The 143,127-nt window shown below is 43.9% G+C and overlaps 4 protein-coding genes across 8 annotated transcripts; 2 read left to right on the forward strand and 2 right to left on the reverse strand.

The window, feature by feature from the left end:
- Nucleotides 1-27,002: 27,002 nt before the first annotated feature.
- On the reverse strand, nt 27,003-45,872 carry HIF1AN (hypoxia inducible factor 1 subunit alpha inhibitor). Its single transcript, XM_036828344.1, has 8 exons — nt 45,647-45,872; nt 45,106-45,356; nt 42,331-42,479; nt 39,817-39,962; nt 38,911-39,017; nt 38,424-38,487; nt 38,087-38,197; nt 27,003-37,235 (listed from the first exon to the last, which is right to left on the reverse strand). Exons 1-8 carry the CDS (start codon nt 45,821-45,823, stop codon nt 37,191-37,193), a joined length of 1,050 nt encoding a protein of 349 aa, XP_036684239.1. The 5' UTR covers nt 45,824-45,872; the 3' UTR covers nt 27,003-37,190.
- Nucleotides 45,873-47,487: 1,615 nt separating this feature from the next.
- On the forward strand, nt 47,488-52,672 carry NDUFB8 (NADH:ubiquinone oxidoreductase subunit B8). The gene is made up of 5 exons (XM_036829536.1): nt 47,488-47,633; nt 47,898-48,024; nt 49,494-49,593; nt 50,030-50,185; nt 52,488-52,672. The coding sequence occupies exons 1-5, from the start codon at nt 47,549-47,551 to the stop codon at nt 52,578-52,580; spliced, it is 561 nt and encodes a 186-aa protein (XP_036685431.1). The 5' UTR covers nt 47,488-47,548; the 3' UTR covers nt 52,581-52,672.
- A 3,046-nt stretch (nt 52,673-55,718) lies between these two features.
- SEC31B (SEC31 homolog B, COPII coat complex component) lies at nt 55,719-87,252 on the forward strand. 5 transcript variants are annotated; one of them, XR_005016826.1, is made up of 28 exons: nt 55,725-55,850; nt 58,057-58,143; nt 58,499-58,622; nt 64,563-64,758; nt 64,961-65,056; nt 65,578-65,586; nt 66,016-66,159; nt 66,519-66,661; nt 67,519-67,618; nt 67,738-67,899; nt 68,444-68,578; nt 71,497-71,727; nt 73,667-73,741; nt 74,000-74,098; nt 75,984-76,083; nt 76,605-76,783; nt 77,054-77,180; nt 77,539-77,684; nt 78,756-78,929; nt 79,442-79,603; nt 83,326-83,503; nt 83,929-84,237; nt 84,466-84,524; nt 84,814-84,915; nt 85,259-85,375; nt 85,831-85,902; nt 86,131-86,620; nt 86,747-87,252. XR_005016826.1 is itself a non-coding variant. In XM_036828767.1 (27 exons), exons 2-27 carry the CDS (start codon nt 58,065-58,067, stop codon nt 86,308-86,310), a joined length of 3,498 nt encoding a protein of 1,165 aa, XP_036684662.1. In that variant the 5' UTR covers nt 55,725-55,850; nt 58,057-58,064; the 3' UTR covers nt 86,311-87,252. The 5 variants fall into 5 exon arrangements, 4 of the variants coding, with proteins under 4 accessions (XP_036684665.1, XP_036684664.1, XP_036684662.1 ...); XM_036828767.1 differs by having other exon boundaries at nt 86,131-87,252; XM_036828769.1 differs by lacking the exon at nt 85,831-85,902 and having other exon boundaries at nt 55,722-55,850; nt 86,131-87,252.
- Nucleotides 87,253-91,158: 3,906 nt separating this feature from the next.
- Nucleotides 91,159-95,567, reverse strand: WNT8B (Wnt family member 8B). Its single transcript, XM_036828771.1, has 6 exons — nt 95,549-95,567; nt 95,040-95,074; nt 94,142-94,280; nt 92,866-92,991; nt 91,955-92,097; nt 91,159-91,743 (listed from the first exon to the last, which is right to left on the reverse strand). The coding sequence occupies exons 2-6, from the start codon at nt 95,052-95,054 to the stop codon at nt 91,198-91,200; spliced, it is 969 nt and encodes a 322-aa protein (XP_036684666.1). The 5' UTR covers nt 95,055-95,074; nt 95,549-95,567; the 3' UTR covers nt 91,159-91,197.
- Between the last annotated feature and the right edge of the window lie 47,560 nt (nt 95,568-143,127).

A 143,127-nucleotide genomic window follows, 5' to 3' on the forward strand; every position in this document is an offset into this window, starting at 1 on the left:
TTCTGTGGCATTTGGCTGGAGTTGAGCAGTTGTCTAAAAGCTGTCTTGCTAGGCTGCCCCTTTCCCAGTTCTTTGACTAGAGAGCAGGCTTTCACTGGAACTTTTTTTTGATCTGTACTTATTGGTGTTTCTGGGTTGCTAGCCTCTTTAGCTCTAGGTCTGAGATACATGAGGTGAGACAAAAAGAAAACTTAGGCAACTCACCACTATGTTGTTCCTTGGGTTTCAAGTTCCCTAGCTGCCTTCTTCTCTCCACTTTTCAGAGTTTTCTGATGTTTGCTTTATGTATTATGTCCAGGAGTTTTAGTTGTAATTAATGGAAGAAATTGGGAAAAGTATGTCTACTCTACCTTTCTAGGATAGGAATCTCTTTTTGATCATTTTGATACCCATCAGTTGGCTGAGCCTTCTGACATATCAGGCACTGTGTAGTCACTGCAGTGTGGTAAAGATATATAAATTATGGCTCCTATATACCAGGACCTCACCACTTAGTGGAATAGACAGCCATGTCTTGTTTAGTTTGGCACATAGTTAGGAGCATGGTTTGGACTCAGATAGGACTGGGTCTCAATTCCAGCTTTGCCACTTGCAAGTTCTATGACCCTGGATAGGTGAGTTAACCTCTCTGAACCTCAGTCTCCTCACTTGTAAAATATGGGATAGATTAGGACCAATCTCATAGGCTGTTGGTGGCTTAAAGTAAATGAAATAGTGCATGTAAATCACTTTGCATGGTGTCAGCACATAGCAAGTACTTAGTAAATATTAGTTGGTGTTGTTTTCATTGTTACAAGGCAGGCTGGGCCAAGTGTAATTATTCTCCCTCAGTCTGTCCTCTCCAGACAGAGGAGGTCTTTTGGCTTACTTTGTGCCCACTGCCTCTCTCTCCTCCTTGATCAACTGTGGGAACCTTTTCAACCTTGTGAAGGGATTGAGATGGATGTTGCACAGGATGAGGAGGGAACATAATGTTTACTGTCTGTTTTCACTCACTCATTCCTTTATTTATTTCTTTTTTTAAAATTTTGACTCAGCCTCAGTTTCTTAAATATTTATTTATTTATTTATTTGGCTGCACCGGGTCTTAGTTGCGGCATGCGGGCTCTTAGCTGCGGCATGTGGGCTCTTAGCTGCAGCATGCGGGCTCTTAGTTGTGGCATGTGGGATCTAGTTCCCTGACCAGGGATTGAACCCGGGCCCCCTGCATTGGGACTGTGGAGTCTTAACCACTGGACCACCAGGGAAGTCCCACTCATTCCTTTACTTATTCATGAATTCCTTCAGCAAATCTTTGTTGAACAATAACCCTGTGCTTGGCACCATGCAGGGAGCTTATAATCTAGCAGGATAGGCATCTAAGTAATGATAATATGGGGCAAACTCTAAGTGCCAAGAAGGATACAGTTACAATACTCTTGAGAGTTCAGAAGAGAGAGAAATCACATTTGGATAGAAGAATCAGGGAGGGATTCATGGAGGAGGGCACATCTGAGCTAGACTTCAATAGGTAGACATGGAGGAAGAGCATGAGATGAGCAAGGAAACAGAGAACGTAAGGCATAAATTATCCTTAGGAAAAAGAAAATAGTATGGTTTGGCTAGAACATGGTGTATTTGTAGGGGGGTAGAATGAGAGGTGACTGGATAGTATGTTGGGGTTAATATTTGGAGAGCTTTGAATATCAGGTGTATCAGTCAGGGTGAGGGTTGACTGCAAGCAGCCAAAATACAGTAGTTTAAACACAGAAGGGTTTATTTTTCTCTAAGTTAAATATAACCTCAGAGTTTGGTGATCTGAGATTGATACGGCAGCTCTACTGCCACCAGGGACCCAGGCTCCTTATATCTTAAACAAGTGCTTCCATCTTTAAAGTTGCCTCATGGTCCAAGACGGCTGCTGGAGCTCCAGCATTCCAGAAATGGAGGAAAAAGTAAGGGAAGACAGGGAATCTGTCCAGCTATCTGCCCTCTTTATGGAACCTTCCAGGAAGTGGCACCCAACAATTTGCATTCACATCTTATTGGTCAGAACTTAGTCACATGACCATTTATTTGCAAGGATACCAAGAAATATAATTTTTAAAACTCTGGGCATATTGCTATCCTGGATAAGATATGATTTCTATTGCTAAAGGTAAAACGAGAATGAATACCAAGTAGGCAACTGGAAGTCTCTGCAACATCAGAGTAAGGGGGGTTAGACTTAATTCACTTAGAATAGCCAGAACAACTATGAAAAAGAACAAAGTTGGAAGGCTTACATTACCTGATTTCAAGACTTATAAAGATACAGCAATACAGAGTGGTACTAGTATAAAGACAGACAAACAGATCAATGGAGCTGAAGAGTCCAGAAATAAATCCACGCATAAATGCCTAATTGATTTTTGACAAAAGTACCAAGGCAATTCAATGGGGAAAGGAGAATCTTTTCAACAAATGATGCTGGAATAATTGGATAGCCATATGCCAAAAAAAAAAAAAAAAAAAAAAAAAAAAATTAACCTTGACCCTTACTTCACACCACATACAAAAATTAACCTGAAAAGGATCTTAGACCTAATAAAAGAGCTAAAACCGTAAACTTCTATAAGAAAATGTAGGAGAAAACCTTAGTGACTCTCGGTTTGGCAAAGATTTCTTAAATATGTCCAAAAAAGGGCAAATAATTTTAAAAAATCAATAAATCAGACTTCATCAAATTAAAAATGTTTGCTCTTCAAAAGATATTGTTGTAAGAATTAAAATGTAAGACATATACTGAGAGAAATTATTTGCAAAATACATATCTAACAAAGCTTGTGTGTTCTAAAATATATAAAGAACACTTACGGCTCAATAGTAAGAAGACAACAATTCAATTTTTTAAATAAGCAAAAGATTTGAACAGACATTTAACCCAAGAAGACAAATAGATAGAAAATAAGCACCTTAAAAGCTGCTCAACATCATTAGTTATTAAGGAAATGAACATTAAAACCACAATGAGATACCACTACGTACCTACTGGAATGATTACGATTAAAAAGACTGATCACACTAGACAATGGTAAAGATGTGGAGCAATCAGAATTCTCATACGCTGCTGATGTCTGTGTAATATGGTGCAACCAACTTGAAAAACAGTCTGGCAGTTCCTTAAAAAGTTAAACATACTCTTACCATCATGACCCAGCCATTTCACTTCCAAGAGAAATAAAAGTACAAAGTTTTTACACAAATGTTCTCAGCAGCTTTATTTGTAATTGCCCCATACTGGAAAACCAAATGTCCATAAACTAGTGAATGGAGAAACAAACTGCTATATATTCATACAATGGACTACTACTCAGTGATAAAAAGGAATGAGCTGTTGATACATGCAGCAAAATAATTATGCTGAATGAAATAAGCCAGAAACAAGAAAGAGGTACATATTTTATGATTCCTTTTACACAAAACTCTAGAAAATGCAAACTCATCTATAGTGACACAAACAGGTTAATGGTTACCTGGGGATGGGAGTGGAGGTTGAGGAGAGGAAAAAGAGGGATTATAACGAGAAAATAGGAGGTTTTGGGGGATACGGATATGTTCATTATCTTGATCACGGTGCTGGTTTCATGAGTGTATTCATATGTCAAAACTTATCCAATTGTTCACTTTAGATATGTGCAGTTTATTGCATGTCAAGTATACCTTGTATAATGCTGTAAAAAATATTTTCAGGCCCTCCCTAGGCCTACTGAATCAGAAACTGTGGGACTAAGCCCAGCAATCTGTGTTTTAACAAATACTCCAGGCGATTCAGATGCACAGCTAAGTCTGAGACCAGTGATTTAGGTGATAAACTTCCAGCAGGTGGTTGAAATAAGGCTCTGGACTGGAGTACAGATTTGAGAGTCACCTGCTTGGAGGTCATAGCTGAAGTTGTAGGATGACAGGATTTAGAAAGTAAAGAACAGAAAGCAAGAGGTGGGGACTAAAGAAAACCTACCCTCAGGAAATGGGAGGAACAGGTGACAGAAGCAAGGAAGAAGCCGCCTGAGGTTGGGGGAAGAACTAACAGATGCCAAGGAAGCGATGTTAAGATAAGGGATGATCAATAATGAGGATACCAATGTGGTATCTTATATTTGCATAAGTGCTATCCAGTTTCCAAATTGTTTTCATGTATGTTAGTGCATTAACCATGCCAGGGATGGGCAGACAGACATCAATAATATTATACCCAGTAGGCAGCACAGTTTAGATTCTACCGAGGTCTGCCCAACTCCAAATCCTGGGCTCTTCCCAGGATTTGGAATTGGACAGACCTCGGTAGAATCTAGCTCCTTCACTCACTCGTGTGACAAGTTTCTTGAATTGAGTCTCCATTGCCCTGTTTTCAAAATGGAGATAATTCTACCCACTAACAGGGTAGAATATTTGTGCTCTGTAAAATACCTGCACCAAATGACTTGCAAAGTTGTTAGTTTCTTTATGGTCTCCACCTACACCTCATGGTTCCTCATCTTACAGATAAAGAAACTGAAGCCCAGAGTGGGTTAGTGATATACCCCAGGTCATAAGACTCCACATTCTTGGCTTGAGACCCATGGGACCGCTGGACAGGTCCATAGATGGGCCTCAGTGGGTATGGAACTCTTAAAATCATATGCAGACTGGATATGAGTGTGTGATGCATGTTTTTTCCTGGAGCAAGTGTTCATTATTTACATTGGCATCTCCAAGGGATCTAGGATCTAAAAAGGTTAAGAACTTCTGCTCACAGGTCAGTTGTACTTATTTTTCCCGAAGTGCCTTGATTCACGCCTCCCCATATTCTTAGCCATCCGTCTTCCCATCACACATCTTCTTCCAGGACATAGTTTCACTATTTTTCTGCTGACTAAGCAGTCTGAAAACCAGGAAACTTGCTTCATGGTCTCATCTCATATCATTCATTCACTCCACAAGCAACTGCTTATTACCTGCAGGTCCAGTCCACACCATATATCTGGTACAGGGAAGGACCAAACATGGATGAGGATCCCAGCTTGAAGGAGCTTATGGTCAGGTAAAGGAGTAGGCAGGAACAGAGATAACTACGATAGATACAGTCTATGATGGGAAACATGAGAGAAGGGGCACAAGCAAAGGTCATCTGGAAAGACTGCATTTGGACTGCCTCAGCATGGACCTTGGTGAAATCTCTCCATCCATATGTCTGTTCATTCAGAGAAGTACAACCCTCAGCTTCATCTTTATTCTTCAAACCACTACAACTTGCCTTCCACCCACCACTTTGATGAAATGCTTTCCTCCAGGTAAACCACCAGGAACCCCTCACCCTCTTTTACAGACTCTGCCATTTTTATCTTTGATGCTCTCTCTGTGACACTGAGCTGTGTTGGCTGGTACTCTGTGGGTCTCCTTCCTCCCTTGGCTTTCCTGACAGCAGCATCTCCTTCTTTCTCCTGCTTCTCTGGGATCTCTTCTTTCTCACTCCCAAGCTCCCGTTAATGATGGTATTTGCCACAGTTCCATCCACAGCCCACAACTCTTCCCTTTCCACATACTCACCCCTATGACCTCATCCAGGCCCATGGCTCCCCTGACCAAATTCACACAGACAATCCCCACACCGTTTTTTTTCCATCCAGCCTTTCTCAGAGCTTAGCTCTGAAAAACTGACCAGCATCTCCAGCTGGATTCCTTAAGAATCTCAATTTCAACTCATCTACAGCGAACTTACCACCCTCCCCCTGAATCCATTTGTGTTCCCAGAATCAGTCACCCAACCAGAAACCTGGGAGCCACTGTGAATGCCATTTTTCTATCACATCTTTCATCTAAGCAATCACTAAGTCCTGTGAATTTTACCTTTCAGAAGCTTTTAAACTGGCTTCTCCTTTTCCATCTCTGCTGCCGCTGTCTTAGTTGTGCCCTTACCACATCTTTCTTGAATCCCTGCAGTAGCCATCTCACTGCTCTTTCTACTGTTCTCCGCCCATACCAATCCAGCCTATAATAGCTATAACAACAGTTAATCTTCGCCAAGGATTGCTACATGCCAGTTCTACCCATACTATCTCACTGCATTCTTACAACAACTCCAAGAGGCAGGCACTATCATTAACCCCATTCTACAGATGAGGGAATTGAGGCACAGAGAGGTTAGGTCACTTTTTAGTAACACAGCTAGTAAGTGGCATGCCAAGATTATTCTAAAATGCAAATTTTAATTATGCTACACACTGTCCTAAAATCCTTAAAGGCTCCCCATCCCCTTAATACAAAAACTCAAATTCTTTAGCACAGCAGTGCAGACCTTCAGATCTGAGCCCTGCCTACCTCTCCTGTGTCAAATTTGCCTCTGGGTTTTAGTACATGCTGTTCCTTCTTTTTTTAAAAAATTTATTTATTTTTTAATTTTTTTGATGTGGACCATTTCTAAAGTCTTTATTGAATTTGTTACAATATTGCTTCTGTTTTATGTTTTGTTTTTTTGGCTGCGAGGCATGTGGGATCATAGCTCCCCGACCAGGTATTAAACCCACACCTCCTGCATTGAAAGGTGAAGTCTTAACCACTGGACTTCCAGGGAAGTCCCCATGCTGTTCTTTCAACCAGAAACTCCCCTTTCCCTACATGTTCCCCTTCCTGACTTTTTTTTTTTTTTTTTGCCTTGTAACCCCTACTCATTCTTCTCAAAACTCAGGCATTGTCTCATATACAGAAGCCTTACTTCACTGTGAGTGCCCCGCCCTCCCCAGCTCAGGCAGGTGCCTTGGTGGACACTATAATGTGCTGTCCGATTCCCTTCAATGAAGGACTTACCCCAGTTGCTGGGAGTGCTAGCAGACAGTCTTCAGCTTTCAGCTCCCATGGGGGAAGGGCCTCAGTTGAAGACAGCTGCCCAGCCTAAGGTCACACCCACTTCTGGGGCTACTTGCATTCTATGACCCACCAATACAGGGGTATGAAACCTCTGGCCCCAACTTGGGGAAAAATTGAAGGGCCATTCTAGCCTCAGAGTGACTCAAAGGGCTAGGCTCTGCCCAATCCTGATTCCTTCCTCTCCTTCCACAGGTTTTGATCCCAAGAGCTTCCTGATTACACTCTGAGCATTTATCTCTATCTCAGAATCTGCTTCCTGGGGAAGCCCTCAGTACTTACGTCTCCCCAGCTAGGCTCCCTGAGGACTCAGTGATCCAGGGCTAGGGAACTACTGGAGAAAGGCAACAGTCCTCATGAGTCCCAGCCTGAGGGGTGCAGCTCTTTAAATGCAGGGCAATAAGTGACAAAACCCTCTCTCTCCATTGATCCACCTGGTCATGGCTTCTTAACCAGATAATTCATCTCCAGGTGGCCCTGGACTTCCTGACCCCAGGCAAGTCATTAATTTGGTGACTCTTACTGTCCTCCAGTACTCACCTGACCCTCAACCCCCGGAAACCCCCAAACCATAGTGTGAGGCCAGAGCATTGATTTCAGAAGGCAGAGGATGGGGATGTGTGGCAGTGAGGTTGCAATCCCCTGTCACACACTACAACCACTCTGAAAACAAGTTACTCATACTCCAACTGCTCTCAGTCAAGGTAATGTGGACCCCCAAAGTACCAGCACCCTGAGACCTCATATCCTTGAACTGCTAATTCCAAATCCTAAACTCTTGATCCTCAAATTAAAGAAACAGCTCAATGTCTCGGAAAAGGCACAGCTTTGGAATCAACTAAATCTGAGTTCAACTCCTGAATCTTCCCTGTCTTGGTTGTGAGGCCTCTCGCGAGTCACTTCAGCTACCTAAACCCTCATTTCCTTGTTAGTTAAACAGATGTGGTGACAATCCCATCTCACAAGGTTTTTTTGTTTGTTTTAATTGAGACACCGCATGTAAGACACTCAGCACACAGGGGCTGCTCAGTAGTTTACAGCTCTCTTCCTCTATACTTGAGAATTCTGAATCCCTAGAGTCAGAAGCAGAATAAAGTGAGAAGCAGAACTCTCACTGTTGTAGTACTGACTATGTGTCAGGGACTGTTCTAAGTACCCTACTCATACCAAATCAATCCCGTGAGGCAGGTACCATTATTAATCTCATCTTGCAGGTGAGGAAGTGTAGCACAGAGAAGTTAAGTAATTTGCCTGAGGTCACACAGCTAGGAAGAGGTGGAGGCAGAATTACAACCCAGGCAGTCTGGCTCCAGATCTACACCCTGGGGGTGTGGAATGAGCTCACACAGTAGGCTCTCAAGGAAGCTTGTTGAGAAGGAAGAGGAGGAGGAAGGGCAGTGGAGGGGAGGAGGAAGGAAAGGTCACTGTCTAGGCAGATAATGAGGAAGGCTGAGGGAACAGGTCAAGGGCCATAACCCAAAAAACATATCAGGGCCTGTCTGGCAAGAGTGGGACCAAGAATATGAAAGGTCTTGGGGATGGGCCATCCATGGGCCTGGAGGAGCCTGGACTTTGACCAGAGCAGGGTAGAAAGCACAAGACATGGTGGTGAAACGTCTTGATGATGTTGTCAACATTTGCAGTTGGAGGTCAGTGTGCGTGTATACAAGGGTGTATTTGGTGCCTGTGGTCTGAGCTGGAGCCTCTTGCAGGGGTCGATCAGGGAAGGTTTCCTCGAATAGGTGACACCTGAGTGTGGCTTTAAAAGATGTGGAATGTGGCTGGTGGAGAAGCAGGAAACTGCGGGCCTGTCAAGGAAGGTGGCCAGTCCTGAAGGGCTTATGGGGGGTGGGAGTGAGGGTGTTGGAAGGGGTAGGTAGGGGCCCATTGTGGAGAGCTCTGAATGCCATGCTGAATCGTCTTGGTCAATGGAGCACTTGCTCAGAGTAATGCTTCAGAAAAAATAATTAGTCAGCAGGAGATGAAGGGCAAAGATGAGGAGAATTCCTTCTCCTACCCTGGGGGCCACCCACCCCCTGCATCCCTGTGAAGTCATCTCCTCCCTCCCCTGGTCCTCTGACAGACTGGTTATCCTGGGAGAAAGGAGAAGCGGGTCGCCACAGAGTCATCAATCCCCTGTGTCTTTTGTTCTTGGAAAGTGCCTGCTCCACTTGCTGCAGCCAAAGTGGGCACTGGACCCCGAGAGTGCAGGTGGGTGTGGTGTGGAAAGAGGGCAGAGCTAGAGGACAGAGAGATGGAATGCATGGCAGATAGTGGCTCCTTTATGATTATTTCTTGATCCACTGACTAAGAGAAAGACAGAGACACCCAAAGAGAGATACACATAATGGGAAGAAGAAAAACAGAACATGCCTCCAGGAGAAGGACTTACCTTCTTTCCCATTTGTCTCCCACAGCACCAGGCAGCACCTTGTACACCACAGGAGCTCAAGAATTATTTGTTGAAATATGAGACTCAAAGGATATTCAGAAAGTGGCCAATGACTGAGATGGACACAAAAGGTGGAGAGACCTGAGGTTTGGATTGAGGAGCTTGGTGGACCTACCTTCTCTTGTTGTGTCTATATTTGCCACCGTTTCCTTGCCCCTTAACAAAAAACCAAGTCCTGAGTCTGCTCCCTTCCCTCGAGCCTGCAAAGTGAACAGATCTCAGAGGAAGACTTCAGAGGCCTAACCCCAGGTTCTTGGAATCTCTGGCAGGGAGCAGGGAGGAAGAGGGGAGTGGCGGTCAGGAAAAGAACCCTAGGCCAGGACTTAGTTGCTGCCTGGGGCTGCCAAGGGTAGGGTGGAAGTAAAAGGAGGTTCTCTGCCTTCCATGGTTCCCATGCTCCTTCACCGTCCCCAATCCAAGCCTTGCTCAGAGGCAGCCTCTGTCACACAGGTAACATGCTTTCTCATGAGAGGCAGAGAGTTAGCTGTGAGTATGGGGACACTTAAAGACAGAAGCAGGTAAGGCACAGGAAGAAAGCAGAGGGGGAGGACATGGGAAAAAGGGAAGGAGAAGAGAGGAAAAGAGGGAGAGAGGGAGAAAAAGAGAGACAGAGGGGAGAGGGAAGAGATGGGAGAGAAGGTCGTGGGAGAGGGAGGGAGAGAGGGGACGGAGAGACAGAGAGAATTTTTCCCAAAAATGAATATTACATAGTTAATAGAAGCAAGTAGGCATCTAACAGGTGATAAACATAAACACTGGGGTCAGAGTCTGATTGTCTTTACAACTGTCTGCTGCCCAGTTTGTCTGTTTATCTCTCTGTCCATCTCTATCTATCCATCCATTCATGTACCCATTTCTTTTTGCTTTTAAATTTGTCTAACTAGCCAGATATCTACATGTCCTAGGTTTGACTACCTGTCTGTCTTTGTCCATCTGTCTATTTGTTTTTCTACCTGTTTTTGACCTGTCTGTCTGCCAATTTGTCAGTTGATTTGGGTAGCATTAGGATGCTTTTGGCTGCAAGTGACAGATGATCCTACCAAAAGTGGCTTAGGTACAGAACTGGAACAAAAAATTTCACAATTTGTATGGAAACACAAAAGACCCCGAATAGTCAAAGCAACCTTGAGAAAGAAAAACGAGCTGGAGGAATCAGGCTCTGGGACTTCAGACTATACTACAAAGCTACAGTAATCAAGACAGTACTGGCACAAGAACAGAAATATAGATAAATGGAACAGGATAGAAAGCCCAGCGATAAACCCACACACATATGGTCACCTTATCTTTGATAAAGGAGGCAAGAATATACAATGGAGAAAAGACAGCATCTTCAATAAATGGTGCTGGGAAAACTGGACAGCTACATGTAAAAGAATGAAATTAGAACACTCCCTAACACCATACACAAAAATAAACTCAAAATGGATTAAAGACCTAAATGTAAGGCCAGACACTATAAAACTCTTAGAGGAAAACATAGGCAGAATACTCTATGACATAAATCACAGCAAGATCCTTTTGGACCCACCTCCTAGAGAAATGGAAATAAAAACAAAAATAAACAAATGGGACCTAATGAAACTTAAAAGCTTTTGCACAGTAAAGGAAACTATAAACAAGACGAAAAGACAACCTTCAGAATGGGAGAAAATATTTGCAGATGAAGCAACTGACAAAGGTTTAATCTCCAAAATTTACAAGCAGCTCATGCAGCTCAATATCAAAAAAGCAAACAACCCAATCCAAAAATGGGCAGAAGACCTAAGCAGACATTTCTCCAAAGAAGATATACAGATGGCCAACAAACGCATGAAAGGATGCTCAGCATCATTAATCATTAGAGAAATGCAAATCAAAACTACAATGAGGTATCACCTCACACCAGTCAGAATGGCCATCATCAAAAAATCTACAGACAGTAAATGCTGGAGAGGGTGTAGAGAAAAGGGAACCCTCTTGCACTGTTGGTGGGAATGTAAATTGATACAGCCACTATGGAGAACAGTATGGAGGTTCCTTAAAAAACTAAAAATAGAACTACCATACAACCCAGCAATCCCACTACTGGGCATATACCCTGAGAAAACCATAATTCAAAAAGAGTCATGTACCACAATGTTCATTGCAGCTCTATTTACAATAGTCAGGATATGGAAGCAACCTAAGTGTCCATCAGCAGATGAATGGATAAAGAAGATATGGCACATATATACAATGGAATATTACTCAGCCATAAAAAGAAACGAAATTGAGTTATTTGTAGTGAGGTGGATGGACCTAGAGACTGTCATACAGAGTGAAGTCAGAAAGAGAAAAACAAATACTGTATGCTAACACATACATATGGAATCTAAGAAAAAAAAAAAGGTTCTGAAGAACCTTGGGGCAGGACAGGAATAAAGACGCAGACGTAGAGAATGGACTTGAGGACACAGGGAGGGGGAAGGGTAAGCTGGGATGAACTGAGAGAGTGGCATGGACATATATACACTACCAAATGTAAAACAGATAGCTAGTGGGAGGCAGCCACATAACACAGGGAGATCAGCTCGCTTGGTGCTTTGTGTCTACCTAGAGGGGTGGGATAGGGAAGGTGGGAGGGAGACGCAAGAGGGAGGAGATATGGGGATATATGTATATGTATAGCTGATTCACTTTGTTATATAGCAGAATCTAACACACCATTGTAAAGCAATTATACGCCAATAAAGATGTTAAAAAAAAAAAGAATACTGGGACAAATCAAGGTCATGTGCCTCTTGATATAATGCACTGAGAAGAACACAGCATCATTCCTGCCAAAAAATGCATAACATGAGGAAACATCAGATAAACCCCAATTGAGAGATACTCCTAAAAAAAAAACTATTCTGTATTCTTGAAGATTATCCAGGACATGAAAGAAAAAGAAAGACTGAAGACCTGCTCCAGATGGAAGGCAACTACAGAAACATGACAATTAAATGCAATTGTGACTCTGGAGGGGATCCTGAACCGGAAGGGGAAAAAAGGTATCAAGGATATTATAGGACCAATGGGCGAGGTTTGAATGGATCTGTGGATTACGTGGTAGAATTATATCTATGTTAATTTCCTGATCTAGATGATTGCATATGACTATGCAAGACAGCATCCTTATTTTTTTTAGGAAATACACATTGAAGTATTTAAGCTGGAAAAAAAAAGTGGCTTAGGTGATAAGAAAAATATTATCTCACATAACAAGAAGTTTGGGGACAGAGAGATTCCTAAATTGGTCAATGTGGCCCAGGGGCATCATTTGGCACCCAGATTTTCACAGCTATCCTCTACCATCCCTGGCACGTCAGCTTTTGACTCAGGAGGAACCTCAGGGTTTCAAAAAGGCTGCAGCAACTCAGCACATTACATCTTCACATAGGAAAGTCCGAAATCCAGAAGGAGAGAAGAGGGCACATCTCTTCCATTGGTCCTTTTATAAGTTTGAGGTAAAAGTTCCCCAAAGTCTCCTTAAGAGACTTCCTCCCACATTTCAGTGGTCAGAATTGTACCATATATCCATTTGTAAATCAACCTCCAGCAAGGGGAATGGAATTACCATGATTTTCCTGGACCAACTAAGATTCACCTCTGGGGCAAGGGAGAGGTTCAACCTTTCCCAAAGCACCTGGTCTCCAAACACCAAACAAAAGAATGGGTTCCGCTAGCAAGAAGGGAGGACAGAATGTGGGGCATGGCTACTGGGTAGGCCTATTGTACATGCTGAGCTATACATCCATCTTCTCTGTGCAATCAGCTGTCCATCTAGCTGTCTATCGATTGGTCTGCCTGTCTGTTGGTCTGTCAGTCACTCCTGGAGACTGTCTGCCTACCTGACTACCCATGTCAGTCTGTGTGTCTATCTGTACACCTATTTATCTGTGTCTCTATTTGTCTTTTGGTCTGTCTATAAATAAATCTATTAATGAGTTTGTGTGTTTACTCAATATGTCTGTCTCTGTCCATCATCCATCTTGAATTTCTGTCTACTTCTGCCCGTCTCTTCCTCACCTGTCCCATATTTTTTAAATGGATAGCTCATTTCTTTTTTTTACCACAGAATAGTCTGAAATAACTCTTGAAACTCATCACTGTGGACAAAGCACTGACCACAGGGCCCACATCTCCTAACAAGAGAGACAGCAGCAGGGAGAGACTGCCAGAGTTCCCACCCCACCATCTCATGGTGCACCATCTCCCCTCTTCCCAGGTCCTGCCCAGAGGCTGGGTTGCTCATGGTCTCTTACCTGTGACAATCAGGCCCTTCCTAAGCTATCTGAGCTCCCAGAGTGACTTTGTTCATTCATTCGTTCTTGAACGAATATTTACTGAGTACCTACTATGTGCCAGGCCCTTTCTTAGGTGATGGAGATACAGAGAGGATACATGGTTCCTGCCCCTATGGGATTTACAGTCTATGCATAGACACGGCCACACATAGCCACACTTACACAGGCTTATACACCACAATGGATGCTCTCATGTGCGTGCACACACAGGTTCTCAAATATACATTTAAAGACCCACACAGCCACACCCGGGCCCTGCCAGCCTCTGCAAACATTTGTTGAGCCTAATATGTATGTGGCACTTAAGTTAGTCCTGTACAAAAGCTCATCTTACACACACACACACACACACACACACACACACGTACATACAGTTATACATTTTACTGCCCTGGGACCCTGATAATAGGGCACAGGGAAGTGGCACAGGATTCTTATTTCTGTCCCCACATCTAGGCTTGACTCCCTTCATGACCTTGAGTAATCACTTCTTGACCATACAGTATTCCCTTGTACAAAAGGGGCAATGCCTGGCCCAGGGATGATCAACCCCCTCTCATTCCCTTGAACTACTCTACTCATGTTCCTTTATGGGATAAAAGTTGCTTCTGACCTGTCACTGGGAACATGTCTCTTTCTTTCCTCCCCTCTCTGCCTGTCTGGTTCTCGTCATGTCTCCACAGGGTCTCCCCCAACAGTGCTCCTGCTTTTGTGTTTCCCTTCAGAGTGTGACTGTGTCTGGGTCTCTGTCTTTGTGTGGTGTTTGAGTATTAGGATAGAGTGTTTGAATTCATGTCTGAGTATGTGTTTGAGCTGCTGTGTATTCCTATGTGTGTCTGCCATGGGTCTCTGTGTGTTTTTATCCAAGAGTGTGTGTATGCATACACACACACAGGCGCGCGCGCGCGAGCACGCGCTTGACTCCCCTAATATGCTGAATGGGCCATTACGCCTCTTGTATGTGGGGCTGGGGGTGGATGGGGAGGGGGAACAGAGGGAGGCAGCAGGATTCTGTAAAAACATTAAATCCCAAATAAAGTAGAAAATATTTTTTAAAATCACCGACTTCCCGTTTTCTCCGAAATGGAGTGAAACGAGGCTGGTCCCGAGGCAGGGGCTCCGCGGGGCCAGCCACTGGAAAGGGGCAGCACTTTACTTTTTATTTTTGTAATAAGAGGAACTGAATTAGAAAAAACGGGGAAGGAAGAGCAGAGTCAGATTGTTAAAGGATTCAATGAGCTGTGGCCAATGTATTCGAAAGGTGCTTAAGGCAGCAGAGCCGCTCACCAAACACACACTCACACGCATGCACGCACGCACACACACTGTCATACACAGCCACACCAAGGCACCACATACCGCCATCACACTCACACGACCGAGACAAAGGCACATTCAACCACACTGGCATTGGGACACACACCCAGAGAAACACAGACACACAAACCCATCCCCACACATCCCCCACACGGCCAGTATACGCTCCAAGATGCACGCGTCCATCTCAGGTGCCAGGGCAACTAACTCAGATACACCCTGAGACACAAAATCATCTACCGCAAACAGATACACGCAATGATGCAGACGCCCAAAGACAAGAACACACATTCACAGTCACACACAGACACTCACACTCCCCACACTTGGATCCACACAGATATTTTCGTATATTTTACGACAACTACCAAATTAACTTCCAACACCTATATACTCACTCCCACAACAAACTCACCGCAAATAAAGTTCACACTTACTATCACGCTTGTTCTCTCACCCATGCACCCACTATGGCTGATACACAAAGACACTCAGGCCTCCGAACACACCCACACCTTCACACGCAGTCACCCAACACACCCCATGTGTAGTTATTAACGATACCAAACGTTTATAGGGAGATTTACAGTTGAACATGCATTTTGGTCTATTTAAGCCCCATAATCATCCTGTGAAACAGATACCCTTATCCTTATTTTAGAGATGAAGCAACAGAGCTCAGGGAGGTTAAATGACCCGCCCAACACCACACACCAGCAACAGGCCAAGCCAGGACGAGAGCCCCCTGTTTAAAAATATAAATTGCCAACTGCAGAGAGCTGAACAAACACAAACACACAGGGTCTTGGTCTTGCTCACACGTTCTCATGAACTCAGCCTCACGCTCATTTACGTAGGCAGGTTCAATTTCACACACACACCCGACCTTTGCCTGGCCCAACAGTAACCTGCATGTGCTGTGCCCACATTCCCACACACAGTCACCCCCTTCTACCTCCCTTTCTCGTTTTCTGTTTCCCCAGCTGCTTCCTAATCCTGCCACCCCTGGATAGCCTGAGCTAAGGTAAGTTTTCAGGGGACAGGGATGGGGCATGAGCCAGGCTCTTCCTCTCAGCTACACCTATGACCGCATTCCTCCCACCCCACCAAAAGCAACCCCACCTCGTGGCTGCCCCAGCCCCCTCCCCCAGGGCCTGGGAAAGGTGAGCTCCAGCTTCCCTCGCCCTACTCCTCCCACACACTCTAACCAAGAGGACATTAAAAAGTGCTGACAGGGCAGGGGAGAGGCCACCTGCCTGCTCGCCAGTCGGGCCACTTTCATCTCAGCTGCCTCCTGCTGCAGCCGCTGCGGCCCTGGCCTTCCCTCCCCCGGGTCCCTCTTTATTAATCTGGTCCCGTCTGGGCAGCCCAGACCCGCCTAGTTGCCCCCATCACCCCTTTCCCCTCCAGCACCAGCGGGGGGGCTCCAGCTCCCCAACATCCCAGGGCCGCGCCAGGTGGAGGCTCCATTCCCTGCATCGATCATCCCAGGGGCCACGGAGAGTGCCTCCAACAGTCCGGGGAAGCTCCTTCTCCTCCAGATTTACAGCAGGAGATGGGGGTCTCCTGTGCCCCCCACTGACACACAGACACATCACACACCGAGTCTCACCTGCACAGGACATGCATGCCACACACTGACAGTCCTACATTCACACTGCACAGCAACACACCCACACCCACAACCTCAGCCACACCCATTGTTGTTACACTGAGTTACACATAACACCCACAATGACAGTCACACAGAAGGACCCCAAGAGGAGACATACACCAAGAGCCATACGATAACACAGCCACCCGTAGTAACCATCATTTAGAGCACACGGTTAACAAAATCACACACAAGCACCCACACATGACACAACATCACACACTAGGACACGCTATCACCCAGCTCGTTGTTGCCCATAATGATAATCAAATGGTACCTGGCTCACAGTGGTACTCAATAACTTAACATTTATTGAATGAATAAATGATACAGTCGCAATACATTCACACACTACACTGCACACATATACCTTAGAGCCAAAATGCATATGCCATAAAGAGTGGAAACCAGCCCTGCTAAGAACACCCCAAGCAGCATGTGACTGATGTCAGAAAAGCAGTCAGAAGAAGGTGATGGAATGAAAGCAACCCAGCTGGGAAAGGGTTGGGGACAAGGCATTCAGTTACCTTTTGCAACTGGAGACATCTTTCTGAAACACAAATCTAATTCCAGAATAAACCTGCAGCACTCCTCAACAGCCTGCACAGCCCCGTCTTGTACACAACCCCTGCGTGCCTGCCCGGCCACAGTCCTACTTCCTGTGCTCCAGCCATACTGGCCTCCTCTCATTCCTTAACCCACTCTGCTCCCTCCTGCCGCAGGGCTTTGCATATGCCACTCCCTCTGCCTGCAAGACTTTTCGCTCCTCTGTTCTCCCAGTTTACCTTTAGCTCTTGGCTCCAGGTCACTTCCTAACTAGGTTAAATCCCTCATGCTATAGACTGAATGTTTGTGCCCCGCCCCATTCATATGCTGAAACCTAATCCCCAACGTGATGGTATTTGGAGATGGGGCCTTTGGGAGGCGATTAGTGCCCTTATGAGAGGGACTCCAGCGAGCTCCCTTGTCTCTTCTGCCATGTGAGGACCCAGTGAGAAGACGGTGATCTATAAACAAGGAAGCAGGCCCTCACCAGATACTAAATCTGCTGGTGCCTTGATCTTGGACTCCCCAGCCTCTGAAACTATGAGAAATAAATTTCTGTTGTTTATAAGCTACTCAGTCTATGTGTTTTGTTCTAACAGCCCAAAAGGACTGACATCTCACTTATAAGCCCACCTTATCAAACCGTTGATCTCTCCTTTACGGCACTTTTCACAGATGCAGTTTTTCTGTCCCCACCACTAGACTGAAGGCCCTATGAGGGCAGACAGTGTCTGCTTTTGCTTCCACCAACTCACAGGACTGCTACCTAATAGTCCTGAGGGCTTACTCTGTATACATCACATAGTAGGTGCTCAATAAACATCTAAATGAATGAATGACAAACACGAGGTACATAAAAGAACACTAGAGGGACAGCTTGGCTAGAAGTTAACAAGTCCTAGAATGCTAGAACTGGGAGGGATATGGGGAAACCCTGAGTTTTTGCCCTTGCTGTGTGACTCTGGGCAAGTCTCTTCATCTCTCTGGGCCTCATTTTCCTCACCTGTAAATGAAGGCATCAGAATGTGCTCTGTGGAGCTCTAGGGGTTCAGGAGCATCCAAGTTGCTGTGGGCAAGGATGGGAGCAAAGGAGAGCAAGCTTCAGCCACAGCACTTCTGCTTTTATCTGTGTGTGTGTGTGTGTGTGTGTGTGTGTGTGTGTGTGTGTTCAGAATTGAAGGTTCTAAAGTTTAAAATATTCTTTGAAATCCCTGAACTAGGTGAGCTCTAGTTGTCTTCTGGAATAGTACAATGCAACAGAAGCAGAATAGTTCCAAAACAGTAAGATGCAAGAGCACGTGCTACTTTTTATCTGCAAAGTTATCTAAGTGGACCCTCAAAATCGACAGAGGAAAGGAGCAATAAGACTTGAATGAGCCCAATTGGAGGAGGATTCCTCGAGGAGAGGAGTTTTCAACATCCTCTGCTGATTCCTAACTCTGGTGACAGACTCAAAGAGACCAGGGAGCTGGTGGGGGAGGGATCAGGGAACCACTTCCCAGAAGGGACTGTGATCAAAGCAACAGACTAAGAAAGGTAAGTCCTGCCTGAATAGGAGCAGGAGAAGACACTGGGTGGGTGGGGTGAGGGGGGAGAAGGGCACAGGGTGGTCCACACACTTTCTGAAAAGCCCACATGCACTGAGGATGGCAAACAGGAAAAATCTCTACAGTCAAGTCACCTTACAGGAACAGAACTTTATCCTGGGAAAGGGAAGGCTGAGGGCACAGGAGTTGAGAATCACTGAGTACGGAGGGCAGGGTAGGAAAGCCAGGTAAATCAGGATAGTTACAGGACACGGGCTATCTGTTTTTCTCTGTGTTCCTTGAGGGGGGCAGAGGAAATAATAGCCTAAACTGGGGGTTAAGAAGCGGGGTGGGGCAGAGAAAGGCCAGAGAATGGAGCCTGGAGAAATCCACTACTTTGTACCTAAGGTGGGGATGGTTCCTTGGGAACCCCTTAGCTAAGAGAAGAACTTCTTCTCCTACTCCATCCCTTCCATCAGCCTCAATGTTTCCTCTCTCTCATATATACCCTTTTCAACCTGCCTTGGGAACCTCAGTTGTCTCCCTCGTTCCTTGAACTCCCAAGTTTCTCCAACCCACAAGCCATCTTCACCCACTGCCTCCTTCCTGCAGTGGCTCCCCTGCCTGTCTGGCCTCCACCCTGCTGCTGTCCTGAAGTCACTTGTTCTGGAAGCAGCCAACCCCTAGGCCTATTCTCTGGGGTACCTGGCGCTGGTGATGCCCTCCCGGAAGCCCTCTGCCCTCTCCTAGTTCTCCAACCTCTCTGATTCTCTCCCAGCAACTCTTCTTATCTGCAGAAGGGGCCCAGGCTCAGTCTGAAGGTTTTCAGTGCTTTCCCCTCCACACTCTCTCCCATGACCAACTTATCTACAAGCAGGACTTCAAATTCAACTAGCAACCCCATAGGAATGACCCTCAAAGGGGCCCTCTTTTGTAAGTGTGTTGAGTGTACTCAGTAGATGTGGATTAATGACTCCCAAATCGGTACTTCAGTCCAACTTCCAACTGGCATCCCCAATTCCTCACCAGATTATCTCCTCCCAGATTCCCCATCACTACATCAAATTCACTGTGATCACCTTGAGTCCCAAACCAGCCCATGTCTCCCAGAATTTCCTCTCAGGTCATGTGCCTGCTAGATCAGGCCCAGCCCACTCTCCATTCATGAATCTTCACACTGGGAGTTTCCCTTCAAATGTCCCTTAGTATTGCCACTTATCTGCAATTTTAACCCCAAACCCAGTCCAACTCATGTGCCTTTCCTCCAGGGTTTGGTCCAGATTCTCCCCCCCCAACCCAATGTCTTCCCTGACTGCACGAATGGTCTTCCTAAATATGCCATGCCCTCATCCAGAACCCCACAGGTCTCCATTTCTCTGCTCAGTGTCCAGAGCCCTCAGTCTGATCTTCTGGGATGGGCTCCCAGCCTCCTCTGCAGCCCTAAGCCTGCCCTTAGTATCCTCCAGGAACACTTGCTTCCAACAGAGTATAATTCTTCCCAGCCAGACAGGTGTTCAAGCTCCTCCCGACACTTGCTCAAGCTGCTCCAATCTCTGGGATTGCTACTCTTCTGAGGAGTTAAATCCCAAGCATCCTTTCTAGCTGAGTTTCTCCTGCATATTCTCAACTGGGACATGACTGACCACTGTTACCACTCCTGGCTCCTGCCCACCAAAAACCAGTAGCTCCTGCCGGCCACATCAACAAAAATGTCCCTGGTTGAGAACCACTGGTTGTATACTGTTCTCTCACCTTCCTCTCAACTACTTGGTCGTCTCTAAATTACCAGTATGTTCCAAGACCTTCTTTCAACTTCCTCAAAGTCCTTAGCTTCTGGCTGGAGGCTATGAGGATCAATGAGAAATAATAATAATAATAATAATAATAATAATAATAATAATAATAATAATGGCAGCATCCCCTAAGTAGAACTTTCTATGTACTAGACACTGTTTTAAGTCCTTTACATATATTTATTTAATCCTCACAAAAATCTATGAGCTAGCATTACTATTATCCCCACTTTTCAGATGAGGAAAGTGAGGAAGAAATTAAGTAATTTTTTCAAGGTCACTTACCTAGTAAGTATTGATAAAAAGGCATAGCAGAAAGCATACGCTTTGGAAACAGAAAAAACATTCAAATACTAAACTCTGACACCAACTGGCTGCGTGACCTCAGCTAAGTTACTTCCCCTCTCTGAACCTTGATCTCATATGTAAAATAATAATAATAGCACCTACCTAATTCATGGACGGTCCTGTGAGGATCAAACCAGTTAATCTAGAACAGTGTTTGGCACAAAGCAATGCTCCCTTTCTGCATCTCCTTATGTTCTTCTCTCCACTCAAATCTTACCTCAGATACTTAAAAAGAGTAACAGTGATAATCCCTCACAGTTGAACTCAGGCTCTTGGCCCCCCTACACTGCATGGCCCTGCACTGTTCAATCAAGCCTTCCCAGGCCTGCTCTGGCAGCTGTTCCTCTCTTCCCCAGCAAGGCCCCTCCCTGCCTTTGTAGTGTTCTGGCCTCTAGGCTCCTGAGACTGTTGTAATCTGGTCGCACCATGGCTTGCTTGCTCCATCCTGCTCCCAGAAGCAGAGCGTCAGACCTGACCCAAGAGAAAACCAAGCCCGGATCTTCTGCCTCCCAGGCCTGCTGGGCAATATGTCAGATGTCCAGACCACTCCTTTGATTCCACCACTTCCTCTGTATCCCTCCAGCCCAGCCCCACCCTGGCCACCCTTACTTGAAGGAGCCTACTTTAGGAGGTCAAAGTCTGGGTCCAACCAGAGCTCTATGACTTCATCCCTTTCTTCTCATCTGCGGCTTTGACCTCTTCTAGGCCCTGGCTCCCTTCCCTTCCTTTCCCGTCTATAACTTGGCTCTTCCCAGTGTCTGCTCAATCTCTTCCTCTCCAGCAGCTCCTTCTCCCCTGTCCTCTGTCCACAGATTTGCTCCTCTCCCCCAGGCTAACAAAGCTTTGCTGCGGCTTCTTTTTCAAACTACAACCCATCTCCAGCCCTCTGTGTTTCTCAAAGGATAACCTACAATGGTCTACACTTGCTGCCTCATTTCTTCTCCACCAACTCACTCTTTACCCCTACCATTCTGCTGACCTCTTAATCACCAACTCTGATGACCTTCACTGGGTCCTCACCCCCGCCTCCTATACCAAACAACTCTTCAGAGTTCGAGCTTGTGACTGCCCCTCCTGTGTTCTCTCCATCTCAATGACCTCCACTCTCTGGGTTCCACTCCTGCTTACTTGGGAAGTGCTTCTCTGGACGTATGTTCACACCTGTCCCTGGAACCCTCTTCTCTCCTGTCTCCTGGGTGCTCTCACCTGCTCAAGCCTCAACCCTCACCGTCCCTACTGTGAGCCCAACCCTGAGCTTCTTTCCTCTGTCTTCCACCTCGCCCCTCCCGCCACAGCCACACCCCTCTGTCCTTCTCACTTACTCTACCCCGACAGTGGTCCCAGCCCTCTAACCAAGCTGGTCTCTCTACTGTCCTCCAAACCTCAGATGGATTCAGGCCTCTATAGCTTTGCTCCCCTGCAGACAGACGAAGACGCCTCACCCTCTCATTCCAGTGTTTTTTGTTTCCTTCATTTTCATAAAATCATAGTCAGAACAAAAGTAACTAAAAATAAATTCTACCCATTTCAAGGTGCAGCTCCAGCTGCCCTGCTCTAGGGAGCCTTCTGTAGGTGCTCACCTACCTCTGACCTCCCTAGGTGTTTACTGGCAGAACCCATAAACCCCTACGTGACTCTACTGAGTCTCCCTTTTCCCTAGGTAATGTATGAGTCTTGTCTCCCACACCAGGCTCTGGGATCCCCAAAGGCTTAGAAAGCAGGGTGTCCTCACAAGGTCCTCCCCAGAACCAAACTGAGGGAGACTGCATCAGATGGCACCTAAGTTCTCTTCCAATTCCAGTGTTCAAGGATTTGAAATTTGAGGATTCTTTCTAGAATGTTCCTCCGGGAAGATCTTCAGAGTTTCTGGAAGGTATTTTCAGTTAGCAGACATCCACATGCTCATGCTCATGAGCTGACGACAAGAGTGCCCGCTTTTGGAGAGTTGAGCCCCAAGAGAAACCAGGTAGGTCAAACGTTATTTTGTATGTGAAGGTAGGGGAGAGGAGTCCTGGAAGCTGACTCCCTCTCCTCAAGTCAGTGAGGAAATCCAGAAAAGGACTTTTTAAAATCTCAGTGCATAAGTTTGCCTTCCCCTCCTCATTCACACACACTCTCTCTCTCTGTCTCTCTCTCTCTCACACACACACACACACACACACTCTTCACCTATACCCTCTGGGACCAGGAAAGTTCCCCCAGAAGCTTAAGGAGCATCCCCCCTCCCCTCTTACACCAAAAAAGAGAATAGTCAGAAGCATGGGCTCAATGTCTCGCCACAAAACACAAAGCATGGCTGCCCCCGTGGGGCTTCACTGAGCATCGCAGTCTCCACCACTTCATCTTCATGGCCCCATCATGATATAACAAACCTTCACCTCCGGCCCCTCAAGAAAACGCCAGTGTACTCCAACCCATCCTCTCAGCTCCTTCCCTTCCCAGTACACTCTGCCCCTATTCCCTTCAACAACACATTACACTCAGCACTCCAATACACCAACATACCCCCATCACCCCACCAGTATCCCCATCCCTGGTGCCAGCACCCCGATTCCTTTATGGCCCTCAGTACATCCAACCTCCCCAAGTCTCAAAACATCCATCTTGGGCTTAAATATTGTGTCCCCATCTCCAGACCCACTCTCCTCCTCCGAACATCCTGGCTAGAGTTACCTGGAGAGCAAGCCTGTGTACTCTTGATCGCCACACTGTCCTTCTTGTGTGCTCTGAGAAACAGAACTGACGCATACTAGGTAGTCTTGTATGTCCTAGGTCAGTTTCTCAAAATGTGGTCAGAAGGCCATGGACATCAGAATCACCTGGGGAGCTGGTTAAAAAAGATTCCTGAGCTCCATCCAGAACTACTAAATGACTGGTGGTGGAGCCACAAATCTGCACTTTCTACAAGCTCCTCTGGTATTCGGGTTGGTCCATGACCCCACAGAAATGGAGCTCTCGGTGCCAGGGAACCCTCCTGCCATAGGAGCAGCCCTCTGCACCCTGGGCTCCGTGCCAGGGCAGACGAGGCCACGTGCACAGCAGCTCAGGCAGGAATGCTTGGCTGTAATAGGAGACACACCTGAATTCCATGTGTGTTTGTGCTGCGAGTCTTCTTGCCACCCAGGAGTCCCAGGCCAACCGCACCTAAGCCGAGTGGCCCCGTGGGCTCCCTGCAGTGGGGAGTGTGAGAAGTGCAGCCGAGGCCTGGCCGTCCACTGGGCTCCTGCTGTTGACTCAGGATCCCCACATGGAGTGAGAGCGCCACACTGTGACCGAAGTGGGGACTACGTGTCCTGAGGGAGGGTGCTGGGGAGGTGGTGCTTGAGGTCCAAATTTGCAGATTCCTTCCTACCACACTGCCCCATTTTTCTACCCACTCCCACACTGATCCCCCATCCTAGACCCCTTCTCAGTAACCCCTAATCGCCCAACTTCAGGAAATCCTGGGATGAAATTCACAGGCCAATGCCTCTGGGTACCCACAGGAAGTGAGGCGAAGTAGGTCCCCCTATTTTCTCCCAAGTACCAGAAGAGTGCTCCAGATACAACAACAGGTCTTTGCCTGGGGTCACTCCTGCCCTTCATCCCAGAACCTCAGCACCATAGAATTTCTGGAAAGTTTCTGGCAGTATTCCCGCCTAATGCCATGCTGGCTGCTTGTCCAAAATATTTTCTCATTTGTCACTGACCTCCTTGAAAAAATGGACCTCAGAATGGACCCAGTATTCCAGAGGTGGCCTGACAATCTCAGAAAGCAGTGGGAGTGGGTAGGTTCCTCCCTTGATCTGGCTGCTCCTTTTCGGTTAATGCAATTTGTGATTGTATTAGAGGTTTTAGCAGTCGCATCACACAGTTGACTCATATTGAGCTTGCAGTCAACTAAACCCCCAGGTCTTTTCTTCATGAACCGCTGTCAAGCTTGGCCCGCCCCCCCCACCCAGTATTTATGTCATTGATTTTGTTTTAACCTAAGTGCAGGACTCTACATTTATCCCTGTTAAATTTAATCTTGTTGGTTCCAGCCCAGTGTTCCAGCCTGTTGAAATCGTTCTGAATCCTGACTCTTTCATGCAAAGTATTAGCTGCCCCTCCCACCTCTATCACCTGCAAACTTGATGAGCCTGCTGCCTCAGTCAGTTGTCAATAAAAATGTCAGACAAGACACAGGCCCAGACTGAGCCCTAAAACATACTACTGGAGACTTTCCTCTAGTATAGGCTGACGTGGATCCATTAATTAACTCTCACTGGGTCTGGTTTTCACCAAGCTTCATGACCATTTGGTTCAGATGTTTCTACTGTGTCTACAGATACTGTGAGAGGCTGTTGGCTGCACTGCTGGAAATTTCTCCTGCCCCAGGCTGTGGCCCCAACATCATGGCCGTACCCTCTTTCTACTCTCCAAACCTCCAGAATCATTTACTTAACCCCCACTCTAGGGGATTACAGACTTCCAACAGTGCCCACTCCTACATCTCTTGAGGTGTTAAGATGTTTCTGAGCTTCAGAATCTCCCTGGGAGTCACCAACTATTGCTATTTCCTATCCTATCACCCTGTGCCTCCTCTGAGACCTTATTCTCACACTTGAATTCTCTCTCCTGCTGCCTTCTCCTCTGCCTACAACTATGCTCAGTTGCCTCCCTCACCTAAAAAGCCTTCTACTGGTTGCCTCCTTAAACTGTGATTGGCTTCTGCCTCCATGCTTCTCTTGAAAATGCAAACACTTCCAACCTCACCTCCCATGTCTCCTGAACCTTCAACAATCTTCCATCCCTCAGCTGAGTAACCACACTGCCCAGAGAGTGAGCAGTGATGGTGGAGATGCGGCTGGGATTTGGGAGTCTGAGTCAGAAGATTCAAAACCAAGCCTGACAGACCAGGTATAATCAGGTACGGGAGCTTCATAAAGCAGAGCCTGGGGGCCCTCACACACCAGAGTGAGGCTGTGGTCAAATTACGAAGGGAAGCAGGAAGTTCACAGGAACTGAGACATGAGGTCAGAGCCCAGGCAAAGTGTCTGGGCAAGAGAATCTCTGGAACCAGTGTGGTTATAGACAACAGCAGCAAACACAGAGAAGTCTGAGCCTGGGAACATCTTGCGTATTTCCTCTAGGGGCTGAAACCAGCCCTGGGGCCAGGTGGCTGGGAAAAGACAGCCTGGACAGAGGGGATGATGAGAATAGAGAGGAGGGCAGGGACTGCACTTTTCCTGAGCCCTTCCCCCAGCTATCAATCTGCTGTTAGGAACCTCAGAAAACCTCTAGTTCAGGGGTCACGTGCAAAAACGTGGGCCAGACAGGTCACAGAGGTGAGATAAACCAGGTATTAGGTACCAAAATGAAGAGTGATGACTGTGGCAAATGGGAAGGACATGCCCAAAGTGGTGGCAGCTACTCAGCTCTGGCCAACTGCTGCCCTATGGGACATGGGATCTTACTGTTGCCAGATCTTCTACTTTTCCAGAGAAGCCAAAAGCTTTTTTTATTTGATTTTTTTTGGCTGCGTTGGGTCTTCGTTGCTGCGTGAGGGCTTTCTCTAGTTGCGGCGAGCGGGGGCTACTCTTCGTTTCGGTGCGCGGGCTTCTCATTGCGGTGACTTCTCTTGTTACGGAGCACGGGCTCTAGGCGCGCGGGCTTCAGTAGTTGTGGCACGCGGGCTCAGGAGTTGTGGCTCGCGGGCTCTAGAGCACAGGCTCAATAGTTGTGGCACATGGGCTTAGTTGCTCCGCGACATGTGGGATCTTCCCGGGCCAGGGCTTGAACCCGTGTCCCCTGCACTGGCAGGCCGATTCTTAACCACTGCACCACCAGGGAAGCCCCAAGCTTCTGTTTTTAAATTAAAGTTTATCATAAATGTTGCCAACCAATTTAAAAAAGTTTTAAAAACCATGTCTGTAGCTATGATTTGACCCACGGTGGCCATCTTAACTGCTGCCAGTGCCTGGAGAGCGACTGGTACCCAGAGAGGCTGAGTGACTGGGTCTGTGGTAATACTATGTGCAGAGTTTCCCTGGGACGTGTTTGATATCCATGAGGGACACTTTTGTGTGTAGAAATAACTATCCAGAAATTACTTTGGTTTTAAGAATTATATTCAGTTTTCGAAGTTACATATTCAAAATCCTAGTTCTTGTCTAAGCTGTTAAGTTCAGCTTACAAACCTTATTATTTTGTTTATAAAACAAAGGAGTAATGTGAGGTTAATATATTTTATTTCTTAAGTACTTCATTTATCTGACTAAAACAAACTTTCCCAAGTACTTAATTATTATATCGCCAATAGATTATGTTCATAAATACAGCAAATCTCAAATCATTTTAAATGTTCCAAAACAATATAGAGACTTGGCGAGATTTCGACTTAAAATTCAAGTCTAAATAAATTATTCAACACTCTTTAGTTGGTATTACAAGGTAAACCTATCAAACTAAAAGGCAAATTCTCCTCCATATGTTAAGGATTTAAAAACAAACTGCATAGATTCCTTCGAGCAAATATAGTAGTGCTGCAGGTTCCATGTTCTTAAACATGCCTATCCTTCATTATAAGTTCTCCAGAGTTAAAAGATGCTTACCTATCAAGGAAACAATTGATGCTGCACATACATTTTGGAGGTTGCCTTCTCAGATGGTTGAGATGGTAAAACAACCAGAAACACTGATTGGGCTACTGACTGGATTCTAAGAAGGGACTCATAAATTCCTATTTGTTGTCTCTGAAATCTCTATCATGGGGTCTCCATTACCTAAGAAGGTGGTCACCCAGCTCACATCCCTGAGTTTGATGCGCTTCAATACCCAACTGCATTTTCTCAGGCATCTTGAACCCCACCTAGGCTGTCAGATACCTTGATTAGGTTGTGCATTTCCTTGACTCTGAAAACACTTAAAAAGTCTTTCCATCTTGAAGATTTCTGCTTTCTTTTTATATTCTTCCTTTCTGGGAGGACCACAACTCTGAGGTATTAAGATGACAGCTGGCTGAATGCAGGACTTCTCTCACAACTTTGATTTGTAGTCACAATTCCTAAGGTTCCCCTGGCAGGACTCTGATCTCATCCATAGCTCACTGTCCTGTCCTCCACTCCACACAACCCCTCGACTGGCTTTTCCCTCTAGCACTCGGCACCCACCTTCTTTCTTCAAACTCACCTCTCGACATCACGCGTTCTTCACTCACCCCCACACCAACTAGATGACCAAAGGACCCCTACTCCAGCTCCAACATAGTAGAGTCCTGCCACCTTCTCCCATGATTCTTCCTCACTCACACTCACACTCCTTAGGACAACCGATCTCACCCTAGACAAGAAGGGAATTCCAATATTACTTGTTCACACCAAGGCGTGGACAACTGAGTCCCTTTTAAGCTGGGTAAACTAGCTGCTTCCTAAAGGGAAAAGAAATGAAAGAAAGGGAACTAATATTTATTGGGCACTTACTAGGGAGGCACTAGGCACTGAGATGTTTCACTTGAGCTGTCTCATTCATTCCCAATAGCCACTCGAAGGGGCCTGTTAAGAAAGCAAAGTTCAGAGACTGTAAGTAATCTGACCATCTCAGCATTGGGAATGGTGAAAACAAGATTCAAACCTAATCCATGGGACTCCAAAACTTATGCCCTTTCTCAGCACACTGCTTTTCCTTCTTAAACCAAAACAAAATCCTGACCAAATATTGGCACAGTGAAAGACAGTGTTTTGGTGGGAAATGCTGCTTTACTGTTTCCTGCTGGAAATGTGGGAGGCTCTTATCTGTGAATTCCTGCAATTCTATGACCCACCCACTCTGGGAAAGCTCTCCTAAACCACCACCCAACAAGTATTATATAGCGCTCAATTTAGACAGCATTTTCACGTATGTTGTCCCATCAGCCCTGTAAGGGAGGCGGTGATAGTACTGACCACTTTTAAAGATGAGGGGACTGAAGCATGGAGACAAATGTGCCCAAAGTCACCCAGCCTGAAAAACGGACATCTAAGATTCACATAGGGGTTCATGGCCCCTGAACCTTGTGTCCTTTCCACTTAGACACACCATGTCCCCCCCAGACACCCTCCTGCCCTATTTCCTTCATTCTGGGGATCAGATGGTAACCCAGAGCCTAGGTCTCTGTTTCTGCTCCTTAAGACCCCATCCTAGCAAGACCACCTTTTTCCCCATATCTGCCTTTCAGACTTTCAGTCTCTTCCACAACCTGGTGATCTCTTCCATTTTGCTTCCCCACCCCAAGTCATCTCTTCTGTGATTCCACTTCAAGTGTCATTATCTTGAGAGTCAGAGTAGGATCAAAAAAGCCCAGCTCTCCAAGCACTAACTAGACACTGGGTCTTCATAATAAACCGTTTCCTGAGTGCCCATACTGAATTGAGTGTTTTAAAAACATCATCACAAACGCTCATAACAATATTGCAAGCCATGCGCTATTTTCCACCCCTCATAGCTGAAGTGGCGGAGGCACAGACTTAACCTAGGTTAACAGGTTATAGTTAGGAAGCAGCCAATAGGGATTCAAACCCAGGAGTCACATCCGATTCTCCATTCTTGTCAAATCATCACGTAAACCCTTGTAAGAACAATGACTATACTGACTGTAAAATGGGTGGGGTTTTGCTCACAGTCAAAAGCTCACTATTCAAAAACTTGGAGGGAAACTTCACAAGCCTGTGGCCCTGCTGCCTCTAGACTAGCGTGGTGGCCTCTGTGCCCATCTCCTTGTCTCCTGTGTCCCTGCCTGCTGTGCCTCCTTCACACCTGTTGTGCCACCAACTCACACTTCCAGTGCTTCTTATTCCCTTGGTGACAGCAGGTCTGAGGTCTTCTATTTTCACTGACAGTGTTTCAGGTATTTTTAATATTATAAAAAATAAATTTTAGATCATTCCTCAGCGATGGCAGCATAGTAGATTAGAGTCCTTGTGAGTTGAAGGTCACTGAGAAGGGGTAGGGAATGGTAGCAGGAGCAAGAAATTTATGCTATCTCTGCTCTGCTCACGACCTGACAACTAGACTTGCTCTGGGAGTAGACGCAGGACCTTTGTCAGAAAGCTACATGGAAGAGAAGTAAAGGCTTCAAAAGAGACAAGGCTGCGGCCATTAGAAGCCAATGACAATCGAGCCTCTGCTATGGAACAGTCACCCTGCTGAGCCTTTCTTTATATACCTTATTTCACGTAACCCTGACAAGGTAGATAATGTTATCCTCATACATATGAAGTTGAATTTCAGGTAGTTTGTCATTTGCCCAAGGTCACATAGGATGACAGATCTAGGATTCAAAGCCAAATATGCGAAGTCCTCATTTTCAACCACTACCCTATATTGCACCATACACTATACATTCAAGAGCTTGTATACAGAGATAAGAAGCAGAGCTTCCCTGAAGGGCAGGATTGACCTCAATGACCAAGTAAGTTTTAAGCAAACTGAATAAAACACAGCAACATTTTCTGTGGCCAGAAGGCTTCCAAGGCACAGAGCGAAAGAAACCAGAAGTGGAGAGGTGACTGCAAAGTGACTACAGAATGGCCTGAAGCCCAGAGATGGCTTGGCACCAGCTAGAGAGAGATCTTCTTCATCCATGGGGCTGGAGACCAGGGTCAGACCCAAGAGGATATGAGTGGCTAGAGGGGCGCTGCAGAGAGGCGTGGCTCATAGTGGGGAGGAGGGGAGTGGCTGGGAGTGGGGGAAGAACCTAAGAGATCAGCGGGATATCAGTGTGGAAGAGGCTGAGAATTCCAGGCAGCCAGAGTACATCTCGGGCTGATGTCTAAGTAACTGGATCCAGCATCTCTTCCAAGTAGGGTGGCAGGGTGAAATTCCAGAGGCCAGAATGAAGTCTTTTGCGGAAGCAGTCAGGAAAAGGGTTACAACTGAGCAAGTCCAATCCATCTGCACTCCAGGACAAACCTGGGCTGACAATCAAAATGATTTTCAAATGTTTCTGTAGCTAACCAAAGGGTTTTCTTCTTTTGGGGGTCCACTGTCTGGCTCTTTCCTACGAGTGATTCTTAAAACCCTTAAACATGGAGGAACAGAGTGTTTGCTTTGGGACTGGAAGAGAGAAGCCAGAGAAGAAACATGCCTTTTACTCCTTCCCAACCCCTGGTTATCTTGCAGATATCACCTTAGACTATGTGACTTCTTGCAAGAAGCCTACTGTGAACACCGGAGCTTGTCAGGTGCTTCTCCTCTGCAGACCTGTAACACTGCCTGCTTGACGCCCCCGATGAACTGAGAGCACATGGGTAGAGACTAGCACTGGGCCTGAAACAAATGCTCCAGGGGCTCCACAGATGGTAGCTATTGAGACTCCAGTCTTATATTTTTCTGAATTCTCTTCAGAATGCCCCTCTGTCCTAAAATAATCTTAACACATATGAAACTTAAATACATGGAAGGGCATGCAATAAAACGGAAACAAGCGGGCCTGATTTGACTGCTGTGGTGTTTCATGGTATGAGGTTGGCAACAGCTTCTCCAGGTGTAACGGGAACTCACCCAGCTGCCCTCACCCCTCACGCAGCGTAAGGAGACCTCACACCTGACAGCTTCTCACGCCGGCCCTGGGCCGATGAGAGCGGTAAAGTCTGGCTGACCAAGTAGAAGGCATCAGACTCTTCCCTGTTTCCCTCCCTCTAGGGTGGATTTAGATACCAAGGCTCTTCTGTCTGTCCCCATCTCAATATGAGTTTCTCCAGCATAATTTCCTTATTCTTCCTTATGCTCTTGAGAGGAAAGGAATCACTGAAATCAAGTTTCTGAATAAGTCACAAAATAAATATAACCACTACCACAGCCATTTATTAAGTGTTTGCCAGGCACTGTGGTAAAGCTTTACAAACATTGTTTTGATCAGTCCATCAGCCCTGAGGTAGATATTTTCAACACCCACCTTCCCCTATACACATATCATTATAGTTGAGGAAACTTGAGGCTCAGAAAGGTCAAGTCAATCAACAAGGTCAAGCCCAGCTGATAAGTAGCAAAGCTAGAAATCTGAACCAAATACATCTGACTCCCAAATCCATGTTTTTATACACTATACTAGATTGTTAGGTTGTTTCTCATTGGAAGTTAAAGGACACATGCTCCTTCCCAAAATATCACCTGAAGACTATATTTCAGGTGGGGAAGAAGGCAAGGCCCAATTTTTTAAAAAATGTCTTTAATCAGCTACTGTACTAAACATCTGGAGGAGTGAAGTGACAGTCTGGGTATATAAGCTGACCACTGGGCCCCTGTCTCCTGCTACCCCAGCTTCCAGGGCCTTTCTCATCGAAGACCTCCACTCCTGACACATGACTACTCAATATGCTATTTCCCTTCCAGCAAACACTGAAACAAAGAAGTCAGCCAAATTTGGTGACTCAGAGCATCACCAAAGACACCTGAGCGAAATTAGCAGACATTCCCAAAACACCCACCATCCCTGAACTGCTGGACCCTAAGGCACACAGATGCATGTATGTGGAAACACAAACTTCAGTTCTTCCCTCCAGGCTTGCCAGGCCCAGCTCCACTCCTGGGGAGTCTCCTGTTCAATCTCCCCTCACTGGTTCTCCACTGCCCATGATTCTCTAGGTTCCCTCCTCTCACCCATCTCCGGAGGCCTCACAAACCACAGACCCCTGGTCCTCAAGGTTGCCAGTGTCTGAGGCTTTGTCCCCCAGAAATGCACCAAAAGTGCTCAGCAGGGCTCCGCTGAAGATTCTAAGTCCTATGAAGATTAAACAGAACTGGCTGAAGACTAGCAGAAAGGGCTCCCAGAGTTGAGAAAAGCTAAACCAGGACGTACAGAAGTGACAAAGGAATGGCAAGAGAACAGAGCAGACACAGAACAAATGGACTAACCGTGGGTAAACGAATTATTGCAGATCAGAAAAGGAACATGAAGGGATCCTAGAGAAAGTCAATCCAAACACCTGCAGCCAGAGAGCTTCTGAGAAAGCAACTGTTTTAGAAAAAGGACCTTGGTGAAGAGGCTGCTGAAGAGCCTAGGCAGGGAGAGTATAAGTAAGAGAAACTGGGGGCACTCTGGAAAAGGAAGCTGGAACATCTCTTTAGAGCAGGCAGTTTGAGAGGATACCAGAGAAGTAGGCAGGGACTGGGGGGCAAGAACTGGAGGTTCTGGAAAAAGGGAAGATGACATGGGCAGAAAGGCCAGGGCCTCTGGAAGCCCATGAGCACTTCTTAGGAGCATCCCAGTATCCACCCTGTTTGGGTAAAACTGGTCCCTGAGGGCCACTCTCTGCAGCCCTACTAAACCCTGCAATGGACTTTGAAGGGTAGACAAACCAGAGGTAGGAAAGTTACCAAGGGGAGAGACACAGCCCTATCCATGGGAAGTTCACATTCTGACGAGACAACCAACCACCACCATCACCCCTGCCTCCAATCCTTGAGGGAGCCACTGATCTAAGGAACCCACCAACATATAAGCCACAAAACTGAGAAACAAATAACAACTGGTGCAAATCCTGTCCACGATGTTTGAAGAGACAGAGAGATGAGAGATGAGGGGACACGGAGACGTGAGAAGATCCAAGTTGGGACTCTCCACACGTTAACACTCAGCCTGTTAGTTCATCTCATCACCTGCTCACACATCTGGGCAGGGGTCTCCGTGCCTTCCACATAACTACAGCTGCAATGACGTGTGAGGGGGGAGGGACAGAATCATCCTTGCTGGGAGCCTAGGATGAAGAGTCCTCCCTGGGGAGCCCAGGGCCTGAGAGGAGCCTGGAGGCTGAGGTTTGCTATCTACTGATCTTCCTCCTCTCTCAACAGTCTCTAACCTTGTCCTCATAGGGGGCACCACACATGGCTTCATAACCTCTGGGTGTTTCATGTGGTTTCCTCTCCAACTAAGCAGAGGCTCCTGGAGGATAAAAGAGCAGGTTTTCTCCACACCCTGCAGTGCAGGAATGTAACAAATACATGTCACAGGTGGGGTATCTGGAGTGTTGATTACAAAAACATTTTCCACAAACAGCATACACATGTCAAAACCATTCTATTTGCTATTCTTTGCCCTATCACTTGCATTTGACACCCTTTGTTGGCTCATGCCTCTAGATGTCTGTTCCTGTATCCACCTCAGCCTGGGGACTGGGCCCACCTAGACTTTGCTAAGAAAATACCAGCTCAGCTTATGGTGGGAACAGTGAAAGTGTATATGGCCCAAGAGTCTCTGCGGGGGCAGAAGGAGGGTCTCCTCATGTTGGGTTGGCCCACTGATAAGGATCCTTCCCCTGTCTCCTAACAGATTCAGATTAATGATCGCTCATTCCTAATTGTCAAATTTCTTTTCCTTCATCCTGTGTCTAATCACCAGTGACAGAAACCATTACGCAAATGAGAGCAGACGACTTCCCCCAACTGTTCGCGTTGGTAAAAACCTTGTAATTTAGAGCTCTGATTTGTAGGGGAAGCTGGTCTCCCCCAGGCATCCTGGGCATCTGCTCAACTGATGCCCAGAACAGCCCCTCCTCCACCCCCCAAACTTCAACCCCCCAACAAATATTTGACTTCACAAAAGAGTAGTTTCCTCTGTACCTGCTGGTGTAAAAATAGGATCTTGCAACATGGCTGACCCTCATACAGGCCCAAACACCCATCTTCCCCTCATGTGTCTGCCCTCACACTGCCAGCTAGGAGAGAGTAAGCAACAGGGCAGAAACGTCCTACTCTGCTACGAGTAGAATTTGAGCCTGAACAGCCCTAACCTAGGTACGTGAAGGGAAGAGCCTCAGTCTCTTCATTGGGGGAAACGGAAGCAGCAGAACATGAATCAAAGTTCTTAGTGAATATCTAGATCTAGATCTTCAATTCTACAGATGCAGAAGCATGCTGGGAAAAGTTATGGGACCTATTCAAGGACACACAAGTAACCAGTGGGATCTAGAACTGTTTCCCTGTAACTTCTTCCAGAACTCTTAACTCATAATATGGCTTCCTGGCAGTTTTCCCAAGAAGTCTTTAGCTGGAGCCCAGAAGAGCTTTCACCCTGAGCTGTATCTTCTGTATCCTTTTGGGCTAAGCCTGTCTGTACTAGACACTGCCTGCTGCCGGTAGTCCAAAGGAGGTACAGTAGGAGAATCAATGTAGTTTGGTGGAAAAGAACAGCAGGGGGTTTGCAGCCAAACAGTACTAGGTTTGAATCCTGATTGCCACTAACTGCTTATTCTTGAACTGTAAAATGAGAATACCTACCTTGCACTAAAAGCACTAGGCACACATTAGGTGTCTAATAATCAGGGATCACTATTGGACATGAACCCAGAGACATTACCCAAGGATCAGGACCCAACCTGTGAAGGTCCCTCCCCCTCATGCAGACCTGGGTCGGCACAGCACCCAGAGAGGAGCAGCTGAGAGACCACGCCTCCCTGCTGCACATCACCCACACCTTTGAGGAATGAGCAAGGGATGCAGCAGAGCTGCTGAGAAGGAAAATAATGTGCTATATTTCAAAGTGTCTTTGTGGTCAATTTATCTTCTGTCTGCCTTGTTTTCTTTGCTGTGTTCCTCTTTCCCAAAAGAGATGGAGGGATGGAGATCACTGCAATCACATTTTCCAGCATTGGCTATATTTGAAAGAACTACACTTGAGAAGGTACCATGTTTGAACACCCACACTGCATCAGAGAACCCCAGAATGGGGTACTAAAAATAAACACCCCTCCCCAAAATACACACAAGTGCGCTCACGCACACACACACATATGCATCCTCTCAGTCCATCAGTGCACTGTAACTGTGAACTGAGCTCTGGGGGTGAGAGCCATAGCTCAGACACTGGAAGTAAACCTTTGGCAAAAAAAAAAAAAAAAAAAAAAGGAAATAATGAACCCAGAGACTTCCAACTCCTTTTTCCTTCCAGAGAGAAGGGGCGTGGAGATGGGAGTGGAGGTGAGCAGACGCAGGGCCACCACACTGCCCAATCCCAGGGGCCCCACTTCCATTATACAGGTGTGAATGACGGCCCTTCGAGTTGTGCAGTGCACAGCTGCCCAGCTGTAAGCTGCAGCCCTGAGAGGGGTTCCAATGAAAAGCTATGAACAGAAAAGGAAATTCCTCTCCATGCTCCACCAGTTGCCCTGACTTCTGAGGGTGTTTGTGGAACATTACAGTGGGGTCTGGCAGAGGCGCTGGCTTTAAGAGGCAAGGCTACATTTTTGCCCTTGCCATGAGGTGGATGACATGTGGTGAGTTAGCTGCCTAGGCTTGACCCCATTTTGTCTCCTGAGCCAAGAAGCTCCGCAGACACAGAGGACGTGGCCTGGGCAGGGAGGGTCATCGGACCTGGAGGCTCTAGCCAGTCAGCCTCAGGCAGGTTGCAGTGAGGCCTGACCAACATCCAATGGCTAAAAATGAGTTTAAAAGCTTTAGACCAGGTCAGGCAGCACTGCCTTGGGGCTCCCGCTGTATGTCCCACTGGACAAGGTTAAGCAGTAGAAACTTGGTAAGCAGAGAGGCAGGCCAGTGTGGACACACATGCACGCACACAGGCACAAACATCCACAAACACATCCACACAGAGGCTTGCACCCCTAGAACCTAGAGAAGCCATTGCTAGGATGACTCCCCTGGCACCCAGGACAGAGAACAAGAGCTGGTGCTGAAAGAAAGAAGCTGTATGTGTCTGTAATTTGGAAGTTATGCACAATCCTTGGTTCCTGTGTCCCAAGGCTCTTTTCTGTGTATGGCTTGAGCTTGAAGGTTCAAGTTGGAACCCTGTCTAATTTGCTCTCCTAGGAAGCTATTTAGGCTCTCAAAGGCAACCCTCCCCACTCTCCCTCTCCCCACTGGAGTCTCAGTAGCCATTCCCAACAGCCTAGAGCCTCACTCTGTGAAAACTGGGAGGGGGCAGACTGACCTCATGGTTAGGATAGCTGTGGCCCTGTAGCCCAGATGCAGTGGGCGTCCAAGAACATCTCCCCTCTCTCAGGCTGAGGCACTGAGGTTGCAGGAGACAGAGCTGAGGGCCAGAGGTGGCATCCTGACCCAGGAGGGAGCAAGGAACAAATACATACACGCGTGTGCAGGCATACACACGCACACACATCCCAAGGTTGACAGACTAACACACAGACATGATGACAACCAGAAGCTGGGGACTCCACACACTGAATGCAGGACTTTAGGGGGCAGAGAGGGAAGGTGCTGGGGCACAGAGGCAAGGGTAAGAAGTCCCTCCGAATGGGAGTGGAGTGCCAACCACCCTGCCTTGCCCCGAACACCTGCCTCCAGGGCCATGGCAAGAGTCCAGTCCATTAAGTGCAGCGTGCAATACTAGCGTTTGGAGTCTCCTGTCCTCATCAATGAAGCGGTGTGGACGGGCTAGCAGTCACCTGGCAGGAGGCCTCGACTCCTGGCAGGCTAGTTGTATCGGCCCTTGATCATTGTGTTCAACAAGGGCCCCACCTGTGAAAAGACATGAGGAGCCAGTCAGAACTGCCTGTCCCCTAGCCCCGGAGCCAGATGAGGTGTGTCTGGAGACATCGATGTCCAGCCAAGGGCAAGGACAAGGCTTCCATTCAATCTTGTAAACCCTCTAACCAACTCTCTTCCTAGCGGTCAACCCAGTATTCTGGAGCACGGCCCTCTCCTCTGGGTCCATCTTGTATTACCTTCCCTCTCACAATACCCTACATTTGTAAGCAGAACCAAACTGACAGACAGAAGGTCAGAGGAGCTAATAATCCCAGACACCCCGAGTGTTTACGTGCATGTTTTGTAAATGTGACTTAAGAATCTTAAGTGACTCTATATCCTGAAAAGATCATTTGTAATCAGGCTGGTGCGATCTCCCAAGCCCACAGGTGCTCTGAATGCTGAGGCTATCCAAAGGACAGAGGTAAGAGCATTACAGATACAAACCTCCCCCATTTACCCAATGGGCCACTGGCACACCTGCGTGGGAAGCAGGTCTCAACATTACCTAGAGCAGTCTTGGCACAGCTGGGAGCGTGTGAGTAGATGCTTTACTGCTCGCTTCCCATTCCAAAAGAATCCCCTCGGGGGTCCCCAGCTGGCACATAAGCCCCATGCGGAACATTACTACTAGCATGGAACAGATTATAATTGATCCGCCAGTCAAGCCCAGCTCTCATCAGAAAACAAGGATTTTCTGAACATACCCATAACCTCTATGAAGAAACAGGACAACAGATACTGAAACAGAAGAGCTACACAGACTGTGACACCAATCCTGACTTTCCCTGGTCACTCTGCCCACTGAGTCACAGGAGTGCCACCTTGGGGCAGCCACATACCTCTTGTGGGTTCCCCAAGGCCTCTCCAAGCATCTTCTCAATGTTTCTCATTATGGCCACTTTCTGATGGGCTTTGAGAGGATATTCAATTCTCTTAGGGGTGGGGGCCCCCTGCAAAGGAAGCAGCAGCTCAGGAAATGTCTTTAGCAGGCTTCAGTGTCACCCATTGTTCCTAGCACCATCCTCCCTTAAGAAACCCAGTTCAACCCCACCCTCTCCAGCTCCCCCAAAGACCTGGGAATCACTTCCAGAGATAGCCAACCTCCCCACCCTGCCCCTAAATAATTTATTACACCTACCTCACCCCACTCCCATCTACGAAAAAAACCATATTCACCTTATACCAGAAGTTCACAGTGATGGTAATCCCCCCATTTAGTAATGACTCTATGTGATGCCACCTGCAAGAAAATAAACAGGCTCCTGTTTGCCACCAATACTTTTCAGAGGGAGGGATCCTCTGAAACTAGGTAGAATCCTGCTAAGGGATATAATGAAGACAGTACCTTCACACTCATCCTATCAAACACACTCTGGGGCTAGAGGCAGTGGTGTTCAGCCTTCAAATACCAAAGAGTCAAGAACAGTTTCTCTAGCCTCAAGCCTCTGGGATCTCTTTGGACTTGAGGAACTGTCATCTTGTCTAGAAACAGTACTGTCATTTCCCCCATGTTCAGTATGCTCATCATCTGGGTATGCCAACCTTCCTGTATATCACATAAGTCCAATCCTGCCACAACTCAAAAGAAGAGACATGGATAAGGTTTTCCAGGGAATGGGAAAGAACGCTCCCTAAAAGCCCCCAGTCCTAGCCCCATCCTCACCAGTACATTGGGATGTAAAGAACATCACCAGGGCCAACCACTGTTTCGTAACCAACCACGTTCTGGAAATTGGGGAACCTCTCGTAGTCAGGATTGTCAAAGTCCACCTGAGAGGTTCAAGAGAAAAAAAAAAAATCAGTCAATCACCAAATTTTTATCAGTAACTTTGGTAGTCAAGAAAGATGCCTTAAAAAAGTCTTTAGAATTTATATCCAGCAGAAGACACAACACACATTAAACATACACAAACTCTCTCAGAGAACGACCTAAGAAGATGGGCATTGCTGAATGTTAAATGATAAAGAATACTAAGCCTCAGTGCTCCTGAGGTCAGAAGCCAATCATCACAGTTTAAAGGTCAGAAAACATACTCATGGCCTGCAGATCTGAGGAATTAGGACTCATTCTTCACCCAAACCTTCAGAAGCTTTTCCCCCAATACATACTCTAACCAGCAAAGATTTCTACACGAGGTAGCTAAGCGGTTTTCTCCTCAAGAAAGGAGAGGCGCTCTCTGGTTGGCCACAAAGTCAACCACACACCTCACTGAGATCCAGAAAAGACATTAAGTGACATATCTCAATTCTATTCACCCTTCTCTTTATCAAAAAGAAGTAGCATCCATGACAAAAGTAAACAATTATTAAATCCAATGGAGACATACACATTTTGTTCCAAGAACTTATAATTCAATCAAACAGAATAACCAGAGTCCACCAGCATCAGTGATGGGGTCTGCCTTAAACATCTGGGGACCACCACAGGGACCTGGAATATATAAACTACATTGTGAAATTGTCCTCTGAGTTTGTCCAAACCTGGCATACCTCCACAGAGAAGGGGAAAGACATGCCAGCCTTGGATCTCAAAGGAGTTCTACACCCTCCTCAGACCACACGAGCTCACCTGGCTCTGTCTGTCACATGGATGATGAACAGGATATGGGTAGAGGCACTCAAACTGATCCGGAGGGAACAAAATGCATCGCTTGTAGCCTTTTATCTGAGCAAAGAAGTTCTGTTGCTCATCATAGTGAGCAGGTGTCACATTTCCTGTAGGAAGACAGACATTTTCTTATTCAGAGCAGTAACTCTATTGCACAGGATGGAACATAGGCCCCAGTGCTGGAGAGAAACCCAGCTTGCCCTCTCAGCAAAGGGTTCCAAATCAAAATTTCAGGCAAAATCAGGGAGACTGTAATTACAACTCTCAGCCAATTAGGTGCTACACTTTTAATGGGTGATAAGTCTAGTAGCAAACATCACTGGCTAAGAGTTCACCATCAATTAGCAAAGTAGACTTTCTTAAATGATGACTGCAGCCCTTACTGGAAGCAACTGCACATCAAAGTGATACAAGTATGGCAAAATAATATAGTCTGTACAGGTACGCCCCGCTTTTCAAAAGTTCGCTTTACGTCACTTTGCGTTTACAAAAGACCTACATTTGTACCTGTTTTTGCTAACCAAAAGAAATCCAAAGAATTTGGATTGGAAATTGGAAATTTGGAAACCAAAGAATCCTTTTCATTTTTATGAAAAAAAAAAAAAAAAAAGCAAAAATATCATTCAGTGTTTGTTTGGCAGCGAGCCATCATAGAGGCAGCAAGCGCAAGCAGTGAGAGTGGCACTGCCAATCTCCTCCCCTGGAAACTACACTCAGCATCTCAGCATCCAGCCAGCATCTCAGTATCAAGCCACCATAGCTCTGAACTGTGTCTGTGAGCATCTGTGCTTTATCTCGATTTACTTTGTGCATCCATTAGCAAGATGTGTCCTAAAGTAATTGCTTCTTTGTTTTACATCATCTTGGCTTATAGAAGGTTTCACAGGAATGCTCTTTTAGACAGCTGAGGGGAACCTGTACTTGTACTCTTCTTGACTATGGCACGAATTCAAGGGCAGCAAAAAAACGAGAGTTAGAAACAACTGAAATGACTGGTATCAGCAATGCATGCATGATCTTCTTTGATGGAGTTAATCAGTCATTTTAAGTTGTACGAATATGTACTTGCTTTGGGTAGCTCTTTTGGAGCTCAAAGATTCTCAACCTCTGCTCCCACTTCATCACACCTGTGGGATTGCAACACTTCTTTAGATCAACACTGGAGCTGCTGATTCTCATCGAGGGAAGCATATCAGATTCCTGAAGAGAGCTGTATACTTTGAATAAGGCAAATTATTTAAAATGCCATCCTGAATTAGTTCTGCCCTAGCGTATGTATGCTCCATCTACTCTTTGTAAGTGGGGCTGCATCTGATGTTTATCCTTTGCACAATCTTTGAGAGATCAAGGGACTTCTGCAGGGAATGGAGTTTAGAAAACATTCCCCAGGTCTGCCTGGGTGGGCCAAGACAGCTGCTTTCCTAAGTGCAGAGATCCATATGCATCCTCAAAGGAGACCTGCTCTTTCATCTCTACCTGAGGGATCTGTTTCCCTGCTCTCTACACCACAGGATAGGAAGGCAACATAAAAATTCAGAGTCAAGTAAACAAGAACTGGCTCCTGGCAGGTCAACCAAGAGTTGCTTTCAAAGGGTCAGGTTAAGGGTCAATTCATAAGTTGCACTGCTGGAAAGTTTTATTAACACTGGCAGCAAAGGACCCAAATCTGAAGAAAGGACAATCAAAGGGGAAGAAGAGACTTCAGAGCCTAGTGGTGAATGACAATAGGTAATTACTCTGCTTCCTTGTTCAACCCAATTTACTCACCATTTACTAAGTACCTACTATGGGCCTGGCACTGAGCAAGTGACAGAAAATAAAAATAAGAATAAGACAATGAACCTGGCTGGTAAGTAGCTCTCTTTCTCCTGATTGGAGTTTAAAGGTTCCTCTTTTTATTTAAAAAAAAAAAAGTATTCATGTATTTGCTTATGTACGTGTAAAATCCACTAGCAGGATACACAAGCAACTAATAACATATGGTGCCTCCAGGGAGGGAAGAAAACTGAGAGGCTGGGAAATAGAAATGGAAGAGAGATTTATCACTACATACCTATTTACACCTTTTGAATTTAACCCCATTAATGTATTATCTGTTCAAACGATAAGGTTCAATTTACATTGGAAAAATGTTTCCCTCTTCTACTGGGATAAAAATCTTCTGAATATAGACAGATCCAATAGAGAACAACAGAATTTTAGAGATCCCTAATATCTGAATATATATACTCACACAGCAGCTGAGGAAGGGAACAGGGAACTTTCTTTTTAGAGTACCTCACATAACATATGTTACCTCGTTTAATCTTCATTGTTAATTATAAGATATTACTGTGTTCATTTTACAAATTAGGAGACTGAGACAAGAAAGTTACGTGACTTGTTGACAGTCATGGAGCGAATAAGTGGTGGGGAAAGGTTCAGAAATCACTTCATATGACCCCAAGCCATGCTGCTTTCTGAAAGATTTCTTACCTTCCATGCCAATAAGCAGCAGGTTAGAGGTCAGCTGCCCCCAGCCACGCTTTCCCTGTTGCTTATTAATCCAGTTCCAGTTAAAACCCAAGAAGTCCATGACAATCTTCCTGCCCACAGTGTCATTGAGTGTTTGCTGCAGATACAACCTATGTTCCCCAAGAAGAAAATCCCATTAGTGCATGTACACACTATCCCTGGCATGGCCTCTCATACCTGGAAATCCAAACCCAAGCCCATACCAACATCTCCCACAAAGAACAGCTGCAGTCATGGGACTCTCACAGAACTGAATCCTTACCTATCCTTCTCTGAGCTCTGTTCAACACCAAATTTTATATTTTAGAGAAGTGATTCTTAACTTTTTCTGGGTCACAGTATGAATCCTTTAAGAATCCAAGGAAGAAAAAAAAAGAATCCAAGCAAGGTTCCCCATAAAAATGTACACATTGAACTTTAATATAATTTCATAGATTTCCTCGAAGCCTATCCACAGACCCTAGAATGATGACTCAGCCTTGTTCCAGAAACTCTCGGGGCACGAGACATCCCCTTTGGCCCTTGATGGCCATTTTGGCAGCTCGTATTATTGTTCACCAAGAGCTAGTTCCCTCCCTGTGAGAGTTATTCTTCCTCACCTCCTTGAAGCAAGGCTTGCTTATATAACTTGCTTTGGCCAATGAGATGTCCACAAAAATGACTGGTGCTGCTTCCAAACTGTAATTTTAAGAACCAGTACACACTACCACATCACTCTCCCTCTGCCACAGCAACTGCAAAGTATCCAATGGCAACTGCTAGAGCAATCTGTGTCCCAAAGAGCAAAAGATGATGTAAGTAGAGTCTCCAGGTGACCTGAGATGGACATGTAGCATGAGTGAAAAATAAACCTTTGTTGCTTCAAGTCGCTGAGCCCTGGACTGAAGCCTAGTTTATCTTAACTGATTCAGCCACCTATCTGTAGCAGCCATCTATAGCTGAAGAAAAATACCTCACTAAGGTTTCCGCAGACCCAGGGCCCCTAACATGCCTGAGGAAGGTAAGAAGTTACTTAATAGATATGAAAAGCCAAACACACTTGATCAAGCCCCAAAAGAAACATTATTTAGGGGGCAAATGTGAAGAAAAAGAAGTAATGGTCCTGAGAGCATTACTTCAAAAGCTCAAAGGTATCCCAGTGCCTGGAATCACAATGTTTGAGGCAACATTAATTAAAAATCTTGATAAGTTGGAAACAGCTACCTGTTTGGGGACATGGAACCCTCAAGACTCGAATGCAACCTTGGAACGTTCCCCACAGATTATGATGTACATATATTCATACAAATATTTCTCAAGTAACTCTGAAAGAGTCAGGAACACTCCCCAAACAGGAATCTAAGCAATTCCTGTGAAACCTTAACAGTAAATCCTCAAAATAGCTCAAAGAGGATCCTAACACCCTTCACCCGAGAATCATAACAAGCTGTACAATTATACAATAGAGGTGGTTGGTGCTAAAGTCAGCTGATAGGGCAAATCTTGCAAATAGTTAAAAATTTTCCTTAAATCACCCATAAAGTACAGACTACACTCATGGTTCAGACTTAGGCAGAATGCTCTCGCTACAGGAAGCAAGAAACTTAAAGTGACTGAGGAACCAGAGAACTCATGTGTCTTATCTCATGCTCATTCCAGTGCATATGTTCAATCAATAGCTTTACACTCCACCAGCATCATTTATATCAATCTCTCTTCTCAACATTGGGTGTATGTGTGTGTGTGCGCATGCACTGTGGTAAATTTGAGGACATTAATGCATGAGATGATTCAACTGAACCAGTCTCTATAAGACATAAAGAACAAATCAACCATAGTTCAGATTGTGAAAACTCTTCCGGTCAAAGTTCCATCATTATGACAACAGCTAAGAGTCAGGAAGCCAAAAAAAAAATAAAAATGTTTCAAATCCTTTCACTCTGCCACATACTGCTAACAGAGTCAGGAAGAGAACTGAGGCTGGAGAGTGAAGAAAAACCCAGGATTGGGCACCAAATGTGAGACGGAGATAGTCATTCACCATCAAGTACTCAGTGACAGCAATTCCCCAGAGGCAATGTTATTTTGTGGGACTGAATGTTGTCTGGGACCTACATAAGAGGCTGCCCTCATAAAGAGAGATAAAGGTAGAGAGAAAGAGTCACTCCCGTGTGTGTATATGTCTTGTGCTTGCTATCATCAATACAACGCAACACATCCATATTCTCCCCACCCTCACCTATACAACTTTTCAGCCTGCACTGCCCCCATTCAAATATTTTAGGACAAAGATTGCAAACCCGTAATCTCAGGAAATCTACTGACAGATATTTTAAATTGGTCTCTTGCAGCATTTCAAAAAATATGAATTAGCTGCCCACATTTAAAAGTCAAAAAGATTTTAAATAAAAATACTGATTTATGGTTTCTCTTGAAAAAAATCAGACTATCTGGCAACCCTGGGACTGCACTCCAAAATGGAAACAAGAGTCAAGTAATGACTTCGCACTTTGAATAAGGCATATGCCTTCAGCTTCATCATAGCTTTCACCCAAACAACTTCACTCACTTCATTCACCTACCTGACTCTGCTAGGCAAGTGTGACTCTCACTTTATGAAGACAACAAACTTGAGAATCACAGTTCAAGTCTAGTCATTCCATCATCCCTCACGCTAGAAAACTCATCCTCAGATAAGTAAAGGAAAAGAAAATAGATGCCCTAGATCCAATGGAAAACCACGACCTGGGAATTTACCTCTCTTCACCTCCTCGCTCCTGTATATCCTGCAGTTTCTCAACAAACTCATGAAATTTCATTTCTTCCCTATTGGACCTCGGCTTAAAGTTCTGGAAATTAGCCATCTTTTTCTCATCATAGTACAAGAACTTGTGGGTGCTGGCACTGTACACAGAGAAGTCTCCGTTGCCAATATTTTCTTGCAGGTATTCAAGGTCCCATTTTAGGGCAGGATACACAAGATTTGTGTCGGTCAGCACCACAGGCTCCTAAGTGGAAAAAACAAATGAAGTCGTCCCAAGGAGCTAGTGGGTTCTTGTCCCCAAATTCCAATACTTCCCAACTTCAAAATTACTTCTCCTGTTAACCAGCACGAACCCCGCAAGTCCCATTTTTCCTCGCTTCCGTCTCCATCTCCCCTTAGGCCCTAGTCCACAACCCGGCCTAGTCCACAACCCCTCCCTTCCATCACCACTCGCCTTTGACCTCTCCTCCCAACCTAGTCCCTTCCCCCATCCCCCACCCCCCACCCCCTCTTCGACGCGGCCCCGCCCCCTACCTCATTCTCGATAAGCTCCTCCGCCCGGGGGTCGCTCTGACTCAGACGCGGGATGGGCCGGGTCGGGAAGGTATAACTGCGCAGTTGGGACTCATCCCAGGCGGGGCCGGGGGCTTCAGCCTCTTCCCGGGGTTCTCCAGAGCCCGAGGCCGCAGCCTCTGCCGCAGTCGCCGCCATCTCCGCCGCTAGGGACGGCCCCACCGGAAGCGGAAGCTCCGCCTATTCCGGGGAAAACACAACGGAAACCATAGAGCTAGGCTGCGAGAGAGCGTTCCAGACACTAAGAACGCGGGGCCGAGCCCTGGGCGAGCGCCTCCTAATGGTAACCTATAGCTCTACACCCTACGCTCCGCTCCCCAAGACCCGGGACTAGACGTTAGTCCCACTGAATAGGGGTGATCATCGGGTTAACCAATTCACAAATTATTGCTGCCTCAGTGTGCCCAGGCCTACACAACAGGCAAAGAAGGAGGCAAGTTTAGTGGGGCATTAAATTTTACACTGACGGATGGGGAGAGACGCAAACTTGACCCACCTAAGGAAGTCAGAAGGAAAAGCAACTGTCCGATAGATAGATGTTGGGTAAAGGTTGCTCCGAAAGCCTCGGCAAAAGATATATGGCAACTTGAATTCTTTCGAAATCAAAGATGGTTTTCTTTTGCTTGGCACCATTTGATTTTTCTGCCTGTGTCACCATCTCACCTACTTAAAGGCATTTTTGTCTATCTTGACCGAATTAGATCAGTGTTTGCTATTGATTGAATGCAGATGTCGTCCAACCATTCTGAACATCCATTCGATTCTCATTTACAAGAGGGCAAGTTGCTGTAAAGTAGTTCTCCCCCAAATTCATATACTGAATAGTATATATCAGTTTTTATTGCTCTTATATATATTTGGGAATGTCTATAATAATGGATTCTACTCCCAAACAGTGATCACCCTAAAACTGCCTGTAAATATGTGCATATTTGTACTGTAAATTATGCAAATCATACTTGTGTAGATAAAATGAACACATATTCATAGGCGAACAATAATGCCCCCCCCCCAATTCTTTTGTTAGGCTAGTGTTCGCTAATTGTGGTTCGGCTTGAAATGTATTTATCCAAGTCCTAGTAAATCTGAGCGAATTCTAGCAAATCTGAGGTGGGTTCAGATGATAGGATTGGTTTTACATTTGTTGGGTTGAGGTGACTGGGACATTCGGATGTAAACACGAGACTGAAACTGAAGAACCAGTTTGGGGGAATTCCCTGGTGGTCCAGTGGTTGGGACTCAGCGCTTTCACCGCCAAGGGCGCGGATTCAGTCCCTGGTCGAGGAACTGGGATCCCGCAAGCCGCGCAGCCAAAATAAAACAACAAAAAAAGAACCAGTTCGGGGCCAATTTGTGTGTTGCACCGTGCATCTAACTGAAGGAGATAACTAATTTGGAAAACAAAACAAGAACAAACAAGACCAAGGGCTGAATTTGAAGAATGATCACGTTTGGGGATGGAAGGAGGAACTGCCAGTGAAGGAGAGGAAAAAGGCAAGCAGTCAGAAAAGAGATTGACAGGCTCCTTTTACTTGTACCGGTCCTGGGGTAGGTGGGTCAGCTGTCCACCTGAGATGCTCAGGTTCTGAGTGCCCGTTATCCCTGGATGCGTCTAAGTCAGCTGAGGTAGAAAAGGGACATAACAATCTGAAATGTCAAAGCAGTGACCTGCTTGTTTTTCTCTCCTTCCCGCTTTCCCTCTCTGCCTCTATCCAACCGCTCATCTTCCCTCTGGCTTCCTAGCACCGTTTAAGCCCCGCCCTTATTGAACCTTTAAGACTTTTCTCCCTTGTCGCGTTTGGCCCGGCTCAGCCGCCGTGACAAGGTCTTTGCGCATGTGCGGGGTGAAATAAGAAGGTGAAGATGGCGGCGGCCAGGGCGGGGGTCCTGGGAGTCCGATGGCTGCAAAGGGCATCCCGAAACGTGGTGCCCATGGGTGCACGGACAGGTCCGCGAGAACGGGCGAGGCCTCAGTGTGGGAGGGGGGTGCCTGAGGTTTGGTGCGTCGGACGGAGGGTGGGTATTGTGGATACCGCGGCGGCCGAGTCCGGGCAAGGGCGGAGGTGGAGTTGGTGTATTCAGAAAAACAGGTGGAGGGTCTGCTGGTCCCTCGAAGCCTCGGGCTCCGGTCTCTGCAGCCACCGCAGCTTGAAGCCTTCAGAGTGGCAGGAGGAATGGGGTCGCTTCTGACGTGCCCTCATCTGCTCTCCAGCCTCCCACATTACCAAGGACATGCTCCCGGGACCCTATCCCAGGACCCCAGAAGAACGGGCTGCCGCCGCCAAGAAGTATAATATGCGGGTGGAAGACTACGAGCCGTACCCAGATGATGGCATGGGGTGAGATAGGGCCTGCTCGCACCTGGGTAGTGATGGGAGAAGTTCGGCTGGGTTGGGTAGCTCTACTCTGACCCTTTTCCCCGAACCTTTTAGTGACCCCTCAGAGTCGACGGTGTGGGCGCTTTTCTCCGTGGAGGGAGGTGGGAGGGGATGGGTGAGCAGCTGCAGCCGAGAGGACTTCAATTTTCTCCTTGGCTCAGGCTGTTTCCTCAAATGAGGAAGCTGAGGTTTTAATAGCTCCCTTGAGGACCCCTGAATAGCAGGAACCTTCTTTGGCTCCATCCAGAGCGCAAGGTTTCATTTAGATTGAGCATCTGCTGGGCTCAGGTGCTGTCATCCAGGCACGTGACCAGGCTAGAGCTGGATTCCTGTCATGAGAACCTTATTTGTAGATAGAGTACTCTATATTTACATGTATATCTCTCTTTTAAGAAATATTTTGCAGTTAGCGCTGTGGAAGTCGTAGCAACTTTAAAGCAGATTAAATAGCCAACTCCCTTACCCCAGTTGATGGTTTTGCCCCCGCACCCCCGTAACATCCCTGTGGTTAATTGTCTGAGTTGATTACCATCACCCTCATTTTCTGTCCTAGCATCACTCTTTCAGCCATGGTTTCAGCAGCTCCTATTCGTCTTGTTGTTTTCCAATCACTTTCTGTGACACATGTCTAGTTGTCATCATTTCCTATGTCTTTTATTGTGTTGTGGACAAGAGCAGCCTCGGTAGCAGTCTGTATAAGTTGAACCTGGTTTTGTTGGGGAAAAATCCAGCTTATCAAGAAGACCCATGAGGTGTTTGAGACTTGGAGATGTATGTCAACTCTGTGGTTGAAAAACACAGTTGCTATGAAAAGTGCTTTTCTAATATGTACCCTTTTGTTTTTATTCCAATTAACTGGGCGATCTTAGGTTCAGACTCTGAACTTCAGTTTCTTTTTCTGTCTAATGGGGGAAACAGAGTGATTGTTAAATTCCCTTCCAGCACTAACATTATAACATTGCATGACTTTTCTTCTTTCTGTTGAATGAAGATAAGAAAAGCTTACATATGTTAAAATGTTTCAGAGTTTGACATAAATTTTTAATGACAATTTGGACTTCTTCGGTTATTCTGTGCTTAGTGAGTAAAAATTGAGATTTTTTTTCACTTATCAAATAACATTTTTAAATTTGGTATTGGAAGGCATTCAGGGAAATGGATCTCTTTTATACCGTTTGCAGGAATGTAAACTGGCACAGTCTTTTTGGGGGGAAATTTGGGATATTTACCAGTGGCCCTTTAACTCAGCATTTCTCAATATGTACACCTCAGGGAAAAAATTGAGATCTTGATTTGAAGGTCAGTTCCTCTGTCCTTAGGGGAGGCAGTTATCTCTGTCACTTGGTTTCTCATCTCTGAGATGAGGAGACTGTGAATTGTCTGAGTGAGGCTGCTCAGAGCCCTGTCCAGAAGTTCTTGCTGTCTCTCAGGTATGGTGACTACCCGAAGCTCCCTGACCGCTCACAGCAGGAGAGGGATCCATGGTATGACTGGGACCACCCAGACCTGCGGTTGAACTGGGGTGAACCGGTGAGAGAATCATATCCCATTTGACCTTCCTTCCTTTTCCCTATGTCTTCTGTAGCTCAAATGGCACTTTTCTGCCCAAGTAACAGTAAAGTTTTTCTGCCCAAGGAAGCGAGGTCCAGCAATCTGAGATCTGATGTTCCCTGTGTGTTGTGTGGAACGGGATGTCTGGGAGTAATCAAAGCTCTGTATTGTAAGAGTCAAAGCTCTGTATTGTAAGAGTTGTGAACTTCTATGACTGAGCTGTCTCTGGTCAGCAGAACCTAGACATAAGCCAGCATCCAGTACTGTGGGCTACAATATCTCAGATGTGGCTCTCAGAATATTGCCCAGGGCGGTAGAATGCCTTTCAAGCCTTCTGTGAGGCTCTAATCACTCTGGACTGCATGCCTTTTGCAGGAAGAGCAGTATGTGACAGTGATCTGCCTTTTTGTCTCAGATGCACTGGGACCTAGACATGTATATCAGGAACCGTGTGGACACGTCCCCCACTCCTGTTTCTTGGAATCTCATGTGTAAGCACCTCTTCGGTTTCGTGGCCTTCATGCTGTTCATGTTTTGGGTGGGAGAGACTTACCCCACCTACCAGCCTGTGGTGAGTATCTGAGAAGTGCTCCCTCAGCCACACTTACTTAGCCTTGTTTCCTGAGGGAATGAAGTCTCTGGAGTAGGGATCCAGCCAATACCAAGCTTGACTTCCTGGTAAGGCCTATAGAGGGTCTTACCCACTGGCCTGGTACAAGTACCAGAGCATTGCTCCTGCCTGCATCTTGGATCAGTCTGAGTGAGAAGAAACTGTAGGACTAGGTGAGGAATGAGAATGGAGAAGCCAGCTAGTCTTTAGAGTTGCCATTTGGGGAATTGTACTTACCAATAATATTTCAGCAAGTGATCTTTTAAGGTAGAGTCAAGGAATCTCAAGTTGAAAGCTTATCCTTTGTTGGTGTGAAGGGCACTTCCTATAGGGTACTGGAAGCAATTAAATGTTTACTGCAAGCATGGGCAGTTAGATTTTAGAGAATGTAAAGGACATAGAAAATATACTGTCTGTAGAGAACAGACTTGTGGTTGCTAAGGGGTGTAGGGGAGGGATGGATTGGGAGTTTGGGATTAGCAGATGCAAACTAGTATAAATAGAATGGATAAACAACAAGGTCCTACTGTATAGCACAGGGAACTATATTCAATATCCTGTGATAAACCATAATTGAAAAGAATATGAAAAAGAATGTATATATATGTATAACTGAATCACTTTGCTGTACAGCAGAAATTAACAAACAATGTAAATCAACTATACGTAAATAAATTTAAAAAAAGAAAGAAAATATACTGTCTAGCTTTAAGGACGTTTAATTTGGATAAGAAGAAAATTTAGATACATGACATGAGCAACATTGGAACATATATATAGGAATTTGGCACAGTTTTTGTGTATCTATGTGTGTAGTGAATGTGTATGCTGGGGGTATCAGGTGCTGTTAAGGAGAAGGATTATGCTAGATGCTAAAATACATATATTTTAGATGGTGGGGAGAAGTTGAAGAGAACATTTGGGGCGAGAGAAAATAGAATGAAGGAAGAGGACAGTGAGTTAGCTGGAGTGGAATAGGCTTATAAATAGTTCCTAGATAACCAGCTGCATTGGTTACCTGGAGACCTACTAAAAATTCAGATTCCTGAGCCCCGCTTCCTGGAGAGCCTAATTCAGTAATTTCAGAATGGGGTTCTAGAATCAATATTTAACAAGTTCCCAGGTAATTCTGATGTCCTGGGAAATCAGGTGTCAAAACTGCTGTGTTAAAAAAAATACTGTGAAGTGAGTTTGATCAGTTAGGTTGGGCACCTTTTACTGCATGGCTAAGGGATCTGGACTTGATGGTATAGTGATGCACTAATTCAGTAAATATTTATGAAGCCCCTATCACGCACCAGGTACAGAAGATGCTAAGGGTTGGGGATACAGGGATGACTTGGTCTGCCTCGAGGCAGCAGGGAGCCATGTTGGGCTTCTGAACAGAAGAATGCCATAATGAAGCCTAGGTTTTTAGGAAGATTAATTTGGGAGTAGTCTACAGGGTAGATTGTGAGGAAAGGAACTGAAAGCAGGAGGCTGCTGTTTGCAGTTGGCTGCACAGTGCTACCTGTGCTGAGATAATCAATGTCCTAACAGTAGCGTGTGTGTCTGTGTGCACTGACACAAGCCTTCCTACTGAGCCCCAGGGGCCCCAGGCTGGAGAGTGCACATAGGGCTGGTGTGAGCGCTCACTTCACTTCAGGAGAGCAAGAAACACAGTGTGGCTCTTCCATTTTTCAGTTCTGTAAGCACATCACCCTTTTCTCCTCCCCTTGAGCTGTGTTCTCTGACAGCTGTTTGTTGGTAAAGCCAGCAGCCCCTAAAGCACGTCCGAGCCGTATCTCCTCTGTGCTTTCCCCCACTGCTGCTCCTGCACGCCTCATTTGCTAGGCCACTTTAGTGGTGGAACCATTAGAGGCTGAGTGACTTAAAAGGAGATTGAGTCTGTCTCGACCCTGAGAGAGAGTGGGATGGATGGATGCATCGTCTCATTTAGAAAGCTCTCCCTCACACTCTCCCTTTCTCCCTCTCTCTTTCTCCTTTCTCCCTCTCCCTCCCTCCCTCTCTCTCTCTCTCACTCTCACTCTCACTCACACACACACAGTGTAGGCACCACTTCTCTTACAATCTAGGCTTTCTCTCTGCCTTGGGCTGAGCGGGGAAGAGGAGTGCTGTCCCTGCTGTTTTAGCCCAGCTGGGTCTGACCAAAGCCTACCGTGTACCCATTTACTGTGTGTGATTCTTCACTCAGAGTGGGGTGTAGCCAGGTATTGGCTACATAGATATATGTTGTTCTTGCTGACCTGTGTTTTTTTCTTAGGGACCAAAGCAGTATCCTTACAATAATCTGTACCTGGAACGAGGTGGCGATCCCAACAAAGAACCTGAGCCGGTGGTTCACTATGAGATCTGAGGAGGCTTCGTGGGCTTTGTGCCCCCTAACTGACTCCCTCAATCCTAGAGATTTTACCTTAATGAAATCGCTAATAAAACTCAGTACTGTGGTATCTGTGCCTCATTTCCCCAGGAATAGCCACTGCTTAAGCACAAGAAGATGTTGATTTGCTAATTTCACTGGGAAAAGTAGTTGAGGGTTCCAGTTGTACAGCAGGTGGTAAGGGTAGCTCCTTTCCCCATCTACAGAGTTGAGGAAGAAGGAAGATACGTTCCTGACTTCTCAAGTTGGAGCAAGATTTATTTCCCATAAAAAACCTTTTTAATAATAAGTGGTTAGCTAAAAAACAATATTCTAACATGTTTCAAGTATATTATAGGATAAATAGGTGTTTTGGGACTGGCCTAGGGCTGTGATTGCCTCTAATCTTATATCTCTTATAAGAATATGTATTTGGGACTTCCTTGGTGGCGCAGTGGTTAAGAATCCGCCTGCCAATGCATGGGACACGGGTTTGAGCCCTGGTCCGAGAAGATCCCACATACCACGGAGCAACTAAGCCTGTGCGCCACAACTACTGAGACCGTGTGCCACAACTACAGAAGCCCATGCACCTAGAGCCCATGCTCTGCAACAAGAGAAGCCACCGTGATGAGAAGCCCGCACACTGCGACGAAGAGTAGCCCCCGCTCGCCGCAACTAGAGAAAGCCCGTGCGCAGCAACAAAGACCCAGCACAGCCAAAAATAATTAATTTTTTTAAAAGTATGTATTTATTAAAAACACATTGTAAATCAATTATACTTCAATTTAAAAAAAGAAAATATGTATTCCAAAGCAACTTCTGAATCCTAGACTCTTATAAATTGATAAATTGACATTACCTATGTTTATTAATTAGAGGATAGTCATTGACTTATTACTGAACCTATACATGGCTTTCACTACCTTAATGATTCCTCCAAGCTCCTCTAATAGCCTTAGAAAGAGAAAAACCATGTTTCTGAGGGTCTGTTTCTTTTTTTTTTTTTTTTTAATTTATTTATTTATTTATTTTTGGCTGTGTCGGGTCTTCGTTGCTGTGTGCGGGCTTTCTCTGGTTCTGGTGAGTGGGGGCTACTCTTTGTTGTGGTGCGTGGGCTTCTCATTGTGGTGGCTTCTGTTGCGGAGCACGGGCTCTAGGCGGGCAGGCTTCAGTAGTTGTGGCATGTGGGCGCAGTAGTTGTGGCTCGCGGGCTTAGTTGCTCTGCAGCATATGGGATCTTCCCAGACCAGGGCTGAAACCCGTGTCCCCTGCATTGGCAGGCTGATTCTTAACCACTGGGCCACCAGGGAAGCCCTGAGGGTCTATTTCAATGCATCTGTTGTAAAGAGAACCAATTTATGTTCTTTTCTTCCCTTTAGGGACATTTTCTTAAATTACAATGATATTGCCTGAAAACCTGTCTCATAAGAAAGCATACATTCAACATGATCTGTAGAAGCAAGTCCATTCATGCTAAATAAGGGGTCCTTTAGTGGTATTCAGGCAGTGAAAGACCTTTATGAGATCAGGGAGTGGGTACTTCTTCTGAAATGCCTCTCTTTGAAGGTCTCCACTGCTTTTTATATGTTTTCATTCTCTGTCCTTTAGAGCATTTGATAATCATTTAACAAACGTTTGTCTGCCTAATATATATCAGACACTGATAGGTCCTGGGGATATAAAGTTGAACAAGAAAATAATTGCCTTCAAGAAGTTACCTAGAAGAGGAGACTGGCATTTGTAAAACGAGGTGAAAAGAATTTCTAAGGTGTCTGGGTTGAGAGAAGGGTGCACTTATATAACTTTTTTTTTTTTTTTAAATCATGTCCTACTTGAAACTGTGACCTTATGCCTTTGGTTCAGATTTCTTTCAGAGCACTCCAGTGACACCTTGGCCTCATTCCCTACTTCGAGGTGTTGCCTGAGGTTCAGTTTTCAACCCTGTTTCTCATCCACTGTTGTGCTAAGAAGTTCAAGAAATACTTAGTACATAGAGTGGGCAGGCACCACCAATGCCCTAAATTCTTTTCTGTCCTGAGTTCAAAACTCCCATGTCCACGTGAAAAGGAAATCTAGAGCTGTGTCACAATGACTTGGGACCATGTCATAAGTCATAAGATTAACCAGCTCACCATCTTTGGGGGTATATCAGGCTGGAATATGGTGGTAGAATTCATGCATTAAATTAAAAATTTAAATCAAATAACTTAGGTCTAAGATCTTCAGCTGCCTACAGAACATTTTATTTGGAAATGCCATAATTCCCTCAATCAATATAAAAAATATATATGATCACCCCCCCCCCCTCCAACTTTTTATCAGTCACAAGAGCCTGTCCAGCTTTCTTTTACAATCATTGCCACTATGTTAATCCAGGCTTTCATCACCTGGTACCTGGATTGTTCTATTAGTCTCCTAATTTGATTCCCTGCCTCCAGCTCTGTTCTCTGCACGGTGATCCATATTGCTAGTCTGATATAATCTTATTGCATATCTGCCCATAATTTTCAGTAACTCCCAATTACCTGCATTGTTGAATTGGTATTCCACAATCTGAATCCAGCCCACTCCCCCAACTGTAGTCCCTTTCATTCTTGGTATGGGAAACACCAGGGCGCTATTAGCCGGTTGGGCCCCTTCCTCCTAGCTGGGAGTTCACCTATCTTCTTGAAGCCCCAACGTATGACACCTGTCTCGTCCCTGAAACCTTCCAGGAAGCCCCTGGTGCCTCGCCCCCCGCCCATCTATAGCTTTTAATTAGTTCAACCAACGGTTGGGGGCACCAGTTGTTGCTGGGCTGCAGAAAGTCACTCACCGCCATTTATGGCCTAGATTGCTTTTTACCTTTTCAACTAAGTGGATTCCACTGAGAGCTCCTGGAGCTAGGGCCGGTTCTTCTCCGCTTCAATAAGTAAATAATGAGTTATTTTCCCTTTTCAGAGGCTGCCCGCGGAGCCTGACTCAAATTGAATAGACCAGAACTTACTGGTCGCAGGATCTGACCCACTGCGCAATCACAGGACAGGTGAGGGAGGCCCGATTAAAAGCTATAATCCTATTAGGGAACGTTCTCCGTGGGTCAGCCGGGTGCTGGGCCCGGCGCCTGGCGACGCGTGTGGGAGGTGGGACCTGCGGGCCAGGACTACTTTTGGCCCTCCGCAGCCGCCGTCCACAGCGCCCCCCTGAGCTCCAAAGCCCTGAGAGAAGACCGGCTCCGGCTCCAGTTACGCCGCGCCAGACCCCTGGCCTGGGCTCTCCGCGCAGGTTGGTTTTTCCCGCCTGTACGGGGCCGCTGAGAGGGGAGGCTGTGCCGGGGGCCCCGAGCGCCGCCCCTCTCTCGGGAGGGTGCCGGGGCGCGCTCGCCCTCCGCTGGGACTCCGGCCCGCCCCGCTCCCGGGGCTCCTGCCGGTGTGCCTCTCAGGGGACCCCACGACGCCTGCCCTGCTCTCGGCCTGCACTCGGCTCGCTCTCCCTGCCGCGCCCGGGTGCCTCAGCCCGAAGACGGCCTCTCTCCAGCGCCGCCCTGGCGCCTCCCCCATCAGCCCTGGGCCCTGACCTGGCTTGGGCCCAATGTCGGCAACGGGTCTCTGCGTCTGGCCTGGGCGGGAAGGCCTGTCAGTGCTGACGCCGGCGCGCCGCGGGGGAGGCCGACCATCCTCCGGAGCGAGTGGACAGCCAAGGGTAGCTGGCATCCTCTTTCACTGCACGAGCGTGTCCAGCTCTTGATTGAGTTGGTCATAGCTCTCCCACTTTTAACGCCTCCGGCCCCCGGCATTCTGACCGCAGCGGGGACCTTTTCTGTGAACAGATGTCTTTGAACAAAGTGGATTAAAAGCCCATCTTCCCAATTTGTAGGCTGGGGTTTAAACACTTCATGGAGTTTAGTTTAGACTGGTATAATAGTTAAAAGCACTGGGCTCTGGAGGCTGTTGGGGTGCACAGCTTGGCCTAGCCAGTTTTCTTCTCTGTAAAATGCGGATAGTATCAGTACTGGCCGCCCAGAACCATTGTGAGAATTAAATGAGATATGGACGTCAAGTGCACACGGCTAATTGCAGCTCCCGCTTAAGAGACCTTTCTCCAGAAACGTAAAAATGGTGTTGACCAGCAGGTGGCACTGGTGACCGTGTAGTATGATGTACGATCTTGTCCGAATATTCCTGAAGTGTTTAGAGGTCCCCGGGAAATCTTGGCTGAGTTGGCAGCCTTAAACTTTCTTCAAGCTGGAGAGTACATTTGAGATTATTAAGTAATAAAACTTTTGTTTTGGTAGGTCAAGACTAACCTGGCTGTGGCTTGCTCAAGCAGGTCACAGTGGGTCCCAAGTTTACTCCATCAAGTTCAGTGTTAACTTTTTTTTTTAACTTTGGGTTTTATTTATTTATGGCTGTGTTGGGTCTTCGTTTCTGTGCGAGGGCTTTCTCTAGTTGCGGCAAGTGGGGGCCACTCTTCATCGCGGTGCGTGGGCCTCTCATTATCGCGGCCTCTCTTGTTGCGGAGCACAGGCTCCAGACGCGCAGGCTCAGTAGTTGTGGCCCACGGGCCTAGCCGCTCCGCGGCATGTGGGATCCTCCCAGACCAGGGCTCGAACCCGTGTTCCCTGCATTAGCAGGCAGATTCTCAACCACTGCGCCACCAGGGAAGCCCCAAAATCCAATTTTTGACTTTAAAAGTTTACTCCTGCTGCTATGCAGAGAATGAATTGGGTGACAGGGATGAGTAGCAGGGAGAAGACCAGTAATCTAGGTGATAGATGATAGTATCTTCAAATAGAGCAGTGGTGAAGATGGAGAAAAATAGACCGATTAAGATATATTTTGGAGGCAAAATTTGGAAGACTTAATGATGGATTAGAAGGGAATAAGGGAGAAGGAGGGATCTAGGGTGATTTTCAGGTTTAGGGGTTAATCAGTTGGCTGGGTGGTGGTACCATTTGCTGAAATGAAGAAAACTGAAGGAAGAACAGATGGGTGGGCGAGATGGTGGAATAGAGAATTCTATTTTAGACAGACTAACTTTTAGGTATCTTTACTATATCCAAATGGAAATATTTGATTAGCAGTTGTGTATAAGAACTTGTAGCTCAGAGGAGAGATTTGTGTTGCCGATATAAATTTGGGAGTCATCGACATATGGATGATGTTTAAAACCAAGGGATTGGATAGGGTCACTGAGAGGTTATTTGGTTTGATGGTTATCATCACCCTTGGGCCTGTGGCAACCAGTGTGTTTGAATATCTTTTAGGGTTTAAAGCATTAGATTTCAGTAACTGGGAAAATGAACTGTCATTACAGATCTGCAGACGGTCATGTATTTGTTACCCTGTGTTGCCCCCAAATGCCCCATTCTATGGTGGAGAGAGAGAAACAAGCTCTCATGTCCACAGGTGTTCCCTTGATCTGGCCCTTAAGCTTGCTGGTTTCTATTTTCAGTAGGCTGAGGGCCATGTCACTTTTCTGCCACCTACAGGACAGACCATGAAGCTGAAGGAACTTGAGCGGCCAGCCGTACAAGTGTGGAGCCCAGCTAGCCAGTACCCTGTGTATCTGGCCACAGGTATGGTGATACTGTGGATGAGGATCCACTGGAGTACATAGGTTGAAGGGAAACTTAGTATCCAGGGTTCTTTATTGTGCTTCAGAGGAAATTTTAGAGTCATGGAAATCTGGGGTTGGCTAGCAGCATATGCAAAGGGATGTTAGGAGTTTTGGGTACCTGGGGGCAACCTTGGACTCTGGATTAAGGCTAAGCACCTCATGCTTTCTTGCTTTCTTTGGAGCTACCATTTGAAAAAGGGTATATCCAGTCCTCTCCTGCTCTCCTCTTCTCTACTGCTTAACCATTTATACCCCAAATCCATGCATATATTGTTGCTCATATGCTGCCTCTTCCTGACTTTTCTTGTGCCTAGGAACATCTGCCCAGCAGCTAGATGCCTCCTTTAGTACAGATGGCACATTGGAAATCTTTGAGGTTGATTTCAGGGACCCCTCTCTGGACTTGAAACGCAAGGGAGTCCTGTCTGCCTCCAGCAGGTACTATGTCTGAACTTTTGATGGGTATGCAGGGCAGATCCTGATGTAGACCCTGATGGGGAATCCCGGGAGTAGTATGTGCTTCTCAGGGCTCATGAGGAGACAAGTGAGGGGAGAATGATCTTTAAGTAGGAGAGAAGTTAACTCTGGGTTTATTTTGCAAGAGGATTTTGAAAACACCCACACCAACCTTTGTGGTCAGCGGCAGCAGCGTCATGCAGAATCATGTGATAGAGACGCCTCACAGAAGCCTGGACCCACGAGTACCTGATCTGTCTCTGAACGCAGAGGAATTGGCTCCTTCCTCCCTTGGCTCTTGTGAAGATAACAGCCTTACACAATATTTCCTTGTCTGCCAGTGGGAGGCGAAAGAATGATCCTCTCCTCATTGCTGTCAGGCACCAATTGGGCACTCATGGATTTCATGGCTCTGGCAGGCTTACAGGGCTGGGTACTAGCACTCACCAAGCACATGTATACATGCCAGGCATTATGCTAGGGGCTCTGTATAATATCTTATTCATTCCTCAAAATGAGCCTAACCAATAAATACCATTATTCCCATTTTACGTAGGAGAGAACCAAAACTCTGAGAAGCTAGGATTTAAGTCTAGGCCTGTCTTACTCCAAAACCTACCTTCTTTCTATTATTCAACTGTTCTTTTACAGGTTGTGTAAAGATAAGGCTTACAGTCTGAATCAATGATCTCTAAATTTTTGTACAATCAGGAAAAACGTGAATATTCACTGTACTCAAGTATATATTCAGTATAGATAATATACATGTATTACTGTACTACTTTTTAATATTAAAAATATAAATCTTTTTCTTACAGCCCAGAGGATTATCTTGCCCATCCCACTTTAGAGATTGCTGGTCTAGAATGCAACTCTCCATCTTCTTGTGCATTTTTTGGTCCATCTGAGTGATTAGATTAAGATATTTAGACAGAAGTACCCTCTTCTTTCTTTTCATGGTTTAACCTAATAATGAAAGTTAGTTTTTGTTCTCCTTTTCTTGAGCTCCTATATCACTTTGTTACAGTATCCCTTATTTTGCAGTTTTTAACATTTCTTTGTATTTCCAGTACCTTTACCTTTTGAAGAGCAGGCCTTGGCGGGTTTACCAGTAATGATGAGATATTCTTAACCTCTAAGCAAGCATTTCGGAAAGGGCTGCTGAAAGGGGTGAGCTAATTTAATAATGTTTATACTCCTGAAGATAAGAAAAGGGGCAGTGAGCGCAAGAACTCTTTTCTTTGACCAGGCAAGCAGCAGCTTCAGCACAGTAGTGGCTCCTTAGGGCTAGGAGTTCCTAAGAAAGAGGCAATGTAATTGCTTAAGAAACCTTGAAACTGAATCCTGAGATCCATGTAGGCAGAGATTTTTGTCTGTTTTATTCACTGCTATATCTTTAGCATCTAGAACAGTGCCTGTCATTAGGTGGTGAAAAAATATCTGTGGAATAAATGAGTGATATTAGAAACTTCTGGATTACCAAACGGAGCAATCATGTCCACCAGTTCAGTTAGTTATAGTTAGTCTTCAGTTAGTCTTAGTGCCTTAAGAACTTTTCAAGCGTAACAATCTGTTTGTTTGGCAGCCAGCTAGGTTGAAGGGACCCTTTTTGAAATGTTGGTACTTTATTCAGGAATCATGAAGCATCACCTCACACCCTGCTCTACCCTGCAGGAATTTGGGGACTACAACCAAAACAAATAGTACAGTTAGCTTCCTTTTTCCACCTCTGTAATTGTGTCTAAAGATTGATTCTCATTCTCAAAGACCTAAGGGATTACCTTTGACACAGTTCGGTTGGGGCCTTACTGAAGAAATCATCTTAGACCCTCCAGGGTTTAAGACACCCACTTCTTTCCGTTCCAGCCTGGGTTAGGTCACTCACTCAAAAGTCAGCATCACAGACAATTGACCAAGACGATCAGGGTAGACAAAGGGCAACCCATCCTTTGCTTTATGCTTTCCTCTTTTCTGTATCATCTTCTGCTTAGTTTAATGGAAAGCACAGTTGTGTTGGGTTGCTACCTTGGCTAAAACTGTGTGACTTTGGGCACATTGAATTCCATCAGTGATCTTAGGTTTCCTCACTTATATGTAAAGAAGAGGTTGTACAAGATGACTTCTAAGAACCTACTGAACTCCAAATTTAAGTCTTATCTTCAATCTCTCCTTCCCTTTTTCTAGCTTAGTCTCCTTCCTTTTTTCCTTTTTTTTTTAACAAACGCCTCTCTGTATCTCTTTATTATTAACTAAACATACTCTTCAAAGTCTTCCCCCTTCCATTGCCTGCCCTTTTTACCAGACCCATGCCTCAACCACATTTGAATCCTGAAGATCCTCTTATCCTCAACCCGTGATGTATCAGAGAAATATTATCTATTTAGAAATACCTGACTGAAAGAGAAATGTTCTGAAACACTGGTATGGGTGTAGATAAGGGACAACCTTAAGCTATAAATAGAGTGAAGAGAGTGTGTGGATAAATGCCACTGGATGCAATCAGAATCAATATGGATTAGCATGTGCACTGAAGCAAGTGATGTTTGGTTTGTTAGATGAATCTCACTCAAGAAGAAAGCTTTCTGGGAGAATAATACATTGTTTATGTATTGACTTTTGAGTTGAGGACATAGCTGCTATGGCTGAATGAGTTCAGGGGTCAGTGGGTGATTTGCTGCACTCTACCTCTGTCTACACTGAGGTTCCAGATCTCTGAGTGGCCTCTGTAACCTATGTCTGACCCATCCTCTAGTAACATGGAGAAAGTAGGTGATCTATCTTCCAATACCTTTATCTCAGTTCTAGCTACTTGGGGAGCACTGTGACCCCTCTTTCGGTGCCTTTGTAAGGGACAACACTAAGTAGTAAAAGATCGTTTTGGTACTACTCCTAGTTTTCTTGTTTCTAAGATTTGCCTCCTCTCTAGAGACATCAAGATCACAGAGAAGAGAGAGCATGGGCTTTGTTGTTGGACAGACTTGGGTTCAAATCCCAGCTTTGCCATCTACTGTCCTATCAGACACATTATTTAACTTCTCTGACCCTGTTTTCTCTACTGTAAATTTGAGTAACATAGTTGGCACATAGTAGCCTGGTGCATACTAGGCATTCAGAAAAGTAGTTCTCCTCTCAGACAGCCATCGCTCCACCCCAGTGTCTTTATTTTCCAGCTTGGAGCACTGCCCTCATCTCTCTGACTTTTAAGGAAACTTGGATTTCCTCAGTTATTTTGGCCAGGATGTGGACAAACTCATTTTCACTTTAATCCACTAACATGAGGTTGGGATTTTTCATAAGGAACTTCACTAAGCAAATAAAATCAAAATCCAAAACAAAGAAGTACAGAAATCATGGGAGCAAGAATTTATACAGCACATATTCCTAATCCTAAGGTAGCTGAAGCTTGGCCTCAGATGAGCTTAGCTGGTGTGATGTTCTGATCTCACAGGTCTCAGTTTATTCTCTCCAGCCTTGTCTTTCTCTTTTTGCCAGGAGCATAGCCATGAGTTGATTGTTGGGGCTGGTTCTATCTTTATGCATTCAACTTCTTCCCATTGTTCTAAGCTGGTGTGCAGTCTGATGTATCTAGTACAGAGGTTCTCAACCTTGGCAGCTTATTAGAATCACCTGGGGGGCTCTTATTAGAAATGTAGATTCTGAGGGCCTGTCTCTGGAAATTCTGCTTCACAAGGTCTGGGTGGGAATCAAGGAACCTGTATTTTCTTTAGGTGCCACCCCTCATTCTGTGATGCCACATGGTCTCCATCATTGCCATCATTATCCTGAGAAGCTCTTTAGCAGAGAATTCCACCTGTATTCTCATGTTTGCAAAGTTCCCACCTTCCTATACAAACTCGTCTCCCTATACCTTCTACTTAAATCTCTTAGTTCCTATTTGCAGGCCAAAGGCCATCTTTTTTGTTTTATAACTTTTTATTTTTAAAATATTCAAACACAGAAAAGTTGCACAATAGTACAATGAACAATCATATACCTTCATTTAGACTCATCAGTTGTTAATGTTTTGTCACATTTGCTCACATGCTTGTGTGCTCTCTCTTTGTCTACATACACACCCACACCCACACCCACACACACACCCACACCCACACCCACACACACACACATACACACGGGTGTCCATTTGCAGGGCAGAGATGATTGATCAAGTCTCCTTCCTTGCCTGACTCGTCCCAGGTGTTCCCCCTCTCCCAGGTGTTGTCTATCACAGCTATTCGGGCTCCAGTTTCACCCTTACTAGTGAAGTGTTAACAATAGGAATGTACTTTCTGCATGCTTACACAAAGAAAAATCATTTTGTCACACCCCGTATTCTGCATTTCAGCCACTCTAAAGTAACTGGGCTCTCTTCTCCGACCCTTTGGTGACTCCCATGTGGTCTCAGGTACTTTTTACTTTGATTTTGTATGTCATGTGCTCGGACCATACCGAGGTCACTGCATTCCCATGTGAGTTTCCATGGCCATACCTACCTCTGCTTCCTGTGTGACCTATTAGAGGCTTCTCTGGCTATCCTATTGACTTGCCTCTGTCCATGCTGAGCTCTAGCCCCTGGATGACATGGCAGCCTCTGGAGCCAGCATGGAACACATTCTTCTGCCCTGTTAAGGTCAGCGCAACCTTAGAAAATATAGCCTTTCTGACAGTAGCTTGAGACCCACCGTTTGTTCAGCTCTGCTGTTTTTGTTCAGATGCTGACCTGGTCTGAACTAGTGCTCAGCTCTTCACTTTTGACACATTGGCTCTGCTCTAATGACTAGCCAAACAGGTTCCTGCCTGGTCGCCCCATTCAATTTCTTTGCTGATTGTTCCCAGGGTGTGGGAACATGTAATTTCAGTTAGAGATCTTATGACATCATTCAGTGTGAAATCTGGCTTCTCGGAAGGCTGTGGAAATATCCTTGTCTAGTAGGATAGCCAAGTGAAACGGAGGACAGACCACCTGTGAGGCTTTGGGGATTTCACATGCCTTCCCTAGGGGCTTTGCAGGGGACCCATACTTGTGTGCAGGGAGCCCAGGGTCCATCTCTTTCTTGTGTGAAAGATGCTCAGAAAGCCAGAAAAGTGTTTCCCAAACGGTGCATTTATTCTTTGTGCCTCTGTGTCTCTAGGGCTGGCCCACTGAATCCACATGGTAGTTCCAGTGGACTAGACACATGGGAGAGGCATGGGATGGGAAAGTCCTTAGATCTTTTCTCACTTCCAGTTTAAGAGGGAAGAGGGGACAGCAACTGTTGGCCTAAGGAACCTGCTTCTATTCAGGTGTAGAAGAGTTTGGACCTTGCTCTAAATAGAAGACAGTATTTTATGATGGTTAAGAGCTCAGGCTTTGGCATAAGATGGGCCTAACTTTGAACCTTGACTCTGTCACTTCCTAGATGTCAAATGGGAGTAAAATTACTAACTGTATATACAGAAGTTTCGCAACTTCTCTGTGCCTCGTTTCCTCAATTGAAAATGGAGTTAATACCTCATGGGGTTGTTGATCAGCTAATACATGTAAAGCACTTAAAACAGTGCCTAGTACGTAGGAAGTTATCAAAATAAGTGTTAGTTGTTATTTGAGTTGGGAGGATTAAGAAGTAATTTATTTGAAGTGTTTATCACTGGGTTTATATTAAATCCAGTAATATTAACAAAAACAAAAAAAGCACCCCTCCCCCAGCTCCATGGCAGTGGCCTCCTGGCTTCTAGTGTAACATAGATGGAACATTTTTTCAGCCAGAGGGCAGGACCAGGCAGAGGAGACCTCTGTTCTGCGTCTGGGAAATGAGGGAGACAGGCGGGCCCTGACTAAGGGTGGGGATGCCTGCGTAATGGCGGAGGCTGACAGAGATGCCCATTCCCTGCTTACTGACGTGGACCTGAGTTGGTGCTGATGCCAGTTCCTCCTCTTTGTAGGTTTCACAAGCTGATCTGGGGGAGCTTTGGCAACGGGGTTCTGGAAGGCTCCGGGGTTATTGCAGGCGGCGGGGACGATGGCATGCTTACTCTATACAATGTGACCCACATCCTGTCTTCGGGAAAGGAGCCTGTGATTACCCAGATACAGAAGCACACGGGGGCTGTCAGAGCCCTTGACTTTAATCCTTTCCAGGTACTGCATTTCAGTTAATCAGACACGGCCGACAGATCTGAAAGGAAGCGTTTGCTTGTGACCTGTGGTCTCTAACTCTGAGCCCTTCCCGGGTTGTTGTGGGGGTGGCTGTGGAAGCCCCACATGTGGGTCTCCTTCCCCCTTTTCTGCTCTCATCTCTTCCTGGGGAGGCGTGTCTCCAAAGGCCTGTTCCTTCATACAGGGCAATCTCCTGGCCTCAGGGGCCAATGATTCTGAAATCTTCATTTGGGATTTGAATAACCTGAGTGTGCCAATGACCCCAGGATCCAAGTCACAGGTGAGGAGCCTTCTGGTGCTGCTGCTTAAGAGTGTGCAGCTGATTTTCCCGGGGAGTGTTGAATTCTGGAGGCAGCCAGAGCACAGGAGATTTCCGTCTTCACCACTGGAGGGCACTAAAGCTCCACAGACTAACGTGCTGCCTACCAGCCAGATAATAGAGCTGGAGTCGGGTGGGGACGGGTTGGGGGTGGCTTGTGGTCATTAACTGACCTAGGGGTTTCTGGAAGGCAAATGAAGAAGGGTGAGGGGAGTAAAAGATATTGAGAGAAGGCGTGAGCGTACTGTTTGTCGTAGTATAGCTTAGGCAAGCTTGGGCCCTGAGCTTAGCTGACCAGGGGCAAGAGTAGGACACCCAGATCCACCCTTGTCCTTTTTGTGGGAGGATCAGTGTTGTCTTTGTATCTGGTTCCCCCATGCGGTTGGGGGACTCGTGTGTCTCTGTCTCTGAGTGTACCTATCTTGTCAGTCTGTAACTGGGCCCATCTTTTTCTTCCTCGCTTTTGTTTCTTATGCTTACAGTATCGTGAGGTAAGTTCAGTATGAATTTGATAACACCTTGTGCCCTAAAAGTATCAATGGCTTTTCTCTCTGCCTCATTCTCTCGGGGGGTCTTGGGTGTCTATATTTCCCTCCCTCCCTCACCTCTTTCCTCTCCTTCTCTCTCTTGTCAGAGACGAGAGGGCTGTTTTAAAATCTTGACTCTATCCTCTCAGGAGCACTTTGGGATAGGAGTAAAACCCAAGTGCATCTGTCCTTCTCTCAGCTTCTACACCAGTTTCCTAAAGCATCCTCTCTGGAAAACTCCCCTCCCAGCTTCCCGAGACTGGCTTGGTTTGGATAGCCCCATGTCTACTCTTGGCCTTTCTGTGGGTGGTTGGGAGCAGTGGAAGAGCAGCTGTCTCTTGGTCCAGGGGTGACAGGTTGTCCTCAACCTGCCCCCCACACATCCTGCCTCAGCAGCCCCCAGAAGACATCAAGGCAGTCTCTTGGAACCGTCAAGTTCAACACATTCTGTCTTCTGCTCACCCCAGCGGCAAGGCAGTCGTGTGGGATCTCAGGAAGAATGAACCTATCATCAAAGTCAGTGATCACAGCAGCAGGGTGAGTTGAATACAGGCAGAATATAGGCTCGGGCTCTGCTGTCTCTCTCAGGCCTCGTGTTGGAGCTGCTCTCCCCCAGGCCAGGGTTCTGCTTTCGCCTGTTACACCTGTGGATTCAGCTTCATAGCAGATTTCCATCTGAGAGTGAAAGCTGAGGGAAGCTAAACCGAGCTGATCTGGAGGCTTCTGGTGCTCCTTGCTTATGGTCATCACTGATTCCCCGATGGCTGTGGTGTTCCCAGTCACATAGGAGAGACATAAAACCTGCCCTCGGAGAGGTCCCATTTCAGCTGGACAAAAAAGGTTCATAACCAGAAGAGTCAGGTTACATTGCCCATTGGGGTCTGCTTTGTTCACAGATGCACTGCTCAGGCCTGGCCTGGCACCCAGACATAGCCACCCAGTTGGTGCTATGTTCAGAAGATGATCGTCTTCCAGTAATTCATCTGTGGGACTTGCGCTTTGCCTCCTCACCCCTGAAGGTGCTGGAGAGTCACAGCAGGTAGCATCTCAAACCCCATCCACATCCTTGTTGGAGGGAGGGGGCGTAAATGACCTGGGTAGAAGGCAATGCATGCCTCACTTTGGCTACCAGACATTCTCCCTGGCTTCAAAGCTATCCCAGTGAACACATAGTTACCCAGGTCTAGTTCCAGCTCCAATCAAGAGGAGTTCCTTTAGACCCAGAGGTTATGGAAAAGAGCCTGAGTTTCCATCTAACTTCCAGAGATGGGAGTGGGGATAGGGTCATGAGAAATATACTGGAGCCAATGTTTAGTCCCCCTGGGAGAGTCCCCAAGCTCTGATCTGAGGACAGTACTCATTTCTTTAGGTGATTAGGTTGCCTTCTTCAAGAGTTCTTAATAAGAGAACCTTGGCTCCTGTCTTTTCTGTGAACAGGCCTGCCTCTGAAGCTGTAGGTCTTGGGCCTACAGCAGAGAAAGCAGCCCCATAGTCTGTTCTTTCTAACTCAAGGGCCATGCCCCTTGCGGACTTCTGAGCGTTAGGTCCTCACTACCCTCCTGGGCTAAAGGCACCCATAGGGATGGGTGCTTGCCTGATTCATGTTGATTCATAATTCCTATCCTACAATCAGGGAAGAGAAGCAGGCCATCCTTCAGTGACCTGTAGGAGGCAGAGTGGTATAGTGCACAGTGCACAGGCTCTGGGATTTGACTTGGGTTCTGGCTGCTTGACTGCTGAAAGTTCCTTGATTTCCTCCAAAGCCTCATTTTCCTCATTTGTAAAATGAAGTCAGACTGCTCATTTTGGGGGGATGAGATTATCCAAGATACATAAGGCACCCTACTCACAGTAGGCATTCAGCAAATGTTAGTTCCTCTTTCCTTTCCTTTTTAGGGGGATCCTGTCAGTGTCATGGAGTCAGGCTGACGCTGAGCTACTGCTCAGTAGTGCCAAGGACAACCAGATCTTGTGCTGGAACCTGGGGAGCAGTGAGGTAGGCTGGCCCTTCTGTGGGCATGCTGGGATGGTAGGGGAGTCCCGGCTGCACCTATGTGTTCTGGGTTTCCTTACCTAAGTCAAGGTTTCCTTAATGGTTGTGTTCCCTCATATTAGGTGGTGTATAAGCTACCCACACTGAGCAGCTGGTGCTTTGACGTGCAGTGGTGCCCTCGGGACCCTCCAGTGTTCTCTGCTGCCTCCTTCGACGGCTGGATCAGTTTATACTCTGTGATGGGTAGGAGCTGGGAAGTCCAGCAGATGAGACAGGCTGACAAGGTTTGAAGGGCTTGGTGGAGAATGCTGGCGGGAAGGGACTCTGTTTGGCAGGAGAGGGAAGGACATAAGCCTGGAAAGAAGTGGGGACTGTTGGAGACTTGGGAGACCAGAGCCCTGGGTTTGGGAAGGCTGAACCTTTGCTCCAGTGCCCATCTTCCCGGAAGGATGTTAGTTCCTGCCCAATACAAAGGAGGCCTTTACCTTGACTCTTGCTCTTGGATGTTCCCAGCGGTATTTTGGGGAAATTGGACCTCCATGCTAGGACCCTTCACTATTTTGGAAGTATGAACCGTCTTTCCTCCCTGCCTCCTATAGATCCATTTTGTGCCACACTCCACTGTAGACATTGAATGCAGTAGGGTTTCCAAGAGCCTTATTGCATGGGAGTCCCATCCTCACTACCAGTCCCCTGGAATATGAGAGTCCTGCCTTTGTGGGCCAAATTGGGTATCTCAAGGATCCCTCCCAAAATGGAGTTTGTAGGTAGAGTTCCTGGCTAAGCCACCACTCCATACTGGTGATGCAGGTGTCCTTTTGCCCTCAGATCTCTTCTTCCTTTAGCAAAGTCCAGCGTCTCCCACCGTTGCAGGTGCCAGAGCAAGTGGCCCAAGCATCATTGATACCTCCCCTGAAAAAACCCCCCAAATGGATGAGAAAGCCAGCAGGTGTTTCATTTGCTGTAAGTGTAGTGTGTGTGTGTGAAGCCTACTGTGTGCCCAGCATGGAGCTGTGTTCTGTAAGAGGTTTATTCTCACTGCCTGTGTCTCAGATCAGGTCCCACTTTACTGCTCAAGCAGAGAGTTGCTGTAGCTTCCCTCTCTACCCCTTCACCCTGCTTGCTGTGCCAGTCCTGTCTAAAAGGAATTGATTGCTTTAGAACTCTCATTTATGGAGAACTGCCTGAGATTCCATCTGATTTTTCTCCACATCTACATACCTGGACTGGTAGTGAGTCCAGGCATGGTTAAAACACAAAAAGAACAGGATGAATACAAAGCAGGAAAGAAGAAAAAATGTAGATTTCATCCTCTCACTCCTCTGTTCGAAACTTTGACCCCCCCGCCATTGCCTTATAGACTCAAGGCCAAATGTACACAGAGCCCCATTTACCTCCAGTTTTTTGGGGGGGTGGGAGCACTGCCCTAAACATCAAGTTTATTGTGCCATTCTCACATTCCAAACCCAACTCCCCCCCCAGTGGGGGACAGCAGAGGGAAGGATTTTCACAGTACCTGCAGGCCTCCCCATCAACGTTCCCCTCTTAACCCTCAGTCCATCTATCCGTGGTCCACTGAGACACAGCTAGGACAAGGGACGAGGAGAAATGGGAATCTCTCCTTGGGACAACAGGAGGAAGAGGCTAGAGAACTTGATACCCACCACCTCCCATGCCCTAGGAGAACAGAGGTTAGCAAACCGTCCATGCCATCCAGCCCAGTGGAGTAGGGGAGAGGAAGACGATGGTGACTCCAGCACAGCCGGGCTTGCTGCTTAGGTGCCAGCGGTGTAGGGAAGAGGCTGGGGCAGCAACACAGGAAAGGCTTTTTCTGCAGATCCAAGGGAGGAGACTCTCTTTGGAGCCAGAAAGAAAAGACCTTGGGATACTTTCCTCTTCCCCCAGGTCCTTTGGGGCAGCGGGCAGCTTCTTCACACTGTCTGTTCAGGAAGCCACTTAGTGGCTGGGGGGATGGGCCTTGTGGAACAGTTACACGGGACACGGAAGTCTTTGAAGGTGTTGCGGGGTGTGGCCACAAGCTTCTAGCTGGAGGAGCCCACCTCTGGGGATGTCAGGTAGGAAGTGAACTGCTCTGGCTTCAGCTGAATTCGATGATAGTTCTTGTAGATTGCTTCCATGAGGGTCTTTCTCTTGCTGTAGGATGACCAAGGCTGGGGCTCCAGGAGCAGGATGCCCCTAGGACGTAGGTGCCAGTAGATCTGGCAAAACACGCACTTCAGCCCCTCGTCTCTCCAGTTGAGACGCACCCACCTGTTGAGGCTGAGGCAGAGCACCACATCTTATGTGAGTGTTTGGGCCTGCACCAGCTCATCTCGATCCAGCACAAAGTTGCCTGCCCTGGAAAATTCTCTGCTGAACTAAAAAAAAAAAAAAAAGGCACTAAAACAGGCGATGTTGTCCAACTTCCACTTCCCCCGAAATGGCCAAGTCCTACTCCAGTTTTTATTCCCACCTTATTCTCATGTGTTCGCTCTGCGCCAGTTACATATGTCTACTTTCTGTTCTATGAATAACTCAACTCTGCTGCCTCCACCTGTACCTTACCCTTCAGCTTCTCTCCTGAACATTGAATCCTACTGCAGCCTTTCAAGGTCACTTGCTTAAATACCACCCGCCTCCATGATGCCCGTCTTTAACCCCATGAGAGGTGAAGAACTCTGAGGTCAAGGGGCCTGAATTCTATCATAGCTCTGTCTCTTACCAGCTGGGTAACCTTGGGCAAGTCATTTAACTCAGGACTTCAGTGTTCTTATCTGTAAAACAGGGATAGTAGTACCTGCTGAGCTTGTATTTGTGAATTGACATGAAACTCAAATAAGAATATATGTAAGCACTTTGTAAAACTGTCGAGTATTATACAAATCAAAAGTTAAGATTGTTCTGTTTAGCACAATCTGTAATGTAGATTTTGTGCTGTAAGAGTGGAGAAGAATTCTGGCTGGGAACATTCATTAAGGAGGGGGTAGTAGTGAATGGTTGGGGACTAGAGCAGTAGTTGTCAAGCATGGCTGCAGTTGGAATAACCTGAAGATCTTAAAAAAATACTGATGCCCAGTACCACCCCCAGAGCTTCTGATTTTTTTGCCTGGGGTACAGCCTGGTGACTTTGGACAGCTCCCCAGGTGGTTTTAATGTGCAGCCCAGGTGAAGAACTGCTGGAGTAAAGGAACTTTCCTGGGCTCTGCTTTTGTGCCAGGTGCTTTATATAAAGTGCCTCATTTGGTGAGAAGGATGCTCAGGTGGGGTTGTGGTGGGTGAAGGCACAGAAGCAGGAATGAACTGGGCACTTTGGAGATGCGGAGTGATCACATGAATGAACAGAGAGAGAGGTGCTGGAAAAGCAGGTCTGGCCCTGATTTTGAAAGATTTTGTGCACTCTAGGCAGAGGAGCTTAAGCTCTCTCCAGGGCCTTGTGAAAGCAGTACAGGCTCCTGAATGGCAGCAGGGATAGGGTTGTAGTCTAAGGCTTGGAATGGAGGAGGAAAAGACCCGTGCTAGCACTGGGCATGGGAGACATTGAACAAGAAGAGGGAAGACTTTGTTGTTGCTCAGCTATTGTGGGTAAAAAGACTGTGATAATGCCAAGGAGGTTAGTCCAGGTGACTGGGAGAAAGGTGGTACCAGGACAAGTGAGGAAAAGATGAGTACCACGTACTGAAGTTTTAAGTTGATGGTGCTGAAAGTGCAGGAGTGGTTTTGGGATGGGGGCACATTCACTGCTGAATTCCTGATCCTATTCTACCCCCAGGACTTCTCTTATTATTGCTTTCCTATCCTAGGGTTGACCAATAGATAGCCTTCCCTGTGATCCTGACTTGGTGTTAATTTTTGCCTTAACCTTTCTTGTTTTTCCTCACCAGTTTGGGGGGAAGCTGGTTACCTTTGGCCTCCCCAGCACCCCTGCCCATCAGGTGCCACAGCCTTGCCTCCGCCTAGTCTTCATCAGTCAGGTCACCACAGAACCTGAATTCCTCATGCGGTCAGCTGAGCTGCAGGAGGGCCTGGGATCAGGAAATCTCCTGAATTACTGTCAGAACAAGATCCAGCAAGCATCACCGCAAAGCGAAAAGATGCTCTGGCAGTTCCTGAAGGTAGGAAGCCTGAAGGCTGGCTGCTCAGAAGTGTTTCTCCAAAGCTGGGCACCCCAGCCTCTGTCAACAACCACCACGTGGCCCAGATTACAGAGGCCCTAACCCCGCTAGGATTTTTCCTACATGGCACCCACCCCGGGCACAAAATCTTCACCCTTTACCCGAGGCTCAGAGACCATTTATGGCTAGGGAAACTGAGGAGTACAAGTAGCATTTGCCTTTTTTCTGCTGTTGCTGATGTCCTGCGTACTTTACCAGAGCCAAGGTGAAGGCTTTCACAGTGCCATGCCACAGGGCAGTTAAGGTGATGGGAATGGAGAAGAAAGAAAGGGAAAGGAAGGGAAGAAGATCAGCTGGAAGGCTTTGAGTTGTTTCAGGTAACCCAAGGCAAGTCATTGTGGTGGGACTCAGGGCTCAAGTCCCACTCTACTCTGGAGGCATGGCTTCAGTTGCAGCGTCAGTTTAATTTCAGGTTGCTTATGGCACCACGCTGAGTGCTTTACGTGTCAAAGGAAGTGAGCACGTGAGAGGAGAGAGCTGAAGAAAGAAATAACTGGACAGGCAATGAGAGGATTAGTCATATCTTTGGGATTATAGAGTAGAGTGCAAAAAGAAGGACAGGGCCTGTCCTGGAGGGTCTGAGAAGAACTTGGAGTCTGTGCTTCAGATATACTAGAACTTTATGAAGGTCGATACCAGGAATCTGAGAAGGAGAAAAGGATCTGAGGAAGATCATCAACCGTAGAATGAAGCTAGAAAAAGATGTGGGAAGAAAATAGTAAGAAATAATGCTATTGTTATAAGCAGGATACAGGTAGTAGCTCCAGGAATGGTGGGGTGAGAAAGAGTAGAGGGAATAATCGGGAGTTCAGCCTTTCCTCTGCTGAACAAAGGAGACATTGGTGCCCACAGGACAGAGGGGAGTCTGATTTAAAAGCTACGCAAGAGCTGTCCATGATGGTCCTGAAGCTGAGTATGGATGAACATTTCCAGGGGAAGAGGATAGAAGAAGAAGGGGGCCCTGAGAGACTATGAGAAAGATCATAGTAAGAATTCATGGTTCAGTGTGGGATAAATGAAGGGCCCAGGCCAGCTAACCCATTAGGGTAGGGCTTCAGGAAGCCTTGGCCCTTAGTATCTGGAACACTGAGTGGGTAAGCTGACTTCGTTTACTATATCCATGCAACTTCCACTTAGGAGTCTTCTCACCTAGCCGTTTAGACTCATAAGACTACTGAAGGCTAACTTGGCATCAGTCTCCTCAGAAGGACAGGGGACGGGAACCACAGCTTGTCAGCAGGGCAGCATCAGGGAGCATCAGGTGGTTCTCTTCTGTGGGAGTCCTTGTTACAGTCCATGAGGCAGCTTAGGGTTCTCCTCTTCAGCTCCCCAGGTGCAAGAAGATGAGATATACATCAGGCTGGTGTGCTAGCTGCCCTGGCTTGGAAGCCCCAGGCCCACAAGAGCCAATATCTCTTGTACAAACTCCAAAAGCATAGCTTCTAGGGTCCCTGCAAGGGATCTGTTTAGTACAAGAGTCCTTGCTATCAGGAAAGCCCATGGCATGGTGTCCACATCAGTTATGTATAGTTTACATAGTTCCAGTCCAGATGCAATTTACCAGTCACAAGCTGTGTTGCCTAGAAACATAGCTGACATTTTACTCTTCTCAGGTTACCAGGGCAATAGATCTAGGAAGTCAACTGAAGGTCCGGTTCTCATTGCAGAAGGGGGAAAGGGTTTGTTAACACATCTGCCCACACCCCAACAGGAATCAAGTCTGGGGAGAAATAGGGAGAGATGGTGTTGGCCTCAGTGGGCACTTCTGGTAGTACAAAGAACTACATTTGAGGGTACACTGGCACAGATGTCCGGCTGTTGCAGGAGAGCGTCTTTCACATTCATTTAATGGAGACTTCTATGTTCTGTTGTTCCTTAGGTGACCTTAGAGAAGGACTCCAGAATGAAATTCCTAAAACTATTAGGATACAATAAAGATGAGCTTCAGAAGAAGGTAAGCTGCTTTCACATCAGAAACATGCTTGATGCAGAAAAGAGAATCCTGCCAGTGGAAACCATCTCAGAATACCTCTTCGTGGGCTCCATTAATACATATACGAGCATTTTACCTCCTGAAGGTAGTCTCTTTCCCAGGAAAATATGTCAGGGATCTTAGCGAGTCCAGTTGGTGGGGTATGGAGGTGGGAAGAAAGCATAATGCTTATTTGACCTCGTGCTGGGAAGAGTGGTGCTCATAAGTCTCTCCCTGCAGGTGGCCACATGGTTGAAGAGTGATTTGGGGCTGGGTGAGAGCCCTCAGCCCAAGGGAGTTGACCTCAACAGTAACAGACAACAGGCCTTTTGCATCCAGGTGCGGTAGGAGCCCAGCCAGCCTAACCTAGGGTAGCATAGAAGATCTGCCTTTAGGGTATCTTCCCCTTCCTAGCCCTAAGCTTTGCTCTCAGTAAGTGCTCAGCTTCTATGGAAGTCTTCAAACTCCTCACTCATTTAAAACCAGAGTGAGACACAGAGACCTAAGCTTTTAGGCTAGGAGTAGAGTTGTGTTTTAACCATGAAGTAGAGCACTTCCCAAACCATACCTGGTTATTCTTTTAGCTTTACCCATTAAGAGCCAACTCTTCTTTTTTTTTTAATTGAAATATAGTTGATTTACAATGTTGTGTTAATTTCTGCTGTATAGCAAAGTGATTCAGATATACATACATTCTTTTTTATATTCTTTCCCATTATGGTTTATTACAGGATATTGAATATAGTTCCCTGTGCTATACAGTAGGACCTTGTTGTTTATCCATTCTATATGTACTAGTTTGCATCAGCTAATCCCAAACTCCCACTCCATCCCTCCCCCACCCCCTCCTCCTTGGCAACCACAAGTCTGTTCTCTATGTCTGTGAGTCTGTTTCTGTTTTGTATTGATAGATAAGTTCATTTGAGTCATATTTTAGATTCCACATATAAATGATATCATATGGTATTTGTTTTTCTCTTTCTGACTTACTTCACTTAGTATGATCATCTCTGGGTCCATCCATGTTGCTGCAAATGGCATTATTTCATTTTTTTGTATGGCTGAGTAGTATCCCACTGTATTTATGTACCACAGCTTCTTTATCCATTCATCTGTGGGTGGACATTTAGGTTGTTTCCATGTCTTGGCTATTGTGAGTAGTGCTGCTGTGAACATAGGGGTGCATGTATCTTTTTGAATTATAGTTTTGTCTGGATATATGCCCAGGAGTGGGATTGCTGGATCATATGGCAACTCTATTTTTAGTTTTTTGAGAAACCTCCATACTGTTTTCCACAGTGGCTGCACCAGCTTACATTCCCACCAACAGTGTAGGAGGGTTCCCTTTTCTCCACACCCTCTCCAGCATTTGTTATTTGTAGACTTTTTTTTTTTAATAAATTTATTTATTTTATTTATTTATCTGTGGCTGCGTTGGGTCTTTGTTGCGGCGTGCGGGCTTTCTCTAGTTGCAGTGAGTGGGGGCTACTCTTCGTTGCGGTGCGCGGGCTTCTCATTGCGGTGGCTTCTCTGGTTGTGGAGCATGGGCTCTAGGCGCGCAGGCTTCAGTAGTTGTGGCACGTGGGCTCAGTAGTTGTGGCTTGTAGGCTCTAGAGCGCAGGCTCAGTAGTTGTGGCACACGGGATTAGTTGCTGCTCAGCATGTGGGATCTTCCCGGACCAGGGCTTGAACCTGTGTCCCCTGCATTGGCAGGCAGATTCTTAACCATGCGCCACCAGAGAAGTCCCTGTAGACTTTTTAATGATGGCCATTCTGACCGGTGTGAGGTGGTATCTCATTGTAATTTTGATTTGCATTTCTCTAATAATTAGCAACGTTGAACATCTTTTCATGTGCGTGTTGGCCATTTGTATGTCGTCTTTGGAGAAATGTCTGTTTAGGTCTTCTGCCCATTTTTCGATTGGGTTGTTTTTTTGTTGTTGAGTTGTATGAGCTGTTTATATATTTTGGAAATTAAGCCCTTTCCAGTCGCATCGTTTGCAAATATTTTCTCCCGTTCCATGCATTGTCGTTTTGTTTTGTTTATGTTTTTTCCTTTGCTATGCAAAAGCTTGCAAGTTTAATTAGGTCCCACTTGTTTATTTTTGCTTTTATTTCTATTGAAGGGCCAACTCTTAATAGCACTCCCAGAGAGAGCTACTAAGCCAGCTCTCTGTTCCTGGGCTCATTTCCCAAGAAGCCACCTCTGTCCTTCTTTGTACAGACCTCCAAACATACCACCAAGGAAGCCTCTGCCTGCTCAACCTTCTTTGATGAGCTGGTCCCTCAGGACATGACTCCGTGGGAGATCCCCATCACAGAAGGTACCCTGACCCTGAGGGAGAGGAACCCTCTGTGTGGGAGTGGGTGGGCTTAGAGTTCTCGGGATTTGAGGACATTCCCTTCTTGTCCCCGGCCTCCTGCTTCCCCTCGTGATCACAAATGCTGGGTGGTTCTGTACCAGTTAGAGCTCTCTTTGGCTGGAGATTTTCATGGATGGGTCCTTTGTATGGAAGGCCTTCTACCAAGGTATTTTTTTCTATCCTTCTGTCTTTTTGCTTAAAGAACTGTGACCCTCTTCTTGTTGAGCAAGCACACATCACACCTATGATGCTGCCACCTGAGTCCCTGCCTTGTCTTGGGTCCTGTCCTTAGAGAGTTACCATTGGACCTGGGCACCCCAGTACACCCCACTACACTTTGTTGTGAGGGAATGAATTTTGGGAGTTTGGGGCAAGGGAGACTGAGGGATGCAGAGTATAGGAGGTGGGCTGTGGGCCCTGCTGGGGACAGGAAGCTCGGGTCTGAGGACAGGCTGATGCAGAGGGGATGCCTCTACCTACAGACACAGACGGACTCCTGAGCCAGGCTCTCCTGCTTGGAGAACTGGGCCCCGCTGTGGAGCTGTGTCTGAAGGAAGAGTGCTTTGCTGATGCCATCATCCTGGCCCAGGCTGGGGGCGCAGATCTGCTGAAGCAAACACAGGAGCACTACTTGGCCAAGAAGAAGACCAGAATTGCCCCGGTAACTGCCCACCATGCAGGAGAGGAGGGGAGGGGATTACTTGGGCCTTGTCAAGTGGATGTCCACACTTTGGGACTGGTGTTTAGACGATCTGCCTATCTCTCTCTCTCCCTACTCTTAACCACCCCTACCTTACCACTAGCCCCTAGTCAGTGGTCTAACAGGAAGGCTGCTTATGAGGGGCTTTTCTCAGCACATCTGTGTGTGTGACTCCTGCTGCCTATGCTGGATGGACGGCTGATGGCCTCCTTCCCTCTCTGCCCATTACAGCTGCTAGCCTGTGTTATACAGAAGAATTGGAAAGATATGGTGTGTGCCTGTAGCCTGAAGAACTGGAGAGAGGCTCTGGCCTTGCTACTGACATACTCAGGGCCAGAGAAATTCCCCGAGCTCTGTGGTAGGTCGCCCTCAGCTCCAGGATGGAGTGGTATGACTCTAGCATGGAGTCAGTGGACACACTGAGGGAGGAGACAGAGGGGCGGCCTGAACTCTGGCAGGTCAAGCCATGTTGTCAGGGACTAGAGTGCATCCCTCTACGTTTAGTAGAGGGCATTTATGGTCCTCTTTTACTTTTTCTTGTCACATCTCAGTGCAAGAGCTTTGCCCTTCACTGCAGAGCAGGATTAGCCTCACTGTTGTCTTAAAGCCACTGAGGCTACTTGTCCCATAACTCATGGTCCCCTACCTGTTTTCAAACAGGAGGAGGAGGAGCACAGGGAAACTGTGCCATTTAAGAAGTTTCTGTCTCTCTGCAGACATGCTGGGAACTCGCATGGAGCAGGAGGGTGGCAGGGCACTAACCTCTGAAGCCAGACTCTGTTACGTGTGCTCAGGAAGTGTGGAGCGGCTGGTGGAGTGCTGGGAAAAATGCCCCCGGGCTTCATCCCCCATGGCTCTACAGGTACCCCGTCTCTGCAGGGCCCTGGTCCCCCACCCCAGGCCTTTAGGAGGGGCTAGCAGTGGAGATTGCAGGGACATCAGAGGTGAGTCTTCTGAGTAACCAGGCTGGAATCAGGGTGTTAGGGAAGAGATTAGGGCCCCTAAAGCCTGGGACCTTTTCCATGGATAAGCTATCATCTTCCTTCTTTCTCAGTCAAGGGAGACTGAGCAGCAGCCACTTAGATATTAACCTTCGTAATTTTTTCCCACTTCAGGTTTGGGTATATAAGTTTACTCTATATTTGAGTAATTGTGAGCTTGGGCCTTCTATTAGCTTCTGTGAAAAGTCCTGTATCTAAATTGTACCAGATACTCTGTGGGTACCCAGAGAAGGTGGGGGTCACAGACTCATGCGGAGACAAAGTCACACATGAAATAAGAGTATAACAGAATCTGAAGGTGATGATGTATTAGCATAAAAGATAAAAAATCCAAAAAGAAGAGGCAGAAATGTACAAGAGTGTAAGACCCAAACGGCTTGGGAAGTGAAGCCAAGTGGCCCTTCTCTGACTGTCATGTCTCTTTTTTTTTTTTTTTTTTTAAATTTTATAGCTACTTTTATTTTTATTTATTTATTTATTTTTGGCTGTGCTGGGTCTTCGGTTCGTGCGAGGGCTTTCTCCAGTTGCGGCAAGCGGGGGCCACTCTTCATCGCGGTGCGGGGACCGCTCTTCATCGCGGTGCGCGGGCCTTTCACCACCGCGGCCCCTCCCGTTGCGGGGCACAGGCTCCAGACGCGCAGGCTCAGCAGCTGTGGCTCACGGGCCCAGCCGCTCCGCGGCATGTGGGATCTTCCCAGACCAGGGCTCGAACCCGTGTCCCCTGCATTAGCAGGCAGATTCTCAACCACTGCGCCACCAGGGAAGCCCTGTCATGTCTCTTATATATCATATATCATCACCTGCTACCTGCACCTGGCTATGGCCAGGTGCCCTCATACCCATAGCAGGGAAGTCCTTGGTTGAGCTGCCTGGGCTTGGAGAGCAGGATGTGCTTTGAAGAGGACTGACTGCCCTTATCCTTGTCCCTGTAGGACCTGATGGAGAAGGTGATGGTCCTTAACAAGAGCTTGAAGCTACTGTGGGGTCCTGATGGGGTGAGCCCAGGCCCTGCCACAACCTACAGAATCGCTCAGTATGCCAACCTCCTGGCAGCCCAGGGCAGCCTGGTCACTGCCATGAGCTACCTACCCAGTGACTGTACTCAGGTGAGTGGGAGCATGTGGAGAGAGCAAACCATTTCATTCAGTCATCTAACACTGGCTGAGCACTTCCATGTTCCAGGCACTATGCTAAATGCTGAAGCTCCCAGGATAAATAAGATCTAGTCCCTCAGGAGGTTCACAGTCTCTTGGGGGAAAATCAGATGTCAATAATTTATCCTGCCGTAACAGAAGATTATACTAAGCGCTGTGGGACTTCACAGGCATGGGGCTGGCTTTGTCTGGAGAAGTCAAAGAAGGCTTCCCAGTGGTTAAAACATTTGAGCTGGACCTTCAAAGAGAAAGAGCTTACCAGAAGATGTCAGGCATTCTAGGCAGAAAGCACAGCGAGAAGGAAGGTTTGGCAGGAATCAGAGACCTTTTGAGTCCTCTAAGGTGGCTGAAATGTAGAGGGTCGGCTGAAGTTTGAATGCTATGTGGGGCCAGGCTTGTAAGAGAGGATGTTTGCTTGTTTTAACTTTACTTAACACAGTTCTTCATGATTATAACTTTTATAGCCACCAATTCAGCAGCTGAGAGATCGGCTTTTTCATGCCCAGGGTTCTGGTGTCTTGGGCCAGCAGTCTCCCCCTTTCCCCTTTCCCCGGGTTATTGTGGGAGCTGCTCCCCACTCTCAAGAGACATCATCTCCCAGACTGGGATTCCAGTCTTCTCACCAGGTAAGATCTTGCTTGTTCATTCATTCAAAAATACCTGTTAAGTGTCTACCAAGTGCCAGGCATGATTCTAGGCACTTGGAATATATTAGTGAAAAAAATGATGAAAATTCCTGTCTTCATAAAGTATAGATTCAGTTATTTTTCTAATAACTGTTTATTGAACAACTGCTGGGCACTTAGAACAGAAAGGTACACAAACCATGATCCTTGCCCTTAATTATCTCATAGTCTAGTCTAGGAAAGATAGGTAAAAATTAACTGCAGTAAAATTCATAAATGCCATGATTGGGATATGATTAAAGAGCCATGAGATCACACAGAAGAAAGCAATTTACTGGGGGACGGGGGAAGTTCAGGGAATGTTTCAGAACGAGTATGATGTTTGATCTGAGTCTTGAAGGTTGAAAGTTATTTAGGCAAAGGAAGAGGTAAGGAAGGCTATTTCAGGCAGAGGGAATGGCATCTACAAAGGCAGTGAAAGGAAAGTAAGCAGAGCCCATTTGAGGAATGACTAACATTTTAATGGGGCTACAAAACAGGTGTTTGTGGCAGTGGAGTGAGTTAGATGAAGCTGGGGTAACAAGTGGTAGTTAGATCAGGAGAGACCTGGCATTCTGTGTTCAAGAGTTTAGACTTGAGGGACTTCCCTGGTGGCGCAGTGGTTAAGAATCCTCCTGCCAATGCAGGCGACACGGGTTCGAGCCCTGGTCCGGGAAGATCCTACGTGCCACAGAGCAACTAAGCCCATGTGCCACAACTACTGAGCCCACGTGCCACAACTGCTGAAGCCCACGCACCTAGAGCACGTGCTCTGCAACAAGAGAAGCCACTGCAGTGAGAAGCCCATGCACTGCAATGAAGAGTAGCCCCCTGCTCTCCGCAACTAGAGAAAGCCGGCGCGCAGCAACGAAGACCTGACACAGCCATAAATAAATAAATTAATTAATTAATTAATTTTAAAAAGAGTTTAGATTTGACCCTGAAGGCAGGCAGGAGCTATTGAATGGTCTTATGAGGGGAAGGACTAGCTATGTGTCTAGGAAGGGCAAGGCTAGAGGTGGTTAGGAAGCTATAGCAAGAGATGATGAGGAAATGAAAGACCTAAAATGAGAGAGTGAGGTTGGATTTGAGATATTTAGTAGGTAGAATTGACAGAAATTAACTGGTGATGGTTAAGAGGAGTGTGCTAAATGGGGGGACTGACCACAGTGCCCAGATGGATAGGATGCTGTTAATTTATGAAACCAGGAGCCTACTAGAGGGGAATAAAATCCAGGGAGATTGTAGATAAAGGTATCAGGTAGAAAAGTTCTGATGATTCATCCTGTCCCACCTTTAATTCCCACCCTAATTTTCTTCCCTCCCTCCTCCTCCTTCCCTACTTGCTGGCTCTCTCTCCCTCCCTCCCCTCCCCCTTTCCTCTCACTCTCTCTTTTCTATCTTGAAATAATTACAGATTCACAGGAAGATACAATGAAATGTATTGGGAAGTCTCATGCATCCCAAGCCCACCACATCCCATGCCAGTGTCCCACACAACCACAATACAATATCAAGGCTGAGATATTGACATTAGTATAATCCACAGATTCAGATTTCACTGGTTTTACATGTACTCATTTGTGTGTGTGTATGTGTGGTGTGTGTGACCATGTAAGAATTTTACTTTTCATCTTTTTAACAGAGTCCTTCACAGAGCAAAAAAATTTAATTTTATAAGGGCCAGTTTATGAAGTTTTCCTTCTATGGATCATGCTTTTCATGTCAAGTCTAAGAGCTCTTAGCCTAGTCCAAGGTCCCCCAAATTTACTACTGTGTTTTTTCTAGAAGTTTCATAGTTTTATGTTTTACATTTAAGTCCATGTTCCACTTTGAGTTAATTTTTGTGCAAGTGTGAAGTTTGGGTCAGGTTTCATTTGCCAATGGATGTCCAGAATCATTTATTGAAAAGGCTGTTCCTCTTCCATTGAATTGATTTTGCTCCTTTGTCAAAAATTAGACATATTCATATGGGCTTATTTCTCAGTCCCCTGTTCTGTTCCACTGATCTATGTGTCTCTCCTTCTGCCAGTACCACTCTGTCTTGATTACTACCTCTATATCAGCAAGTCTTGACATGGGGAATAGTAATTCCTCCTACTTTATTTTTCTGTTTCAAAATTGCTTTGGATATTCTAGGACCATGTTCTTTTCACATAAATTTTAGAGTAAGTTTGCCTATATCTAAAAAGAAACTTGCAGAAATGGACAGGAATTGCATTAAAACTATAGATTAATGTAGGGATAGTTGACATCTTTACTATATTGAGTCTTCCCATGCATGAACATGGTATGTCTCTCCAGTACTGTCTCCATCAGCACTTCATAATTTTCATCATACAGCTCCTGACATGTTTTGTTCATTTCAAACATAAGTATTTAATTTTCTCTTGAGCAATTTGAAATCAAATGGTATTGCATTTTTAATTTTGGTTTCCACTTGTTTATTATCAGTGTATAGAAATGTAATTGGTTTTTATGTGTTAATCTTGTATCACGTGACTTTTCAATGCTCATAAATGAGATTCCTGAACTCATTTATTTGCTTTAGGAGTGTTTTGTGGATTCCTTGGGAATTTCTATGTAGATAGTTATGTCATCTGCGAATAGAGACAGTTTTATTTCTTTTTTTCCAAATTGTATGCCTTTAATTTCTCTTGCCTTATTGTAGTACTAAAATAAGAATGGTGAGTGTGAACACCCTAACCTTGTTTCCAGTCTTAGAGGGAAAACATTCAGTCTTTCACCACTAAGTATGGTAGCTCTAGGTTTCTTGCAGATGCTCTTTATGAGGCTAAGGAAGTTTTTCCATCTATTCCTGGGGTACTGAATCATGAATCAGTGTTGAACTTTGTCAGATGTTTTTTTCTGCATCATTTTATATGATCAAATGATTTTCCTTCTTTAACCTGTTGATGTGGTGGATTACGTTGATTGATTTTTAAATATATCATGATATACATTGCATGACCTGGAGTAAATCTCATTTGGTTGTGGTATATTATTTTTATACACATTGTTGGATTTGATTTGCTAAAATTTTGCTGAGTATTTTTGTGTCTAAGTTTATGAGAAATTTTGGTCTGTAGTTTTATTTTGTAGTGTTGGTATCAGGGTAGTACTGACCTCATGAAGTGAGCTAGGAAATGTTCCTTCTTCTATATTCTGAAAGAGATTATGTAAACTTTGTGTTAATTCTCTGAATGTTTGGTGAAATTCTCCAGTGAAACTACCTAGGCCTAGAGATTTTTTTTTGGGGGGGGGAGCTTTTTAATTACAAATTTAATTCCTTTAATTACAAATTTAATTAATTTAATTTAATATTCCAAGAAATATTCAGGTTTTCTATTTAATTTTGGCTGAGTTTTGGTAGTTTGTGGTTCTTGAGGAATTGGTCCGTTTTTTCTAAGTTGTCAAGTTTATGAATGTAAAGTTATTTGTAGTATTCCTTGTTATCTCTTTAATGGCTGCAGGGTCTGTTGTAATGTTCCCTGCTTCATCCTTGATCTTGATGAATTGTGTCTTCTCTCTTTGTCTTTGTCAGTCTTTATAAAGGTTTATCAGTTTTGTTGGTTTTTTTTAAGAATTAGTATTTTGTTTCATTTTCTTTGTTGTTTTTCTGTTTTCGGTTACTTACCTTTCTTTTCCTTTCCAAGTGCTGACCCTTTTTTCTCTTCCATCAGGTTCCAGCTCCATCTCCAAGGCCAAGGATTTTTACACCTCCATCATCACTTGTGATGCCCTTGACACCTTCCTGTCCTAGTCCTTATCAGGGCTCCAGAATGCAGAATACAAGTGACTACAGGCCATCTGGGTTCCAGGAAGCCCAGTCTTTGCCTGTGGTCCCTGGGGTAAGGCCTGGTGAGTGACTGAGTGGAGACCTGTCTAGGCGGAGCACAGAGGAAAACATCTGGCATGGCCAGAATGGATTTGGGAGGCAGTATGTCTATCTAGTGAGAGGAGCTTAGAGTTTGAAGTCTGAATTCTCAGTACTGTCAGTTACTGGCTTTGTACCTGTGGGCAATATACCTAGCCACTTTGTTTCTTTTGAAAATTGAGAGTGGTTGTTATTTATTGGTCATTTCAACCCCACAGGATTGTTCTGAGGGTCAAATAAAGAATATAGTTAAAAGTACTTTGTAAATGGTAGATCTCCATACACATGTATTAGTTATTTATTATTATTATAGTTTTTTTTTATTGCTGCCTTATTCCTCCCTGATGTGCTCTGAGTCTCTCCCAAATTGAAATTTGGTGGCAAATGACCTGTTTCTATCCCATTTCAGCTTTATCTCAGCCGCAGCTATCAGGAGGGCAAAGGGTGCAAGCTCCTAACCCCGTGGGATTCCCTGGAACATGGCCTCTTCCTGGTCCACCCACGGCACCCCCAGACATTATGCAGGCTGGTTCTGCCTCCCTGCCTGAGACTCCTCGACGGCTCCCTCTGCTTCCTGTGAGAGCACCAGGCTTCAACCCTATGAGCTCCCAGCCGCCAGCCCGTCCTGTCACCTTCTCTGCAGCACACCCTCCAGGAGGGCCAGGTGCTCCATGCGCCGATGCCTTCCCGACCACTGGCATCTTGACTCCTCAACCAGGTCACTCTTCTCCCATGGCCTCCCTCTCCTCCCCTCCCCACTACCACGTTGGGAGTCTCTTTCCTCAAGCCAATGAACTGGGGTTGGAGAATGTCAACTCAGAGTGTGGCTGATCTGTGGAGGGAGGTGTGGCAGACTCCAACTAAAATAATTTTCCTGGTCTTCAGACCAAAAATTCCAGTGTTTTTGATCATGCCCCTAAAATACCTCTATATTTATACTATTCAGGACCTCAAGATTCCTTGGAAGATGCTCCAGTGCCCAGGGGAAACCTCCAGAGGAAAGAGGTCAACACATCTCCCGCAACTCAACCCCTTATACATTCACCGACGACCCACACTCTAGTTCCGTACAGAAAGCAGCCTGGTCCTTCCCATTCTGCTTTCCCCACTCACTCTTCTCCCCTCAGCTCCCTCCTCTTTTCCTTCTTATACACATTCACCATCTTCTCACTTCCAGGTTCCCCACAAACTATTCTGTGCCCTCGTTCATTCATAATTTCTGCCACTCCCTCAAAGCAGGGCCGAAGGAGTCTTTCAGCTTAGACTCACGTGCCTTTCTTTTCTCTCTCTTTAGTTGCCAGAGACATTTATGCCCCCAGCACCAATTACTGCTCCAGTTATGTGCCTCACCCCTGAGCCACGAGGGGTCCTCTCCTCACAGCCTGCTGTCCCCAGTGTGAGTCATGCTCCCCCTGGAGCCCCAGGAGAACTTAGCCTGTAGGTGACAGGAATGATGTGTTTCCCTCCTCTTGGAAACCTTCTTTTCTTGGGTATAGAAAAGCAGGGAGCACGGTAGATGGCTTCATTCCTCAAGTTGGAGGCAGACTCTGGGCTGAAGGAGATGGGGTGGGGGGCAGATACCAAGTGTCCCTACTGCAGACAAGGGAGGATGCCCCTCCTCAGCTCTGCTCTGCTCTAGTGGGAGCAGTGTGACCCCCAAGTCACTGAGGCCTAGTCCTGAGGGGAGCCGTGAGCAGGACAGCTTGCCTCTCTCTCCTGTGTCCCTGCTCCCTCCTCAGCAACTGCAGCGGCCACCTGAGAAGATGGACAGGAAGGAGCTGCCCCCTGAACATCAGTCCTTGAAGATCAGCCTTGAGGCGCTTCTGCAGCGCTGCTCCCTGTCTGCCACTGACGTAGTGAGTCTGAACCTTCCCCATGATGCTCCCCTCCTACCCTAGCTGGTCCCAGGATCCCTTAGCTGTAGACCAGTTCCTTGTGTGACTCTTCTTACTGTCCCTGGACATGCTTCCTGTATCTTATACTTATTTGATGTCCATGTGGAGTTGGGGAGGACTTGTCTGGTCTGGAGGTTATCTCCTTGGTAGCAAGACCAAACAGTACTGAGACTTAGCTCTTGGAAAGGCAGCAGGGAGGACTGCAAGGAGGGTGAGACCAGGAGTGAGGAGACCTGCCATTCATTCCTGGCTGCGTCGGCTTGAGCGAGTCACTTAGCCTCTTCAGGTCTCCTTTTTGTCCTCCGTGAAATGAAAGAGCATTAAGCCATTCTAGCTCTAAGGTACCGTGATTCTTTATGGTTCTGTGTAGTGTTAGGCATAGTAGCTGGAATCAGAATCCATTTCCCTCCCTGCAGAAGACAAAACGGAAGCTGGATGAAGCAGCCCAACGTCTAGAGTGTCTATATGAGAAGCTCTGCGAAGGGACAGTAAGTACAGTCAGTGGTGCTCCTCTGCCTCCTGCTCTTCCACCCTCACCCATGGCCAAAGGGTGCCCAGTGTCCCTTCCTATAGGACTCACCGACCCTGGGTTCCTTACAGAATATAGACATCTTGCCTGGACTGGGCTCTAGAACTTAAGTCCTCTCTTCTCCCTTCCATGCCTCCAGGGTAGGGGCGGGGTTGGGCTTACTAACTGCGGGCTAATCCTTCCACAGCTCTCGCCTCCTGTTCTGGCTGGGCTCTACGAGGTTGCCCGATGTGTGGACGCAGGAAGCTTTGAGCGGGGCCTCGCCGTGCATGCTCAGGTGGTGAGCTGCAGCAGCTTCAGCGAGGTCTCCAGCTTCATGCCTGTCCTGAAGTCCGTCCTCACCATCGCTCATAAGCTACACATCTAGACCAGGCAGCTCCTCTTGCCAGGAGGCCACTTCTACTGTTACTTAACTCCTTCCTGCAGGAAAGGGGAATTTCGGAACAGATTCCGTTTGTTTTTCCTAGCCCTCTTCCCTTGCTGCCAGGTATATGATGCTGTAGGCTTGGCTCCAAACCAGCAGAGTGCCTGCTCTCCACCCTTTATGCGTGGCTCTCTGGGATCTGCTCAGGGCTTTCTCAGCCTGTTCTTCTTCACTTTCCCTAAAACTGTACTCCACCAGGGCCTGGCGCAGTGTGTCTCCTCCCCCAGGGATATTCTAAGTGGCTTCTGAGAGGGTGAGCAGGATCGTTACTTCCAAGTCTACCTCGACTGTACCCATCTTGTGGGTCTTTTGTCTTTCTCCTTCTGTGGGTTATGAGCCTGACTTTACCTTTTCCTTGCCTCTGACTTCATATTTCCAGGTTCATACTTCTCTGAGCCGCAGAGGCTGGGGTAGAGTTGACTGCTGTTCACCCTTTGAACAAGTCATACACATGAGGGATGGGTGCTGAGCACAACGAAGAGAAGGAACTCAGACCCTTTTAAGAAGGGACCTCTCAACTGCCAGCATTGTTAAGGGTGAGCCAGGTGAAGTGGAGGGTGGAGGGGATGCCTCTTGCTGAGCGCTGTCTTAGGCTATGGGATAGGAGCAGAGGGACCACTGCCTGTGGGGAGTGGCCCCGGACTCAGCCTGCCTGATCCCTGGCCCAAGGCCTCGACCACTCATTCTGTGATTAGAAGCCAGGTTCTGGAATAGGAGCCATATTAATGAAAGAGTCTTCTAGCACTGTTCTTCAAGGCTTGGAGGCCCTCTTCCCCCAGCCCCACACATCTCAGGGCTGTCTTCTCTGGCTGCGCTTTCATGGTTGGACTCTGCATTTGAAGCACTGATGTACTTTATGTACAATAAAGCTGCTTTAGTTTGGTTTCCTCTGTCATCTCCCAATTATTATCTCCTCTAGGTCCTAGTTTGCTCTTATCTGTCTTCCCAGTCCTCTTTGTTCTTGTTCCCTATACCCTAATAAGGCAGGGGAGAGGCTTGGGGACAGATTGGAAGTCAGGAGAGTTGAAGAAAGGAGGTGGCACTGAATTAGGCTCTCCTTGCAGCGTTTATGGTCACTCTGCTATGTGTGTGTGTGTGTGTGTGTCTCTATCCGTGCCTGACATTCAGCTCCAGGGTTTTCCCCACACCACTTCAGGGCTGAGCTCAGCTACACAAAAGGGGCTGGGTGTGAAGCCAGGGGTACGATCTCTAATCCTGTTGTAGATCGCATCATGTCTGCAGGCTAGATGTGTGTGTTTGGGAGGAAGGGATTGTTAGGCAGTATTTGTTTGTAAAGCCACTTGCTCTTCAGATAATACTTGCACTAACTTCTATTGATGAAGCAGTGTGAGCCCCAGCAAAGTCCTTTCCCAAAGTGTCTTTGAAGCCAAGAGCCCATTGAAGGGAAGAAAGGCCGGGAGAGGGGATTAGTTTGTTCAGCAGCTGTGAATTTCAGTGGGAGGTTGATGAACTCCGAAGTCTTTGTTTAAATTAAAGGTGGGGAGAAAAAAGCCGCTGCTGGAGCGAGAGCCTCACTTGGGGCCCTGAACTAACACAAGGAGAAGTCTGAGCTGCGGGGAGCTGTGTACTGACTGCGAAGACTTTTCCCAAACACTTTTCGGGAAAGGTGTTATGAGAAGAGAAGGGGGCGGAGTGGGGGATTAGCATGTGAAATGAAGTTTTCATTGACTCCGGTGGGGGTAGAAGGCTATTTTAATGGCATTTTGTTCTCTTATTTTCTCTTCTTGAGCTCTTTAGAGATATTGTTTTGCTAAGGCAGGCTTTCTTCCCCCTTCTTTCCAGTCTGCGGATTGCCTCTATGGGAGCCAACATAAATATTTCTCCTCCAGGAATGCGGGTTAATTAAAGGGAAATGAATGAGTGGAAGCATCCAATCCAGACCCACAATAGGCGAGTGCCCTGGCCTGCCCTTCCCTCCCACCACCACCAGCAACGCCAGCGCTGAGCACGACCCTGTCTCTGTCTTTGCCCTAACCTGCTGCTAAGGCCAGTTGAGGCTGCGATTCTTTTCAAGAAAAGAAAACCCTGCCTGTGTGTAGGCTCACAGGCTAGGGACAGGAAGGAGACAGTGTTTTGTCCCCTCCACCCAGCGTCCTTGTCACTTCTCAGGACCTCCCTCTGCTTCTGTCGCCTGGCTGAGACAGATGGACTCCTAAAGAGCACACAAGAGGAGGGAAGGGGCCTGGGTTCCAGGACTCACCCCACGGTACCTTACTAGTTGGTGGAGCAAGCCAGACATCTTTCTCAGCATCAGTTTAAATCTGTAAAACAGAAGGTTTCACTAGCTGACCTCGAAGGTGTCTTCCCATGCAACCGGTCTGGTTGTCCACATTTATAAAGGGGAACACAGCACTGGTGATTGATTATGAGAGAGAACCTACACTCCATGAATGCAGGAGGTCAGTGTGTTGTTCACCACTGTATTTCCACTCTGGTGTTCATTGAATGAATAAATGAATGAATAGATAATGCAAGAGGGGGAAAAAAAGCAATCCAGATCTAAGGTAGCTCAGTATCGTTTTCTTTATAGATGCAAATGAATCTGGTATCAATCATATCCATTTGGGAATACAAAACAATAACGTATGAAAGAACTTTCTGGCAGCATGACATGTTTCAAGTACTGACCTGGAGTTATCAAATGTGGAGCACAATAGTTCTCCTACTTGTATGCTGAGAGACCTCCTGGAGAATGTAGCTTTCCTTTACAACATTGTACTTTTATATTTTCTAGCTGCCTTGCCAGATTTTCTTACTGTACACTATCAAGTAATTCTGCCAAGTGAGACAGCCAAGTTAGTACATGCTGCTGCTTGATTAGGGACGAAGGGCAAGTTGGGAGATTCAAGAGGCCCAGATCAAAGCTGAGGGAAGGAGCAAAAGGCCTTTTGCTGATGGAACTGGAAATGAAGCACTAGGAGACCCTGAAAGGAAGCATGTTCCCTGTAAGGAGGTAAGGGGAACCTCTCTCCTCAGTAAGTGTTAGTGGGACCAGAAGATGTGTAGGGATGAGGCCAGGGATTTGAGGTCTGACCTGGGCATTGTGTCAATTTGGAATATGAGAGCCTTTCCACTGTCACTGGTCAGCCTTTAGAGCCTCCACCCATTTTACCCACTTGGAGCCACTCCTCTGTGCTTTCTCCTCCTCTACAAGAGATGGGATGAAGTTGTCTAGCATTTGACCAGTTCTGCTCCGGAAGGGCTGCGGGGCTACCTGGTGTCTATGACCCAGGACCAGCCTAGGGGAAGGGAGATGACCGGCAAGCTCCTTGGGCTGCAGAGGGTCTGTCAGGGATTAGTTCTTCCCTTCCCAGAGCCCTATTTCACCAAGTCCCTGCTGTACTGCTGCTTTCTGAGAAGAGAACCAGAAGACTCAAGCACAACCAGCAGCAAGGTCTTAGCTACTGAGTGAATGTATTGGTGGAAGATTTATGGGGATGATTTACTAATCCTTGGCAGATTAACCTCTGTCAGGCCAGGATAACTACTTACTTAGGCCATCAGGGAAGTGAGGCTCACAGGAGGATAGTATCCTGGCAAGGTGGGAGGGAGGAGAGGACCTAGAGGTGATATCTTACACACGCTCTTCCCCATATCCCCAAGAATAAGTTCAATACCTGAAAAAAAGGCACATGTCACAGTGACTGCAATAAATTAAGGTTCAAGGTGCTGAACTTCCTATTATTAACAGTTTCATTGTAGGAAGTTTATGTATTGAAGGAAAGTATCCAATGCCTGAATCCTGCCTGTTTGAGAACCAGGTTAGTGAAAAGGAAGGGTCCCAGCTTCTCCTTCCTCATGACCTGTCTTCAGAGGTGCAAACCAGGGTCTGAATGGGAAATTAGCTTTATTTATCTCAGTCTTGGCTCAGGGGAATAAGATCCTTTGGGGAAAGAGAAGAAGTAAAGTTGGTTGCTAGGAGGCTATAGGTTAGGAGCAGGGAGGAGGTTACTTTAAAGAGTAGGAAATGACTGGCAGTCTGCCCTTACATCATTCTTAGATGTTGTGGGTATGTGTCTGGAGCACCTTGGGTGATTGTCTAGGAAGGTCATTGCCCCACTGGCAAAGTCCATTAGAGACATGGTATCACAAGGATGAGTGGCACCCTTGGTTTTCAGCAAGTCAGCATTCTAGGGTTCCCATTTCCTCCATCTTCAACCCCTACCTCTAGGAACCAACCTCCAAAGACATGCTTTTTCCTGGGTCAGTTTCCTCAGTATCCCTTCAGGGAAGGAAGGAAGGAAAGGGGGGAGAGAAAGCAGAGATTCCTGGGAGTCTATGCCAGCAGTTAGGGAATCAGAAGCACAGGAGGGCCTCTGCAGAAGGAAGGTGTGGCTGTGGCAGAGAACTGGCAGCAGAAAAATGAGGGGGAGGGGATGGGGGGAGCGGGGAAGACGGGTAAAAGAAAAAAGCCGTGTTTTCCCTGGGCCCTGCATATCTCTCGGAAGGGTTCTTCCAGTTCCTAAGCTCTCCACAGGCTAGGCGAGGCGTTAGGGCAGCTGGGACCGGGAGGAGGAACACCTATTCTCTTCCTACTCCAAGGAAGATCAATAGCTCAGAATCTCAGAACAGAGGGTTCTCAGACCTAAGTGTGGTGAGCAGATGATGCAGACAGCGCGAGGAGAGAGCAGAGGAATTGTGGAAACAGGTTGGAAAGTGGCAAGCACAGGAGAGATTGCAGCGTCTCTCTCCCTCTCGGGATCCCTGGCCTTGGTAGTGTGGGGTCCCTATTCCCTAGATTCCTCTACTACTGGGGTCTCTAAAAGAAGCCAAGGACAAATTGGGAAAGGAGAGTGCGGAAGGGGACACTTAGGGTTTTGTCCCGGGTTTGTGCGCCGCGCCCCCCCGCGGCCGGTCCGCGCGACTGCAGAAGTACTTGGTGACCCGGCGGCGGCACTGCTCGCAGCGGACCGCGCAGCACCAGTGGAACTTGCAGTTGCAGCTGGACACGGTCTCGGCGCGGCGCTCCTCCACCGCCAGCCCACAGTCCCCGCAGAGCCGACGGCAGCTACGGCGCTCCCAGCGGCCCAGGGCCCGGCCGCGCCGCAGGCACTCTCTGCCTTCGGTGCCCAGCAGTCCTAGCGTTTTGTTCTCCAGGCAGTAGTCTGGGGAGTCCTCCAGGTGCACCAGCTCCCTCGTGGAGATGGAGCGAAAGGTGTCTGCGATGGCGCCGCGGCCCGCCGCGCTGTTGCCAGCACCCTGCAGCAGGTCCACCTTGAGAGCTGCGTGGTACTTCTCTTTCAGGTGCGCGCCCACCTCTCGGAACTCAGGCAGCTGCAGCCAGCAGGTCTGCGTGGTGCAGCTGCCAGACACGCCGTGGCACTTACACGTGCGTTTCATGGTGCCCTTCACCGCCTGGGAAGAGAGCTAGGAGTGAGCGGGCCAGGGATTAAGCGCCTGGGGAGTGTCACCCTCTGGCGGGTTGCGAGGATTCTACCTAGTCTACGTGGCCAGCCGCCTCGATGCCGCATTTCCCCAATCTGATGAATGAATTGAAGAGCCGTCCGCACCTAGGGCTGGCAGTGGATGGAGCCAGCTGCCTGACCCCAGGGGCTGCAGGACTCACCTTGCGGCCAGCCTCGTTGTTGTGCAGGTTCATGGCTGCCCGAGCATCCTGTCCTGTCTCCAGGGCATCGACGAACTGCTTGGATATTGCCTCTCCGAAGCCCACGTTGTCGCTGCAGCCTCCCCACAGCCAGCCTTGGCCCCCTGGAAAAAATGCAGTGGGAAGAAAGGACGGCCCGGAGCCTCCTGGGCTGCTGGTTCTAAGTGGGTTTGGGGGATCTGAGGTGGGGAAGGGTTCAGGTGGGGCGAGTGCCCTGTCTCCAAATTAGTTTCACCCTAGATTTGTTTTTGCCACCTTTGTGCTCCTACTTCCAGCTTCAGCCAATCCCGTGCCCAGGACTCCAGGACTTAAGTAGCTGCCAAGTGAGGCAGGTGCCTGCTCACCCCGTTACTATGTTTCTGGCCTTTGGTCAGAGTGTGCAGACCTCCGCCAGCGACTGACCTCTGGAAGGGACATGATGGTGCAAAAAAGGTGAGGAAAGCACAGCATTGAGGGGGAGAGAGAAGGGCAATTGAGATAATATGGAACAGCAGTTGGCAGTTGAGCTGCAGGGCAGAGGGTTGGAAAGGATAGTGGAGGTAAACAGTGGAAAGGAGACAGGGATAGGCAGCATGGAAGGGCGTTCGTTCCCCCTATGTTTGAGACAGTAATAGGAGTGATTCTGAAGGGAGGGTTCTTCCTTTATCGTTATTGTGTTTAAATTAAGGAAACCACCCAGTCAGAGAAGGGTCCCCAGCTACATTTAGCCTGGTTTGTCACTGTAGGGTTTGGGCTCAAACTGGTTCGCCCTGATTTTCCTCAGATTTAGAAGAATACAACTCTTCTTCAGCCCACCAAGTACCCACCAAGCTTTTCATTACTTAAGTGAACTTTATTGGGCTGTCCTACCCACCCCCAAGATCACTACTCACCCAGTTGCCCATTGCGGGAGTCATCACAGCCACAGTTGTCAAAATCCCCAAGGCTGCAGTTTCTAGTCAGAGTGTACATAACCCCGGCAGAACTGATGGCATGTACAAATGCTGTCTCCCGATTAGCTGACAGGAACCAAAAATTGAGTGAGTTAGAGGGAGGAGTTACAGCCCAAAGACATACCTTTAATACCATCATTATACCCTCCTCTCCCTGCTCCATTCTATTTCCCCACCTTTATAATGTACCTTACTCACTTCCAGGGTCTGCTCCAGCCCTGGTCTCAGCCCTGCTCTTCTTCCTTCCCATCTTTTCGGGTCACACATTTTATGACTGAGTGGCTAGATTATTGTTTTTTTTTTTTTTTAATAAATTTATTTATTTATTTATTTATTTATTTTTAGCTGTGTTGGGTCTTCGTTTCTGTGTGAGGGCTTTCTCTAGTTGTGGCGAGCGGGGGCCACTCTTCATCGCGGTGCGTGGGCCTCTCACTATCGCGGCCCCTCTTGTTGCGGAGCACAGGCTCCAGACGCACAGGCTCAGTAATTGTGGCTCACGGGCCCAGTTGCTCCGTGGCATGTGGGATCTTCCCAGACCAGGGCTCGAACCTGTGTCCCCTGCATTGGCAGGCAGATTCTCAACCACTGCGCCACCAGGGAAGCCCTAGATTATTGTTGATATGGGTGAGATTTAGGTGGGAAAGAGCCCAAGAAAGAAATGGGGGAGAATCTGAAGGTCAGGTTGTAAAGAAACCATCCCCACTTCCTCCTGGAACATTGAAGTCTGAGAGGCAGGTGCTAGCTAGTCTTGAAAAGAACCACTGATTGGCAGCTCTTTCATTTCCTTCCATGGCCGCTTTTTATCTTCTCCATGGGAATCCAGGCTCCAAGTCAGTTCCCACTTGCCCTGTACCTCTCTGCTAAGCCTGCTGAAGGAAGGCGCTAAGAGGCATGAAGATTTACGACCCCTACCTACCTTATTTATATTTTGAGGAAGCCTTTAGCCAGCCGGGAGACTGAGGGTGGTATAGGATTGGGGGTGAGGCAAGGTCCATTTGTTGAGCAGTGAGGGTGTTGGGGAAGAAAGAAAAAAGCTCTATAGGTAGGAAAGAGGAGCTGGAGAAGGAACAGAGAAGATCCTGGAGAGGGAGATGACCTGAGAGCAGAGACCAGCTGAGGAACAAGGGTGTAGAGGAGGCAGGGGGCCATCCCTGGAGAGTGGGGCTCTAACCTGTGGCCAGGGGGTCCAGGGAGCTGTGGCCGAGGCTTTCCTTACCACTGCGAAGGCCACCATGGCTGGACAGCTGCAGGGCTCTCTCAGGGCAGTTCCAGCGGTCCCAGGCAAACTGGTATTTGCATTCTTCAATACCACTCTGGGCACCAGCTGCCACGCTGCTGGAGTAGATCAAGTAAGCCTGCAGGGACACAGGGGTCAAACTTCAGACTCACAGCAACTGAACTTGGGAGGCATTTGCCCTAAAGTGGCCAAGCACCTCTTTTCCTGTGCACTCCCGTCCCTCCAAAATAATGACAGAGTAAGCACTTTAAATATGCTTTTAACATCACAAATAACATCACAAATAAACTTAGGTAGAAACCTAAGGCTCAGAGAGGTGATGTAAAACAGTTGGCCCAAAGTCCCACCACTAGCAAATGTTTGAAGTAGGAATGAAAATCAGTTTCATTAGACTCTAGACCTCACTGCCTCTATTCATTATACTATTCTGTCACTCCAAAATGAGCCTCAATTACATAATTCATGATTTTTCAGCTGTTTTCATCCTACTACTAGCTTAGAAGAGAACATTTTGTAAGCTGAAAATGTCCTTAGAGATCATGTAGTACAATGCCAGCACTTTAAAGATGGAAGACAGCCTCCCACCCTGCACTGAGAAGGATGGGTGACTGTAGCCTGACACTGTGAAAGAAAACTTTTCTGGCTCTGGAAATTCTGGCCATAAATTCAGAGTCAATATTCCTGAGTTCTTGTCCTGGCTCTGACACTAGTTTGCTGTGGGGTTTCGGGTGTGTCCCTAACCCTTTCTGTGCCACAGTTTTTCTGCCTATAATATATACAGCATAATAAAAGATATAATAAAAGATATTGACATGTGTAGTCTTCAGTCAAGAAGCTGAGTGAAATCCAAATAAATCAAAGGAATTTTTTTTCTTACCTTTGGACCAGTCATCAGGAAATTGTTCACTGACCTGGAAGAGAGAAAAACCACAGAACATAATAGAGATACACCAATTCATTTCTGCTGCCAAGAGTTGTGAGAATTACTTCAGCAAATGTGCAGGCACACCTCATAGAGATATTACTGGTTTGGTTTCAGACCACTGCAGTAAAGTGAATATCACAATAAAGCCAGTCACGTGAATTTTTTGGTTTCCCAGTGCATATAAAAGTTATGTTTACACTATACTGTAATCTGTTAAGTATGCAATAGCATCATGTCTAAAAAAATACAATGTGAGTGCCTTAATTAAAAAATACTTTATTATTAAAAGTGCTAACCATCACCTGAGCCTTCAGCGAGTCGTAATCTTTTTGCTGGCAGAGGGTTTTGCATCAATGTTATGCTGCTGACTGATCAGGGAGGTGGTTGCTGAAGGTTGGGGTGGCTGTGGCGACTTCTTAAACTAAGAGTAAATTTTGCCGAATTGATTGGCTCTTCCTTTCATGAATGATTCCTCTGTAGTATGCAATGCTGTTTGATAGCATTTTGCCCACAGTAGAACTTCCTTCAAAACTGGAGCCGATCCTCTCAAACAGTGCCATTGCTTTATCAACTAATTTATGTAATAGTCTAAGTCCTTTGTTGTCATATCAACAATATTTACAGCCTCTTTACTATGGGTAGATTTCATCTCAAGAAACCACTTTCTTTGCTCATCCATAAGAAGCAACTTCTCATCCGTTCAAGTTTTATCATGAGATTGTAGCAATTCAGTCACATCTTCAGGCTCCACTTCTAATGCTAGTTCTCTTGCTCTTTCCACCACATCTGCAGTTACTTCCTCCACTGAAGTCTTGAACTCTACAAAGTCATCCATGAAGATTGGAATCAACTTCTTCCAAACCACTGTTAATGTTGATATTTTGACCTCTTCCCATGAATCATGAATGTTCTTAATTATCTAGAATGGTGAGTCCTTTTCCGAAGGTTCTCAATTAACTTTGCACAGATCCATCAGAGGAATCTATCTATGGCAACTATAGCCTTATAAGATGTATTTCTTAAATAAGACTTGAAAGTGAAAATTACTCCTTGATTTATGGGCTGCAGAATGGATGTTGTGTTAGCAGACATGAAAACAACATTAATCTCACTGTACATCTCCATCGGAGCTCTCAGGTAACCAGGTGCATTGTCAATGAGCAGTCATATTTTGAAAGGAATCTTTTTTTTTTCTGAGCAGTAGGTCTCAACAATGGGCTTAAAATATTCAGTAAACCATGTTGTAAACAGATGTGCTGTCATCCGGGCTTTGTTATTCCATTTATAGAGCACAGGCAGAGGAGATATAGCATAATTCTTAAGGGCCCTAGGATTTTCAAAATGGTAAATGAACATTTGCTCCAATCTAAAGTCACTAGCTGACTTTGTCCCTAAAAGAGAGTCAGCCTGTCCTTTGAAGCTTTGAAGCCAGGCATTGACTTCTCCTCTCTAGATATGAAAGTCCTAGATGTCATCTTCTTCCAGTAGAAGGCTGTTTCATCTACATTGAAAATCTGTTGTTTAGTTTCGCCTCCTTCATTAATTATCTTGGCTAGATCTGGAATCTGGATAACTTGCTGCAGCTTTTATATCAGCATTTGCTGTTTCCCCTTGCATTTTTATGTTATGGAGATGGCTTCTTTCCTTAAGCCTCATGAACCAACCTCTGCTAGCTTCAAACTTTTCTTCTGCAGCTTTCTCACCTCTCTCAGGCTTCATAGAATTAAAGAGAGTTAGGGCCTTGCTCTGGGTTAGGCTTTGGCTTAAGGGAACGTTGTGGTTGGTTTGATCTTCTATCCAGACCACTAAAACTTTCTCCGTATCAGCGATAAGGCTGTTTCACTTATCATTCTTGTGTTCGCTGGAGTAGCACTTTAAATTTCCTCCAAGAACTTTTCCTTTGCATTCACAATGCAGCTAACTGTTTGGGGAAGAAGCCTAGCTTCCGGCCTATCTTGGTTTTCGACATGCTTTCCTCACTAAGCTTAATAATTTCTTGCTTTTGATTGAAAGTAGGTGACTCTTGTTTTCATTTGAACACTTAGAGATCATGGTGGGGTTATTAATTGGCCTAATTCCAATATTGTTGTGTCTCAGAGAATAGGGAGGCCCAAGGAGAGGGAGAGAGATGGGAATGGCTGGTAGGTGGAGCAGTCAGAACCCACACATTTATTAAGTTTGCCATCTTATATGGGCATTGTTTGTGGTGCCCCCAAATAATTACAATAGTAACATCAATTTTTTTTTTTTTGGCCACGCTGCACAGCTTGCAAGATCTTAGGTCCCCAACCAGGGATTGAACCCAGGCCCATGGCATTGAAAGCGATGAGTCCTAATCACTGGACCGCTAGGGAATTCCCACATCAAAGATCACCATGACAAATATAAAAGTAATGAAAAAGTTTGAAATATTGCAAGAATTACCAAAATGTGACACAGAAACACTAAGTGAGCAACTGCAGTTGGAAAAATGGCACAAATAGATTTGCTCAATCCAGGGTTGTCATAAACCTTCAATTTGTAAAAAATACAAGATCTGTGAAGCACAATAAAGCAAGTCTATAATTGAGAGGAAGAAAGGGAAAATGGTTTTTCCAAGGAAAAATTTTGCATAAGGAATCTACTTAATTTAGTTAAAAAAAAAAAGAACATGTACAAAAAGAGCTAGTATTATGCTTTGCTTGGATTTTTAAAATTTCAAATACCAAAAATGTTGGGAGTAATGTTTGATCGTTATTTTGCCGTGGAGTGGGAAGAGAGCTAGCATTAACTTGCTACTGTCTACCAGACACTCTACTCTCAGTATTTTACATGTTGATGTTGTTAAATCCTTACTATCTTGGGCATTGTTATCCCTAGTTTTCAAATAGGGAATCTGAGACTCAAAAAAGTTAAATATATTGTTCAAGCTCACCCAGTTAATTAGTGATTGAAGCAAGATCTGAATCCAGGTCCATCTGACTCCACAGGACTCTGAGAAGGATAGTTCTCTAATCAGAAAGAGGTAAACAGTGGAATAACTTTCTAGGGATTGAGTCATAATTAAATTCCAAAAATAAATAATGTGGCTCTGGAAAATAGTTTGGCTGTTCCTTTCAAAACTAAAAATGGACTTGCCACACTACTTAGCAGTTCCACTGTTGGGCATTTATCCCAGAGAAATGAAGACTTATTTTTACTCAGGAACTTGTATTCAGATGCTCATAGCAACTTTATTCAGAATAACCAAAAATTGGAAACTACCCAGATGTCCTTCAAAGGGTGACTGTTTAAAAAAATTGTGGTACATCCATACCATGGAGTGCTACTCAGCAACAAAAAGGTATGAACTGTTGATACACACAAAAACTTGGATGAACCTCAAGGAAATTATACTGAGTGATCAAAGCCAATCTCAAAAGGATACATACTGCATGATTTCATTTATGTAGCAATGGTTAAATATATAATTATGGAGCTAAAGACTAGATTAATGGTTACCAGGGGTTAGGGATAGGGGATGGATACCACTATAAAGTGATAACACCAGACAGTCTTGCGGTTATGGTAAAGTGTCTTGATTGTGGTATGGTTTTGCAAAGCTATACATGTGGCAAAATTGCATCGAGCTATACACATACATACATATATACATACACACACACAAAGAAATGTATGTAAAACTGGTTGAAGTCTGAATAAGCTTCATGGATATTGTACTATAGCTGTAAGATGTTAACACTGGGGGAGGCTGGGGAAAGGGTGTCTGGGACTTCCCTGCATGTTTCTTTGCAACCTTCTGCAAATCTATAATTATACAAAAATTAAAAATATACATACATAATCTAGAGTGCCAGAGACTTGGCAAATGGACTTCAGTATAGGCATTTGAAAATTAATCCAAACATATTACCTATTATCTTTCTTTTTCCATTATAATGGGAGAAAGTAACATGGGAATCGTCATGTATTATTCCATGAAAGTTGGTGTAACCTGCATTTCCAAAGGCCAGTAAGATGCTGGCCATCATGGAAAGTGGGTTGGAAATGAAAAAGGCTAAGAAAGTTCAGTTTCTCATCAGAGGCCAAAATAGCTTGACTGGCATCATACATACAGAACACACACAACACCTAAAATACGGGTAGTTTTTGACAAACAGTATCAATAAACTGAGATGCTGCCATATGAGAGAAGATGGAAAAGGTTCAGAAAGAAATGTAACAGAATTTTAGAAAATCATAAAAGACTACAGAGTCTAGCAAAACCAAGGCCTACTTTTTAATGCTTGGCAAGCAAAATTAAAGAAGCAGTAAATAAAAAGAAGCAGTACTCTCTTGGGGGCAGTAGTACCAGCAAAGCATAAAAATAAATTCAAAATGATGTGAATGAACTCATAATTGCCAAAGCCATTATGGGTTTGGAGATAAATTTCTGATCCTTAAAGACTAGTGTCAGACAAGTCAGCCAGTTCCTGTGCCTCAGATAAAGAAGCCTGAGCTTGCTGTGTCTCAGAAGGGCAATCTTTATGTGAGGGATAACTTTTGAAGACTTTTGTACATTACCAGGCCAGACAGAGGCTAGTTCCCATTCCACAAGACAGACAGACAGTATCAGGAAAGAAAAGAAAGCAACAAAATGAAAACTGGGTGGCAGCCAAAGGAGAAAGCTTAGCGGTGAGCCTGGGTCAAGAGACTTCCTTTGAGAGGACACTGAGTTGAAGTCACAGAGAGTGATGAGCAGAGATGCTAGAAGATTCTTCTTTCCACGAAGATCCTACAGTATGTAAAGATTTGTATGATATGCTGGTATAGCCTAGTTGATTAATCAATGAGATGTAATTGAGCACTTGCCATATGACACAACTGTAGGCCTTATTTGGGCAATATTCCCGTAAGTTGACTTGGGTTGTTAACCCCCGAGGTATTTGCAGATATATTTGAACCACATGGCAGAGGTTACTTGTATCCAGTATGAAGAAAAGACTCCAGTATGTCCTTGCGCTGAGCACCAAAGGAGGAGGGTGCTTGTTCTTGTTCTTTATTAATGAGATGATGGCAAGGTGTCCTTTTGAGGAGTAAAATAGAATATGGATTACAGAAAGCATAGTGAGTGTGTAATGTGAGGAGAGCAAAAGAGGAAAGAATTTAAGTGTTTGTATGGGTGCCACCTAGGGACAGTAATATGATTAAAGGAAAGATGCTAACAAACAGGAAGATGGAGACAGCTCTACAGAACGTGGTCCAAGCAGCATACTGCTAGACGAAGGTGCAAGCTTCCCATTTCCTATACGTACAATTGCTGATGACACTACCCAGGTTGGGTGTCAGTCAAAGGGTTTATGTCTTTCTGGACCCTCCCAACTCTTCTCAGACCTTTTGTTAAACTCCAGACTTGCATATCCAACTATATTCTTTTTTTTTAAAGAACTAGGGTTTGAGTCCTAATTTTTTTTTTTTTTTGGCCATGCTGCACCACACAGCTTGCAGGATCTCAGTTCCCTGAGCAGGGACTGAACCAGGGCCCCCTGCAGTGGAAGCATGGAGTCCTAACCACTGGACCACCAGGGAATTCCCCCAACTATATTCTTCACATCTCCACTTCAACCCTTAATAGGCAGCTCAAACTTAACACGTGCAAAACTGATCTCTTGATCTTCGCTGCCACCATGTCAAACCTGCTCCTCCCATTGTCTTCCCTATCTAAGGAATGGACAGTTCTTTCTTCCATTGGCCGGACAAAAATCTTGGAGTCATCTTTGACCTTTCTTTCTCTCACATCCTGTATTCAGTCTGTCATCAACTCCGGCCAGCTCCAGCTCAAATTATATCCAGACTCTAACCAGTTCCCAATACCTTCACTGCTGTCACCCTGGTCCAAGCTGTCATTATCTCATGCCTAGATTATCATTAAGGCCTGCAAACTGATCCCCTTGCTTCCACCCTTTTTCTCCCATAATCTATGCTCAAAATGATTGACCCCTTTAAAAACTGATCCATTTAAAATATAAATCAAATTTTGCCACTCTCTGCTCAAAATCCTCTAGTGGTTTTTTATCTCACATAGAATGATAGCCAAATTCTTATTGTGGTTTATAAGAGCCTATACAATCTGACACCCAGTTAGGCCTCTGGCCTAATCTCCTACTACTCTCCCCTCACTTACTCTGCTCCAGCCACACTGGTCCCCTTGTTGTTCCTCCAACACACCAGGCACTCTCCAGCCTCTGGGCCATTGCACTTGCTGTCTTTTCTGCCTGGAATGCTTTTTACTCAGATAGCCACACAGCTTGTTGCTTCACCTGCACTGGCCTTTTAATCAAATGTGTCATTCTCCCTGAGGTTTTCCTGGATCATCTATTTAAAAATTGAAACTTCCCCCACCCTTCTCTGCTCCATTTTTCTCCACAGCACTTTTCATCATCTGAACACTAGGTTTTACATCTTTATTTGTATATTCTCCTTCCACTAGACTGTAAGCTTCATTAGGCAGGTTTTTTTTTTTGGTCTGTTTTGTTCACCAAGTATTATCAGGGCATTGAACAGTGCCTGAGGATAGTAAGCATTTAATAAGTATTTGTTGAATGAAAGAACAAAGGAACTCACATTTAGGGGTGGGAGCAGGAAGAAGTATCATCTGAGGAAACTCAGAAGGAACAGCAATCTAGAGAGATGGGGGAAAGGAGAGAATCCTTCATTCATGCCCAAGGTCTTACCACCATGATTATGCAATATCTCCCAAATCTTTACCTCCAACCCTGACTTCCATCTTGAGATCCAGAGCTGCATTTCCAAATGAATGCTAGACTTCTCTCCTGGGAATGTATCAAATTGTGAGGACAGTATGTTTATTTTTTTTTAATTTTAACTATTTAATATTAAAACACACACTTTTCAAATAACTCCAATGCCTATTCCAAAATATTAACAATGAGAATGTCATACGAACTCTTATGGGAGATGGTTAAAACTTGAGTTTTTTCTTACAAGGGAAGCACACAGCTATTAGAAAGCACTCTCAATAACAGTATAATCCTCAAAGGTTGGGGTGGGGTGGTCAGTTGGTGCAAGAGACAAGAAAATAGTAGATTATCTGTGAAAAAGTCTTCCTGGAGATTATAATTATCCTCCATCCCCACTCTCATGCTGGTTGAAAATCACTGTTATATTGAGAGAAAAACTCTCCTTTTAAGAATTAAAAAAAATTTACTATGTGTTCTTTTGAAATCAGCAAAGTGAACCTAAGAAAAATAGGTAACGTAATCAAAAAGATAAAAGCAAAAGTTAAAGAATTAGAAGACAGAAAAACAGTAGTTTTATAGAGCTGTCTTTGAAAGATAATAAAACAGCAAATCTCTAGCTAGAGTCACCAAGAAAAAGAGAAACACAAATACATACAATTAAGTTGATTCATGTAAAGAAAACACTATAAAAGGTTTCAAGGGACTTCCCTGGTGGTGCAGTGGTTAAGAATCTGCCTGCCAGTGCAGGGGACACAGGTTCGAGCCCTGGTCTGGGAAGATCCCACATGCCACAGAGCAACTAAGCCCGTGCGCCACAACTACTGAGCCTGTGCTCTAGACCCCGCAAGCCACAACTACTGAGCCTGCATGCCTAGAGCCCATACTCCCACAACAAGAGAAGCCACCGCAATGAGAAGCCCGTGCACTGTAACGAAGAGTAGCTCCCACTCGCCGCAACTAGAGAAAGCCCGCATGCAGCAATGAAGACCCAATGCAGCCAAAAATAAATAAATAAATTTATTAAAAAAAAAAAAGATTTCAATTTATCCTTCTATTTTCTTTAAAAAATTTTAAAACTACAGATGCTTTTCTAGGAAACTATTACTAAATTTGCCTTATTATGAGGCAGAAAACCTGAGAGAGGAAGTTCTAGAGCCAGCGAGTCGGTGTCCCAGTTCTGCCACTACTAGCTATTTGACCCTGGGAAGAGACTAGTCTGTGCTCAGTTACCTCAACCATAACTAATGTGGGGATGGTGTGGCAATCTCAGAGGGTTGTTGAGAGGGTCATATGAGATAATACTTGTATAGGACAAATGACAAACTGGGGGAAATTCTTACAATATATGACACATGAAGAGCTCTTGCATATTAATAAGAACAAAACAAACACAGAACTTTAAAAAAAAATAAAGGACACAAACAACAAATCCCAAAAGAAATAAAAATGGCCAGTAAACAATGGAGGAGAGTATGTTTAAAAGTTAACTCATCTTCCCTGCCAATTTAGCCACTTCTCCTGACTTTACTAGTTTTTTTTTTCCCCAGTCTCTCTCAATCCATTCTCAGCATACAATCAGTTATTACGACCTGTGCGTATTTTACCTTTATAATATTTTTTACATACCAGTTCCCTCTTTTCTTTCTTGCTACCTCGGTGACTCTCATTGTCACAGCCTTCGTTGTGGCCTCTGACCTAGACCACTGTAGAAGCTCCACTAATAGACTTCTCTACATAACATTTTTAATCCCATTCAATTCAGTGTAGAGTCTGCAGCTAGATCAGTCTTCTGAAAGCCTGATTCCGATGTCATCCTACTCAAGAATCTTTTGTAGTTCTCCAACTCTGGGCACTCAAGGCCCTCCATAATCTGACCCTACATACCTTTCCAACCTCATTTCCCATTAAATATTCCTACTTGTCCAATCCTCTAGTCAAGCTGAACCAGTTGCTATTCGTGGAAGTCCATGCATTCATGCCTCTATACCTTTGCTCATGCTGTTCTGTTAAATCTTACCTATTCTTAGTATTTTCAACCAATAGTGCTGAGACAACTGGATATCCACATACAAAAGAATGAGATTGGATCTCTACCTCACACCATATAAAAATTAACTAAAAATGGATCATAGACCTAAATGTAAGAGCTAAAACTATAAAACTCTTAGAAGAAAATACAGGTGTAATTTTTCATGACCTGGAGTCAGGCAATGGTTTTTTAGATATACCAAAAGCACACATAACCAAAGAAAACAGATAAATTGGACTGAATCAAAATTAAAAACTTTTATGCTTCAAAAGACACAGTCAAGAAAGTAAAATGACAACCCACAGAATGGGAGAAAATGTTTACAAGTCATATATCTGGTTAGACACTTGTATCCAGAACATATAAAGAGCACTTACAACTAAAGAGTAAAAAGGCAAATAACTCAATTTGAAAACAGACAAAGGATCTGGATAGACATTTCTCCAAAGAAGATATACAAATGGCCACTAAGTACATGATAAGATGCTCAACATTGTTAGTCATCATGGAACTACAAATAAAAAACACAACAAGAATTCTCACCCACTAAACTAAAATTAAAAAGACTATAACAAGTGTTGTCAAGGATGTGGAGAAATCAGAACCTTCATACATTGCTGGTGGGATTAAAAAATGGTGCAGCTACTTGGAGAATAGTCTGGCAATTCCTCAAACAGTTAAACAAGGAGTTACCATATGACCCAGCAATTCCACTCCTAGGTATTTACTCAAGAGAATTAAAAACATGTGTCCAACAAAAACTTGTACATGAGTGTTCATAGCAGCATTATTCATGATAGCCAAAAAGTAAAAACAACCCAAATGTCTATCAAGTGATGAATGGATGAATAAGTTGTGGTCTATTCATACAATGGAATATTATTCAGCTGTAAAAAGTAATGAAGTACTGACAAATGCTACAACATGGATGAACCTTGAAAATATCATTCTAAGTGAAAGAAGCCAGACACAAAATGCCATAAATTATATGATTCCATTTATACAAAGTGTCCAGAACAAGCAATTCCATAGAAACTGCAAGTAGATTAGCAGTTGCCAGGGACTGAGGGATGGAAGAATGGGACGTGACTGCTAATGGATAAGGGGTTTCTTTTTAGGGTGATGAAAATGTTCTAAAATTGATTGTGGTGAGGGTTGCACAAATTTGTGAATATACTGACACCCATTGATTTGTACACTTTAAGAGGGTAAATTTTATAATATATGAATTATATCTCAATAAATATGTTATTTAAACATCTTATTCTTAAATTAGTAACTAGCTCCAAAGCCACAGCCAGAATTTTTGAAGACTCACAGCATCTTTTTTCTGCCTCATGTAAAGGTTTTCCTTTATTCCCTTATAATCAACTATAAGTGGAGCCTGCCTTAATTATCATTGTATCCCTTCCAGCTCCTAATATAGTTCCTTGAACATAGCAAGTACTCTATAAAAGCAAATTAAAGGGTTTTGAAAAAATAATCGGAGGGTCATCAGAATCAACAGAAAATTCTAGGATTAAAGGGACTGAAAAAGGATTTGGGGGACTATGAGAAGGAAGTTTGTGGCAAGCCTGTGTTCCCACTAATTCTCTAGCATTGTGAGTAGATGAGCGTACTACATTAGCAGAAGATTATTCCACAAGAGCAACAGACAATGAACACTGAGCAGATGTATACAGAGGTTGATGTTATAATCAAAACTTTTAGCAAAGTCAATCTGACACACTTAATGCTATATATAATTGTTATTGTGCTTCATAGTAATTAGGCATAAGTAGTAAGCAATTTACATAAATAACTGTAGTTAGTTTTGCTTTTACACTGCCAAATAAAAATTTTATAATTGTTTCCTCTCCTTTGGTTAGTTTTCCAGTGTATATACTGATAACATAAAATTTAATTTCTATCACACAAATAATAGTTAACGTTTATCGAGTATGTAAGTAACTCTCTGAGTGCTTTACCTATAACATCATTTTCAATTTTTATAACAACCCCATGAGGTAGGTACTGGACTACTTACTGAGTGTTTATTCTGTGAACACAAAATACTATTTTTATTGCTTTACATGTTTTAAGCTCACATAATTATTACAACAATTATACAAGGTAGAAACTAGTACGTCTTCCATTTTACAGACACAGAAACTGAAACATAGAGTGGTTAGCTAGCGTCACACAGCTAGTTAAATGGTAAAGACAGGGTTGGAACCTAGTCAGTCTGGTTCTGGAGCATGTACTCCCTTACTGCTGTGCTTTTCTGTAACCCATATTTCTCTTGCTCTTATTCTCACATACTAAGCCAGGACTCCTGATCCCAAAAAGTTCTTGATAAGTATTTCCTGGAGGTCTCAGGGATGTTTTGCACACAGTCATAAAAAGCTCAGTTAACTATCACATTGTCTCTGCTGCTTTTCTATTAGTCCATTGCTCCAGCTCTTCCTTCTGCTTCATGCCTACCAGGCACCCATATCTGCCAGGCTCTGCTTTATCTACCACCACATCCCCTGGGCACATTTTGGGGGTACTGTTGCTGCTTACATTGGGTTCAATGCATAAAAAAGTAGGGACAAACAAATGTACCACACTAATGCAAGATGTTAATAATGGGGGGAATCTGTGCAGGGGAGAAGTGGAGGAGATATATGGGAACTCTGTACTTTCTGCTCTAGTTTTCTATAAACCTAAAACTTCTCCTTTAAAAAGTCTGTTTTTTTTTAAATGTAGGGGCAAATGTCTTTTAACCCCTTTTAGTTTAACTTTTCCACTTGGGTATCAAAACTGCCATTTGTGTACAAGTTCTTACAGGGTTTTAGCAAAATAGTTCTTTTATTTTTGCTTATAACAACCCCTGGGAAAGAGACTCCTAGTCACCCTCCAACCTCCTTCACTGAACTGAAACTGAGGGGCTTGCTAACAAATTCCAGTGACAAGCTTTATAGCTGGATCTTCTCAATTCCCTTCCTTTAGAGAGAATCCTCTCCTGGGAAGACTCCATAGTCACTCATTTAGATAAACTTCTGGGGCCTGAGCCTTACCAGTTTTCCTGATCTGCCTATATATGCTGAATCCAAGTGGTGGACCCAGCCTGGAGCCCCTTCAAAAGGTGGCCCTTTCAAAGGGTGCCATCCTTGCAAGGAAATGAGCAATTTTAAAAAGTATTAACTAGAGACTCTGTAGTGTTCTGTTCATACCTTTCTTGGGATCGGCTTTCAGGGACCTCATGCAAAAAGTGCCTTTGCCCACCCAAGAGCAGTGTGCTTAGTCTTGACACCCTGGCCATTATTGATTCACCCACCCTGGACCTCTTCCACTCCTATAATGACTCTGAAGAATAAGCACCAGTGAACTTTCTGATTTTACAGAAGACTCTTTATTACCTTGGAAGCTGACAGTTTCCAATGGCTCAAAAGCAAACACATGGAGACTAGGGTCTGGCCAGATAAGCAGGATAATTTCTCAGTAAGACTCTGACTGAAGCTCTAGCCCTGCCCCTGTCCCCAGATGCCTGAAGAGGGTTACTTTGGTGTCAGCATCTCCCCAGTGGAGGAGGGTGTAAGCAACAACCACACTCCACCAATCCCCTTTAACTGTCAGGTGGCCATAGTGCCTGGCCTGGACAGGACTGGATTCTTTCTCTACCTCCTGTCTCCTACCATCTGTCTTGCTTTGGCATTCTTTTAGAGGTGTTCCATTAGTCTAGGACAGTGAAGTGCAGACTTGGAGTATGTAAAACTGGTGAAGTCTGAATGAGCTTTATGGATATTGTACTACAGTTGTAAGATGTTTACACGGGGAGGCTGGGGAAAGGGTGCATAGGACTTCCCTGTATGTTTCTTCTCAACCTTCTGCAAATCTATAATTATGTAAAAATAAGAATGTAACGTACATATGTGATTACATAATCTGGAGTGCCAGAGATTTGGAGAATGGACTTCATTACAGTCATGTGAAAAACAATCCAGATGTATTATTTGTAGAGTGCATGAGAATCTTCTGGGGTTTATTAAACATGAAGGCCCCCAGCTCCAGAGACTCTTGTTGGGCAGTGGTGATGGGAGAGTGGGTCGGAATCTGCATGTACACGTTCCCGAGACGGTTGTATTGCAGATGATCCTGAGAGTCTGCTTTGAGAAGCACTGGTTGGTGGGAGAACAGGGAGGTGCCTACAAGCATCTGATACCTAGGTATAATTTGAGGGCCTGGGAGACTCAAATTTTTGCCTCAATCTTCTGGAAAATGGCTGCTCCAACTGCAACAGTAACAGATAGGTGGACATTCTCTTCTGTTGTGTCTGGATGGAGCACCTTCTGGTTTCGGTAGTTCCCAAAGCTCTCACTGGTCACTGCCTTGAGGCGCTGCGTCTCTGATTGCACTGAGTGTTAAAACCGTGGATCTCATTCCTTCCCTGCAGTTTTTTCTTGGTATTGGTGTTTTCCTGGTGATTACAGCTGCCCTGTTTATGCCCACCTTCCGCATTCCAAGGCTAAAATATCTGGGGGGAATGGAATATGCCCACAAGGATTCTGAATCTTTATCTAGGGGCCCTCTGTCCTCTAGGAAACAAGCTAACTACTTTTACTCACGGAAGTCTTTAATGCCATGACTATGATTTTATATTCTTAGACGACCTCCACACTCTTGTCATCAACCTTGAAGTGAGTCTTTAACTCATTTTTTGGCCTATGCTTTTTCCTACAAGCTTCTAATGCTATTTCATTCTTCTCCCAAGTTAATTTACCAACAGTAAGAATTTGAGAGAGCAATCAGATCTCTCTCTCTCTTTCTCTTTTTCCATCAGTCATCCTGAGCTCTCACAGTAATGTTTCACTCAAAGTAACCTCTGCTGATACTCACTCCCATCTGGGCTGGTTGGCCAAATTGTGTCCTTTTGCCTGTCTTTACTACCTTTTGCCACGACTTCTCTAACATCAACATTAACAAGTTCCTTCCCCTTCCTTTTAACGTGAGTTTAAGTCCTTGCTATTCTCTTCATTACTAAGTATCTTTTCAACACTTGTTAAGCAGCCATCCACAGATGCAGATGCATTAGTAGTTTTGAGGTTGTGGGTAACTGCTAAAGCAGAGCCCTGTGGATTTTCTATCATTTCCCCATTGCTTCTCTGCTCTAGGGACCTTCTAAACTTGCAGCACCTCAGTGGCTGTAATCTGGCCATAATCTAACCACAATTCAAAATTCTTTGATCTAGGGCACAAACACCCACACCTTTCAACATTACATATCTTTTCTTGTGGCCTATATGGCCTCCTGAATTGCCTATTCCATAATCAACCTGATCACCAGCAAAAAATTTTCCCAGGGATCTGGGACAGGAGGGGAGGGACTTTAGATCAACCCAAATACAAATGCCACAGCTTCTCTTTTAGCTCTTGGCAAGTCTCCAAGTTTCTTTTGTTTGTCTTTTCTTACCTAACATTTGTCATCCATAGATCCGTACACTCAAATTTTTAAAGCCCTCTTCACCTGATACCATTTGAAGAAATTTTACTTTATTTTACCCCCTTGGGAAGTTCTAGAAAATTACAAGTTCCCATTCTCTGTTAGCTATGTCTCATTATGGACAAGCGGTTGCAGCCATTATCCAATTAGCTGTACCCATTTCTCCCTATTTGCGGGCTTTCTCCAAACTAGGGTAGCCCATGAGGCAGTCTGTAGCACATCACCTTGTACCGTGAGTGGTGCAGCCGCCCTGGTGAGGACACATGCCTGCTTCTGTATAGCTCCATGGCACAGGACCAGGAGCACCCAGCACTATGCTATCTGCAGACTTGCTTCTCCCTTTGCCTGACCAGGACCTTGTTACTGGGCTAAGTTTGTGCGCATGATTCCCTCTCCCCTCAGTATGAGAGTTCCCTCCCAGGAAAGAACTCAGTCTCATGCAGAAAGCCTTGCAGGCCAGCCTCACTAGCTTCCCAAGTGTGCCCAGATACATTTGAATCCCAGTGGTTGATATGGCTTTGATTTAAGTTAGGAGTCCCTTTTTCCCTTCTGCACACATGTTTTTAAAAAGCAAAGGTTCTAAATATAATTCTCCAGAATTTGGTGCTTTCCTCTCAATGCCAAGGACTTTCATCTCAATGCCCTCTCATCCCCTCCTTTCTTCTGTCTCCTTTCACTTTCCCCACAAGTCCTTGAATAACAGGTTTGGTTTCTCCCTGCCCTTTGAGGTCCATAGAAAGTCTTTGGGTCATGAAGCTCTAGTTGGCCTACTTCAGGAGAAGCCATCGGTTTATAATAACTTTGGGTGATGGCCCAGGGAAAAGAAGAAGTGGTTGTAAATGAATGTAGATACAGATCTCCATCTGGTGATTTGGCACAGAGAGAGTACAGGGGAAACGTTAAGGGGAGGGTCCAGTGTAGGGGAGCTGCTAGAAGATGCCCCAGTGAAACAACTTTCTCTTAGAATGAATGTCTGAAGGCCAGGTTTTTCATCTCATAGAGCTCATGAGATGCACTGGGCCAGGGAAAGCCCAGGGACAGCTCTTTCTGAGCAAACTTCATCGTGACTCTAGCCTCTACAACATCAGTCCCACAGAGCACACACGCACCAGCACACACACAGAACCGTACATACACACACAATTACGTACATAGAAGGTGAGCCTTACTAGTGACTGCGACATAATATCTCATTGGTCCAAACACTTTCACTACCTTTGCTGACAATACCTGAGGATATTTAAGCTAGAAATAATTCACTGTACAATTAGAGTTAAGTTTAAAACGCAGCTTTTTCTAAGAGTGACCAGCATGACTAATTCTTATCCACTGTAAAGTAGAAATAATTGAAATCAGGCTCTTTCCTATTTAGTTATGGGGAGGGATTAGGAAGTAGAAGGCACAAGATAGCTGAAGTCTTGAAGGGAAGAGAAGGATTCAGAATTTCAAAGGCAAGTTTCCTCCTACTTGAACATTTGTATTTCAGTAGATTAAATAGAACAGAGGCCAGATTACAGTGAGTAAACAGTTATGAAATGAAAGTAGCTAGTATAGATTCATTGAAGGAGTACAGATATGAAAGGAAAGAGAGAAAGAAATGATTGCAGTGAAGATTGGGGCCAAGTGAAGGTTTTTTTCAAGATATGTATAAAAGGAAAAATTAACAAATGTGTAGTTTTGGTGATATCCCCATATCTATTTCATGGATTTAAACTCCCTCTCTTTCTTCAAAGGGAATTCAGCCCTATAAATAATTCTCAAACTGTTTTATATAAATGTGAATTTTCTATATTATAATGCAGTGCCCTAAAACATTAGGGGAAAAAATCTTGTAAGCCACTTGGCAAGGAGGAAAGAAAAGAAAGAAAGAAAGAAAGAAAGAAAGAAAGAAAGAAAGAAAGAAAGAAAGAAAGAAAGAAAGAAAGGAAGGAAGGAAGGAAGGAAGGAAGAAGGAAAGAAGGAAGGAAGGAAGGAAAGGAAGGAAGGAAGGAAAGAAGGAAGGAAGGAAAGGAAGGAAGGAAGGAAGGAAAGAAGGAAGGAAGGAAGAAAGAAAGAAAAAGAAAGGAAGGAAGGAAGGGAGGGAGGAAAAGGAAGGAAGAAAGGAAGAAAGAAAAGTTAAACAGATGCCTCAGTTTTAGCAGTTGTCCTTAATATTTATATTAAAATCCCACATTATCTCAGATCTAGCCCTTGCCAAGTAAGTACTGACAAAGATAATATAATAGCCTACAGACAACTGTGTATCATGGGTCTCTGCAAAACAATCTCAGGTTCCTTCCCAAGCAAATCACAGATTTTCAAGGGATAATCTTTTCCCTTGAAACTGAAAAGTCATTTGTATTTCAGGATATTTTATAGAGTGATAGGTTCTCTTTCCTTGTCCTAATTTCCTTCCTTCTTTATGTATTGTAGCAAACTCTGCTGAGAAACACTGAGCTACAGAAAAGCACTTCAGCATTCAGCATGTAAATGAGGACTGTAGCTGGGAATAAGCTGTACTCATTCTCCATTCTGTGGTCTCTAAGCGAAAGCTGCTAAGGTACAGCTCAAACCACTGTTCCCAGAAAGCCTGGGATTGCAGGAACCTCTTCCAGGATTGTTATGAAGGCAAAGAATTTTGTTTTGTTTTATGATCTTGTAACGTTGGTCCCTGTAGCGCAGACTTTAGAAAATATTCATGTTCTCAGTTGCATTGATGGATCAGTCAGTTTATATCAGGATCAAGAAGGGAGGTATGCATGGTAACCATAAAAATTATCCTACAACACAACTAGGTGACCAGTTCAAGGCAGGAAAATTGACAGACGTTGGCACTTTGGTACCATTTTCATTACTTAATGGAACAAAATCCAAATGGATGGTAAAATTTTCTTTCCTCAATCTGACCCAGTTATCAATTTCTGTTGCTTTTGCTAACCAGCCACAGCTCAAATAGAAATAAATTCAAATATTTTTTTGAATAAATTTTCTCTTTTTACTCATTTGTATTCTTGATTTTTCCCCCAAGGGCAGTCATATCTGTATGATGTTCCCCAAGATTCACTCTAATTACTGGCTCAAGATCTCTCAGACACAAGATTCCTTTTCCTATCATTCTTTTTCCTATTTTGAACCATGGTAGTATTTGCAAGATTTAAACAAAGAGAAATATATGCAGTTGACAATGTTACAAGAAAGTATAGATGAAGCAAGAGGAGCTTGCAGTTGATAACTGTTGAAACTGAGCTATGGGGGTTCATTATATATGCTGTTCTCGCTATCTTTGTAAGAAAATGAAAATGTTCACAATATAAAATTAAACAACAGAGTGAATAATCCAAACAGAACCAATCATCTATGCAGTCTAGGCTCTACCAGATGCCTTGGATTAACATGAAGAAATGCCAGACACGATAAAATGGTTCACTATCACTATTTATTATCTTGGGTAGTATGGAAAGGAACCTTCAAAGTCTGATATGGAGAGCCTGAGTAAAGCAAAAGGACTGTGATTTATGGTAGCAAAAGAGAATTACAGTTTTGAATGAAGGGGAATTTTTCCTCATGCAGGATGGTTTAAGCTTGACCTAGTAAACATAAGAATTTCATCTATGGAGTTGCATAGAAAGATTGAACTATTGGCTCACTTACAGGGTCTTATTGAGACTACTGGCACATAGCCTCGTACTGTGCTGGTACTGTAGGAGGCTGAATTTGGGAAAACATCCTATTAAGAAGAGTGAGTTTGAACTGGTCAGATAATGGTAAGTTTAAATGATACCCCTATGTTCTGATTTCTCTTGGCCTGGAGAAAACTCTGACCTTAGAAGCATACAGTGAAATGATATGATCAATAACAAGAGCCGACAATAAAGATTGAGAAAAACAAACCATAAAAGTTTGGCTTATAATGAGGCTAGAGAGTCTGTCCAAAGTGGATGGTAGTTTCTTTCAAGAGGCCCTCTGAGTGTAGGTATATTTCAAATGGGAGGCAGTGGGAAATGTTATTTATGTGAACCAAGCTCAGAGTTCCCCCAGCTGTTAACCCAGCATGATCTTTTACCTAGGAAGAAAAATCTGCTTTCTGAAAAATGAGGGTTTATCCTAAGAAAAATTGTACTGACCTCTCTCTCTAAGCCCTATGAATTCTCCTCTGCCTTTCAGATGGAAATAGGAAAGAGGTTTTTTTTCTGTTTGGGGTTTTTATTTTTATTTTTTTTAAAATTTTATTTATTTTTATTGATTTTAGTTTTGGCTGGGGTTTTTATTTTTGAAGATCAACACTATACATTTATTCTACATATCTCCCCATCATGTGCTTGAATTAGGGATATTGGGAAATTTGTTTTTACCATTGGTTAGTTACTTTAATAATCAAAAGACAAAAGAGCTCTAAAGATTCCAAGTGTTTATTTAAAAGCTGTTATGAAATGAAATGAAATGAAAAATGATGAAATGAAGGACACCCACAATAATTCTTGAACTCCTGGAAATCCTAACAGATGCTGCAAATATAGGTCTTTATTCTTAGGAAAATATAGTCAGAGCTAGCTTCCTTATGCTATGCATAAACTTTTAACATCAGAGGCAGTACAGATAGTACAGAAGTTTTTGAACTGATCTCCAAACAAACACAAACCCACTGTGTTGAAAAGAACAAGTAATTTGAGGTTTAGGGCAAAATCCAGTACTTCACACATCTAATCCAAATCAAAGAGACTGCAGATAGTTTTTGGTGGGATGAAAGGAGTGAAATAAAAATAAATTCTATGGGTAAATAAATGTAAGAGACAATTTAAATAAGCTAACAGAAGAAATACATTAAAAAATAAAAATACTAACCAGGTACAAGCTTTTGTTTCTCAATGCCAGACTTCTGCATCTTTGTCAGACTAAACTGTTAATATCATTAAAAATTCCCAGAAGAATTGGAGTGCCAGACAGAGAAAGAAGTCCGGCCACAGAATGAAGGAGCATGGTCCAGTATTCTGGCTACTGAGCTACAAATCATGGGCAGAGGAAACAAACCAGAGTCTTGTCTGACACAGGATAGTTTAGTGGTTCAGAATAGCAAGTGGTGTAGAGTCAAATTCCTGTCTCACTACTGACAAGCTGTGTCTTTGGCCAAGTTACATAGTGAACGCTCACTAAATGTTGGTTCACAATATTATTATTCCTGAGTATAGATTGTGTCCCAGGATATGGGGCGGAGCCAAAGCTAATCATAAGTTACCCTTTCTCAGGAGTCTATAGCTATATAGCAGTAAGAACTTCAGCAAACCAGGCAACTTTCTACTTTTAAACTACAAAATGTGAAAAAGGGGAGCAGAGAACAGAGGTAGCTAATTTAACCTGGGAAGACTTCCTGGAGGAGGGACTACCTGAACCAAGTCTTTAAGGATGAGTAGATGGCGAAGTTCTGGTGGAATCTTTGGACTCTCTTAGCCAAAAAACCATTTCACCCAAATGTGAGCAAATAAAATCCTTTGCAAATGTCCTGATTTATAATAATAATAATAATAAAATCAGCCAGCAGATTAAGAGAATTTGATCATATCAGTTGGATAAAAAAAGAAAAGAATAAATGGAGCCCAGGAAAAAGGGATTTTATTAATAGTCCCAGAGAGAATTAGCATTACCCAATATAGAGCAGCATTAAACCAATTGTCCCAGCTGGGAAAAAGAAAAAAAAAAAAAGTAAATTCTTTCCATGGAAGAGAGAGGGTTTGGAATGAAACTCCTTTTCTTCTAGCCTTTTAAAAAATACCCCCATTTTTCTCTATATAATATCACAGCAAGGAGATCTTTCTTTGTGTCATATTATCATCTACGCACACAAAACTGAAGATGCACCACGGAGCATCCTCCTCATCGTTTATACAAACTGGCTTTGTAAGAAAAGCTGTAATGAAGTGTCTCCTCCCAGACCTCACAGCCTTTGTAAATGATAATAATTATTATTACATTAATATTATGATCTATGGCAAGAGATATAGAGACACTGAAAGGAAAAACGCAGGGCTCCACTATTGAGAAATCAATGACAAAATGGGAATTAAATTTCAGTGATCATGTCTCAAGCCCTTAGAAGGACTTCCTACAGTGCAGCTGCCAACCTAATCCACCTCCGAGTTACTCCACGAATACCAAGCCTTTTTTTATGGACTATAAACTTTTTTTTATTGAGAAGGGAAGCTATTAGGTATGTGAATCTTTTATATTGGCATATTATTTTCCTAATTTCAAAACAATTTCACACACCTTACTTTTTATTTCCCCAACTTTGCAGATTCCCAACCTCTGTGAGGATGAGAATCCCTTTTTAATCTGACAAAGTTTAGTGGATTCTCACCTGTTCTTTTTTTATCTGTCAGTGGGAAGAACTCAACAAAAAATGTAACAACAAATTACCATGAATTCAATTATTTTTAAATGAGTGTGTATTTTATTGTTCATAATATATATGAAAAATAGTTTCACATATATGCGGACAATAATAAACTATAGATGATGCTTGGTGAGAACATGGACTCAACCCCCACCCCCGCCACACACACACGGTAATTGAAGCCCTTGCTAATCAGGGGTTCTGCAGGTCATTATCAGATGAAATTTCAAGAGCCATAGAAAGGTTACCCTAAAAATCTACCTGGAGAGAACCAGGGAATTATGTATGTCAAAAGCTGCCTTAAAACCCAGAGATTTCAGATAAATTCTTGCTCTACTGCAGAAAAGAGAATGACCCTATTTAACTCCTTTGGAAAGAAGGAGAGGCAGTGATCTCTGTTAAAGAATGAGGGCAGAGCCAGCGTTAACCTCTATGTCCCAGTGCATCTTTCTGATTTGGTGATTGAGTGGAGCAGAGAGAGAGAGAGAGAGAGAGAAATGGATAGAACTGAGCAAGACCCAGTATCATTATGAGACATCATTGGGAGTAAAATGAAGGTAAGAGTTAAGGAAAAACATGTTCTAGGCCTGTTCATGCCAGATAAGTAAGTATATTGGAAGTGAAAAGTCAAATTGGTTTATCTCTGGCCACCATTACAACTGTCTCCATCTGCTTGGCTGTATCATGCATTCATGCGTTCCCATTCTCTCTCTCTGTTTTTTTTGTTGTTGTTGTTTTTTGTTTTGTTTGTTTGTTGGAGCCATTAGGATTAAGAAAAACAAATTCAAAGTAAAGATTTTTCTCAAGTTACTAAAGGAAATTATCCTCAGAAGTGTCCCAACAAGAACAAACTGTGGAGAATGCTTCCCCCCCACCAACTCCCACCCAATTATCTTGCACTGAGATACCTAGTAAAACTGCATGTTGTAGGTGAATGTCATCTTTATTCTCTCCTTTTAAAGCCCAGGAATTTCTGCTGATGCACTCTTTTAGACAGTAATTTCAGGAAAGCCTACAATTGAACAGCCAAGCAGAAATTGTGGTTCTATATTTGTTAAATGCTTTTGAGGTCCTCACATAAAAGGTTGATAATGAAGTATTAAGAGAAACTCTGAAAGGCTGCGGTTGGTCAAATTTCTCTGCATGGCACAAAGGGGAGGATGACCTTATGCAAAACCCTGATAGTTCCATTATAAGAATAACCAAGATTTAATGTGAAGTTTAAAAATCACTTTCAAATGCTACCCAAACCAGACTCTTGGCAAAGTAGAAATGTTTCATTCAAATTGGGGCTTATAGGGGAAAAGCAATTAAAATCTAATTGCATTATACAGGAGATTTGTACATTTTCTCCTCAAAGTCAGGCAAGGAGAGAAGGGGTTCTTAAACCCTGTTTTTAAATTAGAACTTTCTTTCACATCTCTTTTTTTCTTGTCTCCTTTTGAATCCAGACACTTGAATTTGGACAGACAAGCAACCCAGCCACCTTTCAGTGTGGCTGTGTCAGTATCGGAATGAAATGAACATGACCCCCTCCAGCAGGGAAGGAACACACAGTAAAGGTATTTTTTATAGAACAATTCTTCACACTGCCCTGGTGACTGGGGAAAGGAATCTCGTGTTTCTCTTTTGCTGATACTGAATCAGCTGAAGAATACCATGAACGTCAGTAGAAATGCTCTGAAATAGTCTGCTCTCCCTTTTGTCTTTTTGTTCTCATGAAGGAGAGAGAAGACAGATTTTTTTTTTAACATGAAATATTTAATTAAAATGCCAATTAAAAATCGACCAGTTATTCGGTGGTTCAGTTTATAATCGGCGATGTTGCAAATTATTGCGTTAACTTGCAAACTGTATTAATTTGGCATACTTCTGATCGACTCTCTAATAAAGATGGCTATACTCACTAAAGATAAGAATACACTCTCAACTAGCATAGGAAGCTGATTTCAGCAAAGAAATTCCTATTCTTGTTTTCTCAATAGTTAATGTAGCAATTGGATTTATATCTTGGTTACACAGATGGGCAAAATTAGAACTGATAGAGAAACTGAGTTTATATCTTAATTGGAGAGAAATTCGAAACACCTTAGCAACATGCATCTCCCAGGTCTTACTTCTGTATGTTATTGCATACTTGCTTATTAACATTTCCATATATAGATCCTTATATGGTTTCCAAGAGCTAAATGAAAATGATGACAATATCATCTATCATTTGTGCAATGGTTTATAGCTTACAAAGCACTTTCACACACATTTTCTCAGCAATTTAGAAATTTGTGTAAATGGAATAAATTAAATACATTTGTAGAGAAGTTTAGATTTCTAAAGCAGTTTATTTCAAACACGTTTATTAACCCACTAGCAACTCGGTAGCTCGAGCTAATTTTTAGTCTCTAGGAAGTGTCAATATGGGCAGTTACTTAGAATATTCTGAAAAAAATTAAAGTCAGAAAACGCAAAGTAAGATCCCATTGAATTTTGTCTCCAGCCTTCACCTCAAAGATCAGATTCAGCCGACGGTAGAACCTGCTTTGAACCACCTTCTTCTTCTCCACAATGCGGACATCAGGATTTGGTAAAAAGGGGTACTGTCCATTTCCCCCAAAAAGACTTAGAATATTTGTGGTCCAGCAACTTATAAAAGTAAGAACCCCTCCCCCCATCTGATCATCCATTCCTTTATTACCTGGGGTCCTAAAGATTTACTAAAACCAGCCATAAATTTAGGAAGAGCCCTACTCCACGGAACAATTTTTTTCCTAGGAGAGATCCCAAGGCTTCCAACAGTTCTGGAAATGAAAATAAGCTCTCTCCAATAGATTACATACATTTACCTATTCCCAGTTCCAGGTAAGAGTCCAGGTTACTTACCAGGTGTGGCTGAGTTGGAGGACACAGGTGAAAACAAAGATGCACACAGAAGGCTTCATAAGCAACATAATCCTCTGGAGTGACAAGGATAGAAAATTCTAAAAACTTGGGAGACAGAGAGGTAAGATAGGAAAGTATTCTCCTCAGTGGTAGTGGGGTGGAATTCTCCTCAAACCCCAACTTCCTTGGTGTGTAAGCGATCCCAAACAGAGTTAAGGGGAGGTGAAATGGAGCTGCCAAACTTCCAAAGAAGAGATTATCTACTTAATTAAAGTTTTTTTCCCCCCTCTAAGTCCTTCAGCCAATCAGAACTCAAGTGCCAGAGAAAGATTGAGTCGATCAAAAGAACACTCCAGGATCCTCCCAGACAAATGCAGAAGAAGGGGACGAGGAAAAGGGGACAAAGAGAGGAACACGGAGAAAGAGGACAAAGAAAGAAGGTGGGGGGAGGAAGAAAGGGACATAGCAAATCCCCTCCACATAATCACTGCATGGAGTCTCTCTCCTCCCTCCCGCCTCTGCCCTCCCACCACCCCCCCCCCAGCCTCCCTCACCCATGCACACTCACCACAGACACAGACACACCGAGAGGGAAGCCTGGTCCCCAAGGGGATTTAGAAGGGACTGTGCTTTCCCGGTTGTCCTTTGTAGGGCTTTGAGGCTTAATTTGCATTCAGGGTAGCTTTCTTCAGAGAAAAATATACCATGTACTGGGTGAACCTCAGCCCTCTAATTTGAGAATGCAGGGATATGACCCAACCGTCTCCGGTATTCTTTAAGTTAGAAAGAAGCTTAGGAAACTTTAGGGAGCCTGATGGTTTCTTCCTTTCAACTTTTCCATTGAACGCTTACTTGTTGAACACCTATTACATTCTCAACCCTACACTAGACATTGTGGACGTTTTTTAAAACCAAAACAGGATTTCTGCCCTAGAGACATTTACAACCTAGTGAGGTGATAATACAAGAATGTAATTTAGTAAGGTATTAAGTCGCTACAAACTGACTATAAATCATATAGGCTTATTTGGGGAAGGTTTTCTGAAGAAGGTAGAATTTGAGCTTCGAAGAAGGGATGAAATTTCAATAGGCAGCCACCTCCCTACGGTGAAGCCAGGAGGGTGCCCAAGTTTCTTGCTCTCACATCTCGGAGCTGCTGTCCCTTCTGTTCTACTAAGAAGGAAGGGTCACCGGAGTCACAATGCAGGAACCCAAAGGGCCCCCAACATATTTCCACATGGTCACATCTGCTTTAGCATCTGCATCACCTTTCCTCAGGGCTCCCCAAGGACAATGGTCTGTCTTCATTTCCTTCCCTTTATTTCTCTTGTCTTCGTTTCCTTCTCTTTATTTCTCAGAACCCTCTCTGGCCAGATCTACACTGGCAAAGGGAACTGGAAAACAAAGAATTATTAGATTAATTCATTACTGGATTATTCAGGCCAGAAGATTTAGGGCTCTTGACTTGAATTTTGACCGTTAACCTTATGTCCATTTTGAATCTTCCAGATCTTTATTTGAGATTCCTTAGTGTGAGATGAGCTCAGTCAGTTTTGACCCCCATACAAACAACTTTAGGTCCTTTACTCACTCTTTGTTTCTCCTCAGCTTTGAGGTGTAATTAACAAATGAAAAATGTATATATTTAAGGTGTCCAATGTGACGGTTTGATATGTCTCTATTGTGAAATGATTACCACAATTCATACATTCATCACCTCACATGGTAACGGGGTGTGTGTGTGTGTGTGTGTGTATGTGTGTATGGTGAGAACACCTGAGATCTACTCTCTTAGCAAATTTCAAGTGTCCAATACAGTATTGTTAATTACAGTCAACATGCTGTACATTAGAATTTGTTCATCTTATAACTGAAACTTTGTACCCTTTGCAGGTCCTTCTCTCTTTTGTCATTCAGAAAGAGAGCTGCAGAGTCTATTTAAGACCCAGAGTCAAGTCCTAGGAAAGCAAGGCATGATGACTCATGAATTTCAATCTTGACTTCTTCCCTGAGATGAGGACAGGGTTCTCTCCATTTACTTGACTAGGGAATTCTGAGGGGATGGAAAACTTGTAGGGGGTAGAACGGACTTCGGTGATTTTTCTGTGAAAAGGGAGAGCTAATTTAAAACAAGTTTCTTGATGCACTTTCCCATGCCCTCAGAATTTTTTCCCACAAAGGAAAGATTTAATACCCTCATTGTTTTGTATAAGGTTAATGCCTTCTCATTGTGAAAACTTAAACATGACAGAAATATATGAAGTAGAGAGCTCACATCCCCTTGATGACCCACCTCCTTCTCCCCACTCCAGGATAACAACTAAATTTTGAATGGTCTTTTGGGTTTTTAACTCTACCTATATGAATACAAATATGTATATTAACATTTTTCACAAAAATGAGATTATATAGATTATATTTTGAAAGTTGCTTTTCTCATTTAATAATATGTTATACTGCTTCCTATGTTAGGGCCTAAAGATCTCTCTCTTCTTTTAAGAGCGTGATAGTATAAATTGTCAGGTGTATAAATTGTCAGCACTTTGCTGAATATTTGGGTTGTTTTCAGTCTAGCAAAGGAATTGGAAACTTTTAAATATATTTCAATTTAGAGTTAAGTATTGCTGTTTTAATCACTTTGTTACTGGAGAATAAAGTTATCTCAATGTCTGAGGTACAAAGGATTATACATAAAAGTTATGAGTTCCACAGTACTTTTGTGTTTGTTCTTAAATTATTGATAATCTTTTTTTAATTGAAATATTATTGCCATACAACATTGTGTAAGTATAAGGTATACAATGTGTTGATTTGATACATTGCAATATGGTTGCCATTGTAGTGTTAGTTAACACTTTTATCATGTCACATAATTATCATTTATTTTTTATTGTGAGAACAGATCTTGGTCTTTTAGCAACTTTGAAGTTTATATAACCTTCTTAATCTCCTCCCATCTTCTCCAAATCCTAGGTCGGGAGTTTCCTCTTAGTGTCCTCAAATCAAGGGTCCCATGTAAAAATGAACTACATTTACATTATTCCTCTAAAAATGAACTATATTACATTATTCAATAACTTTCAATATTATAGATATTTGAAAATAAGATGCTCTTAGGTTTCCTGGAATTTTATACCAGCATCTAATATATCAAAGCATTTTATAACCAGATTTCTTAATCTTCTTCTATCCTAGTTTATCTTCTGAAGATGTTTGCTTGATAGTATTCTTTTAGACCTACAAATGTGGAAATTAAGGCACAGGGCAGAAAAGCAATGTACTGAATATTCTAAATGATACCACCTTTAAAAATGATTGCTATTAATGTCCTGACATTCTGCTATATTGTTTAATCCCTGTTTAAGACTTTAACAGTGGCACGTTTGCTTTGGGTAAGACCCTGCATTATGGTGAGAGAGGAGGCTGTCACCACATTTATAGTCTTCCGGGAGAAACAGACTAGCAAACGCTCAAAAGTGCTTAAGGGAGACATAGGCATGGAATGCTGTGGAAGCATAGAGGCCGTCTACCTAAAGGAACGGGAGAGAGGCAGGAAGGCTTCCTAGAGTATGCAAAGACTCGGTTGAGTCTTAAAACAGTGAATAAGAGTTAATCAATAGTGACCGAGAGGAAGGGGGTTCCATGTAGACGGAATAACAGAAGGTATTACAGATCTGTGAAGCAAGAGGGTACATTTGGAGAACTGTAATTAGTCCATTGTGGCTGGATTGAATGTGACATGAAGACAGAAGGAAGGCCAGAGAAATTCGGTAGGACACAGGTGAAGAAGGACCTTGTACTAAGAGTTTGGATTTTATCATGAAGGCAATTGGAATGAATCAAAGGGGGTTAAGCGGATGTGTGATATAAAATGTGTATATCAGAGGGATTATTTTGGGGCAGTGATGAAAGATGGCTTTAATGAGACTAGAGGCAGAGACAATTTAGGGCCAGTTACAGAAATCCAGGTGAGAAGAGACAAGGGCTGAACTATTGTAGTGAATAAAAGAAGATGGAATTATATCGCTATTAATATAACAGAGGCTGCTATGATTGCATATTTGCTTGGCACTTCATACTCATTAAGTATTCAAGATTCATTTGTTAATATTTAACCTATTGTTCTCCATAGTATTTTTTAAAAATCTATTATTAAAGTTGATCTGTAGACAATTCATATTTAGGTAAAAGCATCTTTTTAGACTTAACCAGGCATCCAAAAAAAAAAAAAAAAAAACAAACCACTCTGTAAGCAAAATAAAAATACTAATAGAAATAGAAATATTTTCAACATAGATCTTAAAAAGTAAGTTTCTTACATATATAAAGAGCTATGATGAGCCATTAGGATGAAAAAAAATAGCCCTATTTAAAATTGGCTAATTCATATGATTAGACTCTTCAAAAACACAGAAGTAAAAATATCCAAAAAGCAGATTAAAATATTGAGCTTTCTTGGGCTTCCCTGGTGGCGCAGTGGTTGAGAATCTGCCTGCTAATGCAGGGGACACGGGTTCGAGCCCTGGTCTGGGAAGATCCCACATGCCACGGAGCGGCTGGGCCCGTGAGCCACAACTACTGAGCCTGCGCGTCTGGAGCCTGTGCCCCGCAACGGGAGGGGCCGCGATAGTGAAAGGCCCGCGCACCGCGATGAAGAGCGGTCCCCGCACCGCGACGAAGAGTGGCCCCCACTTGCCGCAACTAGAGAAAGCCCTCGCACGAACCGAAGACCCAGCACAGCCAAAAATAAATAAATAAATGAAAATAAAAGTAGCTATAAAATTTAAAAAAAAAAAAAAAAAAAAAAAAAAAAAAAATATTGAGCTTTCTTGATTATAAGAGAAAAGACAGATAAAAACGAGACATCAACTTCATTTATCACATTGTCAAAGGTTAAAAAAAATGAGACCTAGTATTGACAAAGGAATTGTGTTTTATCAAATGGTCATTTATATACTGCTGGTAGGAGTGTGAATTAATCCAATGCTTTGGAAAGCAATTTGATAGCATGAATTTAAAACTTTAATCATATTAATACACTTGACCCAATAATTCCACCTTTAGGAATTTATCACAAGGGAGTAATCAGATAATGTTTATCAGGATATATCTACAAGGATATTTATTGAATTATCATAAATAATAGTTTTAGTAGAAAACTGTTGGACTGTCTACCTAGCTCATAGTGACTGATTTCATGGATTGTCTTACTTCCAACGGAGGGGCCTCCAGCAGTGATTTTGTACCACGTGGCAGCCTTCCTCCACCCCCACCACAGTGGTCATAACTAAGTTGGTACTCACCCCAGCTGAGCCAGTCAGGTTTCCTTCCCTGGGAATTTAGACGACAGAGAGAATGACAGAGAGGAAATAGTACCTCTGTCAAGCTGAACTTCTCAGTGTCTCCTGAATAGTCCATGTATTCTTTTTTCAAAAGGAGAAGAATGCTGAGAACAGAAAGGAGAAGCATGGGATAGCAAAATTCTTTCTAAAGTAGATGACTTAGGGAATCTATACAGTAATAGCTTGTAGAAGCATCACTCCAATCTCTGCCTCTGTCCTCCTATGGTGCCCTCCCTGTGTGTCTGTGTGTCTGTGTCTCTTTTCCTCTTCTTATAAGGACACCAGCCATTAGATTAAGAGCCCACTCTACCCCAGTATGACCTCATCTTAACGAACTACATCGGCAATGACCTTATTTCCAAATAAGGTCACATTCTGAGGTACTGGGGGTTATGACTTCAAAATATCTTTTAGGGATCACAGTTGAGCCTATAACACATGACTCCAACAAACCTTGAACTCTGGGGCTTCCCTGGTGGCGCAGTGGGTGAGAATCTGCCTGCTAATGCAGGGGACACGGGTTCGAGCCCTGGTCTGGGAAGATCCTACATGCCGCGGAGCAACTAGGCCCGTGAGCCACAACTACTGAGCCTGCGCGTCTGGAGCCTGTGCTCCGCAACAAGAGAGGCCGCGATAGTGAAAGGCCCGCGCACCGCGATGAAGAGTGGCCCCCGCTTGCTGCAACTAGAGAAAGCCCTCGCACAGAAACGAAGACCCAGCAAAGCCATAAATAAATAAATAAATAAAAATTTTAAAAAATATATGATTTTTGTTGTAGATTAGTATCCTTCATGAGACTGAGAAATTTTCTTAATATTTCTGCTGAGTTTTAAAAAATCTGTGATGGGTTTTGATCTTATTCAGTTATCTTGGTGGTATCTGTTGAGCTGATGGAGATTCTTCCTTCAATATGTTAATGTAGTGAATTATATTAACGTAGTTCCTAATTCAAAATCATTCATGGGTTCCTGGGATGAACGTTTCTTGCTCAAGATGTATTATTATTTTACTGCATTGCTGGATTAATTTGCTAACATGTCATTTCAGATATTTCATCTGTGAGCATAAGTAAATTTGGCCTACCCTTCCCCCTTTTTTTAGATACCAAATGCCATCCTAGTTTGGTGTTGGTAGCAGGATTATGCTACATTTTTGGAAAAAACTGGAGGACTTTCGTCCTTTTCTAAGCCCTGATACAAATTATATAGCATAAAAATGATCATTTCTTTAAGATTTGTTAGGACTCAGATAAAATTATCTGAATCAGATGCTGTTGTTTTGAGGAGTAGAACTTTTCCATTTCTTTTGTAAATATCAGTCTCTTCAGGTTTTCTACATATTCTTGAGTCATTTAAAAGTATTTAAAATATTATAAAATATATCATTCAGAACTAAAACATAACAAATATATGTATCCATCCTACCTCCATCAAATCCAAACCTTTGTTTTACTTGCTTAATTTTTTAAAAAGAAATAAAGGATTAGAGATGTACTTGAAATCCCTAACATTCTTCCTCCCAATTCTATTCCTTTCATTCTCTCCCCACACATATCGTTATTCTGAATTTGGTGCTTATAATTCCCATGCATGTTTTATACTTTACATACATACATATTCTTAAATAACATATAGCATTGTTTTGAAAGTTTTCAAATTTATGCAAATACAATTATATGCTATGTATTGTTCTGTATCTTCCTTGTTTTCCTCTTCTTTAGTTTTAACCTAGTTTCTTCATTTAAACCACCGTGTAACATATCTTTCATGAATGTACTAAATTTTTTTAATCCATTCTTTCTTGGTGAATATGTAGGAATTTTTTACACAGATATTCATGTCTCCTGGAACTCCTGGCACAGATATTCATGTCTCCTGAACTCCTGTATCAGAGTTTCTATAAAATATGTAACTATAAATGTAATTGTTGGTCCCCAAAAAAAGTGCTCTTCAGCTTCGCCAGATTCTGCCAAAAATTTTTCCACAGTATTTATACAAATTTATATTCCCTTAGGCAATATGAAGTTTCTTGTTTCTTCACATCTTTATCCACATTTGGTATTTTCACATTTTTTTCTTCTTTTTATTGAATGGAAGATTCTTTAGATTCTATAAAGGTTATTTTCACATTTTTAATTTTTTCAATCTAGTGAATGTGAAATGGTATCTCATTTTAATTTGCATTTTATTGATCACCAGTTATTCAGATTGTTATTCAGATTGTTATTCTATGAGTTGCTTCTTCCCATCATTTATTTTCTATTTCATTTTGGCTTTTATCTTTACTGATTTCATCTACTTTAATTGGATTTATTTAATTAATTTATTTATTTTTTAATTAATTAATTAATTATTTTTGGCAGTGTTGGGTCTTTGTTGCTGTGCATAGGCTTTCTCTAGTTGCGGCAAGCGGGGGCTGCTCTTCGGTGCGGTGCGCGGGCTTCTCATTGCAGTGGCTTCTCTTGTTGTGGAGCACAGACTCTAGGCACGCGGGCTTCAGTAGTTGTGGCACACAGGCTCAGTAGTTGTGGCTTGCGGGCTCTAGAGTGCAGGCTCAGTAGTTGCGGCGCACGGGCTTAGCTGCTCCACGGCATGTAGGATCTTCCTGGACCAGGGCTCGAACCCATGTGCCCTGCATTGGCAGGCGGATTCTTAACCACTGTGCCACCAGGGAAGCTCCTATTTTATTTTTTAGAGTTTCTTGCATTATACACTTTATTTATTTTCAATCATTGTTAATTTCCAATATATACATTTAAATATTTTCCTGAGAACTGTTTTAGCCCCATCCCACATTTTAAATTTTCCGTTTTGACTTCAGCTCTAATCTGAGTTATTTATCCAGGCATTTAAAATTTTGTAAACGGATAAATATTTTAAAAATTATTAGTCTCTGGACTTCCCTGGTGGCGCAGTGGTTAAGAATCTGCCTGCCAATGCAGGGGACACAAGTTCAAGCTCTGGTCTGGGAAGATCACACATGCCACGGAGCAACTAAGCCCGTGCGCCACAACTACTGATCCTGCGCTCTAGAGCCCCCGAGCCACAACTACTGAAGCCTGTGCTCTAGAGTCCGTGCTCTGCAACAGAGAAGCCACCGCAATGAGAAGCCCGCGCACCACAACGAATAGTAGCCTCCGCTCTCTGCAACTAGAGAAAGCCCCCGCGCAACAATGAAGACCCAACGCAGCCAAAAATAAATAAATAAAGTTATTTAAAAAAAATTGTTAGTCTTTAATTTTATTGCATTGTGATTAGGAAAAATCATTACTTTTTGAAACTCCTTGGGATTTTCTTTCAATATATATGACTGTTTCATTTGTGTTTGAAAAGTAGGTATAAGTCTTACATGTACTATTATATCTAGCTTTTTAAAATTGCTTTTAGATATTAATTAATTTGAAAATAAATTTTATAAATATAAATTAAAAATAAAGAAACAAGATACACTGATCACCTATGTAGCTTAATACAAGTAATAGAATAATTCTATTATGTTTGAAATACACTTTATACCTCATACCAATCTCATCTCCTTTACTCCCCCTTCAGAAATAAATATCTTGAATTTTTTTTCTTTAGCATGCCTTTGCCGTTCACATGTTTTATTCCTAAACAATGTTGGTTTTGTGTTTTTGAACTTATACTAGTGAAATCATACTGTATATATTCTTCTGCAGTTTGCTTTCTTTTCACTTAACATTGCATTCCTGAGATTATCCATGCAGCTATGCATAGCTGCAATGAATTTATTTTCACTGTGATAGAGTATTTAATTGTATAAATAGTTTACAATTTATCCATGTTACTGTTGATAGTATTTGGATTGTGTCAGATCTTTTGCTAGCCCATAACAGTGGTGCTGTGAATGTTCTTATACATGTCTTTTGGTACACGTGCACAGCGGTTTCTTTAGAATATATACCTAAAGTGGAATTCCATGATCATAGGGTTAGTGCAGCTTTCACTTTCCAAGATGATGTTAAATTGTTTTCCAAAACAATTATAATAATTTACACTCCAACTAGCATTTTATACTCTACTGGGCACTTTATGATGTGTACTTTCAAGCCTTCACCTATTTTTTCTGTTGGATTATTTGTCTTTCCTCTTTTAATGAAATATATAAATTCTTTATATGTATTGGACTTTAAACTTTTTTCAGTTATATGCATAGCAATACCTTCTCCAAGTTTGTGGTATGTTTATTTCTCTTTCTTTATAGTATCTTTTGATTAATAGAAATTCTTAATTATAATATAATTAATAAAATATAACTTAGTATTATTACTGATAGTAATTTATTCATATTACTATTATCATCATCACTAATGGTTTGTGCCTTTTATATCTTATTTAAGAATTTCTTCCCTAACCCTAGGTGGTAAAGATAGTCTTTAATATGTGTTGAATTTAACAAATAAGTAAATATATGTGAAGCTCATAGAACAGTACCTGTCATATTAAAGTGTTCCATAAATTAGCTATATTAATATTATCAATTTTATCTTATTTTGTCAATTCTTAGATGCATATTTTTCACATTTTCGCATCTGTGGTAGGCTGAATAGTGCTCCCCCCACACCCCCGCAAAAATACACAGGTCCTAACCTGGAACTAAGGTTACTTTGCAAATGTGATTAAATTAAGGATTTTGAGATGGTGAGATTACCCTGGGTTATTTGGGTGGGCCCTAAATTAGCAAGTGTCTTTATAAGAGAGAGGCAGAAGGAGGTTTGACTGCAGTGACAGAAGGGAGAAGGCAATGTGACAATGCAAGTAGAGAGAAATTTGAAAATGCTATGCTGCTGGCTTTGAAGATGAAGGAAAAGGCCACGAGCTAAGGAATACAGCTCTAGAAGATGGAAAAGGCAAGGAAATGTGTTCTCCCCTAGAACCTCTGGAGGGAACATGGACCTGACCACGCTTTGGTTTTGGCCCATTGAAACTGATTTCAGACTTATAGCGTCCAGAAATGTAAGAGGGTAAGTGCGTGTTGTTTTAAGCACCCTGTTTGTGGTAATTTGTTACAGCAGCCATAGGAAATTAATACAGCCTTGTAATTGACAGATTTTATAATCCCTGCCAGCCAGGCCACAAGTCATGATATAGTTATTACCTTTGAATACAGGGTCTTGGTTGTTATTCCTGATCTCATTACTGGACAGCTGCAATCCTTTGACATTTCCAACAACAGACTATTTAAGAACTATATGGAAAATGACTATAAATCCTGGTTATTGTCTGAAATATTCTGTTGACCCTTTCTTATAAATCAAGGAAATGTTAACATCAAAATTTGCAAAATGGATGCCAGTGGCTTGGGAGATGTACTGATAACATGGAGTACCCTTTAAGAAATGCTTTGATCACCAATGTTCCTGATGGCAGAGGGTGCTACTGTGCGGACAATAGGGATGGATGTCAAGGATGAAGCCAAAAACTCTTTGTAAGATTCAGGCTCTGAATATGAAAACATTTTAGGAATATTTTAATCAGCTTATTTCTCTCAAATTTTCTTTCTTATGCATGAACATGAAATCTATGTTTAAGTAAGTTTATAATAGTATAAGATTAAAAACCCTAATTAGTAAGAAAACGTTGTCCTATAGTTTAATTGACGTGTTTTTCCTGTCTTAAGGTAGTGGTGCATCATAGAATTGTTGGCATCTGAGATTCTCTGAAATTTAGTGTTGTTGTTGTTATTATTATTAATAACTTGTACCTTTTATGTCTTGTTTAAGGAATCTTTCCTACCCATAGGTTATAAAGATAATCTCTGGGACTTCCCTGGTGGCACAGTGGTTAAGAATCTGCCTGCCGATGCAGGGGATGCGGGTTCAATCCCTGATCCGGGAAGATCCCACATGCCGCGGAGCAACTAAGCCTGTGAGCCACAACTACTGAGCCCACGTCCCGCATCTACTGAAGCCCACATGCTCTAGAGCCCATGCTCCGCAACAAAAGAAGCCACCACAGTGAGAAGCCCGCGCACAGCAACAAAGGTTAGCCCCTGTTCGCCACAACTAGAGAAAGCCTGCGCACCGCAACGAAGACCCAACACAGCCAAAAAAAAATTAAAAAAAAAATTTTTTTTAATCATTAAAAAAAGATAATCTCTGATATTGTGTTCTAAAAATATTATAGTTTGCCCTTTATATTTAGATTCTGAATTCACTAAGAACTGATTTTTGTAAGGTAGGGGTCCAATTTAGTTACTTTTCATGTGGATAACAAAGTACCATTTATCAGAAAAAGCTATCTATCCTTTTTTCACTGCTCCTTTTTACCAGCTCTATCGTAAGTCAAGTTTTCATTTATTCATGGGTCTGTTTCTGGGCTATTTTATTTCATTGGCTACATTTTTTATCTCTATGTTAGTAAGATACATTTTAATTATTAGGGATTTATAATAATTATTTATATTTTGTATGGCAAGTCCTCCCATCTAGTTCTTCAGAATCACCTTGTCAATTTCCCCCTCCTTCCAAAACACTTTTAGGATTTTGATTGGAATTTATTAGATCTACAGATTAATTTGGGGAGAACTGGCATCGTCACAGCACTGAGTCTTCCATCCATGACTATGATACAGCCCTCCATTTATTCAGTTATTCTATAATGTTACTCAGTGAAGTTTAATAATATTCTCCTCCGAGGTCTTAGATGTATTTTGCTAAATTTATTCCTAAGTACTTCATATTTTTCATGCTACTGTGAGATCATTTTTTAAATTGCATTTTTTAACATTGTTGCTGACGTGTAAAAATTCAACTGATTTTTGTACATTGGCTTTGTATCCAGAAATATAATATTATTCATCTTAATTCTAATATTTTGTGGTATATTCTTTTGCCTTTTCTATGTTAACACATCATATGATCTGAAAATAGTGACTGTTTCTTCCTTCCGTTTCTTTTTCTTATTTTTCTGTGTCAGCTAAGACCTCTAGTTCCATATCGAATAGAAGTGATGATCGTGGCAACCTTAGTCTTGTTCATAAAATTGGAGGGAATACTTTGAATGCTTCACCATAAAATAAGATTTTTAAAAATTATTTATTTTTGGCTGCGTTGGGTCTTCATTGCTTCTTAAGTTTTTTTAACATCTTTATTGGAGTATAATTGCTTTACAATGGTGTGTTAGTTTCTGCTTTATAACAAAGTGAATCAGCTATACATATACATATATCCCCATATCTCCTCCCTCTTGCGTCTCCCTCCCACCCTCCCTATCCCACCACTCTACGTGGTCACAAAGCACCGAGCTGATCTCCCTGTGCTATGCGGCTGCTTCCCACTAGCTATCTATTTTACATTTGGTAGTATTTATAAGTCCATGCCACACTCTCACTTCGTCCCAGCTTACCCTTACCCCTCCCCATGTCCTCAAGTCCATCCTCTATGTCTGCGTCTTTATTCCTGTCCTGCCCCTAGGTTCTTCACAACCATTTTTTTTTTTTTTTTTTTTTAGATTCCACATATATGTGTTAGCATATGGTATTTGTTTTTCTCTTTCTGACTTACTTCACTCTGTAGGACAGACTCTAGGTCCATCCACCTCACTACAAATAACTCAATATCGTTTCGTTTTATGGCTGAGTAATATTCCATTGTATATATGTGCCACATCTTCTTTATCCATTCATCTGTTGATGGACACTTAGGTTGCTTCCATGTCCTGGCTATTGTAAATAGAGCTGCAATGAACATTGTGGTACATAACTCTTTTTGAATTACAGTGTTCTCAGGGTATATGTCGAGTAGTGGGATTGCTGGGTCGTATGGTAGTTCTATTTTTAGTTTTTTAAGGAACCTCCATACTGTTCTCCATAGTGGCTGTATCAATTTACATTCCCACCAACAATGCAAGAGGGTTCCCTTTTCTCCACACCCTCTCCAGCATTTATTGTTTGTAGATTTTTTGATGATGGCCATTCTGACCGGTGTGAGGTGATATCTCATTGTAGTTTTGATTTGCATTTCTCTAATGATTAGTGATGTTGAGCATTCTTTTATGTGTTTGTTGGCAATCTGTATATCTTCTTTGGAGAAATGTCCACTTAGATCTTCTGCCCACTTTTGGATTGGATTGTTTGTTTTTTGATATTGAACTGCATGAGCTGCTTGTAAATTTTGGAAATTAATCCTTTGTCAGTTGCTTCATTTGCAAATATTCTCTCCCATTCTGAGGGTTGTCTTTTGGTCTTGTTTATGGTTTCCTTTGCTGTGCAAAAGCTTTTAAGTTTCATTAGGTCCCACTTGTTTATTTTTGTTTTTATTTCCATTTCTCTAGGAGGTGAGTCAAAAAGGATCTTGCTGTGATTTATGTCATAGAGTGTTCTGCCTATGTTTTCCTTTAAGAGTTTTATAGTGTCTGGCCTTACATTTAGGTCTTTAATCCATTTTGAGTTTATTTTTGTGTATGGTGTTAGGGAGTGTTCTAACTTCATTCTTTTACATGTAGCTGTCCAGTTTTCCCAGCACCATTTATTGAAGAGGCTGTCTTTTCTCCATTGTATATTCTTGCCTCCTTTATCAAAAATAAAGTGACCATATGTGCATTGGTTTATCTCTGGGCTTTCTATCCTGTTCCATTGATCTGTATTTCTGTTTTTGTGCCAGTACCATACTGCCTTGATTACTGTAGCTTTGTAGTATAGTCTGAAGTCCAGGAGCCTGATTCCTCCAGCTCTGTATTTCTTTCTCAAGATTGCTTTGGCTATTCGGGGTCTTTTGTGTTTCCATACAAATTGTGAAATATTTTGTTCTAGTTCTGTGAAAAATGCCAGTGGTAGTTTGATAAGGATTGCATTGAATCTGTGGTTTAATTTGGGTAGTATAGTCATTTTCACAATGTTGATTCTTCCAATCCAAGACATGGTATATCTCTCCATCTGTTTGTATCATCTTTAATTTCTTTCATCAGTGTCTTATAATTTTCTGCATACAGGTCTTTTGTCTCCTTAGGTAGGTTTATTCCTAGTATTTTATTATTTTTGTTGCAATGGTAAATGGGAGTGTTTCCTTAATTTCACTTTCAGATTTTTCATCATTAGTGTATAGGAATGCAAGAGATTTCTGTGCATTAATTTTGTATCCTGCTACTTTACCAAATTCGTTGATTAGCTCTAGTAGTTTTCTGGTAGCATCTTTAGGGTTCTCTATGTATAGTATCATGTCATCTGCAAACAGTGACAGCTTTACTTCTTCTTTTCCGATTTGGATTCCTTTTATTTCTTTTTCTTCTCTGATTGCTGTGGCTAATACTTCCAAAACTATGTTGAATAATAGTGGTGAGAGTGGACAACCTTGTCTTGTTCCTGATCTTAGAGGAAATGGTTTCAGTTTTTCACCACTGAGAACGATGTTGGTTGTGGGTTTGTAATATATTGCCTTTATTATGTTGAGGTAGGTTCCCTCTATGCCTACTTTCTGGAGGGTTTTTATCATAAATGGGTGTTGAATTTTGTTGAACGCTTTTTCTGCATCTATTGAGATGATCATATGGTTTTTCTCCTTCAATTTGTTAATATGGTGTATCACATTGATTTATTTGCATATATTGAAGAATCCTTGCATTCCTGGGATAAACCTCACTTGATCATGTTGTATGATCCTTTTAATGTGTGTGGATCATGTTGTATGATCCTTTCCTTGTTGGATTCTCTTTGCTAGTATTTTGTTGAGGATTTTTGCATCTATGTTCATCAGTGTTATTGGCCTGTAGTTTTCTTTCTTTGTGACATCTTTGTCTGGTTTTGGTATCAGAGTGATGGTGCCCTCGTAGAATGAGTTTGGGAGTGTTCCTCCTTCTGCTATATTTTGGAAGAGTTTGAGAAGTATAGGTGTTAGCTCTTCTCTAAATGTTTGGTAGAATTCTCCTGTGAAGCCATCTGGTCCTGGGCTTTTGTTTGTTGGAAGATTTTTAATCCCAGTCTCAATTTCAGTGCTTGTGATTAGTCTGTTTATATATTCTATTTCTTCCTGGTTCAGTCTCAGAACATTGTGCTTTTTAAGAATTTGTCCATTTCTTCCAGGTTGTCCATTTTATTGGCATATAGTTGCTTGTAGTAATCTCTCCTGATCCTTTGTATTTCTGAACTGTCAATTGTTACTTCTCCTTTTTCATTTCTAATTCTATTGATTTGAGTCTTCTCCCTTTTTTTCTTGATGAGTCTTGCTAATAGTTTATCAATTTTGTTTATCTTCTCAAAGAACCAGCTTTTAGTTTTATTGATCTTTGCTATTGTTTCCTTCATTTCTTTTTCATTTATTTCTGATCTGATCTTTATGATTTCTTTCCTTCTGCTAACTTTGGGGGTTTTTTGTTCTTCTTTCTCTAATTGCTTTAGGTGTAAGGTTAGGTTGTTTATTTGAGGTGGTTCTTGTTTCTTGAGGTAGGATTGTATTGCTATAAACTTCCCTCTTAGAAGTGCTTTTGCTGCATCTCACAGGTTTTGGGTCATCGTGTTTTCATTGTCATTTGTTTCTGGGGATTTTTTGATTTCCTCTTTGATTTCTTCAGTGATCTCTTGGTTATTAAGTAGTGTATTGTTTAGCCTCCATGTGTTTGTATTTTCTACAGATTTTCCCCCTGTAATTGATATCTAGTCTCATACCGTTGTGGTCGGAAAAGATACTTGATATGATTTCAATTTTCTTAAATTTACCAAGGGTTGATTTGTGACCCAAGATATGATCTATCCTGGAGGATGTTCCATGAGCACTTGAGAAGAAAGTGTATTCTGTTGTTTTTGGATGGAATGTCCTATAAATATCAATTAAGTCCATCTTGTTTAATGTATCATTTAAAGCTTGCGTTTCCTTATTTATTTTCATTCTGGATGATCTGTCCATTGGTGAAAGTGGGGTGTTAAAGTCCCCTACTATGAATGTGTTACTGTCAATTTCTCCTTTTATGGCTGTTAGCATTTGCTTTATGTATTGTGGTGCTCCTATGTTGGGTGCATAAATATTTACAATTGTTATATCTTCTTCTTGGATTGATCCCTTGATCATTATGTAGTGTCCTTCTTTGTCTCTTGTAATAGTCTTTATTTTAAAGTCTACTTTGTCTGATATGAGAATTGCTAGTCCAGCTTTCTTTTGATTTGCATTTGCATGGAATATCTTTTTCCATCCCCTCACTTTCAGTCTGTATGTGTCCCTAGGTCTGAAGTGGGTCTCTTGTAGACAGCATATATATGGGTCTTGTTTTTGTATCCATTCAACCAGTCTATGTCTTTTGGTTGGAGCATTTAATCCATTTACATTTAAAGTAGTTATCAATATGTATGTTCCTATTACCGTTTTCTTGATTGTTTTGGGTTTGTTATTGTAGGTCTTTTCCTTCTCTTGTGTTTCCTGCCTAGAGAAGTTCCTTTAGCATTTGTTGTAAAGCTGGTTTGGTGGTGCTGAATTCTGTTAGCTTTTGCTTGTCTGCAAAGGTTTTAATTTCTCTGTCGAGTCTGAATGGGATCCTTTCTGGGTAGAGTAATCTTGGTTGTAGGTTTTTCCCTTTCATCACTTTAAATATGTCCTGCCACTCCCTTCTGGCTTGCAGAGTTTCTGCTGAAAGATCAGCTGTTAACCTTGTGGTGATTCCCTTGTATGTTATTTGTTGTGTTTCCCTTGCTGCTTTTAATATTTGTTCTTTGTATTTAATTTTTGATAGTTTGATTAATATGTGTCTTGGCATGTTTCTCCTTGAATTTATCCTATATGGGACTCTGTGCTTCCTGGACTTGATTGACTACTTCCTTTCCCATATTAGGGAAGTTTTCAACTATAATCTCTTCAAATATTTTCTCAGTCCCTTTTCTTTTTCTCTTCTTCTTCTGGGACCCCTATAATTCGAATGTTGGTGCGTTTAATGTTGTCCCATAGGTCTCTAAGACTGTCCTCAATTCTCTTCATTCTTTTTTCTTTATTCTGCTCTGCAGTAGTTATTTCCACTATTTTATCTTCCTGGTCACTTATCCATTCTTCTGCCTCAGTTATTCTGCTATTGATTTCTTCTAGAGAATTTTTAATTTCATTTATTGTGTTGTTCATCATTGTTTGTTTGCTCTTTAGTTCTTCTAGGTCCTTGTTAAACGTTTCATGTATTTTCTCCATTCTATTTCCAAGATTTTGGATCATCTTTACTATCATTATTCTAAATTCTTTTTCAGGTAGACTGCCTATTTCCTCTTCATTTGTTTGGTCTATTGGGTTTTTACCTTGCTCCTTCATCTGCTGTGTGTTTTTCTGTCTTCTCATTTTGCTTCACTTACTGTGTTTGGGGTCTCCTTTTTGCAGGCTGCAGGTTTGTAGTTCCCATTGTTTATGGTGTCTGCCCCCAGTGGCTAAGGTTGGTTCAGTGGGTTGTGTAGGCTTCCTGGTGGAGGGGACTGGTGCCTGTGTTCTGGTGGATGAGGCTGGATCTTGTCTTTCTGGTGGGCAGGACCGCGTCTAGTGGTGTGTTTTGGGGTGTCTGTGAGCTTATTATGATTTTAGGCAGCCTCTCTGCTAGTGGGTGGGGTTGTGTTCCTGTCTTGCCAGTTGTTTGGCATAGGGTGTCCAGCACTGTAGCTTGCTGGTCTTTGAGTGAAGCTGGGTCTTAGCGTTGAGATGGAGATCTCTGGGAGAGCTTTCGCCATTTGGTATTATGTGGAGCTGGGAGTTCTCTGGTGGACCAATGTCCTGAACTCGGTTCTCCCACCTCAGAGGCACAGGCCTGACACCTGGCTGGAGCACCAAGACCCTGTCAGCCACATGGCTCAGAAGAAAAGGGAGAAAGAAAGAAAGAGAGAAAGAGAGAGAGAGAGAGAAAGAAAGAAAGGAAGGAAGGAAGGAAGGAATGAAGGAAGGAAGGAAGGAAGGAGGAAAGAAAGAAAATAAAGTTACTAAAATAAAAAATAATTATTAGAAATAGAAAAATTAAAAAGTAATAAAAAAAGACAAAAGAAGAAAGAAAGAAAGAAGAGAGCAACAAAACCAAAAAACAAATCCACCAATGATAACAAGTGCTAAAAAGTATACTAAAAAAAAAAAAACCAAAAAAAACCCGACAAGCAGAACCCTAGGACAAATGGTAAAAGCAAAGCTATACAGACAAAATCACACAAAGAAGCATACACATACACACTCACAAAAAGAGAAAAAGGAAAAAAATATATATGTATACATATATTAAAAACAAGGAGGAAGAGAGCAACCAAATCAATAAACAAATCTACCAATGATAATAAACTCTAAATACTAAACGAAGATAAACCTAAAGCCAGGAACAAATTAGATGCAGAAAGCAAACCCCAAATCTACAGTTGCTCCCAAAGTCCACCATCTCAATTTTGGGATGATTCGCTGTCTATTCAGGTATTCCAGAGATGCAGGGTACATCAAGTTGATTGCGGAGATTTAATCCACTGCCCCTGAGGCTGCTGGGAGAAATTTCCCTTTCTCTTCTTTGTTCGCACAGCTCCTGGGGTTCAGCTTTGGATTTGGCCCTGCCTCTGCGTGTAGGTCACCTGAGGGCGTCTGTTCTTCGCTCAGACAGGACGGGGTTAAAGGAGCAGCTGATTAGGGGGCTCTGGCTCACTCGGGCCGGGGGAGGGAGGGGTACGGAATGCGGGGCGAGCCTCCGGCAGCCGAGGCCGCCATGACGTTGCAACAGCCTGAGGCGCGCCGTGTGTTCTCCCGGGGAAGTTGTCCCTGGATCACGGGACCCTGGCAGTGGCGGGCTGCACAGGCTCCCGGGAGGGGAGGTGTGGATAGTGACCTGTGCTTTCACACAGGCTTCTTGGTGGCAGCAGCAGCAGCCTTAGCGTCTCATGCCCGTCTCTGGGGTCCGCAGTGATAGCCGCGGCTCATGCCCGTCTCTGGAGCTCGTTTAGGTGGCGCTCTGAATCCCCTCTCCTCACGCACCCGGAAACAGTGGTCTCTTGCCTCTTCGGCAGCTCCAGACTTTTTCCCGGACTCCCTCCCGGCTCGCTGTGGCGCACTAGCCCCCTTCAGGCTGTGTTCACGCCACCAACCCCAGTCCTCTCCCTGGGATCCGACCGAAGCCCGAGCCTCAGCTCCCAGCCCCCGCCCGCCCCGGCGGGTGAGCAGACAAGCCTCTCGGGCTGGTGAGTGCTGGTCGGCACCGATCCTCTGTGAGGGAATCTCTCCACTTGCCCTCTGCACCCCTGTTGCTGCACTCTCCTCCCTGGCTCCGAAGCTTCCCCCCTCCGCCACCTGCAGTCTCCGCCCGCGAAGGGGCTTCCTAGTGTGTGGAAACTTTTCCTCCTTCACAGCTCCCTCCCAGAGGTGCAGGTCCTGTCCCTAATCTTTTGTCTCTGTTTTTCCTTTTTTCTTTTGCCCTACCCAGGTACGTGGGGAGTTTTTTGCCTTTTGGGAGGTCTGAGGTCTTCTGCCAGTGTTCAGTAGGCGTTCTGTAGGAGTTGTTCCACATGTAGATGTATTTCTGATGCATTTGTGGGGAGGAAGGTAATCTCCACGTCTTACTCCTCTGCCATCATGAAGGTCTCTAACTTCTTAAGTTGTATGACATTTTGTTCTCATTCTTGGATCACTTGCTCTGGGGGAAGCCAACTGCCCTGCTGGGGGCACACTCAACAGCCCTATTGTGATCATCTTCTTTACAAAATCATTTAATGTTATAAATTTCCTTTCAGGTACTGCTTTAGCTGTGTCACATGTGTGGTGTATTTACGTCACTCAGTTCTACATATTTTTGAATTCTAGAGAATATATACTTTGTAATGTTGGGTATCTTCTAAGTATGTGCATTAGATTAAATTGTGAATTATGTTGTTCAGAATTGTTAAAACTTCTTGATGAATTGATCTTCTTTATCTCAAGTAATGTTTTTTTGCTTTAAAGTTTATTTGTCAGATATTAATATAGTTGTTGTTACTGTTGGCCTGGTATTTTTTTTTCCATCTTTTTACTTCAAAACTTTCTGTGTCCTTATGATTTATGTCTCTCGTGTAAAACCTCATATAGATAAATTTACCTTTAATCAATCTATTTTTGCTTTAAATGGGACTGTTTAATCTGTTTACTGTGATTACCGATATATTTGAATTTCCTTCTATGTGATTTTTATCTGTTCCACCGTCCCCACATGTATCTTTTTGTATCTTTTCTTGCCTCTTTTAAAGGGATTGAATATTTTTTCATTCCTTATTTCCCTGTAGTAACTTAGAAATCATACACTTTCTCTATTCTTTTAGTGTTTACCCTTGAAATTTTATTATCCATATTCAACTTTTCAAAGTCCCAAGGTAATCAGTGTAAACCACACCTGACACTAAAAGACTGTAGAAAACTTTGACTCCAATTATCTTCCTTCCAATTTATATGCTATTATTTTCATGCACTTTAATTCTATCTTGTTTTATTTAAACCCCATAAGACATTGTCATTATTATTTAATCTAGTTATTGCTTTTTTAGAGTCACCCACGTATTTACCACTTTCTTTGCTAATTATTTTATCTGTGGTCTTAAAAAACAGATCATTTTCCTTCTACTTGCATTACAACCTTTAGAATTCCTGTAGTGTGTTGGAAAACTCAGTTTTTGTTTGAAATATTTTAATTTCATTCTTGTTTTTGAAAGATAGCTTTACTAAATATACATTCTAGGTTTATAATTATTTTATTTGAGCATATAAATATATTATTGTTTTCTGGCTTCCATTGTTCCTTCTGAAATGTCAGCTGTAAATCTAATAATCTTTCTTTTGAAAGTAGTGACTTTCTGTCTGCTTTTAAGACAGTCTTTTTGTCTTGGGTGTTCTGCAGCTACACTATGCTGTTTCTAAAGGTGGGTTTCTTTTCTCTTTTTTTTTTTTTTTTGGCCACGCTACTTGCAGAATCTTAGTTCCACGACCAGGGATCAACAGTGAAAGTGCAGAGTCCTGACCACTGGACCACCAGGGAATTCCCAAAGGTGGGTTTCTTTTGTAAAAAATTTATTTTATTGACATATACAGCAAAGTGATTTAGTTATACATATTTATGCATTATTTTTCTATGCTTTTACATTATGGTTTATCACAGGATATTGAATATAGTTCCCTGTGCTATAGAGTAGGACCTTGTCATTTATCCATTCTCTATATAATAGTTTGCATCTGCTAATCCCAGACTCTCAATCCATCACTCTCCTCCCCCTCCCTTGGTAACCACACATCTGTTCTCTATGTCTGTGAGTCTGTTTCTGTTTCGCAGATAAGTTCATTTGTGTCATATTTTAGATTCCACAAATGGCATTATTTCATTCTTTCTTATGGCTGAGTAGTGCTCTATTGTGTGTGTGTGTGTGTGTGTGTGTGTGTGTGTGTGTGTATACACTACATCTTCTTTATCCATTTATCTGTCGATGGACATTTAGCTTGCTTCCATGTCTTGGCTACTGTAAATAATTATGCCACATTCTTGAATATCATCTAGTTTAAAGGTTCCTCAGTTCTATTTACTTTTTCCCCTACTCAGCTTTGAAGAGCTTTACCCCCAAAGCTCACTTTTAGTCTTAGTAACTTCTCACTAAAGTGTGCTTTCACTGTTATCCATTCAACCTTCTTCTGGGTTGTTGGAATCCTAGACCTTGTGCCTGTAACATGTTTTGTGTAGAGTTTAAGCTAAACCACAGATGGACCAGTCAAGTTTAGGAGCTTTTCTAGGATCTGTGTCCTTTAGCTATTTCACTTCTCATTTGAACTTACAGATTCTTGAAAAGTCCAAGGATTTTCACAAAAGTCTCTTATAAAAGCACATGTAGAACCTGTCAAAAAAGAGATGAAGAAAGAGGTGGGGGTGACATGAGGACTGCTCTTTTTAAGGTAGGTACTTATAAGTTGAGGTTTTCTTATGTAGGCATTATTTCAAGCAGTAGTGTTTGTGTCCAATATTGGGCTCACAGATGAAGCTTGAGACAGAGAATTTGACAAGGACAAAAGAGAACAACAATGTTAGAAAATGTGAAGAGTAAAACTAGTGTTAAGAGAGCCTAATAACAAATTTATTCCTGACTATAAAAAGACAATTTAATGATTCCATTGAGGACCAAATGGGAAAAGACAGCAATTGCTTTAGAAAGGATTTAGTCTGGATATTAGGAAGACCTTTCTGACAACTAGAAGTTATTGGATGCTGGAATTCATTTTCAGAAAAATGGTGAGATCTTCTCTGGAGATATTTAAAGAGAGTACAATCTGCTCTCCTTTCAAACTGCTTGAAGGTGGTTCATTCATTCATTCAACACATATATAATGAGTGGCTGTGTTGTTCTAGATGCTATTCTATGCACAAGGGATACAGCTCTCAAAAAGTAGGAATGAACTCTTTGTCATAGAACTTACATTACAGAGGTGGTGATGGTGGGGGAGATGGATAATGAATAAATGACAAAGCAATTTCATATGATACGTGCTATAAAGCAAGATAATTAATAAGAAATGACTAGAGACCTACTTTAGATCAGGTGGTGATGGAAGGCATTTCTGAAGAGGGGATGTATGAAATGAGACATGAAAGACAGGAAAGAGGCATCTCGCATGGATCCACGGAGGAGCAGTCCAGTGAATGGAATAGTAGATGCAAAGGTCCAGAGGTAGGAACAAGTTGGGCAGGTTTATGGAATGAAGAGAAGACCTGTAAGGCTGAAGCATAGTAAGCAAAGATGGGGAGAATAGTTGGAGATAAGGTCAAAGAGGTAGAATAAACTAAATCAGGAAGAACCTTCAAGATATTTGGATTTGATTCTAAGAGAAGTGGGAAGCCGTAGGAAGGTTTTAAGCAGGGGAGTATTGTGATATGGTTTATATTATTGAAAAATGTATTCTGGTTGTTGTGTGAAGAATGCATTAGAAGAATGATAGAATAGAAGCAGGGAAAACCATTTAGGAGACTGCTGTGGAGGTCTCCTAAATGGAGACCAGGTGGAAGATGATGGTGGCCTGGCCAATGATGGTAGCAGCAGATGTAAAGAAAAGTAGACAGATCCAAAGATTTTTTCCAATACATTGGTTCTATGATTTTCAGAGGAAATTAATTTTTTATTTCAAAATGAAAAATAATGTAAGCATGCAAGAAACACGAACATTTAACTTTTAGTGCCTATGATTTCACAATGGCTTGTACACTTAACATTGTTTGCAGATGGGAAAGGCATTCTTTAAAACGAGAGCACTGATGAAATCAGTGTCATACTGGTGTTATGGAATGGTCTCGATGGAGATGCATTCTCTGCTTTGTACATTGACAAAGACTCTTTTCTTCTTCTCAGTCCTCTGAAGTCATAGCATGCTTATTAATGATAAGACTAGTAAGATAATTTATGGCACATCCTGCAGAACCTTGTATGATAGGCTAAGGACACCATATTTTATTTTGTAGGGGGAGTCATGGAAGATTTTTCTGAACAGAGGAATACTTATGATTAAAACCTTTTATTAAAAATGTTAATTTGGTAAATAATGGATCAAAGGGGAGAGATCCTGGAGATAAGAGAATCACTTATAAAACTCTTGCAGTTATCCAGGAAAGAAGTAATAAGACTTGGGCTTCCCTGCTGGCACGGTGCTTAAGAATCTGCCTGCCAATGCAGGGGACACGGGTTCGAGCCCTGGTCCAGGAAGATCCCACATGCTGCGGAGCAACTAAGCCCGAGCGCCACAGCTACTGAGCCTGCGCTCTAGAGCCTGTGAGCCACAACTACTGAGCTCACGAGCCACAGCTACTGAGCCCGTGTGCCACAGCTACTGAGCCCGTGTGCCACACTACTGAAGCCCACGCACCTAGAGCCCATGCTCCGCAGCAAGAGAAGCCACCGCAATGAGAAGCCCGCGCACTGCAATGAAGAGTAGCCCCCGCTCACCGCAACTAGAGAAAGCCCGTGCGCAGCAACCAAAACCCAACGCAGCCATAAATAAATAAATAAATAAATAAATAAATAAATAAATAAATAAATAAGTCAAAAAAAAGAAAAAGAAGTAATAAGGCTTTACTTTAGACTAAGGTAGAGATAGAGGTGGGAGAGGAAGGAACTGATGAGATGAGAAACATTTTGGTGGCTGACTTACAGCCTTCAACACAACTTACAGATGGAACTGATTGGAATTAGTAAGTGGAGGAGAAGTAGGCAAAGGTTGTTTCTGAGATTTTGAATCGGATGACTAGGACGCTGTTAAGAGAAAGTGGAGTACAGAAAAAGAGATGGTTTGGGGCAAGAAGAAATAATAATTCACAA

This window comes from Balaenoptera musculus, chromosome 16 (genome assembly GCF_009873245.2).
Source record: "Balaenoptera musculus isolate JJ_BM4_2016_0621 chromosome 16, mBalMus1.pri.v3, whole genome shotgun sequence".
In the NCBI taxonomy this organism is placed as follows: Eukaryota; Metazoa; Chordata; class Mammalia; order Artiodactyla; family Balaenopteridae; genus Balaenoptera; species Balaenoptera musculus.

Coding starts and splice junctions, on each gene's coding strand:
- HIF1AN (XM_036828344.1), bottom strand. CDS start 45,823: ATGGCGGCGACTGCGGCAGAGGCTGCGGCCTCGGGCTCTGGAGAACCC. Junction 39,018..39,816: donor CATGTGACAGACAGAGCCAG/GTGAGCTCGTGT, acceptor TGAACCTCTCAG/GTGGACTTTGACAATCCTGA. Junction 38,198..38,423: donor CTGTGAACTTCTGGTATAAG/GTGAATATGGTT, acceptor CTTCCTTTGCAG/GGGGCCCCCACCCCTAAGAG.
- NDUFB8 (XM_036829536.1), top strand. CDS start 47,549: ATGGCGGCGGCCAGGGCGGGGGTCCTGGGAGTCCGATGGCTGCAAAGG. Junction 48,025..49,493: donor TACCCAGATGATGGCATGGG/GTGAGATAGGGC, acceptor GCTGTCTCTCAG/GTATGGTGACTACCCGAAGC. Junction 50,186..52,487: donor ACCCCACCTACCAGCCTGTG/GTGAGTATCTGA, acceptor TTTTTTTCTTAG/GGACCAAAGCAGTATCCTTA.
- SEC31B (XM_036828767.1), top strand. CDS start 58,065: ATGAAGCTGAAGGAACTTGAGCGGCCAGCCGTACAAGTGTGGAGCCCA. Junction 68,579..71,496: donor CAGCAGGTGTTTCATTTGCT/GTAAGTGTAGTG, acceptor TTTCCTCACCAG/TTTGGGGGGAAGCTGGTTAC. Junction 77,685..78,755: donor CATCCCCCATGGCTCTACAG/GTACCCCGTCTC, acceptor TTGTCCCTGTAG/GACCTGATGGAGAAGGTGAT.
- WNT8B (XM_036828771.1), bottom strand. Junction 92,992..94,141: donor CCATGGTGGCCTTCGCAGTG/GTAAGGAAAGCC, acceptor GGTTCCTGTCAG/CTAATCGGGAGACAGCATTT. Junction 91,744..91,954: donor ACAACGAGGCTGGCCGCAAG/GTGAGTCCTGCA, acceptor CTCTCTTCCCAG/GCGGTGAAGGGCACCATGAA.